We start from the raw sequence: 140947 nt of genomic DNA on the forward strand, positions 1-140947 counted from the left end.
GTAATCACATACTGAATTTGACCATTAAGATGTCAGATATATTCATGTAAATTCTGGATTAGCTAAACCAAATGGTATTATGATATGTGACCTTTTAAAAGAAGCATTAAACTAATGTCACAAATATTACATAAATACAAAGAAAGTGAAGCATTTTACATAATAAAGCTATGACATGTTCAACATGTAGATCAATGTCTTCCACCTGTTAAACCCCTGTTAATACATCTATTAGAAGGGGAGTATTTTAAGAGACTGGGGCTGCAATTTTCACCATCACTGGCACAGATAAATACACACACACACACACACACACACACACACACACACACACACACACACACACACACACACACACACACACACACACACACACACACACACACACACACACACACACACACACACACACAACTTCCTGCCGTCACATACAAAGACAGCAGACAGCAGCATTCTCTCTAACTCTCATCTCTCTTCCTGCGTGTTGCTTTATGAAGTCCTGTCTGTGTAACTCAGCATATGGTAAATTGAAAGCATTAAGACATGTATTCCCAATTGACATGAGATAAATAAAAGGAATTGGGTAAAAATCAGATTTGTCACACTGCATTTGTATCACTGTGAAAGCTGCTCTGCATAGTTTTGAATCTTAGGTTTTAGCTGCCTTGAGACCCTTACACCTTGCACGACCAGCAGCATCCCCAGCACGTGTGGGAAGCTTGGGTTTGCATCCTAATGAGGGGTAGGGGCGCTGAATGGAAATCACGACAGAGTGACGTGGAGGAGGAGAGAGAGGAGGTGGGTGAAAATAGAATGGAAGGGGAAGCATCTGCTACCTGCTTCATTTCCAGTCCAGCCTCTGCTTCTCGCTCACCATACACATAAACACATACACACACACACACACGCGCGCGCGCACACACACACACACACACACACACACACACACACACACACACACACACACACACACACACACACACACACACACACACTCACTCACTCACTCACTCACTCACTCACTCACTCACTCACTCACTCACACACACACACACACACACACACACACACACTGGTGTTTGGTGGTGGGGCACGTCAACCGGACAACAAAGGGACTCTCAGGGGAGCTCACTGCAGCCAGGATAGGATCACAATTATCACCATCCAGTGTCAGCGACCAGCTCACTCAAACTCTTTTTTTTTCATCTCCACTGGGAAATAAAGCATCAGTCACACTGGAGGTGACCGTCACAGAAGCGTTAATTGCTCACGTAGGTAAGCCTGTCAATGCGCTCATTACAGATTATGTAAAAGTGATTGATAAAGGCTATTTAATACCATAACACGTCTTACACGGTACAAGAGTCACGCCTCTTGATCTACAGTATGGACTAGAAAGTAAATATAGGCTATATAAATTCATATTTTAATCATTGTTTAAGTGATAATTTTTGGCGTCGCAGTTTTATGTTGGACAGCTCCCTTTATACTGTTGGTCCGGCTGAGCGTGGGGGTTCTGAATATTTATGAAATAATAAGGCTATTATTGATTCGTGACTGCCGCTCTCTCTCCATCTATCTGCGCCTCAGAGCAACTCAGGCGCACTCTGACAGACAGCGTGGTTCGTCATGAGGCAGGCTGTCCACTGCTCGGCTTAAGAGCACTTAATCTGTCATTAGGGAGTTATTTTCAGACAGAGCACCAGCGACGGACACCGGCTGGCTACTTTGCCAAACCTCGATCTCCTCGGCTGGTTTCTTCCTTCTCGGCACCGCTTGTTTTTGTTTACTTATTCTATTGAGAAAACTTTTCACCGCAGCCTGATCCTCCTCCTTATTTGTCCTCTCAGACAGTACGGCCGTACTTGTGAGCCTCGGCATAGAGATGGAGATGGAGCATTTCGACGAGCGGGACAAAAGTCAGAGACACAGCCGGTCCAGTGCGAAGATGAACGGGGTGGCGAGTCCTACACACAGCGCCTACTGCAGCCTGTACCGGACCAGGACCCTGAAGACTCTGACCACGGAGAAGAGAGCCAAGAAGGTCCGCTTCTACCGCAATGGAGACCGGTACTTCAACGGGATAGTATACGCCATCTCCACAGACAGGTTCCGGACCTTTGACGCGCTGCTGGCGGACCTGACCCGCTCCCTGTCCGACAATGTCAACCTGCCGCAGGGCGTCCGGACCATCTACACCCTGGATGGCTGCAAGAAGATCACAAGTATTGAGCAGCTGGTAGAAGGTGGGTAGCCTACATTACAGCACACCCGGGGGACTCATGGCCTGATCAGCATCTCTAATGTTAGGCGATCTAAAATCTAGTGGGACACGTCTGTCTGTAGGCCTACCTCTCTTAAAGAACAAACACTGCCTGATCTGTCAGCTGCCATGTTATGTGATCTTCCCTTGTTAACCTCCCTGTTGAATAGAGTAAAGTAACAAACCTGAGAATATGGAAAATGTGAAGTTAGCAGTAATTTGCAGGTTTAAAATCAGACTCAACAAGATTTTTTTTTTATAGGCACTGCTCTATAAAACTGGCTAAGCACATTGTAGATTATTATTATGAAGATTATATCACTCATTTAATGACCATATGGTGATACAGACATGTTTCGGCTCAGATTAGCTCTATTTTCTTTTATCTGTTTTACTCTCTAAGAAGTGACATGGGAAGAGCTACAAGTTGTTCATCATCAGACATCATCTTTGGTTGACATCTGATATATAAATATATAGACCCTATATAGGCCTATAGCCTATAAGAAGTATGAAGGAAAGCACGCTGCACAATATTCCATATCAGTATACTACATTTGAATCTACTTATTAATGCATTATGCTGCCTGCTGCTAGAATATCAGTGCTGTTGCTTGGTTAAGAGATGCTGCACAGAGATTCTCATCTATTTTGTTATTTCTGAAGCTCATCTCATTTCCTCCAGTGTTTCTGTAAGTAATCTCTAATTGCTTTCTCCTCCTCATCCCTAACCCCAACAGGTGACAGCTATGTGTGCAGCTCCATCGAAGCTTACAAAAAGTTGGATTACACGAAAAACGTGAACCCCAACTGGTCGGTGAATGTCAAGGCCTCGGCTGCATCCTCCCGCGGGCCCCCCTCCCTGGGCAGCGCCAATGCCGGGGCCCCCGAGAGCCGCGAAATCAAGGACTTCATACGTCCAAAGCTTGTGACAGTGGTGCGGAGCGGAGTGAAGCCCCGCAAAGCTGTGAGGATCCTCCTGAACAAGAAAACAGCCCATTCCTATGAACAAGTCCTGACTGACATCACTGATGCCATCAAGCTTGACTCCGGAGTGGTGAAGAAGATCTTCACACTGGAGGGCAAACTGGTGAGAAATCTTTTGTAAAAAAAAATCATCATCATTGCAATGAGTGAACTGAATGTGTCAGACAGAAAAAGCACAAAATTGAATGTTTTTTATGGTTGTAGAAGATAGGCAGTGTTGCTAGTGTTGTGGTGGGCAACTCTACGCCTTTTAGTGGTATTAGAGGAAATCAGGCATATCTTTGGCTAGGTAGCCAAGGTATTAATGTTTCTAAATTATTCTAAAGCTTCCTGTCAGAATGCTGTCTCATGTGATCCAGTGGGAGCTGATGTTTTGTTGCAAATGTCACATGACGAGTGGTTCCATTTAGAGAAATAGACCAGACAGACACTGAGATAAGAGAGCATTCATGTATTGCTGTTTTGGATGTTGTTTTATGTGCAATAGAGAGACTCAAAATCAAAGTGACTTACAGCCATCCTTCTTTCATAAAAGTGGCGGTTTTGCATTGGTGTTGCTTGATGAGGGGAAATAAAGATCAACAGGCTGATAAGGAGGATCACAATGGCTAAATATTTTATGACGACACTCTAATTTTTCTTTCATGAACTTTCTATGATGAAGAACATTTGTGTCCCCGTTCACAGCCAGAGCTGTGATGAGAAAGAGTGACACAGAGACCAAAAGGGGTTGAGAGAAGGTAAAGATGAAAGAAATCTATGAATGGAGTCTGGGATCTCACCCACGCTGCAGCGATGTACGCCAGGGAATTGCCTCCGAACACAGAGATAAATCAGAGTCCCAGCCCCCTTCATAGTCCACCCACCTTTTCAGCTTCCTCTCTCAACTGTGGAGTGAGACGCTATAAAAAGAACATGCTTCAGAACAGTACCGTACACGCACGTACGTATGCATAGACCCATGCACGTATTCTCTACTACAGCACTAAAATGAATGTGGAAATGGCACTGAACTTGGCCTGTGCTGCAGTTTAATGAGGTCAGAAACACTTTCTCTGCGCTGGCACATGATCCATGTTTGTGAGGGGAAGGCACAGAGAGAAAGACAGCGTCTCTGCCAGCATGTCAGGGTTTCAGGTTATATTTGTGACATGTTTTAGCTCTCTCATCTCTTCCTGTTTGCCTTCATTTCACCTCTCCATCTTTCATGCCATCCTCCATCATCATTGTTTCTGTCTGTCTGTCTGCTCCACTCTCTCTGCCTCTCTCTAGGTCATGTTGTAGCTCCAAGTTATTTAATGTAGCACAACACAAAACCACTTTCCTCCTGGCAGCAGCATCAGAACAACACCATTATTTTGAAACAGATTGTCTTTGATGTCGAGGGCGTCCTGCCATTTTGTGTCGCACAGTGGTAATCATCTCCTAAATGGCCAATTTGTGACTCATCTTCATGAATATGGTCTTTGCCCTCTGGGCTTTCCATTCTTAATTGCCATTTTAGTACTCTGTGTTAACATTTATCCCACTTCTAAACATTTATCTTCATGTGTTGGCACTGGCAACTTGTCCTGTCTCTTTAGCCATGCAGTCTATTTAATGATCCACTGTTAACCCAATAGGATGTCATTCCAGATTTCCTGACCTGACCTGCTGTTAGATTCCAGCACCAGCCAATAAAATCCCAGGATCAGGTTTTCCTTGAGAAATCTCCTGTTGGGGATTAAACTCACGCTTTTGCACAATGCCTGCTTACTCTGTGGTCGCCATTGGTTATGATTATCTTGGAGATTACACAATGCATGCTGCTCTCACCCAGTTCAACCCTCTGCTATTGAAAGTAAGACTATTATGGAAATGCTATTTTTAGACAAGGTATTGATTGGGCCTGTAGGCATGGTAACATGCTCACTGCCAAATGCGTTGGGCTGGGCTGAGTGCAGAACCAACTCTCATTTTTGTGTGTACTGTATGCGTGTGGGTTAATGCGTGTGGGAGAGTTTGCAATTATGTTATTAAAATAACTGAAAAGTGGAGAATGAGGGACTCTGATAAAAGATGGAAATTAATTATGAAGAAACAGATTTGAAAGTAGTTAGTAGACCTGAGGAAATCCTGGACAAGAGCTGGACAGCCTCCTGTTTCTGAATAGGATAAATGTCTCAGAAAACACTAGATAAGCTTGTAGCAAATTTAAACCCCCTATACAATGTGGTTAATCCATGTTAATTTGAGCATTACAGGGAGAGAGAGAGAGAGAGAGAGAGAGAGAGAGAGAGAGAGAGAGAAAAAGAGAATCATGTTTATAACAAAAAATAAACCTCAATTCCACCTCAATTACATAAACTATGTATGTACTATGTCTAGATATACATCTGAATGAAGAAAATCGTAACAATACTATATGTACGAGTGAAGGCAAGAGGGATGTGATGACTAGTGAACAAATGGCATGTTCATGACACTTTTATGTCATTAACATATATATTATATATATATATATATATATATATATATATATATATACATACAATATAAAATATTGAAAGTCAGTAGTGCGCTAAAGGTAATTACCTGATGCCTGTGCACCGGGATAAGGTTACTTTAAGGGTTAAGTAGAGTATGTGTGTGACTGCGTGTGCACAGGTGCATTCATGTGTGTGTATGTGTTTTTTGTGTGTGAGCTGCTGCTGTCACCTGAGCTGTGTCAGTCAATGAGCCTACGGCAGAAGTAGGTTTCTGGGCCTGACTCTCCAGTTATGTTGCGTCCCAGCAGAGCCACAGAGCCTAGAGAGAGAGAGAGAGCATCTGAGCACCGGAGCTCAGGCTCCTTGCCTTCATTAACCCCTGTAATGAGGCCAGAGACAGTGGGCCAGGATGGTAATGTACATCCCCAAAGCCCTATTCTTCTTCTCTAACTCTTTGTCTCCAATCATTCTCATGAATTGCAGCAGCCTGCCATACATGGATTCTTTTTATGTACTTTTAATTTATTTCATTCTTTTTTCAAACTTTTTTTTTATTTTTTATTTTTTTTATCTGCAGCTAAACTGTACTGAGATGAATAATGGATTATGTTTTTGGAATTTGAAGTTGGGCTAAGGAATTTAGACTCCAAGTCTTATCAAGTATTCAATGCCACCTTTTGACACATGATGTAGGCCAGTGTATACGCCTGCATGTTTGCTATAAAAGAGGTTTTAATGTTTGTTATCACTGTTACTGCATTTCCTATTTTGCAGTATTCTGGAAGAACTGATAATGATAATGAGATGGAGATAGAGAAGAGACAACATATGACAGGCTGTGAACAAGTCTCTGTTATACGTGCCATATATTCTGCCTGCTTTGTCCACTGGGACCTTCCTCTACTGTGATCATTTTGGATATCGTGTTTCTGTCTGTAATACGAGCAACTGAGTGAAAAAGAATATATCAAGTTCCACCACCACTGCTATATTGATTCTGCCCCTGTCTCAGGTCTCACTGTATCTGATAGGTGATATTTTTAGCTCTGTGGCCTCTCTTTTGGGTTACTACAACCTCATATTTCCTGGCAAGCACTTCACATTGGCCAACTTCTATGATGATTTTAACCAGTTGCTTAAGAACTGCCTGACCAGCTGTGATGTCATAAAGTAGCATGGTGTGATGGTGTAGCTTGATTGGTCTGATCAAGAAGATAGACGACCCATAAGTGGCTTAGAACACGGACATGGCTGGTCTATTATTATATGTAAGCTCTGTTTACACACACATGGACACAGACACGCACACATACAGACAGACACTATGTCGGACCCCAGCTGCCAGCTTTGAGCCTTGCAAGGCTCACGCACACTTAGGCACGGATAGTGACACACACTCTTTTTAATGGACTCATGTAGATTTCTGCTCATGCATCACTAGCCATTAACTGTAGGCGATTATCAACCAGTGCATGAAGGGATGCCACTTAGTCATCTCTAAGGTTGGTTGCATTCTGTTTTTGAGTATCTCATTAATGAGTTCCTTTAGTGTATCTTAGTGGGTTTAGCATGGGCAAGAGGTACCATTCCCACACTGAGGGCTTACACAAAACACTTATAATTAATCCGAATGTCAAACATTGTATCCCCCTTTTTCTATAGTGGTATATATGCACATAGTTTTGTTTTTATTTGCCCAGTTTTTGTTTAGAAATCCCATTTAAAGGGCTACTCCAGCTATTTAGTAGTGCACTTCAATAAAGTTAGGGGACTGAAGAGTCAAGCAGGAGACCTTTTATGTCCCTAGTATGGTTCCAAGCTCTAAACACTCTGGATCTTACAATTTCCATAAAGCAAATCAATAGACTGGCCAATCATCAGGAACAATCATCAGGGTTATCTTATCAAACATTGTGAGCAGTTGTCATTGGAACTGTGTCTGGAACAATCCACAGTTTATCCAGAGTTCCCAGGACTTTGTTTTTGGTGAGAGACATTGCTGTTTTTGTAATTTGGGTGAACCCTTAACTTTAAAGTAACTAAATCACTATTGCAACCAATGCTACAAAGGTGGGACAGATATTGTGAGATACTGTATGAATCATATCCTGCTGTGACTGCTGTTCTAGCTTTTAGCCATGCTAGCACTTAGGTCCAGACTAAAATATCTCAAAAGCTTTAATAGATTAGCATGAGATTCTGCACAGACATTCATAATCCCCAGAGGATGAAGCCTTTTGTGACTTTTGTGATCATCTGACTTTTCCTCTAGTGCCACAGCACACTAACTTCTTTGGCTTTTATTGAATGGACTTTATTTTCTTTGGTTTATGACCAAAATCCCATCAGGAATTGCTAATTAGCAAATGCATGCATCCTTACAAAGTAAACTAAGATGTTGAACATAATACCTTCTTAACATCAGCATGTGAGCATTTACATTGTTAGCATGCTGATGCTATCATTTTGCTCTAAGGCTTAAGTACAGCCTCACAGAGTAGCTAGTGTAGCTGAAGGCATGCATTCCTTTATTTTGTGCATATTGTCTGTGTATTAAGTATTCTCGACATCAAATAATTTACCTTTTTTCCAGACTGATGCACCTGACAATTGTGGAGTTGAATTGACCTTGTTAGAGCTGCTTGTTGTCATGCACCGAAGTCCTTACTACCACTGCATATGATGTTACTTGCCATTCAACTTGCTATGATCAGTCCTTGTAGCAACATTCTTAATTGTAAACAAGATACTTTAGACTTTATGTCCTTTTCTGTCAAGCATTATTTTTTGTTCACCCCATATTAGACACCCATGTTACATGTTTTCAAACTACTTAAATAGCACATGTTGTATAGTGTTTATATGTGGGAGGAGAGTGTGGAGGAACCACTTGTTCACTATCTGCAGTGCAGCTCTCACGTCTGAAACCGCATTGCTGGCCTGTTCTTCTCGTTGGCAAGGCTGAAGAGCTTTTAATATCCTTTTATCTTCTGTTTTCTCTACAGCCTCCTTCTTCTCTCTGTCTCCCATTTCATTTTCTCTCCACCCTAAACTGTTTCTGCTACTCTCTCCATCTGCATCATTATTTCTCCTCTTATGTAATGTTTTTTTTTTTTTCCTATCAACAAATTTGCTCTCCTCACGTCCATCAGCCTTCACACTTCCTTTGATCTTCTTTGTCTCACCTTCCTTTACTTTTGGTCGGTCTGTCTCTTGCTGTCAACATGCCGTTGTTACTACAGCTATTTAGTCCTCATTTAATTAGCACACTCGGCATGCACCCCCAAATCCTAGAGCTGCAACATATGGCATCGCCCTCTCTCCTCCCCTCTCCCTCTCTCTGTCTTTGTGTCCTCCACCACACTATCCCATCTTCATTTTTCATCTCCTTTTCATTTTCTCAGTTTGTCTCTTACTTTTTCCTAGTTGTGTTCCCTCCCTGTCTCCTTTGTCCTCATTGGCCTGTATCCAGCTCTGCAGGGACTGTAGAAAGGGGGCTCTGGCAACATCACTGAAAAACACTGCGTATTATGAAGTGCAGTGATTATGTTCAGCTCATATACAAATCATTCAGCTGTTTTTTAATGTTTATTTGATTTATTGTGATGATGATGTCACTTTTTGTTCTGCAGAGGAGGATTGTGGGAAGCAAAGTCCATCTGCTCCTGCTGATCTGCTGAGTCACAGCTGGGAGTGGGGGAGGAGTGTATGAGTGTGTGTCATGCACCTAATATACAGTGTATATGCCATACAGTGTATTTGCAGTAAATTACATTGATAATGTTTGTAGAGCATTTCAGCAGAAATACTTAAACTGCTGTTTTTGTCTGTAAACCGGTTATTTAGGGAGTGTTGTTTCAGATTGTTTTTCTTTCTGTCTGTCTCTTTTTCATTGAGTCAATTAGCTTGTGTGTCTCTGTTTATCAGCAGAGAGTGACTGTGGCAGATTGGAGGGCTGTCTGTAGTCAGAGGACCTGCTGCCAAATTAGGATCGATGGCAGATGTTTCCAGCACTGGCAGACTGTTGAGAACCGAGTCACACAACTTCATCACACACACACACACACACACACACACACACACACACACACACACACACACACACACACACACACACACACACACACACACACACACACACACACACACACACACACACACACACACAGTCTGAATCATGCACTTCCTGACTCACTCAGTCTCTAATCTCTCTCAGCCAAATCTACATTTGAAATATTGTGTCCCAGATTCATGCTTTTAGTTGCTTAAAGAGCAGGACCAACATATCTCAACTGTCAGAGGTAACTAAACTAAGAAACCAAATCACTCACTCACTCACTCACTCACTCACTCACTCACTCACTCACTCACTCACTCACTCACTCACTCACTCACTCACTCACTCATATTATGTATGTCTTCTTCTGTAAATAATCACTCTTGTAACCTGTGTACTTACACATTCAGCTCCTTAATTCAGCACACTTATAATATATTTGTATGCTCTCTCACACACACACACACACACAGACACACACAGACACACACACACACACACACACACACACACACACACACACACACAGTCTGAATCATGCACTTCCTGACTCACTCAGTCTCTAATCTCTCTCGGCAAATCTACATTTGAAATATTGTGTCCCAGATTCATGCTTTTAGTTGCTTAAAGAGCAGGACCAACATATCTCAACTGTCAGAGGTAACTAAACTAAGAAACCAAATCACTCACTCCACTCACTCACTCACTCACTCACTCACTCACTCCCTCACTCACTCACTCACTCACTCACTCACTCACTCACTCACTCACTCACTCATATTATGTATGTCTTCTTCTGTAAATAATCACTCTTGTAACCTGTGTACTTACACATTCAGCTCCTTAATTCAGCACACTTATAATATATTTGTATGCTCTCTCACACACACACACACACACACACACACACAGACACACACACACACACACACACACACACACACACACACACACACACACACACACACACACACACACACACACACACACACACACACACACACACACACACACACACATCAATAACGTGGGAGATGAAAGTAAGCAATGAAGGAATGAGGTTAGAAGAGAGAGAGAGAGAGAGAGAGAGAGAGAGAGAGAGAGAGAGAGAGAGATGGATAAAAGCAAGACAGCATGAAGACAAGAGAGATGGGGTAAAGCTGAAGAGACCCTAAAAAACTGGAACACTGGAAAGAAAAGGCTTGGACGAGGGAAGTTGAGGCTGGTGCTATGTTGTGCCTGATATATGTCCTTCTGGGAACAGCGCTGCATAATTCATTATTACTTGTTTTTTATTAGTTTCATGATTGGCTCCCTTTAGACACATGAAGGACAGGAAAATGCACACATCAACACAGATACAGCTCCAAAAGAAAGTTTGCACTCCCCCTGTGGAGAGCAGAAGCTGTTACATAAGTTGTTATGCAACAGAGTAGCCAGTCTGCTGTGCTGGTTTTAGGCAAACGCAGTAACACCAGCGCCAGCTCAGCCCCGCTGCACAGCTAATTGGCCTCATGTCATTGCTGCCCTCTTTTCCTCTATTTGTGTTTCTTCCTGACTTTCCTCATTTCCCGACCCTTCCTGTCGTTCCCTATCCCCTGTCAGTCGTCTCTACGCAGCATGCTGATAGAGGCAGCACGAGGTTATGCGGTTTGTGAATTCTCCCTCAGGGGTGCAGATGGTTTTATCCTTCCCTCATGCCTCTTTCAGATCGATTTCTGTCTACCTTTCCTATTGTCAGTTGGTGTGACTCTTTGTCTGCCTGTGTCTGTGTGTCTGCCTTCTGGTCTGAGAGGTGATTATTTAAATTCCCCTAGAGAGTAAGAAAATGCATTTTAGCAGTTTCATTTTGAGAGTGAGAACGAGAATCTTTCTGCAGATATTTGAAAATGCTATATATTCCTGACAATGACAAAGGATTTGTTTGTGCTAACCCTATATAACCTCCAATGTCAGCATATTTTAAGTGCTGTAACTGGAGTCAGATTGGTCTATAGGCTCTATGGATGTTAGTCAGTGTATTCGTCAAAAATGGGCATGTGCCATTCATTTACTTAAGTAATCATCACAATAACACATACAGTGAACATACAGTATTTTAATGACTAGTAAATATAGATATATTGACCTGTTTTAAAGCAGTCGATCACTGCTAATTTCAATAAGATTACTGTCATTTAAAGACAGAGAAGAAAAGGTTTTGCCACAATATAAAATACTCTGTTCTTCGCAAATTAATGTTAAATCCATTTAGTTATATTGATTATGCTCGCACCCCTAGGCTACATACTGCCCGCAATTCTGAAACACTGATGATGTCTGTCGCAGCCCCAACACGCTGCTGTGTAAATATTAAAGCTTTGTCATTCCTTTGCACCTTTTTAGTCCTTCACCTCAAAGGCTCTGCATACTTGCAACAAATGATTTGCCCTTTCTGTTTCTGTCTCCCTTTATCTTGTATTAATATACCCATCTGTTACTCTGTGAGTCTTTGAGTATCCATCTGTCTGTCTCTTCGGTCTCTCTGTGGTTAGAGTTTCAGAGCAGCACAACGTGCCCTGCCGGCCAGCTGCAGTTGATTCAGCACCACGGACAGCTCCACTCAGCTTATCTCCCCTGGCAGAGTGCAGCGACAGCTCGTCCCTCCAAAATGTGGTCTTTCTGTGGACAGGATAATGTTGACCTTACCATGTCCTCTGTGTAACCACTGTGAGTCTATTGTGGCGCAGGAGATTAGTGGTTGAGTCTTCAGTCTCTTTTTCTCTTTTTTTTTTTTTTTTCTTCTTCTGGCTCTGCAGTCATCTGTTTGTTTTAGTCTCAGAGAGATACCTCTGTTTCTTATTAGAGAAAGACCAAGCTCACACACACACACACACACACACACACACACACACACACACACACACACACACACACACACACACACACACACACACACACACACACACACACACACACACACACACTTTTTCTTACAATTCAATTAAATCACCACTTTTCCTTTCACCTCTTTTTCACTGTATTGTGAACGGGGTTGCAATTAATGATATTTTTCATTAACGATACATATTTTTGTATTTTTAATTGATTAGTCTATAAAATGTCAGAAAATGTTGAAAAATGTCTATCACAAATTCCCAGTTCCAGTGTCTTCACTTGTCTTGTTTTGTCCAACTAACAGTCCAAACCCAAAGATACTTAATCGAACACAGAGAAAAGCACCAAATCTAAGAACATTTGAGAAACTGAAAAGATTCTGAAAATTGTTGCCGATTAATTTTCTTTTCAACTAATTGATTAATTGTTTCGGCACTAACTTTCTTTTGTTTATTTTCTTAAGGTACACATGTACCTTCTCCCAGTGGCTGTCAGAAACTCCAACTAAAAAGCGAGGAGCTCACAAGCCCTCAAGTAGACCTGAAATCTGACAGGGAGACAGAAATAGCCGATCTACATGAGCAGAGTGATCAGCGTTATCACTGATCATTTGTTCACAGCAGCTGATTCACAGGAGCTGCTGACAAGAACCAGGCGGACTGTTTGAACACAAAATCTAAGATTCTGCACCACTGGGGTGCTCAGAAGGGAGTGCAGGTGTGTATGTAGCTCTATAGTCATTTGTGCATGTCCTTACAAAATATCAGATAAGATTGTGTATGGACATATGGCCTTGTTTGTGTGTTGTCATAGTGAGTTGAGATCAAGTTCACCATACAGTATATCTATTTTATTTAACTGTTACAGCTGTTGGTCTCCTTCCACATATTACCCCCACCCACACCTAAAACTGCACCGCAGCTCCACAGTCATCCCTCATGACATACACCAAACAAAGAGCCGCTCAGATTGACAGATATAGACTAAAGATATTACTCTGCAGAGACCCAGATTTAAAATGCTTTAATTGGTCTGCTGCTGTGGTTGGCTTACTCTAATAAAACCACATGTGGTTTTAAGTTCCTGTGTGATTCACATGTTGATACTTGATCTGTTATGTTGTGTATGGAGCAGAAGTTATCTCTTTATCATTACTTATCTCTATATATCTCTATATCCTTCTCATTCTGTTTGATCCTCTACTTAAAATCCAGGTGGTAAATGTGTCTCTACACCATTATGACTTGTCTATCACCATGCATTTCTGCTGGGACTGCAATTGAGTATTTGTTGTGTTGCCTGTTACAGTAATCTCTCCACACCATGTAGTTATTAAACAGTGCCACCATGTGGCGGCAGTGATTGTCTGCCTCAGTTTGAGATCCACCTTTGCACTAATGATGTGCAAAGAATATGACTGGCAGTTTCATATCTGCTCTAAACCAGTTGGTTTCTTAAATGTGGTTTGTATTTAATCTCAAAGAAACATAGAAAGATAAGATGAACAAACAAGGGAAAGAGAGAAACAGACACTCTAGTAGGTGTTTGGTGATTGTACACTAGGTGGCGTAGTGAGAACATAAATGGTTTACTCAGAAATATTCATAGTGAACAATCATTCGTTGTATAAGACATTTTCAGGAGCAGATGATGGCCACATCTATAGGTCAGACCTCTTTGTTGATTAAGTAATATCTTTTTGTACTAGCCTCTCTGTTATTCTTGTTTTATTGTAACTAGATAAATATATAACAAATGTCCTTTTGCCCTTTGTTATGGACAGCAACATGATAGATAGTCAGTCATGGTGGCAGTGGAGAGTAATGGAAGAGGATTGTTTGTCAGGCATGTGAGATGTGACACACAATCCGTAAACCTGTGAAACCTCTGCCTTGCTCCTGCAGTCTTGAGTCTGTTTTGCTCTAATAATGCTTGAATAAATCGATTATAGATCCTTTTTAATGCAGGGAAGTGCCTTGATCCATTTCGTCCACCCAGTATTAGAGCCATTTTCATACTTTAATAAAGATGTATGACAGAGGTGAGACTGGGTTATGAACTTGCCAATTTCCACACTCCTCTGCTCTTTTCTCATCAAGTCCCTCTTTTACTCTGTTTGTTTCTTCCTGTTCTTGTTTTAGCAGCGGTGGATGTTGTGTAACTGCGCTGGTTCTCTGTGAGAACGCAGCACCAGAGACATCAAAGCGGCTTGTTTTGTCATTGGGCTCAGAGAAGGGCTCAGAGCAGCAGTCAGGAATAGATCTCTTCCTCGGTTGCTCGTTTCCTCTGTCTGTTTGTTTCCTCTCTAACTCAGGGGATTTGGCTAGTGGTTTCATCTTTGACTGTTTGTGTTTTATTTCTTTTTTCATCTTTTTTCACCTTTACCAGTTCCCTCTCCTCTTCATCATTCACTGGTCTGCATTTAAGGAGAGCTATTCTTCTTCTTCTTTGTCTCAATATCATGTTTTTTAAACAGTAGACATTGCACAAGTATTTTAATATTAACCAGGCCTTGTGCCACTTGTATGTGGATTTGTGTGAATGACACAGTTCTGTAGAGTATCGTGCCCATAGTAGATAAAATATGAATGATAGAGCTCTCTATCGCAGTGTGCACATCGCGCAGTCAGTGGCACACACCAGCCATGCACTAATGCCTAGAGGGCATTATCACTATGGCAACCATACTTTTTCACACCCCTCTCAGTATACAGTATGTGTGTTTCTCCATATTAGTTTACAGCTTAAAGGTGCCCTTGAAGGCTGCCCTACATGAAGACTGTCCATATTTCCCCACACTTTCCTCTTTCTGTCCATCTCTTTGATAACATTCTGCATGTGTTCTTTCCTCCCTGTTTACCCAACATTGGTAGTGCTACAGTTTCTATCTCGGGATGAGCAGCTTCAAAGGGCCTCATTCCCGCAACCTCCTCTTGGTTTCTGTTGCTTGGTTGACTTCAGTAGCAGCAGTCAGACATGTTTGAAACACATGTTCTGTGTAAGAGCTTAAGTGAAAATGCCCTGTGCTCAGTGGACACAGCAGATACTATGCAACAGCAAGCAATATAACATTTATATAACGATGAAAATAATGTGAACTTGCAGTAAAAAAAACAAAAACCCAGCACTATTAGAGGTAGAAGCGTCCAAGGCTGTCCATCAGCGCTGACACACTGGAGAAATGTTAACAGCACCAGCATCTTTATCACAGTTAGCTTGTTAGGAAGTGGAGCCGCTCGCCCCTGAAATAATCACCAACACACTGTCAGGGGATATCAGGGAACAAAGCAATATGCACTCTGTTATGAAACTGGAATAATATCCCTTACACACACACACACACACACACACACACACACACACACACACACACACACACACACACACAAAATAAATAAGTACACGTATGTGCCTGTGCAGGAACGTGTTTAATGTGATGTGCGGATGAATGTGCAGATGTTACAGGTCTCATTGAGAACCCGTAAGTAGATAAGAATGCCTGTAAAACAGGAGAAAATATCAGACAGAAGACGAGTACTTGCGTTCAATGCAGCTTCACTCAGCAGAATCCTTTACTTGCTAATATGCAAAAATATCTCTTTTTGTTTCTCTTTCGCTTTTATACATTTAACATCAACACAAAATCCAAAACAAACCTAAATAACTTAGCTTTCAAATGAAACACAGATTACATTTACAATTTCAATATGTCCTACTATATTTATCCTCATTCAGTCCTATAACTGAGCTAGCATTTCAGTTGGTTAATAACCACTTAAAATAAAGTACCATTCAATAAACTTATTAAACCTCACCTCTTAAAATGTAAAATAAAGAAAACACACATTGTACATTGCCACTAACAGCTGTCAGTACTGTACAATTGCTTGAGCTGAAGACTGGTAAAGTTTTAGCTTGTCAAAAATATACAGACAAAAACAACATATTAATTGTGCTATATCATCACAAATATGCATTTAAAACCAACCTAAAATGCGCTGGAGCCAAAAACTAAGAAATATTTAAATCTTACTTCACTATTTTTATCTCAACGGAAAGTTCACTGCGGGCGCCATCTTGAGATAACCACGACAACAAGGACAACAATACTTTTTCTCTACTTGTACACAAACCATATAAATGTACTATCTTCCCTCCACCAAACCGAGTTAACATTACAAATATAACTGCTTAAGTTAAGCTGTACTAACTATACAAGTTTTAAAGCTTCACAAACCTGTAAAACAGGAACAAATACCAGACAGGAGACGAGTGCTTGCATTCAATGCAGCTTCGCTCAGCACCGAGAGTCCGCTCACAAAGAGTGTCCGTGAGAGCGAAGCACAGCGCCACACTGCCCCCTGCTGGCAGCACCGTAATGCTGTATTATGAAGAGCCTTGTACTCTTACTAGAAATAAATGATTAACCCAGTGGCGTAACGAGCCAACACCGGGCCCTTACGCAGGATTATCAAGGCGGGCCCCCCTACTACAGCACGTGATGACGCAATGTCAACAAGTAGGCTACCATGAATAGGGCAGGATAGGATCATAGAGACACAGCATATAAGAGATGAGATGACTGACAAAATCAGGAGTAGCCTACGTGTACCACAACAAAAAAAACGCTGGTGACGGCGCACCATAACACATTGTTACTCACTGCTATGACTACACACACATAGGCCTAGGTCTAAATACATAAAAGATGCTCACTTGCATTATAGCGTCATTTTCCAGGCTTTCCTCTGTGCAAAGTTGTCGATTAAATCCTTAAGATCCAGATGGCGCGCACGGGCATTCTCAATTGACAGTATGGCAAGTCCAGAGAGACGACTCTGTCCCATTGAGCTCCATAGAGAGTGTTCTGACTAGCAGCATCTCTCTGTGGCACGAGAGCACAAACACCTAATGCCTACCATAAACTAAAAGACTTTAAACAGACTTTGAAAATACTAAAATCTGACACCATCTCACATCTAAAGACAACCATCTAACATTTAACGTTAAAGAATGTCACACATTGCAAGACTACAACTAGATTTGTTCTGAAAAAATGTAACCTAGCTAGCTAGCTACGGCTAGCATTAGCTGGTAACTTAAGGGAATGTTTGCAGATCTTTACTTTTGTTTCTTTTATTTCTGTTCTGCCGTATATGCAAATGAATGGCGGCGGAACTCGGAGGTCCTCGTTTATCCGCCAGTAACACTCCTGTTGGATGACACTCTTCAGAAGGGATGAAAATTGGCACCTCTCCCTCTTTAGCACTTAGCTTAGCGTGGCGCCATAGCAATTGTAAACCACACGGGGGTTGCTTCCTGTTTGGAGCTGGAGGGAGTGCACCCATTGGTTGTTGACAATGTGAAAGGGCCTGGTCGCGAGTAATGAAAATGTGATAGGGGGCCCCGGCTGTCAATCAATATCTTCCAGTCATGCGGCCCGTAAGCAACCGCGTACCCTGCTTACCGATACTTACGCCTGTGGATTAACCATTATGGCTCTTATCAAACGTTTTTCTCTCATATAAATAATATCCCACAATAAAACACAATTACATCAAATGTGACCATACATTTTGTGTGCATCACACAGACACGCACACATACATACAGCGAGCCTTGATTTGAAAAGTTAAATGAAAATGATCCATACTCCACAGAGATAATACTAGTTTTTTGTCTCCCCAATAGCCCATTTGGAGTCTGTGGGGGGTAAAGCAGGATGACTCCCATCTACACATACACCCACACACAGAATGGCCTCTTCTTTGTTTATTAGGTATTTCGTTGATAATGTTAGATTATCTGTGACTTTCTTTTGGGCTGTTGATCTGTGGCTAATAGGAATCTAAATGGATTCCAGGATGTTAATTGCCATGAAAATGCAATAAAGGTAGCTTTGTGTTTATGCGTTAACTCCAGGCAGTGCTAGACATGCAGGCAGCCTAAATTGTAATAGCTCTTAATAGGTTTTTGGTGTGAGATTTGTCATAGTGGATAAATAAACTATTGTCTTCCCATAAATCCCTATCTGACTGTACACAAAATATAATTTGGAATATTGATAGCTTGGGATTGCAATGTGATGGTTGCCTGTGGGGTGTAATTAAAGTTGTTTGAGTAAATCATGCAGAGTTTAGATCAGATATGGAATAAGCTGTTGACTAAATCAAATAGAAAACAATGAAGAGCCGCGTGTTTCTTGGCCTATTTGTCATAACAAACACCCTATTGCTGAGATGTCTTTGTGTAGAGTAAGGGTGAGTTTAGAGATTAAAAAGCCGAATAACAGCTGTCTTGTGTGGACAGAATCAACATGTTTAAAGATTACATTGAAGATTTATGAAGAATGTGTTAGACAAAATGATTAAAATCCTGCTTGCCAACTATTTTACCAAAAACCCTTTCTTATTAATGATCCTGTTCCTGTTGTGTTGCATTTAGTGACCCAATGTTTTTAAATCTATGCCTGTCAGCGTGTCACTGTAGGTTTGGCATTAGCTTCACAGTATAGAGTCTGTCAAAGAATGACAGTGACTCACTAAGATGGCGTTTTTTTTCCTGAGTCAGATATAGACTCCCTCTCTGTCATACCACTTTTTCATCTCTCTCTGTAGCTCATAAACACTCTCCCTCTTAGGTTCCTCTCTCTGTTTCCATTCGCTCATTACCATTCATAAGATGCTCAGGGAACAGACCCCCCACTTGCTTGCTCTGGACGTCCGGTGCACGTGCTGCAGAACATCAACAAATTTGTGAGTCAGCAAGGTCTCATTATAGTCGCTGATAGACTGATTAACTGCAGAAACAATACTGTGCTGAAGCTCAGGGACATGTGAGGCATGCGCATAGATATTCACAGTCACCAATGAGCATGCAAACAAAACAATCATGCACAAACAGACTCCCCTGGTGTTCAGTGCATGTGCCTTTTCACGTTGGCACAGGGAGGGAAAGCATGATTGTGTCTTCTTCAGTATGCAGTGTATATGTGTGCACGGTATCAGCCTAGAATTAAGGAAGATAGACATTTGACTAAAGACTTTTATAAATTTATAGACCAGCTGGTAAAATTCTGTTTCCCTCAAAAAATAGTTGAGGTGCCTTTGAACAAGGCATTCAGCTCCTAACAGTAAAAAGAGCGTGAGAGTGACAAAGAGTAAGTGTGCTCAACTTCGATAATAAAGGACGTGGGAAAATAATAATTGAACTCATCTGCCTGTTTTGTCTACAGGTGTCGTGTCTGCAAGACTTCTTTGGTGATGAGGACGTTTTTGTTGCGTGTGGACCGGAAAAGTTCCGCTACCAAGATGACCTGATGTTGGACGAGAGTGGTGAGGGGACTCGTAGGTCCTCCATTTCCATGCTGATATTTCACATTTGACTGTTCAGTGTGCCCCTCTTATGTTCTCCCTCTCCTTCCTGTATCTCCGATACCTATTAATTTGGCCGAGATATGCTAACGTTCGTGTTTTGTGGCTAGCTACGAAAATTAGTTTGCTTGTAAATTGCGAATGGTGTAACGTAGCAAAATTCTTTTGATAACTTTAGGTCAGGTCCATATGGAGATGCTAACTGCCAAGTTTCGTACCAATATCTTGCACGGCCTAGGACGAGTTCGAAATGTTGGTTTTGCGCATTGCGCGATATTGTGAAAACACTTCTTAGCGCAGATGGGCGAGGCCTATGTCATCAGACTCAGATGGATTCAAGGAACACGTGGATATAACGGTTTCTAAGCTGCGATGTAGACTGTGGGAGTTATAGGCAAAAACACGTTTTATGTCATTATAGCGCCACCTAGTGGTGCATGTATGTAATTTTTGGTAGGTAAGGTCCATGACCCATTGTCCATCTACGCTGTAAATTTTAAGTTGCTCACATTAGTGTAAGTGGTGAATCCAAACCTGGGTCCCATAGGCCACGCCCACTTTGACGAATCAGTACCCCACTGTAGGCGTGGCCTCAGGAGTGGGCCGAGATGGTACACTCAAAATTTCGTAAAAATCGGATGAGCCGTTGGTCTGGAGAGGCTACGTACCAAGTTTCATGCAGATCGGTCGCACGGTCTAGGAGGAGTACGAGAAAGCAGGTTTACGATAAATCGCACGCAATTTTCACGCATTAAAGTCTACGCGGAAATGGCCGTGGCCTATATCACGTGATTCAGCTGGATATGGTTTTTGAATGTCGGGTGTACGGTGTGGGAGTTATAAGGCCAAACGCGTTTTTTCTACTATAGTGACACTTAGTGGTGTAAGTGGCTGAATTTTTTTGTCCGAGGTCCCTGCAGGGATCTGGACCAGTCCTGAAAACGGCACCCCCCCACCATATACGGTTTAGGCTGTAGCATCTGTTTTATCGGCGGAAAAATAATAATAAGAAACCTTAGAAAAGCAATAGGGTTCCACAGCCCTGCTGTGCGAACGGCGTAGCTTCGCTACCGCCGATTCTTCCAGCCTCTTGGACCCCTAACTAAGAACTGAAGTGAACAATACAATACACATTGGTATATTCATTCCCCGTTTATATATGCATTGTATTATATATAACTATGTTATAATTAAATGAAAAACATTTCAACATGACATAGAAAAGTCAACAATTCACTTGTTAAAGACAAAAAGCTAAATATTTGTCATTTTGAAATATGTTTTTCATGAATTATAATACAGTAGATGAAATAAAATGGAAACACGTTTGACAATGTGCATTGTTTTTCACTTTATTTCTTTGTTTGATTTGTTTTTAATTAAGGCATTTTAAATCTTCCATACTCTTTAGGTTGACTCCTCCTTTTTCCGTCTCTCTCTGTTTTTGTCCCCCATTTGTGTCTTTTCAGTTGCATGGTACTCCTTGTCTTCCCTGTATAAGACACATCTCCCTGGTTCAGGTGGCAGAGGTCTGTGTAGGCTGTCCAGTTTATTACGCTCCGTTGACTCCTCCTCTCCTCTCTTATCCTGTGCTGCACTTAAGCCATTGTCTAACCTCATTGTTCCTCGTCTCTGCCTGTCTACCCACCGAGGTCTACTGAGGATATGTTTTGTCCTCACTTCACCCATCTGTGTTTCACTGTCTGCCATTTAGTGCTCATCTGTATTCTCACCCTCTCATCTCTCGTCTCCTACATGAATAAGTGTGCACTGGCTTTTGTTCAAAGGTTTATTCAATTCATTTGTTTCCCCTGTATCCCTTCATCCGTTAAATAATATCCATCCCACCTGGGTCGCCAACCTCCATCTCCTTCCCCCTTTTGTTTCTTTTTTTTCTCCCTCTCTTTCCCAATACTGTTCTTTCATTTGAAATATATAATGGATAGCTGTTTCCATTACTTTCTTTTTGGTGACCTTGTTCTCTTGTGAAATTCCACAAAACAACCTCCTACATGCAACAGGGCATTTACAGACCTGCATTTTGATTAGTTACTGATGATGGTCGTAGGTTTGTCGTAGTAACCAGCTATAGACAAGAAGTGAAACACCTCTTATTGTCTGCAAGTTAAGCTCAAATTTCCCTTTCCCTGTCTGTGTAGCCTCGGTGGTCGTGTGAACACGAAAAACCAAAACAGTGCAGCAAGCATGTCCACTGTTTTCCACTACTTTGGAGTATATTAAGGCTATTTTCTTGATGCATTTAAAGTCTTTAAAGTCTGCCTTTCATTGCAGAATACATCATAGGCACTTGGGATTGGGACAATCCCTCCTCCGAATGTGGCTGAGAAATAAGGCATTCTTTTTTTAATTCAGAGGAGACAACCGGTTTATCTTTTATAGCCCTCAATTTCCCATAATCCATTGTAATCCATTGCATGCAAAATATCTGCATTTATATATCCACATTTGGCTTTAGGTTACGAATTTCACGAATTTCACATTTCTAAAACCGTATACAATGTATTTATAAAATAGGCTAAATGCTATTGTTCACAAATTTAGGCCACGATCATCGTATTAAAAAATAAATAAGTCAGCTATGCCTAGCCTTCACATATATCTTTCTTATCTTTTATAAAGAATAACTCTTTTTGGTTTTGTTATATTGAGGACATACTTTCATCACTTTCTTAAATTCTCTGGAAGCTTACCTTAACCTCAACCATAACCTCTAAATTCCTCAACCTTAACCATTACCTTTACCAAATGCTAAGTCTTCATTTTTAACCCTAAGGTAAATGCTCGTTGTGGGGATTCGTCCCAACATTAGCAGTAATACAAACACAAACATACTAAAAACAATGTCTCTGTCTCAGATGACAGAGAGCAATTCAGTGCAGGAGGCACGAGGAAGAAATAGCCAGACGGGAAAGCAGAGTGACAAACGTGACAGAGAGACAGTCAGAGTCAGCGCTGCAGACAACTTCGCCTCCTCCCAGCATCACTATAATTATCGCCTCTGCCTCAGCTCTGGCACACTGTCATCATGTTAACACTCTGCATTGTACGTTAATCACTGGGCCACAATGACTGCCATGCAAGCAAATAATAAAACCCCACACACACACACACACACACACACACACACACACACACACACACACACACACACACACACACACACACACACACACACACACACACACACACACACACACACACAGTATGTATAATTTCCACTCTAAAGTGGTAATGAGCTATGTATAATGGGGCTGGGTTAATGAACAGGAGGGGAGCAAAGTTTTGGGGATAAAGGAGGCAGGGAGGGTGTGTGAGTATCATCGCATGGCTCATTTATCAGGATGTGTGTGTCTGTAAACTATCAGACCTCCGTGAGTCAAAGCTGTCACTCCTGAAACACCACAATAATTGCGTTTGGAACGCAAGTCCTGTAAAGGTCAGAACTCATTTTTGCAGGGGACCTGGAGGTAAAACCAATTACAGCTATGTTGATACGTTAGTGGTTTGGTGTTTCCTTCCATGACTAAAGGTCAAAATCAATCAAAATATTAAAACGATAGTTGGTTAGAAATCCATAAAATTAGAATGTTCAGTCAAACAGAAGTGAGATGTGTTTCAGATGTTATTGTGTGTGTGTGTGTGTGTGTGTGTGTGTGTGTGTATGTGTGTGTGTCATGTCACAGTGACACACTTAATATTCACTCCCTCAGTGCATCATCTTGTGTGTGCCAACAGCAGGAGTACAGCAGTTTTCTCTTCCTTCACTTTTAGCAGTTCAGTTGCTACCTTGTTTTGATTTATAACACTATAGGCCCTGGATTTGTAGACCTTTCTAAAATGTATAGGTTTTGGAGACTATTTGGATGAATAAATAAATGTGAAAGAATTTGAGGTTCCCAAATTGTTTCTGTCTTCTCTTCGTGCTTGCAGAGTGTCGTATGATGAAGGCTGTGAACTATGGGAAGGTGTCTGGCTCTCTGAGCCGAGGCTCCCCCAGGACTGTCATCCAATCACAATACAGCAAGTCCCCTGCATCTGGTAAGTTTATTTCTTCTTCTTGTCTCCCCCTTCTCTCAAGGAACCCATTTGTTAATGGAATTTGGCACGGTGTCATTGTCCATTAAGTATCCTAGCTTCTGCGTGTTTGTGCATGAGGAGTGTGTGCAGTGTCTCAGACCTGATGGACACAGCTGGGAGTTGTTTGTATCCTAATACTTCCTCATGTGATTGCTTAGTATTTTCTAGCTCATTACTAATCAGCGTTGCAGAAAATGAAAACAGTATGAGTAAACACTGCAATGATATCAGAGCTCTGCTGAGTGTCGGGCTGTGTTTACTGTGTGGTGTGTGTGTGTGTGTGTGTGTGTGTGTGTGTGCGCGCGCATGTGTGACCTGTGTCTCGTTGCATGCAGAATATGATTTCAAATGAGAATAATTTCACAAGGGAGTGGAGAAAAAGGCAGATAGGGATGAGAGAGGTAAAAAAGAAGGGGAGTGAAAATGAGAAGGAAAGAAGAGGGAAGGGGGTTGGTGACTCAATCCTGCAGCTCCCCACAAGATGTTCTTCACCTGACATACTAATGAAAAGCTTGCACTGCTACCTGCTGCATTGTTTGTACCTGGTAATGATGTTTTTCAGAATGTTTCAGTAAAAAGTAAAAACACTCCTTTTGATGCAACAGCAAAGCACAAAAATGGGCTCAAATAAAATAGAGCATTAATTCTATGCAGCTTTCATGAATGCACAAGTGTGTGTGTGTGTTTGTGTGTGTGTGTGTTTGCGCGTGTGTGTGTGTGTGTGTGTGTTTGTGTGCGTGTGCGCGCGCGCGTGTGTGTGTGTGTGGCAGACATTCAGTCTGGCTCAAAGCTGTGAGCGCTTGGTGATTTTCCTGATTGCACAGCTTGAGCTTTGGATGTGTGTAAAAAAGCCTAGTTATGCACAGCACACTTGACTTTTCATTTTTACTGGTATTATTTTGGGATTTGATTACACATAGACCATTTGGGTTAGGGATGATTCAATGGGTGATGCAACATACAGAAACTCCCTAAGAGGAAGTTGTTTCACCTGCTGTTGAAGCACAGGAGCATGCACAGACACACGCGTGCAGCATTCCAGAATGAAAAACCACCAGCAGTTCATATGTTTTGTGTCCCAGGAAAAGGTGAGGCAGAGTAAAATGGCTAGGGGGTGAGAAACAGCTGGGGTAAACAGAGAAAGTTCTGGATGCTGATGGCTTGAAAACTTTTGGTAAAAAGGTTATGAGAGTGAGTCATATGCTATCTGATCTCGTTGGCTGAAGCAAGTCTGGAATGAAAGTGTATATGTGTGTGAGAGAGAGAGAGAGAGAGAGAGAGAGAGAGACACAGAGAGACAGACAGAGAGACAGAGAGAACAAGACACTAAGACAGAGGAGGGAAAAAAAACTGACTCGTCTTGGTTGCCATGGAAACATAGCACAGTAGGAGCATATAGCTACAGACACAATAGTCTGTGACAGCCATATATGGCAGTGACTTCCTGTGAAATGGCCTGCAGTGGAGAATGGAGCTGACTGACGCTCGTTCCTCGCTGGATCCCTGAGACAGACCGTCCCGACATTTTCACTTCTGAGAAATGTTCCCCTTCTGGCGCTGCTTCCGCCACTTAACACCATCAGATGTTCCCAGATTGCTGTTGACTGTTGTGTACCACACTGTATTTATCCACGAAAACATCCTCACTTTTGGTACATAAAGAGGTCAGAGTGAAGCGAGATGGAAATGGCAAATATTTGATTGATCTGCTGTTTGAAGCCTGACTGTTAACAGTCAATATTAATTACTTAGTTGTTTTTTCGCTTTAAAAACACACCATGCCCGCTTCCCTTGAGGACAATTTGTCCTAGAATTATGCTCAACAGCAGCTGATACTGTGTGCTGTACCACATAGCTTATAGAGGTGCCCATTCTGTTATTCCATGTGTTCACAAGAAGGCCTCACTGGAGTCCAGCACTGAAAAGATAGAAATCTCAGACGAGTGTGATATGGGAAAGAACCAACACAATTCTTATTACAGATGAGCCTATTAATTAACTAAATGCATTATAATAATGAATGGCCGCCATCTAGTGTAGGTAATACACTGACCATGGATAAGTAAGCCTACCTTATCCAACCACACTATCCCTTAATGTTGTCTTATGCACCTTAAAGCACACTAACAACATGTTAATCATTTGTAGACCAGAAAGATATTAACCTTAATTGATGGCACTCCAGCCAAAACAGAGCAGTGTGGTTTGTTAAGTCACTGTGTTCATTGTATTAAATATAATAATATAGGGTTTTTAGCCCATTAACTCTGCAGACTAATGCATTTAGATAAAAGATGATTAAGTATTCAAAATTTTATCACTGCATCCGTCAGTTATTTGATTGCAGCTACACTCAAAACCTCTTTATCTGAGATCTTGGCAATGAAATTCAAAGTATAGACGCAGACTAAAAAAGCTCTGCCTATTTATTGATATTTAGAAACCAGCGCTTGTAGGATTTATTCACAGAGCACAATAAACAACACCATTCATTTTAAACCTTGCTGCAGGTCTGCAGGTATTTGAAAAAAGCAGCCTTGAAGTGCCATATTCATTTTCCATTCAGCCAACACAGGCATTAAAAATATTCTTTATTACATCTAAAAAATCTGGACTGAAGGCGCCGCACAGAGAAGATGTGAAGCGTGAAGCATTTTGTCTGAGATAGTGAAAGAGAGAGAGACGGAGAGAGTGAGAGAGCATGTAACACAGCACATGTGCTGCCAAACACCACCTGTTGTCCTTATGCATGTCTCGCTGCTCCTCATTGTGTGTGTTTGAAGCTTCGACCTCAACACCAGTGAGGAGAAGTGTGTGTGAGGGACGGACAGACTGGTGTGACTAACAAAGAGACAGTTGTTTTGTAACATTGGACATTGACACTGACATTGATGCATCTACACTAAATTTTTTCAAAAGTGATATGAAATTTGGCTTGTATTTAACGCAAAATCCAAAACAAGATTTACTATGCGTATGTAACGTTTCAAAAAATATTTAAATTGTTGAAATATTAAACCTAAAAATCCAGAAAAAAAGCTTTATCACTAAAGGTTCTTTTTTTTTTAATGAAACTAAGCAATCACAGTCATTTCACATGTTTAATGTGTGAGTACCTCGGCCCATTTATTGCATCACGGTGACAAATGTGTAACAAAACATCAGTGTAAAACATTACATATGCTTCCAAAATTGAGAGGAAAAGATGTAAAATAAAGGAAAATGTTTCTACTGCAAATTATGGATACAACTCAAAAACTGTCAGATGATGAAATGAAAAAGGACTGAAACGTTTGCTTTGTTAGACTAGACATACACTACTACTCTCTCTAGTCTGTTTCAAGAACACAAGCCTTCTGAGAAATATGCTGAATCAATTTAGAAATGCAGTAATAAAACAAAAATATCAGGCTGCTTCCCAGCACAGGCACAATGGAACTCTCCTTCCTTGTTGTTATTGAAAAACATCCAGACTTATGTGATATTCAATAACACATTATTGTTATTAAAAAACATCCACACTTATGTGTTATTGGTATGTTTGGTAGGTGAATCGTACTGTAGGCCTAATGTAGTCGATGAATCATAGGTCTTTATCTAATGATGCACGCAGTAATCAATTCTGCTATAAATGATGAGCATGAGTTAGTGAAAACGTGACACTAAAATGCATCATACATTAATGAATTTAAATCTTGAAATAAAATATAAGACCTTACACGCTTAACTCACATTAAAACTTAGAAGACTTTGAAGAATCTGTGCTGGATCCTTAATGTGGATAATAATATCCAAATTACCTTTATAAAATATATCTTAAGATACAGATTAGATCTTGACTTTTTTTGACCGACCGTTGATTACGACGCTATTAAATACAACATCAGTCACCTTTCAATTTCTTTCAGGTATCCACACTCATATTGTTGAGGGTCTGGTGTGGCATTATGTTCTCTCTGGTTTGTGTGTCTGTGTGGGCAGGTTGCTGCTTGTCAGCCTGACATTGTCATCACCGAGCTTCATTCTGTGATGATCTCACAACCCCAGCTGAGTGCCTATGTAGACACAGACCGAAAATAATGTGAGAAAACAATTTGCACTCGTACATACTTTCTCTCCCTGTATCGCCATCTGTCTCCCTGCTCTCCTCTGACGCCTCATGTCAGCTAAAATTAACAGGGAGGTGCAGATGGTGTCAGCAAGCATCACTTCAGGGTCTCACCTTTCTCTTTCTCTCACGAGCAACTTCGTATGACGGGAGAGACTTTATGGTGAAGTGTGCGGGGTGGCCGACCCCACACAATCGCATAATGTCTACAGCCTTCATGAAGGGTATAAGTTTACTTTCTGAAAACAGATAAGCACAGGGACCGTAACAAATAACAGATTAAAACAAATAACAGGCAGCAAGAAAAACATATTAGCAGCAGGATAATGACATGCATCCAGGCAGCTTTGTTTCTATGAAACATTGTTAAAAAATCCACTCTTTCAATCATGATAAATCTGTGATGTTTGAGTTTTACCTATCTAGAAGCAATTTTCCCAAACATGTGTCATGTGGCATACTTCAGCTAAATTCATGTATTTCATGTGTTGAATTTCCCAGAATACCTTTGGACAGCCCTTATAGACCCATCACAAACTCCATATGTTACCATATGTTTATATTAAGAACCATATTGGTTTGTCATTATACATGCTCCATCTTTACTATACAGTAAGTGTATAAAAAAGTGTGATGATGTTGCATGTGATACAGGGCACATATAATAAGCAATGTACAGGGGAGAGCATGATTAAGACTAATTAATCCATTAGGGCTATTATGTGTTAAGATGGAGAAGAAAACAACAAACAGCACACTTCTTTTGCATAAAAATATACCAGTAGCCTAATTTTATTTTATTTTATTTTTTAATCTATTTTTCTTTTTATATTTCGTATATTCATCCACACTGCCTGTCTTTTTGCTTCCGTCAACTTTTCTCATCAGCCTTCACAAATTAGCTTTGTAGTGCAATCCTGAGTGATACTGTCGTTAAATTCTAGCTTTACAGAGTTTTATGAGCGTGTATTTCATGATTCATATCACAATATGTAGCCTATGTATGATACAGCACATTGCACAGGGCCAACACATGGGGTCCTTTTCCATATTCATTGCTAGCACAGCTTCCTTGTGAAGTTTTGTGCAGCCATTTAAAACAGCAGGTGGGAAAGAAGCCAAAACACACCATCTTTTGTTGCTGCATTGTATTCTGGTTAAATTAGTATCTTTTTCCTCACCGGATCTCTCCATGTGTGTTGACTGTTAATGCAAGAAGAATATAGAAAGAAAGCATTACATTGGGGATCTGACCACCAACCCTACTATTAAAGGGCTGACTGGCTCTACTGCTGTACAGCTGCTTCAAACTCTTGGTGATTCTCTTCTAAAACATTACGTTTCTGATTATCTTTCTGCATTCAACCGTCAAGCTATACCTATATGCGAATACCTCAACACGACTTTCCATCATTTATCTTGGCCAGATAACTGCAGGAATAAGAAAAACCCTAAAATGCAGAGCATGCAGCCTCTATAGCTGTTGCTTTGGGTGAAAATATTCAGTTTAAAAATAGCAGCATTTGTTTCTTGAGGATGTTTGGACAACGAACAATAGAGCCTTCAAAGTCCATGTAGGACAGGCTGCCTCCCCCTGACCATCCCAGTCTCCTTAAACAACTCTCTCTACTGTATATTCTCTCTGTCTGGATTAATTCTCTCAGTTTATCTCCCAGTTCAAAAGCTCAATGCAATTCTCTAAATCTAATTATCTAATGGAAGGAAAAATCCAAAAATATCCAAATCATAGATGTATTTTTTTGCTTCTACCCTCTCTCTCTCTCTCTTGCTCTCTCTCTCAATTTAAGTCAATTTTCTAATGAAAGGGGCTTTATTGACATGCAAGTTTCAATAACAATGTTGCCAAAACATCAAAATACAATTTGTCCAAATATTCGGACAGTACACAATAAACATCTCTCTTTCTCTCTCTCTTTTTTTTTTTTTTTTTTTTTTTTTTTTTTTTTTTTCTCTCTCTCTCTCTCTCTCTCTCTCTCTCCCCCCGGTGCGCGTCAGAGTTTGCGCAAGCAGCCTCGCCTCCCTGTGTAGTACAGCTCTGCTCCGTCTCTTCCATTCACCGCAGTTTACTATCACACGGGGCGCGTGCAGTGCTCTTCTTCTTTTTCTCTTTAGCCCGCGTTGGATTATCACTGTGTTTTTCCATCATGCTGGAAGTGGAAGGTAGGGACCTAAAACGCCATATTTTATCGGCTTAATTACGTAAACGGCGTTTGTAATTGTCTCCCGACAGTGTAAACTTTGTGTTCCGTTTGCGCCTAGATACATAAGCGGGTTGTCTTTTCCACGGATGCGACTTTGAAAACCTTTGATTTTGTAGCATGACGTTAATGAGCGATGTCTTTAAATGTTAACGCTTACCGTTGTGTAACCGGAAGGAGTGTCTCTCCGTGTGCGTAACGCTGATGCTGAATTTCATCAATGAAAATGTGCAAGAATTGCTTGAACAATTAGCAGTGTCTTTATTTTATTTTTCATGGCCCCGTTTAGAAAAAAGGAATAGGCTACTAATGCAGTGGAAGTCGGTGCTATATGAGTCTACCGTGGGCTGTATCTCCTTTGTCTTGAATCATTCTGAAAGTTCTTTGATCTCGGCAGGGGAATAAACATTATACAGTGATTGGTCCACTTTGCTCCCACAGGTTTCACTTTTCTGCTGCTTCAAAAACGGTGCTCTCTTAAAATGTTATTAGGTGATGAAACATTGTTTACATGTAGCAGTACTTACCCTAAATGCTCGAAATGGCAGTAATTGATGAAATTATTATTGAAAATGTAAAAATAAGTATGAATCAGTTTTTTTGGTTTTTGTCAAGTCGATCTTTTATATTTACATTTTTTCTCTTGATACTATGGAGGAGTTGCATTATTGGCCATATTTCAGTACAATATACTTTAAATACCTTTCACCACCCTACAAGGCACATCATTTATTTAACCAGCTGAAGTTCAATCATAAAGACCATCAAAGCTGATTTTCACCAGGAGCTTCTAGCCCCCCAAATGACATATACCTCCTCAAGGAATAAGCAATTGTTTCTGTTACCAATTATGCATTCTCTAATTACTGCAGATTCATGTTGGACAACCTTGAGTTGACTTGAGGTGAAGCAGTGTCTTGTTGCCAAGAGACAATAACCTAAGACAATAACAGGCTCATGTTTTGTGTGCAGGTTAATGGTGCCGTTAGGCTTTTTTTTTTTTTTTTTTATCTGGCTTTTGCTTGACCAAACAGGATTCGGGCTCAGCGTTGATTAATCAAGTGTTCTTGTTTAATGTGGTGGTGCCGTTGGGTGTTTTGTGCTGTGCTGCAGCTGGAAAAGTAGACCGAGCCGAGGTCACAGGTGCATAGAGAATCTGGTTGAAAATGAGGACAGCCTGGTGTTGTGTGTTGACTTCCAGCCATGCACTTGAAGCCTGGAACATGCTGTAATTATTCCGTGCCTGTATATTTAAAGGTTTAGGTTTGACTGGCTTGTTTCAGGCAAATTTTGAGCCACAGATTTGATTTTGGCGGAAGTAAAAAACAACAAAAATAGCAGTGTGGACTTCAGTGCTCTTTTCCTTTCTCTCTTACTCCCCCTCTTGCTCTTCTCCTCCTCCTCCTCCTCCTCCTCCACCTCATTCATGTGAATGGAGAGATGCTGATGGCGGAAGTGTGGGCTGCTGCTAGACACAAAAAAAAAAAACTGTTCTAAAAAACACATGTTCACATTTAAAGGATCATCTAGATTTCAATATTTCTCACCCATCTCATGCACCCTGCTCCATTTTCTCTCTCGTTTTCTCCCTCCAGTGAACGGGACGCCGGCCAGTCAGCTGTCCACTCCCCAGGGGAAAAAAACCCCCCCCCCCCCCCCCCCCCCCCCCCCCCCCCCCCCCCCCCCCAAAAAAAAAAAAAAAAAAAAAACCCAAAAAAACACACACACACACACAAAAACACACAAAAAAACACACACACACAACCCTTTTTTCCCCCCCCCCCCCCCCCCCCCCCCCCCACCCCCCCCCCCCCCCCCCCCCCCCCCCCCCCCCCCCCCCCACAAAAAACACACACACACACACACACACACACACACACACACACACACACACACACACACACACAAACAGTCACCCATAACATTTAGTGACACAAAAGTTTATAACACATCTATCCTCTATGTTCTCAGGAAAAGGACAAATCTGTGACTGAGCATAGGCCGACTACTTCTTAGAATCACTAGAAATACGAAGAAACCACAACATCCCAACATCTTTAGTGTCTCAGAAGGGGTGGGTCAATGACCTTTGACATCGTGCAGTGCTGCTCTGGGATTCCAAGAATGGCAGGCTCATGTTAGGATCCTCTAATGTTACAGCTCTTATCTAGTGTTAATACATTTTCAAGGGAAATTCCTCATTTTACTCTGATTTTCTGTCACATTCCCACACAAAGGTCTTTGTTTGTTCCTTGAACTCTATTTGCCTTTGGTAGCTCAACAATGAATGATGCTATCACTGACTTTTAGATATATGCCAGTCAGTAATTTGTGCAGTATTTGATCTAAAAATGAGACTGATGGTTGGCTTTGTGAGCTCCAATCTTCATGTCTGTTTGCAATTCTTGGAAAAATTAGATTGCATCCTCTCTTAGCCACCAAGCAGTAAAAACAAGAAGACCCAATCAGTACCGACTGCTGATCTAGGATTACTTTTTTTATCAAATCATGTCATTTCGTACATGTCCTTTTGTGAAAATAATTTAGAAACACATTTTATATTAGAAATCAGATTATTTCAGTCATCTTTTTATCATGTATTCTGTCATTGACCTGGGTTTAAAAAATCCCTGTTAAAATCAAATCATAATGTATTTTTGTGTGCATAATCTGTAGCTAACAGATCTGAGATGCAAACACACTATGTATGTACACTGTAAAGCTGGTAGTCACTGAAGAGAAAATACTATTGTGCAGATAGGGAGCATGCAACTCAAATGGAAAAACCTTGACTTCCACATTAGAGGGTTGTTGTGTGTTTGTGTGTGAGCATGTGTTCAAGATCAAAGTATTGGTTAATCCAGTCCTTGATAGTGACGATGGTGAGCATTAATATCAGCCTGAAATCCTAATCAGGCTCTATTTTCTTGCAGCGACTCTTTAATTTGCAGAAACTCTAAGCCTGCTGCTGATTTAGTATCTTCTCCATTTTAAACAAATACTCGCACACTCGTTTCACCTTACCACAGCAGTATATGTGAACCTGTCATGTATTCATGTGGGCTTCTGCCTGCACATGTCTTGTGTGACTAAGCAAATCATACTAAGCATGTGTGTTTCAGGGGTGTAGCTATGATTTATTTTGCAACTATTGAGCTATTTATTGGTGCTTTTTTAGGGAAGAAAAGGCAAAAATGGTGTTGGAGTCAATACGTTTTAATAGGACACAGACTATTGAGTGGTTTGTGAATAATTTCTGTACACAAATGAGTGTGTATGAGCTAAACTCAGCATAGCATAAATAATTCATCTGTTGGGCTCGGTAGCTTCAGTCTCGTGCTACATCCGATGTGCCAGGAAGAATTAATGGATGGTGGAGAGTCTGGCCCTTCGGCTTCTGAATCCATCAGTGATGAGGTTATATTGATGGGATATTAAGGGCAGCCAGGGTCAGATCAGGAACAAATCAGATTTGGGATGAGAACAGAACAAGGTGCACTGGAACTTCCACAGTCATCTGTAAAATGAAAGCGGGTCACCAGAGATTTCAGTGTTCAAAGGGAAAGAGGTCGACAAGTACACACATTTATAAACTCTCTTTCTTTCTGTCTACTTGTCTCTGAATGGATACATTCAGGGCAGTTAATACAGACAATTACAGTGCCCAGTTTCTGCTGCTCTGTTCTTTCCTACTGGATAATTTCCACAGTTTCAGAGAGAGATGCGGAAAGTCGGGGTTAGAGAGGTGAAGGAGGGCTAACCAGACGTAATGAGAAAAGGGAAAAAAATGTATTGTCCCCTTCCTCTCCACATTCAACCACACTACCTGTCTTTTGCTTCGGTCTCATCAGCTTTCTCAAATTAGCTTCGTAGTGCAATCCTGACCTCAGTGATACTGTTGTTAAATTCTAGCTTTACAGAGTTTCATGAGCGTGTATTTTTCAACAAGAGATTATTTGGGTCTTTGTACTCGCTGACACTCTGTACTAAGCCTGCAATGGCTTGGCTGGAAAGAAGGGAGGATGCCTCATAGCCCATTATCTCTTCTCTTCACTCTTCACACACTTCAGCTATATGATGGTGTAATTCTCTCCTCCACTTACTTTTTCTATCTGCCCTGTTTGCAATTCTCCCTCTATCCCTTCCCTTCCTGACAGTTTCTAATTTCTCTTTTACTCCACATCTCATCCATTCTCATCCCCCCCCCCCATAACTTCACAGGGAGAAATTATATTCCATCATTTCCCTTGTAGATTAATTCTTAGCTTCTTTGAGAAGTAGGCGCCAAGTTTCTGACACTATATTTGGACATTTCCTTTCCCTTTGGCAAGCACCTAACTTTCTCACCCGTTAAACTTAAAGGTCCCATGGCATGAAAATTTCATTTTATGAGGTTTTTTAACATTACTATGCGTTCCCCCAGCCTGCCTATGGTCCCCCAGTGGCTAGAAATGACGATAGGTGTAAACCGAGCCCTGGGTATCCTGCTCTGCCTTTGAGAAAATGAAAGCTCAGATGGGCCGTTCTGGAATCTTGCTTGTTATGAGGTAATAACAAGCAAGGTTACCTCCCCTTTCTCTGCTTTGCCCGCCCAGAGAATTTGGCCAACCCATGAGAGAGAGACATCATGGCTTTCAAATGAGCAAAGTGGCAGTTGGTCAAGGCCACACCCCCACCCTCCACCTTGCCCCTCCCTCTCTCCTCTTCAATAGCTACAGACACAGAAATGGCACATCCTAAGGAAAGCTCATTGTGGGACTGGCTCTAGTGGCTGGAATTCTGCACCAAGGCTGAATTTCGGGAAAGAGACTTCAGATACAGTATTAGGGGACCACTAAGGTCTATAGAAAAGCATCCAAAGAGCACCATGTCATGGGACCTTTAAAACGCATAACTCAATCTAACGAAACCAGGACTCCGAAATAACCCTTTTCTTTCAAATGAAACCTGAATTTTAACATCTGTTTTCTTAAAAGAACATCTGGGGCTAAAAATGACTGAAATATTTTTTAAATGTCAGCCTACAAAGCATTGAAAGCTAAATCCATCTTCTTAGCAGCCACAGAGCCTCAGTGACCTACTACGAGTAAAGCATTTAAATAGTTCACCTCGCTGGACCCTGCATTTAAACACTAAGAGGCACTTTGCTGCCTGATGTAGGTTGCTCGCATAGCTCAGACCATCCTAACCTATTTCCCTGAGCAGAATACACAGCCATAGCATTGCACTGTGGCTTTTCCCTTTCACACATACATAGCTGCAAGCACTCAGACGGGCACACAACTTCATGGCAATTGCACACAGAATCACTTATACGTTCATGTATGCTTCAGAAAACACTTTTATACATGAAATCCCCATTTGTGCACAGTCAGTAGACATCAGCTCGATGCACACTTGCACATGTTATGTGTTTTATGCATTTAGTGCATGCTAGTATGACCCGTTTTAATGAATTAGCAACAGAATCATGAAAGACTGGTCTACATTCATGAGGCCATCCATCCCCCTCTTCTCCTTTTCTTCTTGGAGTCCTTTTCGGATCGCTTGCCTCACTAAGAGCACACTAGCTTTCCATATTCATATTGCTTTAGCATTTTATATTATACCTACAGACACACGGATCCACGTAGAAACACACCCTGGATTTCATTTTCTGTCTATAACCGCTCTAAAGCACGTACAGATGAATCGAATGAGCTGGGGAGGTGCCAACTCTTCTGTCTGTTTCCTTCATTAGATTTGAAGAAAAAAAAACAGACGGGGAATTAAATCGTAAAAAAAACAATACGCAGAGAGTAGTGACCAACACATTAAAGGAAAGACAAATGGAAGGTCTGTGATGCCAATACAACAGCTGTGATTCAGTCAGGTAGCTGTTTGTGGGAGCGTATGAGAGAAAGAAAGTGCTAATTCTCAACCGTAGTATGTCACCTACATCCTCCTCTCACCACTGAGTCATTCACGTCCGTAATCCATTGAATTGCATGCTCCATCTCACATTACCGTCCATAATTTGTTTTGGGTGATTCATAATTAAAGTGTGTGTGTGTGTGTCTGTGTGTGTGTGTGTGTGTGTGTGTGTGTGAAAGAGGGAGCAAACTGAAAGTGTGTATTATGAAGGTTAATTCTTCTCATCTCATCCATTAGAGTGTGTTGCTACTAAAGATTGTATTTGGATGTATTATATTTCTTATGTCATGTTGTGTTGATGTGTGAATAGATGGTTTGTCCAATTTTTGTTTCTGTATCTGCCAAAAAGACTGGCTGCAGCACATGAGGAAACTGTGGAAGATTTAGCAATTGCGGCTTAAATTAAACATTGTTTCTTGAACATTTTATTCCTTCAAATTGTTCACAAATTATTCAAATCTGGCTCATATTTACATATCTTTAGTCGGTAACATGACATTTTGCACTGCCATTTACATACATCTAAGATATGTAAATATAAAAATTGTGTGCTCTATCACATGCAAATTATATTTGATAACCTGGCCATATTGTAATTTTTGTCATGCAAGGCCGCCAGATCTTCTTGGCTCATTTGTTTCTATTTGTATTTTCTTTGCTTAATGTATTAATTTCCATTTGTTGATGTCATCATTAAATCCATTGTCATTTCATTTTTCATTTTGTGTTTTTCTTATGTTCCTCATAACTGTTGATTAACAGAACATCATCACATACAAAAAACAGAGATCATTTCCAGCAGATGGATGATGATCGGTTCTCCTTTGTTAAACTTATGTCTGTACTCGGCCGAGCACAGAAGAGATTACAACACAAACTCAGTCCCAGAGGTGCGTTCATCTGTCCTGTCCCACTGCTTCGGTTCTGGGTGTTTTTTGTTTTTTTTCACTGGCTTAGGCAACCCAAGTCTCCCACTATTCAATTTTCCCTGAAGCATTTAATCATGTTCCTGTGATTTCCCAGGATTGCGGTGCATAAGGATCGTGATTAGAACATTTCCCTGTGTCCAACTGGAAGTGCAGAAAGTCAGAATCCCTAAAGACTGTTGATCTCTTCAGATGACAGTCAAATAGATTATGTTTCCTGTCTGTCTAGACACCAAAATGAGAGCCAAGAAATATTATCTCCTGTACCTTGTGTCTTTATGAGAGACAGAGTGGGAACTTGGGACAAAACAAAGTACCATGTTTCTATCAAATCTTATTAGATATTATTCTACCAATAAATCCTGCTTCTGCTGTATATTGCCTGACAGTGAAAGTAACAATACATGCTGCTGGAGAGGAGGTTTGGCTCTCTCAGCCTGAGGGCTGGAGAGAAAGACTGCTTTCGGATGTGTGTCGTAATCGGATACAAATGGGGTCATTGGGGACAAGGCTAGCATTACTCTTAAGTTGGTTTTGTAAATGTTTGGTGCATTTTTAATGCTGAATTCTTGACAGACTGCCTTTTCATACTTCTGCTTCTACTTGTCAGCATCTCAGACAATACTCCACGTTTAAGGTCAATCATGGAAATCCTGTTTACTTCACATTTATGCGCTGATCAGTATTCAGTCGCTGAGTGTTGCCCCTGCCAATTTGAAGAGCAGTGGCTCCAGCCATGATGTAAAAGGTTTGTCAGTGTTTTTAGTTTTTTTTTTCTGTGGTGTGAGTCATAGCCAGAGCAAAAGTGTAGAGATGTAGAGCTAAGAATAGTGTATGTTGTGTTGTGCAACATGGAGAAAGCTGGATGGTCTAACAATAACATGGCAGTTCCTGCCAAATGTAATGATCAATATCAACCAGACCAGACTCCATACATCTTTCTTACCATCTCTTTGTTTCATTTTCTCCATCTATCGCTGCTTCTCAGTCTCTTTCTCACTCTGTCTTTTATGTCATCTGTCTCCATAGTTTTTCAACACAGGAAAGAGAGACACAATGTTCATAGAAGGTTAAACCTACCTCCCAGCATGCAGAGAGGAAATGGCCATATATAGGCTTCTGTCTCCACACTGGAAGTCTCATAAGCTGCCTCTCCTCTCTGTGAGCAATTTCCATAGCAACAGTATTTTGTTTCCCTCGGTGACAGGAAGAGAGAGATAGGAGTTCAAAATGAGAAACCGAGTAAGGACCGGGCTGGATGTGCGATAAGGGCACAAGAGAGGTAAATATAAGAGATGGCATGAGAGAATAAAAGAGCACAAGAAGGATGTTTTGGATAAAGCACATGAGGGTCATCGGCTTTATGGGTATTAAGTGGGTTTTCTTGTTCTGGGATGAGTGCCCAGCAAAAATAACATTACATAAACCAAATCCAGCCTGACTCACAGCTACATCACCTGGGCGGCTTTCAGGTCACAGCAGTAGAGATGAGTAAACGAGCTGACAGTTACTTGAGCGGAGATACAGGGCAGCTCCGCTTTGTAAATAGTTTTCAGATCTAAGTCATTATGATGGGTGGCCTTTTCCTCTTTTTGCCATGACAGCAAACTCTAAGAGACTCTAATAAGAGGTTATTATTTCTAGTTCCCAGCAAGTATTTTTACGTAATTTAAATGTTGATCTGCACTGTTGTTAAAAGTCCACTTTGTAAAATCTGAAGTATTATATAAGATGTCATTTGACACAGTTTCAAAAGTTTGAAAACATTTTGTTTCGTGAATCATTTGTTGATACCAAATTTGGCCTCCTTGTTACAAATGCTTGCTTGGTTATTACCATAACAACAGGCAGCATCCATTAATTCAGCAAAACTTTTTAGGATCTCATCTTTTCTAAGGAGTCAGGACTGATTGATGTGTGAATTATACTATGTGGTGTGAATTCACCACGAGAGAGCATGAAAAATACTACACCTGCACTAAAATGAGAGATGACAGAAAAATGTATCATCAGCGAGACATTAGTCACCAACAAACTGCTGATGCACTGCTCACAGTTGCACATGTAGATTGGCTCATACATCACACACACACAGTGCAGACCATTTATAGTGCAAACGGCACTTGTTAATAATTCACTTTGGCCAGCTTATATTTTAGAGGAATTATGATGGCGTCCACTTCCATCACTGGGCAGGCTGCATGTGCCAGCTGCACCTGCAGGATTTATTCAAGCACTGGAAACCTCCCAAACTACAAAGATTTTTCTCTTACGTAATCAAATTATCAAAATGTAGTAAAATAATTTGAAGCCAACAGCAGGTTTTGGAGAAGAGGACAAAAAGATGAAAAGGAGTGGAGGAAAGACAGAAATAGGAGAGATAGAGGGGAAGATTCTCATTTACAGTACCGGCTAGTTCCTCGCTCCCCGCCCTTGTTGCTTCCATGACAACCAGACAGAAGGTTATGAGGTGGAAGGCGTAATGAGTTTTTGTCTTTAGACAGATGCCGACGCTGCATCGCTTTTTCCCGTTAATGACCTCCTACTCACCAACCACATGAAAGACGGTATTCATCCGCATTTATCAGTGTCACCAAAACCTGCAGGTGGTATTAAAGCTAGTAGTGATGAGTAAAAGGAAGGTAAAATAAGATAGGAATGACTTAGGAACTAATTGGGATGCAGTCGTCTGTCCAACGTAGCCACACACAGGTGGTTTACTGCCGAATAAGTAACCAGTTTATATTCAGCTCAGTAGCTTAAGTAAATCTGTTCTGTTTTTTTGTGTGAGCACAGTGTACACACCGCACAGGGCAGCACAATAAAACAGACAGACATGCAAACAAAATGACAGACTTAAGGATGTTCTGAGGATGAGATGAGTCGCAAAATGTCCTTCTGCATATTTTTGGACATACATATTTGGTTTGGCTGGGATTGTAGCAGAAGGGGACTGCTTCGTGGCGTTTTGTTGCGTGTGGACTGGATTACAAACTATTTTGGTGATTGTACAGATTTAAAAATAATAATTACCATCCTGCACTCTGTCTCCCCCTCTCCCTCTCTGCAGGGGTCCCAGGGTTCTTCCACCTCTCTGTCTTCCACTAAAGTTTCTAGCTCAGTGGAAGACGGGGATGGACCTGTCACTGAAGGTGAGGAAAATTATCATTACAAGAATGTCCCATCTGTCCATCAGTGGGCAAAGGCGGTGTACTTGCAAATACCATGCATGTCTGAATCATATTCATGACCTTTGATGAGTCTCTCTCCCTCTCTCTCTCCCATCTCTGTGTTGTACATCCTGTTCTTATCACCTCCTTTTCTCACACTTTTCCCCCTCCTCTGGTGTTTTTCACCATCTTTCTAACTCCAAAAAACTCTGTGACACTACAAACGATGTGCTGGTAAATTATGTGAAGGTTATACCAAGAATCGTAGCTCTTTTATTTTAAGTCACAGATCTTTGGCAATTTCATTCTGACATCTTCATCTTTAATTTAATTTACCTTTAGAAGACCCAGAGAACCTTCTCAAATGTTTCGATTAATTAATTCATATTTCACTGAACATTAATTGCATACATTTGCAATTTAATCTACCAGTTAGTTCTGTCAGATGTAACTAGAGCCCTCATTGATTTGAAACTCAATTTGAAAAAAAAATACATCTCCATGTTCATTCATGTCCTTTTCAATATCAATGTTATTAGATGTAAATGATTTAGCTTTAAACAAAGCTCTTTAGGTCCTCTGTACAATGAATCCTCAGCCACTCTAAACCTCGTTCTTCCTCCCTGTAGCTGATGTTCTAGTCAATGAGGTTCCAGCAGTGCCGTCCTACATATCGGACCGATACAAGGTGGGACGCATGTTAGGCGATGGAAACTTTGCAGTTGTCCGGGAATGTGTGGAGCACTCCACAGGACGGGAGTATGCTCTGAAGATCATCAACAAGGGCAAATGCAGAGGCAAGGTAAACTATGATTCCAAAGGCAAAAGAGTACTGTGCAAGGCTACCCCACTCAAGTAGGAATAACGTTGCTTGGCTTAAATGTTACTAGAAAAAAAAAAAAGATAACTTGCGTTGAATACTGCTCAAATATTGAGTCATTTTAAAAATAGCTACTTTTGTACTCACAAAAAAGTGAAATTTTTCAATGTCAATAAAACTAAGGAACAGCGAAAAAGAACTAAAACAGTTTGGAATTCATCAGTTTACACACTTTCTATGCAGGATTAGTGTAACCGGAGTCCCTTCACCAACATTTTTAGGCTAATTAATCTAAATCTGTGTCAGTTAAAGAGCAAGTGAACACCATCTGAAAATCATGTTTTCGCTGACCTCCAGTGGTTTAAATTCTCACCTTGCTGCAGCGATGTAGAAGTGTACTTCAGTGTGTGTCAGTACACCGTGACATCATTGTTAAGGTGCACCAGAGCACACGTCTTACCACACCCATCACACCTGGTGTTAAGTTACTCTTTATTCCTTTTAATACATGTGTTTCACTTGGCTATACAATCAATTTCAACTCTTATTTCTAGGAGCACATGATCCAGAACGAGGTGGCCATCCTCCGCAGGGTTAAACATCCAAATATTGTCCTGCTCATAGAGGAGATGGACACTTACAGCGAACTCTATCTGGTCATGGAGCTGGTCAAGGTGTGTAGCCATGTTTGTATACTATAATTACAAGTTTTTTTTGTATGTGTTTGTGGGTCATTCTCCCCTGGTTATGGACAGGCTGGGATATTTGGCCTGACTAAGATAATGGATAGATGTATTCTCTATATATGTCGATGATCATTATCTCCAGCTTGAGCGCGACAGAGAGGAGCACGGAGGCAGAAACGGCAACAGAGACTGAGCTGCAACATTCAACTAGTGAAGCAAATGATAAATTGATAACCAGTCACACACTGTGGGATCCAGAGAATTGGTCTGTGGCCCGAAGCGCTCGTGTGTTCACATTCTTTATTCTCTCTTGCTCTCTGAGTCAAGAAATGTTTGTGCATAATTCAGAAGCCAGGAATGTGATCCATCTGTTCATGTTGTGGTGTAGAGTACTACAGAATATAGATGAGAGGCGATCTGTTGAAGAAGTGTGTGTACGTGTGAGTGCGTCCAAAGTAGGAGGATCGAGAGGAGGCTGTGAATGAATGAGGTGCAGAGAGTCTCTGCGATGGTGGCAGGGACTGAGAGAGGGAAAGAGTCAGATGGATACATTGAGAGGGGAGGCGAAGGGTAAGAGCAGCGAGAGAGGGAAACAGATCATACAAAATACAGCCAAAAGTATGGCATACATTTTTGTTTTTTGGTGCTGTTTTGGGCTGGGTCCTTTAGTTTCAATAAAGGGAAAACTTGATATTTCAGACATGCTTCATCACCCAACGCCTGTGGCCGACTTCACTAACTCACTAAACTCTCTGCAGCTAGATTCCAAAATCTTGTGGAAATCTTGTGCATCCCAAGAAGAATGGAGGATGTTATAGCAGCATATTAATGTCTATGCTTTTGGAAATGATAAGTTCACCAAACACATATAAGTGTAATGTCTGTGTGTCCACATACTTTTGACCACACAGTGGGGGTAGAGAAGTGCAAATGCACTGGTTAGAGACTGACAGTGCTCATGTTTAAATAACTGTTGCTGTGCAGGCCGGACGCTGACAGTGTGTCTGAGTCTGTGCTGGGAGAAAGAGTTAGAGAGATCCAGCCCTATTTTAAGCCTCTGTTCCATTTAGTCCACTCAGGGAGAGAGAGGATGAGAGAGACATAGAGAGAGAGAGAGAGAGAGAGAGAGAGAGATAAGAGGAGGGGTTTTCATACAGAATAATATGAGAACTGAAAAAAAAGCCTGCAAGAAAAGGTGAAATTACAGGATACATTTAAATGAAAGGGAAATATTAAAGACTGGTAGGAGGAGATGTTTCAACCTAGGGGAGGAATGAGGACACAGTTTACCCCTCCAGCTGCTGAGCAAACGAAATTCCTCAAATCCACTTTTTAGTTAACTCTTCTCAGCAGAAAAGATGAGATACTTTGAAAACTTGGAAGTGAAAATGTCAGGTTCTGTATGTGAAAATGCCAAACAAACCCCTGTGACATTGTTCCTAATATTGACATCCCGTCTGCCCGTCATGATTTTTCTGCAGGGGGGAGATCTGTTTGATGCCATCACCTCCGCCAACAGGTACACAGAGAGAGATGCTAGTGGCATGCTCTACAATCTGGCCAACGCCATCAAATACCTCCACAGCTTGAACATTGTGCACAGAGACATCAAACCAGAAAACCTGTTGGTGAGTTTACACAGAGTGGGTCTTCATGTGTCTTTACTGTGTGTACATGGTCATATAACTCACTGCAGCATTAGCCTCCCTCCTTTCTGAATGAACAGTGAAGTAATATCACTCACTCTGGACTCTCACAGAGACAAGAGATGAGTCATCCTTGCTGCCCTCACACCTCCCGCACACTCCTTCTCCAGCCTGCCTTGTATGTGTCTTCCCTCCCTCCTTCTCCCTTATGTTGACCTCCTCGTTGTCTTCTCATCCTCTTCCCTCAACCGCTGTTCTTAATTCCCTCCTTTGCCCCATCCACCACCCAGAGTCACTCCTTACATGTGATGGTCGGGCCTGACTTGTGGAAAAAGATGTGGGCCATACACCCTAAACAATGAGTTGAAAGATGCTGAAATGTCTGAATATTAAAATGTGTTGTATATGTTTCACAGCAGCTTTAAGGTCATAGATTGTTTGCAATTATACTATTTTATAAGGCCACCCCTCCCTTACATACACAAATGTGTACAGTACGAGCGTTAATTGCAAGTCACTGGAAGTGTGTACTTGTTTAAAGCCCTATGTGTAGGATTTGAAAATGTCGGACCTTGGTGCCCCCCAGTGGTGCTATCAAAAAGAACACTGTAGAAGACATCAATGCACACCGCTAACCGCCAATCCCCCCCACGGATTTGACGCGGGACAGGATAGTAACATTTTTGTACAAACAAAAACTATAAACTTAAAACTATGTGCCTAGGTGTATGAGCATGCAGACGGCAGCAAAAGCCTGAAACTGGGAGACTTTGGTTTGGCGACTGTGGTGGACGGACCTCTCTACACTGTCTGCGGGACCCCGACATATGTAGCACCTGAAATCATCGCAGAAACAGGGTAAGAGCATCAGTAGCAGAGTTGAGGTTTCAAGGACAAATCAGAGGAACGACACACAGGCCACACTCAATGTGTGATGAGTCATGTCTTAATGCAGTTAGGCGGCAGGTTACAGATATATTAGAAAATATATAAATACATTTTGTCTTAAAAAGACAAATGCTGCGCTGCATGTTCCCTTGTTTTTCTTTATCTTTGCCTTGAAGTCATTATATATCTTTGTCTTTGTGCAGGTATGGCCTTAAGGTGGACATCTGGGCAGCTGGAGTCATCACCTACATCCTGCTTTGTGGTTTCCCACCCTTTAGAGGGTAAGAACACTTGTAATGCTTTAAAAGTCACTCTCAAAATAATATCACACACGGAGTTGTGGATGAGTTCCCTGAATGGCATCTTTACCGCTGTGAACAATGTTAATCAGAGCAAAATTCTATTGTTTGCAGGAGCAGTGACGATCAGGAAGTGCTTTTTGATCAGATACTAATGGGACAGCTAGAATTTCCTCTACCATACTGGGACAACGTGTCAGAGACTGCCAAGGTGAATATCTATGTTAGTAAGACCGATCGGTTTGCCTGTGTTGTGAACAAATCCCCACGTTGGAGGAAATTGACTTGACTCACCAATGTTTGTTTGCTGCTTAAGGAACTGATTCGATCCATGCTGGAAGTGGAAGTGGATCAGAGATACACTGCCCTCCAGGTGCTAGAACACCCTTGGGTCACTGTAAGTACAGAGTTAAGTGAGCTCACAGATCTTGAGAATCACATCTATTGAGTCGCTATATTTTCACATAAGCGCTGAATTTTCTTCGTCTCCTCTCCCCTTTGCTCGACACAGGATGAGGGTCTATGTGAGAATGATCATCAGTTGTCAGTAGCAGGGAAGATAAAGAAGCACTTCAACACCAGTCCGAAGGTCAATGACACCACTGCAGGAGTGTCAGTCATTTCTGTAAGTCACCACCACAAACACGACCACACATAATTGGATTGTAATGTTCATATAAAGTTGTAGTTGAAGTGGTTTATACGGAGGTCTACAATTTTCTGCGAATTTCTTTCAAGCTGAATTGTTCTGCCTCATAAAACAGACACTGCTTTCTGAGTGAAGTTTGTTCTGTTTTTTAAGTGAGCTGATGTTTAGATTAATTGTGCTGGTTTCTTTTTATATTCAGTTGGACGACAGTTTTTCTATGCAGAGATCTGGGTCGTTGGATTTCTACCAGCACCCGGCCATGTACTGGATAAGGTACGCCAGGTTTCCATAGAGACACAACCAGCAAGAAATCAAAACAAAGCAAAATAGTGTCTCTGAAATTGCTGCCTCCCTCCTCCCTGCGTGCAGCCCTGCTGACTGGCTGCTGTTGTGCTTCTTTGACAATGTCGTTCCTCCTCTGTGGTCTTCTTGCCTTTCATCTCTCACACATATTTCATGCAGCACATGCATCCTTGTCATCTGTCTTTTGCCAAAGCCTTGTCCTCTATGTTATGTACTAATACCTGAGCTTGCTATTCAGCTCCCATTGCCGAATTCCTGTTGTGTGATTTTATCCACCATTGATTCATGGAGGACCAAGAAGTTCATGGTTATAAAGGTTTACAGTTATAATTTGACTAGTTGATATGTACAGAAATGTGGACACTGACAAGAGGAATTAATAACAGACTTTGATGGATGAATTCACAACAAAACAACAATGACAACAATTTAGTGTATTAATCCAGCTGCAAACGTTGATTAATAATAATTTAAGAACTGTGATGTTGCATCAAAATCTTTCATTTAGGTATTCATTGACAGTTTAATTTAGGTATAGTTCATAGATCCGTTTATAAATTTATAATTTAATCCCTCTTCTGACTGTCCAATAAATATCAATTAATAACTTAATGCACCTGTGCAAGGCTCTCCTGGTCCTCCATACTGGATTACTGGCTACTGAATCCCTGCATCAGAGGATCTAATCTAATCTATTCTCCTGTTCCATCCTCATTCAGGCCACCCCTCTTGATAAGGAGGGGCAGGTTCTCAGACGAGGACGCCACCCGAATGTGAAGCCACTGCCTTTGCAGATGATGCTGACAATGAGTAACGACATCAACAACGAAAACACTATGGGCGGAGCCTCCCAGTTGCCTCCCTGGCCTGCCCATGGCCCCTCCCTCTCTGACCCCTGACACTTGCTCTGACCCTTCCCCGAACCCCAGCCTCCCATCTGACTCTGATGACATCTCCATCAGCTCAGCCAGATACGTCCACTCCCCCAACTCGCCTTTCTAGAGAAGAGGCGGAATGGAGGAGGAAGAAGTGAGTGGGGAAAATCCTCATCCAGCTCCTCCCTCTATATGGAGGAGGAGGAGGAAGAGGAGACGTCAGCTTCCCCACAGTCTTCTATCTAAGGCTGGGAGTGAACCGGGGAAAACTGTGGAGGATAAAAAAAAGTGAAATCAGAGATAACTTTTAGCTCCCCTGAATCCATCTTTCCAAACCTGGAGGAGAGATAGATCAAAGGGTGGATAGATGAAAAGAGGGTAGAGAGGTTGGGAGAAAGACTATAGAGGCAACAAGACACAAAGAACACGAGGGAAAAGGCGGAATGGGGCGAAATACTTTTTATTTATTTATTTTTAACGTTCTCTCATCTGAGCACATGTTGCCAAGCTTAAGGAGCGAGAAAGGGCGACAGTATTGTTTACCCTTCAGTGATGATCCAGGCTCAACATGGAAACTTCCTTATGGTGGAGCAGCTCTACAAGGCAATATGAGAATATGGACCAATGTTCATGTTTTATTGAACCTTATTTAATCATTCCTTATTCACTGCATTTTTTAATATGTGTTTCCCTTTCTCATAAAGGATATGTTTTTGTTGATTTGTCCTAAGAGCTTGGTGTAAAGAAAATAATTAAAAAGTGTGTAGAAGTAGAGCTCAGAAATGTTAGGCTACTGGAGACTAATTTGGGAAGATCAGAGCTACAGTGTGTAGAGAAAGGAGTTTTTCTTACAAATGTGTTAAATACAGTGTTCATAGGAAGATAAATCATCAAAGACAGCACTTGTGCTAAAGTATAATTCTGTGCTCCACACAGTATTGGCGTTGCCTTCCTGTAATGTTGGATTGCAGTTTACATTTTACACAGACTGCTATTAAGACAACAATGGTGCATTTGATCCCTGCTTGTAATTTTGTCAACTGCTTCGTTCATGACATATTGATACACAAAATTCAGCAGCATTCAGGTGCTTGTGTAGCAAACTCAACATTTTTTCCTCAAAGCGCACATTTTCACAATCATTCTGAATTGATATCATATTAATTTTGATATTTTGTGAAGCCTTGTTTACATTTTCCCCAACACTGAAGGCTTATTTCATCCACATATCCCAGCAGTAAAGAAAGGTATAATTGTTGCAGCCTAGGTGTACCAGTTGTATGGGTTTGGAGATATGTTTTAGGTTGTAAATGTATACAATTAACCGTTTATGAGGTCTGCCTATTTGCACAAAGTAGTGCAGTCTAGGTGCAGTCAAGAAAGACAGTATGGATGTCGGAGAACCAGCAGCACTCTTGGAAAGCAGAACAGTTTAAAGGAGAGAAGAGGATATATTTTAGCTCTGTACAACCTCATTCATGGCTTCATTTATTCAGATGAAAGCATGCCAGACATACAGTAGCCTATTCTTATAAAAACAAAACAGTTTGTGATGAAGTATTGTTTATATGTTATGTAAATAACATAATTTCATTTATTTTGATAGTTCACAATACAGTATATTTCTTTACTAGTAGCTAAGTCTTTGGAAACTGTAAAAAAAAAAACAACCTGTCATACATGTGTATCAGTCAGTCAGCAAAGAAAAAAAATAACCTAGAGGAGATCATCAGGTTGAAATGAAACAATACAGAGAAGTTGAAAAAAAACAAAAAAACATTTCGACCTGACGTTGTACTGCCTGGATAGATATACACAGGCAAATAGAAGAAGGAGATACCTACATCTTTGCTTCTTGTTAGACACTGGGAATGATGTCACTTCCTTTGCAAAAGCCACCGGCAAGGGATTTCCAGTAACTGATGTGAGATAGCTGAGAGGAGTCCTTGCAATTGTCACATTTGTCTGTCATTTTCTGTATTTATTCTCATCATCACACAGTTATGTGCTGCCATATTGACCAGATCAGTATGAATTTGTTGTGCTGTTGAAATCCACTCTCTCCAGCACAAGAGCACATGTGGTTTACCAAAGTGCTCTCACTGCTGCTCCACAGTATTACAATATGTTGCAATACCAATACCTGTACCTCTGTTAAACAATTGTCTATCAATAATAAAAGTAATAATGAAAAAATTGTTTCAAAAACAAATCATCTGTGTTGTTTGAAAGCTTTAATATGTTTAGTTGGTGTAATTTAAAAACAACAACTTTAAAACAGACATGCAATTCCTGTGGCAATGGATCACCAAGGATCATACAGACATCATGCATAAAGATTTATTTAATTGTAAATTTGTCCTGTCAGATATGATAGAGGGAACTTTCTCAGACCTATATAATAAAATTTTTGTTTTGCTTCTCCACGATTGCATAAAAAAACTTTTATTAGCAATACAGACTTCATATACAACAGTTAAAAGCGGGACAGGTAACATTTGAGAAATCGCAGGTGGCATTAAAAACAGATAAACATCATAACCATAGAAAATGTTTTGTCCCCCAGTCCTATAGTCCCTTTCAGATTAAACCTTGCGAGTTGAATGTGCTTCATGGTTTTCTGCCTGTTACAGAGCAGATACTGGCTCTCGCACAGCTGCCTCTGTGTTTTTCCTATGATCTTGTCAGGCATATTCCCAGACCTTGACACTTTATTTCTATTCTTATCTGCAGAACACTATTATTAACAGTGGAGACATTGCAGGTCTGAGCACTTTCTGTGAAACTTTTGTAACTGTAAAGTATCTCTGCCTCCAAAAAAGGTGACCACCTTTCTAAACTTTCAGCTAGTTTAGTTTGTCATACAAAAATCTAAATAACATGCCATAAAAAAACACAATTTTACAATATTTCATTGTATAGTACTTCATAAAGTCATAAAAAGCCATAGTATAGTATGTCGTAAAAAAAAGTCATAGTATATGGTATGTTGTAAAAAACGTGATTAAAAAAGTCATAGTATAATATGTTTATAACAATCATCAAGAAGTCAAAGTATAGTGTGTTGAAAAAATTCATACAAAGTCATAGTATAGTATGTCGTAAAAAAAAGTTATAGTATAGTATGTCAAAGAAAGTCACGAAAAGTCATAGGATAGTATGTATACAAGGAAAACAAAAGCCTGGTGGCTCGGTGGTAGCGTTATTACCTCATATGCGTAAGGATGGCAGATCAAGCCAAGGCTCTTCCTGGGAAATTAATTTTTTTTTAAAGTCATAGTATAGTATGTTGAAAAAGTAAAAAAAAAAAAAGTCATAGTATGGTATATAAAAGAAAAAGTCATAAAAAGTCATGTATGTCGAGAAAAAAGTCATAGTATGGTATGTCAAAAAAAATTTAGAATATACTACCGGTATGTAAAAAAATAGTCATAGTATAGTATTTCGCAAAAAAGTCATAGCATAGTATGTCATAAAAAAGTCATAAACTCCTCCCGTGAAGTTTCTTTAAAAAAAGTAATTGTATAGTATGTCAAAAAAACGTATAAAAAGCAATAGTATAGTGTGTCGAAAAAAACCTAAAAAGTAATAGTATTGTATTTCGAAAAAAAAGTCACAGCATAGTAAATCAAAAAAAGTAATTAAAAGTCATAATATAGTATGTCGAAAACAAGTCATAGTATAGTATGTCGTATAAAAAAGTCATAGTATAGTATATAAAAAAAGTAATAAAAAGCCATAGTATAGTATATAGTATAAACTCCTCCTGTGAAATTTCTTTATTTTTTAAATCAGACATAGTATGTCGAAAAAACATATGAAAAGCCATAGTATAGTAGAGAGAAGGAGTCTTTCCGGGATATGTTATCCCAGAGGACTCCGGAGGCAGTTGCAGGGTACCGAAGGGCCCGAAGGGCTGCAGCCTCTGCCGTGAAAGAGGCAAAGCAGCGGGTGTGGGAGAAGTTTGGAGAAGACATGGAGAAGGACTTTCGGTCGGCACCAAAGTGCTTCTGGAAAACTGTTCGCCACCTCAGGAGGGGGAAGCGGGGAACCATCCAAGCTGTGTACAGTAAGGATGGGACACTGTTGACCTCAACTGAGGAGGTAATAGGGCGGTGGAAGGAGCATTTTGAGGAACTCCTGAATCCGATTATACGCCCTCTATGTTAGAGGCAGAGCTGGAGGATGCGGGGGATTGGCGTCGATTTCCGGGGGGGAGTCACTGATGTAGTCAAACAACTCCACAGTGGCAAAGCCCCGGGGATTGATGAGATCCGTCCAGAAATGCTCAAGGCTCTGGGTGTGGAGGGGCTGTCCTGGTTGACACGTCTCTTCAACATTGCGTGGAAGTCTGGAACAGTGCCAAAGGAGTGGCAGACTGGGGTGGTGGTTCCCCTTTTAAAAAGGGGGACCGAGAGGGTGTGTGCCAATTACAGGGGTATCACACTTCTCAGCCTCCCTGGTAAAGTCTACTCCAAGGTGCTGGAAAGGAGGGTTCGGCGGCGATAGTCGAACCTCAGGTTGAGGAGGAACAATAGCGGATTCCGTCCTGGTCGTGGAACAACGGACCAGCTCTTCACTCGCAAGGATCCTGGAGGGGGCCTGGGAGTATGCCCAACCCGTCTACATGTGTTTTGTGGATTTGGAGAAGGGTATGACCGGGTCCCCCGGGAGATACTGTGGGAGGTGCTGCGGGAGTATGGGGTGAGGGGTCTCTACTCAGGGCCATCCAATCTCTGTACGACCAAAGTGAGAGCTGTGCCGGGTTCTCTGCAGTAAGTCGGACTCGTTTCAGGTGAGGGTTGGCCTCTCCGCCAGGCGGCTGCTGCTTTCGTCACCAATCCTGTTTGTAATATTTATGGACAGGATATCGAGGCGTAGTCGGGGTGGGGAGGGGTTGCAGTTGGTTGGGCTGGGGATCTCATCGCTGCTTTTGCAGATGATGTGGTCCTGATAGCATCATCGCCTGCGACCTTCAGCACTCACTGGATCGGTTCGCGGCGAGTGTAAAGCGGTTGGGATGAGGATCAGCACCTCTAAATCGGAGGCGCCATGGTTCTCAGCAGGAAACCGAATGCCTTCTCCAGGTAGGGAATGAGTCCTTCTTACCCCAAGTGAAGGAGTTCAAGTACCTTGGGGTTTTGTTCGCGCAAAGTGAGGGGACAATGGAGCGGGAGATTGGTCGGATAATCGGCGGCGGGTGCGGTATTACATTCCATCTATCGCACCGTTGTGACGAAAAAGAAGCTGAGCCAGAAGGCAAAGCTCTCGATCTACCGGTCAGTTTTCGTTCCTACCCTCACCTATGGTCATGAAGGCTGGGTCATGACCCGAAGAACGAATCCAGGGTGCAAGCGGCCGAAATGGGTTTCCTCAGGAGGGTGGCTGGCGTCTCCCTTAGAGATAGGGTGAGAAGCTCAGTCCTCCGTGAGGAGCTCGAGAGGACCGCTGCTCCTTGGCGTCGAAAGGAGCCAGTTGAGGTGGTTCGGGCATCTGGTGAGGATGCCCCTGGCGCTTTCCCTAGGGAGGTGTTCCAGGCACGTCCAGCTGGGAGGAGGCCTCGGGGAAGACCCAGGACTAGGTGGAGGGATTATATCTCCAACCTGGCCTGGGAACGCCTCGGGATCCCCCAGTCGGAGCTGGTTAATGTTGCTCGGGAAAGGGAAGTTTGGGGTCCCCTGCTGGAGCTGCTCCCCCCGCGACCCGACACCGGATAAGCGGACGAAGATGGATGGATGGATAGTATAGTATGTCGAAAAAACCCATGAAAAGTCATAATATTGTATGTCGAAAAAAAGTCACAAATAGTAAATCGAAAAAAGTAGTATTCAAGGTCAAGGTCAAGGTAACTTTATTATCCCCAAGGGGCAATTATTTGTACAGCCAGCAGACATACATGGAGACAAGACAAACAACAATACAGCGAAACATAAAATACCCACAATATCTAAACCACAATAGTAAAATAAAAATTACATTTAAAACAATTCTGGCAAATTGTTTAAAATGGAAATAGAAGTAAAAAATAGTCAAAAAAGGCATAGTATAATATATTTTAATAAAAGTCATAGTATAGTATGTCAAAAAAAGTCCTATAAAGTCATAGTATAATATGTCGAAAAAATTCATAAAAAGTCATAGTATAGTTTGTTGAAAAAAAAGTCACAGTATAGTATGTTGAAAAAAGTAATAAAAAGTAATAGCATAGTAATTCGTAAAAAAAAGTCATAGTATGGTAAGTCGAAAAAAGTCGTTGGTCGATGGTGGCTCAGAGGTAGAGTTATTACGTCATATACAGAAGGACGCCTCTTCCTGTGAAGTTAATTTTCAAAAAAGTCATAGTATAGTATGTCGAAAAAGTAAAAAAAAAGGCATAGTATAGTATGTCGAAAAAAAGTCATAGTAGGGCATGTCGAAAAAGTCATAAAAAGTTATAGTATAGTATGTGGGAAAAAAGTCAAGGTATAGTATGTCGAAAAAAGTCATGAAAAGTCATAGCATAGTATGTCGTAAAAAAAGTCATAGCATAGTATGTTGAAAAAAGTCATATAAAGTCATAGAATAGTATGTCGAAAAAAGTCATAAAAAGTCATAGTATAGTATGTTGAAAAAAGTAATGAAAAGTCATAGCATAGCATGTTATAAAAAAGTCATAAACTCCTCCCGTGAAGTTTCTTTAAAAAAAGAGGATAGTATGTCTAAAAAAGTCATAAAAAGCCATAGTATAGTATGTCGAAAAAAACCATGAAACGCCTCTGTATTGTATGTCGAAAAAAAGTCACAGTATAGTAAATCCAAAAAAGTCATAGCATAATATTTCGTAAAAAGAGTCATATTAGTATGTTGAAAAAAAAGTCATAGTATAGTATGTCGAAAAAAGTCGTAAAAAGTCAAAGTATTGTATGTCGAAAAAAATCATAAAAAGTGATAGTATAGTATGTCGAAAAAAGTCATGAAAAGTCATAGTATAGTTTGTCGAAAACAAAGTTATAGTATAGTATGTCAAAAAAAGTCAAAGCATAGCATTTTGTAAAAAGAGCCATAGTATAGTATGTCAAAAAAGTCATATAAAGTCATAGTATAGTATATCGAAAAAATCATAAAAAGTCATAGCATAGTATGTCATAAAAAAGTCATGAACTCCTTCCGTGAAGTTTCTTTAAAAAAAGAGGATAGTATGTCTAAAAAACATTTTAAAAAGTCATAAAATGTCATAGTATAGTATGTCGAAAAAAGTCATAAAAAGTCATAGCATAGTACGTCGAAAAAAAATCATAATATAGTAAGAAAAAAAAAAAAAAAGGCTGGCTTGGAGTTAAAGTTATTATGTCATATACATAAGGTTGGCAGATCAATCCCAGGCTCTTCCCGTGAAGTTTAATTTTCAAAAAAGTCATGGTATAGTATGTCGAAAAAATTTAAAAAAAGGCATGGTATGTATTTAAAAAATATCAAACAACCAAAGGCTGGTGCCTCAGAGGTAGATCAATTCCAGGATCCTCTTCAGAGCTTCCTTTTAAAAAAAAGTCATAGTATATTATGTCGAAAAAAATCATAAAACTTCATAGTATACTATGTCGTAAAAAAGTCATAGTATAGTATGTTGAAAAATATCATAAAAGGTCAAAGTATTGTATGTCAAAAATAGTCCAAAAAAGGCATAGTATAATATATCTTAATAAAAGTCATAGTATAGTATGTTGAAAAAAGTTGTAAAAAGTCATGGCATACTCTGTTGAAAAAAGTCATAAACAGTCATATTATAATATGTCGAAAAAAGATATAAGACCAAATGCTGGTGGCTCACACGTATAAAGCAAGGTTGGGTGATCAATCCCAGGGTCCTCTTGCAAAGGTTCTTTTTCAAAAAAGTCATAGTATAGTATGTCAAAAAAAGTCATAAACACTCACAGTAGTTAGTCGAAAAAAGTCAAAGAAAAGGTCATAAACAGTCATAGTATAATATGTCGAAAAAAGACTTAAGACAAAAGGCTGGTGGCTCAGAGGTAGAGTTGTTACGTCATGAATGTAAGTTTGGGAGATCAAACGCCTCCTGTGAAGTTTTTTTTAAGTCATAGTATAGTATGTTGATTAAAACTCATGAAAAGTTGTAGTATAGTATGTCCAAAAAAAGTAATAAAAAGTCGTAGTATAGTATGTGGAAAAAAGTAATAAAAAGTAGAAGTTAGTATGTCGTAAAAAAAAAGTCATAGTATAGTAAGTCAAAAAAATTCATTAAAAGTCATAGTATAGTATGTCGAAAAAAGTCATTAAACATCATAGTATAGTATGTCAAGAAAATTCATAAAAAGTCATAGCATAGTATGTTGTAAAAAAGTCATAGTTAGTATGTCAAAAAAAGTCATAGTATAGTATGTTGAAAATAGTCATAAAAAGTCATGGCATAGTATGTCATAAAAAATGTCATGGTTATAGTATGTCATAAAAAAAGTCATAGTATAGTAAGTCAAAAAAGTAATTAAAAGTCATAGTGTAGTATGTCGAAAAAATTCATAAAAAGTCATATTATAGTATGTCGAAAAAAAGTTTTAAAAAGTCATAGTATAGCATGTCGAAAATAGTCGTCTAAAGTCATAGTATAGTATGTCGTAAAAAGTCATAAAAAGTCATAATATAGTATGTCAACAAAGTCGTAAAAAGTCATAGTATAGCATGTCGAAAAAAATCATATAAAGTCATTATATAGTATGTCGAAAAAAAGTCATGAAAATTCATAGGATAGTATGTCTATAACAATAATAAAAGGCTGGTGGCTCGGAGGTAGAGTTATTACCTCAAATACTTAAGGATGGCAGATGAAGTCTTATTTTCAAAAAAGTCATAGTATAGTATGTCGAAAAAATACTTAAAAAGTCATATTATAGTATGTCTATGAAGTTAAGTAAAAGATTAGTGGCTCGGAGGTAGAGTTGTTGCCTCATGAATGCCAGATTTGCAGATCAATCTCAGGATCCTCTTGTGACATTTCCTTTAAAATAACTCATAGTATAGTTATTGAAAAAAAGTCATAAAAAGTCATATATAGTTTGTCGAAAAAAGTCATAGTATCGTAAGTCGAAAAAGTCTTAAAAAGTCATAGCATAGTATTTCGTAAAAAGAGCCATAGTATATTATGTCAAAAAAAGTCATAAAAAGTCATAGTATAGTATGTCGAAAAAAGACAAAGTCATAGTGTAGCATGTTGTAAAAAAACTCACAGTATAGTCCGTCGAAAAAAGTCAAGGAAAAGTTCATAAACAGTCAAAGTATAATATGGCGGAAAAAGATTTTCAACAAAAGTCTGGTAGAGTTGTTCCCTTGCCAATGCAAGGTTGTGTGATCAATTCCAGGCTTTTCCTGTAAATTTCCTTTTTCAAAAAAAGCCATGAATTTTCATAGTATAGTATGTCGAAAAAGTCATTGTATAGTAAGTCGAAAAAAGTCATGGCATAGTTTGCCAAAATACATTCTATAGTATGTTGTAAAAAATGTCACAAAAAGTTATTAAAAAGTCATAGTATATATAGTATGTCATCAAAATGTAATTAATAAAAAAGCCATTGCATAGTATATCATCAAAATGTCACAAGAAAGTTTATTAAAAAAGACAGTATAGTTTGTCATAAAATGTTTTGATATAGCGTGCCATACAACATCTAATAATTTAACATGCTAATTCATAGTATAGCATGCCATACAAAATGTCCAAACAAATGTTATAATATAGTATGCCATAAACATTTAATACTGTACCACATCACAAAAAATGTCATTGCACAGTATGTCACAAAACATGTTATATTATAGTATGCCAAAAAAAGTAAAAAAAAATAAATGTTATAATATAGTATGTCATAACAGTGTCATACAATAGTATAAATAACATTCAGGTAAGATCTCTGAAGGTTATTTCACGTTTTTGTGAGGTTCTTTGCCACCAGGGAATCCTCATTTTCTTATAGTGCTATGTTATATTCATATTTACCCTATCTTACATCTTATTGTCATTTTATATTTTATATGACTAGTGCTCTTATTACAAGGACTAGTGCTTCTTTTTTCCATTATTTAATCAACAAAAGTTCATACACAAAGGTACACACAGATACATAGAATAGACATTACAAAACAGGAAAAAAAAAGACATTACATTACATTTCATAATGGCAGAGCATGTGTTAAACTTCAAGGTCTTGATGGCTTTTTTGTTTTAAATCGTTTTTAATATTAAATAAAAGGTTGCTACATTGCTGAAATTCATTAATAAAGAGCAGGAAAGTTGGCTTGGTTCCTGACCATTTTTTCTTATTGATAAGGAAATAATAAATAGTTGTATAATAATAATAATAATAATAATAATACGTTTCAATCTTATCTAGACAAAAACATAGCATCACATCAAACATTATTTATCTCAACATTTATCTTAAGTTTCTTTTTTTAAATGTGTCTACCTAAATCCAGAAGGTTCTTGTCTATAAACAGTGAAAAAAATAGATGGGACATACTCTCTTCTTCTAGTCCACAACAATCACACATATAGTCGAACGGACTAGCTAGTGCTTTTAATTGCTGAGCTGACCCGTTCTCTTGTCAAATACATTTCGTTGTAACGGTGTTATAGACATCCCATGGTGTTAACCTATTATGACGAATAAAAAAAGGATTACTTTGAAACTTGTTATGTTGACCACATAGACATAATATAGAGACCACTAGGGGTCACTCTAACACATGGCACCATTGCAGCGAAGAAGAAAATCCTTGTTATCGAAATGCATAATTGACAGTAAACCTATGGAGGTATCATGGTAGGCGGCTAGAAGTCATACAATTTATTTTTCAAATCATGGTATATTTACGACATACCGCCTCAAAGCAGATGGACGCCCAATAATATATGAAAGTGGCTGGGCAGCTGTGTTAGCTAACTAAACTAGCTAACGTGAGCTGACTCCAAAGGGATGGTAGTTAGCTAGCTGCTGCTAACGTTATAGCTACTGTATTTGTAACGTTACACCGCAATCATGAATGAAGATGACAATTTAGCATCAGCAAACAAAGACAAAGACTCGACTCTCCTGCTCACTAAAGACGGACAAAGGTACTACGTGAGTAAAAGCGGAGTAGTTGACAGCAGAAATGTTATAACGCCGCACGAATCGGAGAACAACGTCTCCTACGAGATGGATGATCAGGACGAGGAGAGCGACGTTCTGGACACTTCGGATCCCAGAGACAGCGCCGCGAGCCCGGAGGAACTCAACGACGAGGAGACCTCGGAGGGCGACAACGCTCCCAAACAGTGCACCTATGACGGATGCACGGAGACCACAACGCAGGTGGCCAAGCAGAGGAAACCGTGGATGTGCAAAAAACACCGCAACAAGATGTACAAAGACAAGTACAAGAAGAAGAAGAGTGATCAGGCCATGTCCAGTGGGAAACTTGATGTAAGATTAAGCTTAGCTTAATTGATTCTTTTGTACCTAGATGCATTCATTTGATACCATGATGTGGTGGTGGAAACTGCCCATACAAAGTACACTTGTATTACAACTAATATCTACATGTAGATGACTGAAGAAGAAAGGAATTTGAGAGGTGTAAACTCAGCTTACAATGCAGTTTACATTACCAGGGCTGAACTCACTGGCACATGTGGTTTCCTGGCCCTGTTCTTCAGACTTTACTGAACCACAATACAAATAAAACACTCATAGTTAATAGCTTGTTTTTGTCTTTTTTGTGTGTTAACCAGGAAAACTCAGAGGAGCGGCCTGTGTCTGTAAACAAACAGCGTCTTGGTGCCATGGGGGACCGGCCAGCCAGACCCTCCCTGATAGAGCAGGTCCTCAACCAGAAAAGACTGGTAAGTCATAGGTGGTCAGATTGACTGATTGGGCAGACAAATTGAAAGAAAAAACAACAACATGAAGCTACTTTGAAAGAGACAACACAAGCCTCCAGAACAGTTTGTGTTGATGGGCATATGCTTTGCATCATGTTCATACTCAAACTATTAAGTGACCCCTGATGTTGCCATGCTTAGCAGCAAGGCTAAGTTGTAGAGCATGGCTGAACACTTGGTCCAAATTACTTGCACGCATCTGCTAAGTTTCTAAGTGAGCAGGTTTGACATTGGGTTTCTTGTGTTCTTCCACCCAGACTGGAAGACATTCGTTTTCAATGTATTGAGAAATTTTAGCACAAGGTGTTGTGGCTGTTGTATTTTGCTCTGAAATTTGAATGTGTGTCCTTCAGTCATTGCTCAGAAGTCCAGAGGTGATCAGCTTCTTGCAGCAGCAGCAGCAACTCCTGGCCACACAGAGCCGCAGCCAATCACAGCAGCAGTTCCAGGGCTGTTGACGCCAGCCTGTCAGTGTTTTACCTTGGTATTTGTGATGTCTAGAGAGCACTGAAGAAACACTGGCACGTCATGCGTAAATGGATAGTAACCGTATACTGTAAACATGAATTTCCCCAGCCAGACAGCCATGCCGAAGAAAAAATAACTAAACAATAAAGTAATCAAGGGGCGTTTTAAAGGCGTGTTGAGACTGGTGGACTGATCTAAATCCCTCAAAAGGCGTGAATTTCTGACAATGTTTGGTGCTATTTCTTTTTATATTTACTTATTGTGAATCTGCCTTTTAGTTTCCATTCTTTCTGTTAGTTATCTTTCTTCATGTGGCAATAATAATGAAGGTATTGTAATTGTCTAGTAAAAATGAATTAATGTTGAAGCCTCAGTTCATCAACAAAATAGTACTGTGAGCTCAATTTGATCGTCTTTCTTTTTCATTGATAAAAAAAACATTTGTTTTTTGTGTGCTTGAGTGTTGCCTGTAATACTTTTCAGTTTTCTCTTAATGAATTATTGATCTTCACTTTGTTTTTAAATATTTTCTCTTGAACATGAAGTGTTGTTACATGTGACAATCAATTGGGTAATGCATGTCTGAAGCCTCTTCAGTCAAGTGGGGCTTTCAGGACTTGTTTATACCACAAGATTTTATATCCCTGTTTATCTGTAGCTGCTGCACGGACAGTACATTCTAACTGTATACAAAAAAAGAACACAAAATAAGTTTGGTGAGATAAATATTGGTCATGCTAGCTCTGTTGTACGGTACTCTACTGTATGCTATTGTAAGTGTATATCCTGCTGTGAGTATGAGAGTAAAATTATGATGCTAATATTGAGACTGTGTGCTTGTATTGCAATGTGATGCTTTGTTCTTTAACATGGGAAAACATGCTGTATACATTTGAATCTTGTAAAAATGTGGATTCTTTAAGAAAAAACAACTTTAATGGAACAAGTAATAAGCAAATAATACATAAAGTCAAACATTCATCACATGGAAATACAGTACATACAACTAATAACATTTACAACATGTAAAAGTCTTTCAGTACCTACAGATACATAAATCCCATTTTTCTTATTTTGGAGTGCAGTTAATGTCCCAAACAACAGAGAGAGAGAGAGAGAGAGAGAGAGAGAGAGAGGATAAATGCTGTATCACAGTCTTACTGAAATAAATGCACTTGATTTGAACATTTGATTATTTAACTATGTACATGAACAAAATGAAATTCAGTCACTCATATGTTTCAGTTATGCGGCATGATGTTACAAAAGCTGTGAGTAACATATTTTTGTAATTTTGCTTGAGATGGGACCATAGGACATAAAACCTGGTCATAGCAAAATGTACAGAATCTACGACTACCTGTGTGAAGGACCAACTGCACACACATGTATGTCCATGTTATGACACTGAAGAAATCGGGTTGTGAGGGGAGCCCATCTGTGTGAGGACCTTGTCCAGCCACTGCAGGGGCCCATGCAGATGTACTTCGATCCAGCAGGGGGTGCTGGTGACATCCTGACGGTGGTATTCAGCACCCCAGCCCTGAGGAGAGGAAACAACCATAAATCTTAGCTGTGCATGTTGACAGTTCAATTAACTATCAAAACAACAGCACATCAAGTCCAAAATAATAGCATATTAAGATATCCAACCCTATATTAAGCCTTTTAGGTATCAAGCTGAATTGTGGGCAAAAGGATGTTCACCATCTGCATTTCTGTGCCTATTCCCAATTTCTTAATTTGACAAGAAAGCTCAGTACCTTAACAAAGCTCATGCGGATGGTGCACATCTTAGTGAGCTCATAGACGACCTCAAAGCCATGGTTAACAGATTGGGCGAGGAGCTGGGCAAACAGCTGGTTGTTGAAGATCTTCAGGCTGCAGCCGCTGGGGATCTTACACACAGTGGTGGCGTGGAAGCCATGCTGGAAGTTGCAGTTGCGGCTCTGGACGAAGATACTGCTGTCGCTCAGACACTCTGCGTACACCTCGCCGCCCACATAGTACAGGTGTAAACCTGAGAGAAATGGAGGAGGAAATTAAATAGTCTTAAAGTGATAGTCCGGATCTTTTGAAGTGGCGTTGTATGAGGTACTTATCCATAGTCAGTGTATTACCTACAGTAGATGGTGGTCAGCACGCCCCCAGTTTGAAGAAGCAGGCACTCCAGGCACTGACACGGAAGCTTAAAGCAGACAGCCCTTTCTGATGGGGAACTGAAGCTGTTGTATGCTCTCTTCAAAGTCTCTTCGACAAAAACAATGATTTTACTTTACATAACACAGGAGTTGCTGGTCTACCACTGACTTGATCAGTTAGTTTGACGTTTTAAAAGGGTTAGGAACTAACTAACTAACTAACCAATCGAGGCAGCGGTAGTCCAGCAACTCCCATGTTCTTTGTTAAAGGAGTCTTTGAAGAGAGCATAGACGGCTTTAGTTCCCGTTGGAGGCAAGGTAAAGCGGTGAAAATATTCTAAATATAGTGAACACTTAAACTGATATAGATTTTTTAGGTTGGCATTTTTTAAGTTGGTTAAAATAGGTTTGCTGTCTCACATTGCTTAGCTACCATATCGGTACTCCTGTCTGCTTCTCTCTGGGGGCATCCGGACCACCATATACTGTAGGTAATACTGACTATTAATAAGTACCTCAAAAGACTTGAATTATCCATTTAGATTAAAAAGTGAAGAAAAAACAGTAATTTTACTGTGGTGCAAACACTTAAAATGTCACAGCATGTGAAAAGAGCAAAAAACAGCTTGTATCCAAGAAAACATGTAATTAAAGATATACATATTCAATCACTTAATTGTATACAAACTGAAAAGAAAATGTGGTGTTTTTCTCATATCCTGCCGGAGGGAACCCACAAGGACATCTTTGCTTTAAATGAGAAATGTCTGAGTAGTGTCAGTTGCGTCTGTGAGTTGGGGACCAAATTCCCTCAACCCTTTGACTCACCCCTATCCTTCAAAACCACAGAGTGCACAGTTTACTGTGACCCAGAGAGGCTTGATGTGTGTCAAACAAAGGCAGGCTTTCTAAACTCTTTTATCATGAGAAAAAACTGTTTGGCATGAAGGATTCAGCACAAGGAGACAAGCTGAAGTGAAGTGATTGCTTACAAAGACACACCCACATGCACTCAATGGGCAGCTATAAAAAACAACAACTTTGTGTGTAGATACATTTTTGCAAAAAACCTTCCGCTCAGTTCTTGCTATGGCTCATACCATATAAAGTCCATTAAGGTTGCGCTCCGATTTGAATTTCCTGCATGAGTCATCCAGCCTACCTTTGCCTATGTGCCTGCGTGTGTGTTCAATGGTGGAGTTGCGGTTGACATTGGATAGCAGGCCGAGGCAGAAGCGGTTCTTGTTGTTGGATGGATCTGTAAAGCCGTCTACCAAGACACTGCGGGACGATGCGTGGAAAGTCTCCCCGACCCGGTTGTTAAGCTCATAATAAGCTACTGAACACCAGTACTCTGGTTCCTCATAACATACGGGCCGTAAATCTAAACAGGAACACAAGGAAGGTTTTACTTAGAGGTGGGTATTAAAGGTAAAATATCCTATGGTATATTTCATTTTAGATACATTATCACATTGATGTAAACATTGGCGACATTACTTGCAGTGGTAAAAATACAACTAGAGATGTTATTGCCTCATTATAAACAGTATAACAACATCTTTATCCATAGACTGATTGCATTATGTCATTGTATATATTGCTTGTTACAGAATATGCATCAAAACTACTTATATTGTATGCATTTCTATTTTCTGCACGTCTCCTCTTGTATGAACTGAAGTTACCTCTGTGCGGAGCAGAAAATGTGAGTTTGAGGGTTTCTGTGGAGCTGTTGGGCTTTACATCGTCTTGAGGGCTCGTCTCCATCATGCTATACGGAGGAGGGGGAGTCTCAGCTGGAAAAGCATGTCACAAATCATAAGAAGAGGATAAGTGGGAAAGCTAATTGATGTGCACTCATCAGAGAGGTCATGAAAAAAGTCAGAAACATGCTGGCGTGACAGGTATTTCGCTGCAATTTCATATAGACACAACACTTAAAGTATCAGCTTGCTTGTTTTGATTCCTACCTGTGATGTGATAAGGACTGCCAGGCTCTCCAGAGCTGTTGGGGGAGTTGGGGAAACTCTGTGAGGTGGGAGACTGGATGAGGGAGGAAGAAGGGGAGGAAGAGAAGGAGGAGCAGGGCAGCGCAGGGAAGGAGTCTGGGTAGGTGGCATTCTGGGGCATCAGAGGCTCGTTGTGCAGGGAGGCGTTTCTGAACTTCGCCAGTAAACTGTGTTGAGGGTTAAACTCACTGTGGCGTGGCACCAGAACTGGTGGCAGCACTGAGAGGAGACGAGAAAAAAGAAAGAAAAAGGTAGACCGGGAGCAAATGGAGACAAAGAGAGACCCAGAGCATGAGCAAGATGCTGTTATAAAAGATCATGTTACTGCAAATCCTTTTGGCTTGGGAACACTGTATTAGATCAAATGTCCTGTCTCTGTTTGGGAATCCAAAAATAAAATGTACTGTTCTGATATTAAAATGAAACAAAGACCTTATTTTGTTTACAGCAAATTTGCAAGATGTTCTCTGATAATGCGTGTACCTGGAGTCTCCACGCGCCTGTAGTGGTAAGGGTTAACACAGATATCCTTCTGCTTGGAGCCAAAAGCGAACTCACAGCACTCCAGGGCTTTGAGCTCATGGTGGGACTGCAGGTCAGGCCAGCGCCACACCCTGCAGTAGATAACATGGGGCAGTCCCTTTCTGTGGGACACCTGCAACCTCCCGTCCAGCGACCGAGGAATCGTCACACACTTGCCTGAAGGATTCAAATTAAACAGCACAGACTTTATTACAGCTTGAAGAAATTAGTAGGTTGTGTTGTGTGTTTACATTTCCGTTGTTGTTAGTTGTGAGTCCAAAAAGGGATTTTTTTCTATCTCAAACTGTTTCATTTGAATATTGTTTAGAGGCCCAGCAAGGTAGAAGTAAAAAGCATAAACAAGCAAAGCCTTTAGGCATTAAAGACATACGTAAGAAACATTAAACTATTTTGTATGGCAGGAGCACGTTTTGTCCTCTTTCCTATCCTGTAAATCCTCTTAAGGCCCCGCATGTTTATCTTGTGACCCTTTCGATGGGGGACTTCCAGATTGGGAACCACTAAACTAGACTACTACTGTTTAAAACTGTGATACTCACTGGGTTGCCCAGGGCAGCTGAGGGCTCTCTCCAGCTCCTCCATTGCCCCTTTCTTCTTCTTTAGTTTCTTCACTAGAGAATCCACAGCCTTTTCCGCCCACTTCTCCTCCTCATCCCCTTGTTTCCAGCCCAGCAGGCGCTTTACCGCTGGGCTGGTGAAGGAGAATAGGGATGTAATGGAGGCAGAGGAGTTCATTATAAGATGGATAAATGATTGGCGAGGGGAGGTGATGGATGCTGTTAAAAGGATAAACGTTCCCCAGAGGACAGGAATAAGGAGGCTAATAATGAGAAGCCGGGACAGACGTAAGGATAAAAGAGGTAGCGGGTTGAGTCTGTGTAAACAGAGGCTGCTTTTTGTATTCCGCTGTTACTTCCGAGCAACGCTGGTGGAGTTGAACTCCCCCCAATGCAGCGCAAACTCTAAATCCTCTCCTGTGTTGGCACAGAAGGGATCCGGCAGCTATGGATTTGAAGCCTCCTGCAGGGAAGGTTATTCCTCACACAGCCAGAAATCCAGGTCAAGTTTCAATCATCTGGCAAGAGAAGAGAGAGATAGTATTAATGTCTAATTTAGCTGAAACAGATGCATGGCTGGACAAAGAGTTCAGTGGTTAGGTAAAAAAAGAGAACTTTGGATTTAATTGTAAAGGGAATTTAGCCAAAGTCACTAAGGTGATAAGCTGGTCTGGAGTGATGGCAACAGCCAGAATGAAACCAAAGACTGAACACCACATGAGCAAATTCTACTCATATTTAGCTATCTTGGCTTTAGAGGTAGATTTCCATGATAAGGAGGCTGTATCAGCTGGACACTTATACAGAGACTATGCCTGCATCTGCAACAAGGTTAGTATTATTTATGGAGAAAATGAAACACAAACCAAAACTGTTTCAGAAAGAGCAGGGCAAGATGGCCAAGCTCATTTCTAGATTCACCAACAATGAGGAATGTCCTTTCTGGCCTCTGTTTCTATGATCATGCCACTGACGCCCAGGAGCCATACTGTCTGGCCAGAACACATCACAGGACAGGAGGGGGAGAGGGAGAGAGAAAGAGAGAGAGAGAGAGAGAGGGAGGGAGGGAGGCAGGCAGACAGACAGACAGACAGACAGACAGACAGACAGACAGACAGAGAGCTGTGTTTGTGTTTATTTCTTCTATAGGCTACCACCTAGTTTTTAGATGAACAGAAAGAGAAAAAATATTAAGTATTTAGTCTATTCCAGTATATTTAGATAACCTACTTATATTTAATCCCAATCAAAATCATGGAACCCTTTGTGACACATCACTACAGCAGAAACCAAACGTTTCCCAAATATTTATGTATGTCTGAGACTCAATAGTAGCCTAAGTTTATTATAGTGATCTACTTGTTGTATCTCCTGTGGCAGAACACCTATCATGTTTGACCCAAAGTTTTTGCAATAATGTTGTAGACTAAATCATTTTTCATGTCAGATTATAACCACCCATACAGGCGAATCATTTATAAAAGGTGAAGCCCTGTTAACCACAACTACATGGCTTGGACACCCTATTATTCTAAAATACACAACAGAACCACAACGGAATTTCCACTTAAATCCAAGACTTTGTGGCTCTTCAATAAGATGGATCTCAAAATACACACAGGTAAGAAGTAGTGTGAATCAGCATACCAATTATGTCCTAAGTTTATGTGACCAACACCGGTTTCCCGCAGACAAACAAGACAGCTGGGGTTTACAGCAAAAGCGCACGAGCTCAATGCGGCATCAGTCTGCCGCTGCTGCTTTATGGAGCTTGGCGTCACTCAGTCTGCAGGCTCAGATAGGCTAATTACCTACTGCTTTATCACCAGGACACCCCTTCCCAAAAAAAGTAAACACGCCAGTCTCCTTTTACTACGACTACAACGAGTCATTTTACCGCTACAGAATCCGGTATCTGCCCTAACCTCTAAAAGCACACCTTGACGGTAGACAGAAGCTTGGCACCCAAAAGCATCCTAGTTTGACAACATGTCACTATACTGTAAACTTAAGTTCAATCAGTAATTCAAGTAGCCTACATGTTTCAAAGAGAACCGTAATAACTAATTGAATATTCTTCAATTTGTGCTCAAAATAGTACCTAAATAGAACTAATAGCCATAGTCTATCTATTGATTATCTATTCTCAGCTATAACATTATATTTGTCTAAACCCAGTCATGTCAATATATGAAAATAATACTAGAATATTTAATCCACAAAAAGTTGCCTGGCAGTAGGAGTGAGCACATTATTTAATAGTATTTAACAAGAACCATCTTAAATATTCAACTTGGCAACACATCCACAACAACATAGGACATGAAAAAGGAAATAGTAAATTTCTGGACATTTTTATTCACTCACCTCTGTTGTGATAACAAGTGCACCGCAGACAGCCTTGTGCGTGTGGAGGCTTCCCTGTCTGTAGTAGGTCGAGCAGCACAGTGGAACAGCGAAGGCGTGTGTCTGTTTGTGTGCGAGTGTGTGTTTTTGTGTGTGTGTGTGTGTGTGTGTGTGTGTGTGTGTGTGTGTGTGTGTGTGTGTGTGTGTGTGTGTGTGTTTTGACGTTAAAGTGTCAAGTCAGCCTCAATAAAGACTGCATCCAGATGCACGTTTCAAAATAAAAGCGTCGTTGACTATGCAGTTGCAAGGTGTCAGCCGAAAACAAAAACAAGTTTTACACGGCCGATTAGATCTACATGCAAATATAATCAATACATTATATATATAGCAATTAATGAAAATATAACTCACCACTCCCATTTTTTTCTCACAGTGGCAGCACCTCAGTCCGGCAACGGTCGTGTGGGCCATCTCTCATTGTTCAGCTACAAACATTTATTGTGAAGGTACAGTCACACTATCTTCCGGTATTGTCCTGGCAGTCTGCGGCCGTATTGACGCAGGTTTGAAGAGCTCCTCCAGCAGCCCCAGCCGAGCGCCACACAGCCTCGGCGGCGTCAGCCTGGCTGGAACCGCAGCGCCTGCATGTAAGATCCCTCCGCCTTCCCCCTCCTGTCTTTCCCAGGATTTTAGATTCAGGGACCGGCAGCTGGATGCATGTGCGCGCGTGCATGTGTGTTTGTTTGCGTCCCACCTGAGCCATATGCCTCCCAGTCATCGGCATAGTTGGCTCTAACTAACGGAGGCCAGGATGATCACACCTGTTTCCCCTTCCCAGACAGACTGCAGTAGTCTTATACTGTTCTTAGTGTTTTACAGTGTGTTATACCTGTATTATCCTCAAGTTGTGGTAAATTCTTTTACACATGTTTGGTTATTTGTTTGCTCATGTATAGGCCTATTTTAATAGGGATTAAGGTGGTAGATCTCACTGCAATGACGCTGGAAGTAAGCATTCATTTAATTAGTTATTTTTTGCCTTTACCGCAGGCCACAACTGTTTGCCAATGGTGTGTACCCTAGATTCTAGGTGCTGGGAGTAATGTTTAAATTGGTATGAAGTCAACACTTGTTTAACTTTTATATTAGTGTAAGAAGTTATGTAGGCTATAGCAATTTCAAATGGGACTTAATAGCCTAAAATGTATCATTAAATAACAATTTCTGCTATTATTAGGCCTGCTTTCCTACAGACACACGCGCACAGACAGAGACACACGCACGCACACGCGCACACACGCGCGCACACACACACACACACACACACACACACACACACACACACACACACACACACACACACACACACACACACACACACACACACACACGCCACCTGCAGCCTAAAAAATTTAAAAAGAAAGCGACAATCTCCCGTCCTCCAGCGCGAATTCAATCGTGTTGTGAAATCAAGCTTAAAGTTTTTTTCTCCTCTTCTACAATCGAAATTGTTTCATATCTGTGGTTAGGAGCCATACAGAGGTCTGTCTCATTGCGGATGGATACTATCCTTTATTGGGAGTGCCATGACTAGTCCAGTTAATGACGCAAGCCGGGCTGGCGACAGTGAGTCTACAAGTTTGACATTTTCAGTTTACAGCAACTGCTGCGGAACGTAACAATACTCCCAACACGAAGTGAAAGCACTCTGGGGATCCTGTCAAAAACCTTATGATCCCCCCCCCCCCCAACCACCACCAGGTGGATCATCAAAATGCACCACCAGGATAAGTGTGCCACAAATAGGTGGTGGTCTATTTGTTCAAGCTTTAGAAATGAGCACAACAAGAAAAAAGCAATTTTATTCATGCGGCTTTTTGTGTTGTCGCCCACCCCACCTGCAGAAAACATGTCGGGAGTCATATCTAGCAACATGTGCTCTCAGAGTGTTTCTTTTGGTTTCAAGTCTTACAACTAACGGTTCTATTTTGACATTACAGTGAGTCGGTAGGACTCAGAGGTCAATGAAATCAATAATCAATACCCTCCTCATGAAAATCTCGTCACCTTTTTACTGAAGAGCTCAATCCTGAGGCAGGAAACTAGAAAAGAGCAGCCAGGTTATGATTAATTGGCTCTCCGCTTCTTGTCTGGTCGCAGAAGGCAGACAGACAGGCAGGCAGCGCACAAACAGGATGCGCTCCCCGGGGCTCCGAGAGGCCCCAGAGACATCCGCATCAGCGCGAAGCCTAGACCTCAGGCTTGCTTAAGAAATCAGCACTATGAACAACTTCATTTACTCAGACTGCAAAAACGCTTGCTGAACGCTGTCCAAGAAGATGTCCACGAGGTTTAAGAGACAGACAAAGGGACTTCAGTGAAATAATGTAATCCAGGGGTTCCCACTCTTTCATGTCAAGAAAAGGCCAAACTCATGATAATGCAGCCCACTCCTCCATAATATTCAATATTCTAACTCCATCGGAGGATTTTAGCTGTCAAATCTAATTTTATACCAAATGAAATAAACTGAGTGGAGTCAGATCCTGTAGAGTTCTTGTAATTATATTAAACAGATATGCTCCTGAGCCCAGTTCCCTCTGAAGGATGACTGACTGAGACTGAGACTGAAAGCATAGTCACATTGTGCACCCTGTGTGTTACGATTTGTTAATAAATTCTGCAGTAAGATATCAAGCACTTCAAGAAAGATTACATTAGCAGGGTGATGCTTTGTGTGTGACGGACAAAGCTGACTGATAAAAGATCAGAATACAACCAAGGCAAGTTTAAAATGTTATCCAAATGTTAGACACATGTATAAACTCTTGGAGTTAGACTTGATCCGGATGCAATTTTTGAGCCCCATGACAAATCACTGGTTCAGTCATGCTTTTTATGTTTACACTACGTACAACACTGCAAGTAACTCCTTTAGCTTTACGATTTGGAAAAAGTTAACAAATACAAAATGTAGATCACAAAGTACACCAGGTTAAGCTGGTCTCTACTGGCTTCCTGTCCTATTTTGATTGATTCTCAGTTCTATAGTACAGGGATTTCTGGCTGTTCTCTGATAAAAAGGTGGAACACTAGGTAATTGTGCTTTTGCCGTTACTGCACCTTGACTATCAAAGAGCCTCAGAGAATGAGTGTCAGAGAAGCCAAATTAGTATAAATTAATTAAAAATAAAAAACATTTGTTTTCCTTGGCTTCTTCTTGATTTTATTAGTTTATATTCTGTGGTTTGTTAAGCACTTTGTAACTTTTGTTTTGAAAAGGGCTATGTAAACTTTGCTGTTGTTTTTTTTACTGTTAGTAGTGTGGGCTGCAACGGTTATGAATTATGGTGACAACATTAAATGTCTTGAATTGTCCAATCAACAGTCCAAAACACCAAAATATTAATTTTACAGCAACGTAAGACCAGAAAAACAACTAACATTTGAGAACCTGTAATCAACAAATTTTTGGCATTTTTGCAAAAAAATAATACAATTATCAAAATAGTTTCAGATTAAATTTCTGTTGACCAACTAATCGATTAATTAACTGATGGTTGTAGCTGTAGTTAGTAGGTTAATAATGATTATCATAAATCATTGACATTTTGTTTTATTTTGGTTCAAGTCATCCAGCCCATCAACCCACAGCCATGTTTCCTCAAAAATACAATCCCTCCCTTTTGAAAATCTCATATAGTAACATTTATTCTACCCGTCAGAATCATGACACAGATTATCAGATCCTTCACATTTCACCACAAGTCTCTCTCACTTACAGCTGATTGGCCACAAAATAAACATTAGGTAACTTAGTACACGGATCAAGATCAGTCATACAGACATTCTGTAAGCCGTGGAAACAGAAATGTGCGTGTAACGGCGGCCATCACAAGCCAAAATCCAAATAATAAAAAAAAAAGGCAGGACCATGAAGAACTCACAACTGTGTCATTACTTCACATCCAATGACATCTGGAGAGGAAGAGGTTGTGATATACTGTACTTTGTTCATTGTTGTTGTTTACAGTGAAAGATGGACACAGTTGTCAATCCCTCCTCATCCAAAGGTTTGATGGCCCTATCCATTGGCTGTCTCCGAAACTCCAGGGCTTGACTGATTGGCTAGTCAGTCTTATGTGGTGACTGCAGCTTCCAGGCTCTGGTGAAGTAGCGCAGGCGAATGAAAATCAGGTCTCGTCCCATCTGCAACCAGCTCCAAAACGGGACCAGCTTGGACCCTGGCAGGCAGAGTGAACACACAGGCACTTCATTCTCAAGTGAGACTTTGATAGGAAATATGCCAGTCTGCCGGTAGGCCAATCAATAACTCCATCACAATATACTTTATCACAGCAGAACTAAGCAGGCTTTGGTAAGTAGTTAAAAATAAGGAATAACTGGAAGATATATAAAATCAGTCAATCAGAGACTTACAAAAGCATCCAACAGAGATATTTATAGAACAACAATATATAGCACAGTGGGAGGACACATGTCCACATATTCCATGAAAATCTTACCTTCTATTTCAGTCCAGTTGACCGCCACTTCTGCAATGGGGATTTTAAAACACTGGGCAATATACAGGAGCTCCACATCAAAAGCCCTGTGAGAAGAAAGATTAAAGTGTTCAACAAATGTTCAAAAGTCACATTAATATTCATCTTCCCAACAACCTTAATCAGACAATATTATAAACACTAGAGGCATGTTATTTATTTAACATAATTCTTGCTTGAGGTATTGCAAAATAAGTGACAGATTACTGGGATTAAGCCCCACTGTTTCTAAAGATCCAGTACAAACAGCTCAACAGGTTTACTCTTTTAACACAAAGGCAGATGACAGCCATTGTCGCATTACTAAACTAATAAGTCATTGGTAATAAAGTGTGCATGGTGCAGTGCGAGTCCTAACCATCGCTCTACGTGGAGAGAAGAGAAGGTCTTGAGCGCAGCCTCGCGTGTGAAAAGCTTGAAGCCGCACTGTGTGTCCTTGATCCCTCTCACGCACAAGAACCACACCAGGAAGTGAAATCCATACATAAGGAATGTACGAAACATGGATCGCTGTGGCAGAGACACAACAGTGGTTATTTATTGGATGGATACAAACTACAATACTACAAAAAAAGTTAGACAATTACCTGAGCTACTGAGTCTTGCTCTAGGTGAGCCCTGGAACCGCAGGAAATTGCCATGTTCTCCTAAATGTACAGACAGGCATTTTTAGGATTCCACTTTCTCTTTATACATGCATGTGAGACACAACAACAAAAAATGAACCCAACACACCGGTTTAGGGTTGAGGTTGTTAAGTCCAGCCTCCACTTTCTCAACGTCACAAAACTTTGTGGCTCCGTCAGCATCCGCCATCAGAATGACTTTCCCTCTGGAGCTCAGAGTACCCTTTAAGAGAAACAACATTACACAGTAAAATAAATCATCAAAAAGTCCAATCCATACTGTTGCTTTTGTGCTGCAGACGTACTGTAGTTTAATATCTACAGTCTCACCATCCGCACAGCTCCTCCTTTCCCCCTGTTCTTCACCAGCGTCAGGACCCGCACTTTATCAGCACCATACTTCCTACTGTACCGCAAAGCAACCTAGCAGGACATCACAACAGAAAGAAACTAATCTCTATTGGTATCACTTTGAAATGTTTGGCTAAACAAAAGTGAGCTGAGTAAAAATAGAACTCTTGGTACATATAATCACCTCTGTGGTTTTGTCTTTGCTGCCATCGTCGACCACAATGATCTCATAGGTAAAAGAAGGATGCTGTTTCTGCAGTAAGGAAATAATGTGAGGGATTTATTTCACAGAAAGGCACTTTTTAAGTTTAATGATGCCACCTACTGGCCACTTTGAGAATAACAGATTCAGCCATAAGAGCTTTCTTTCAGGGGATGATAAAACTGCTTCTCATTCTCATTTAATCATTGATTAAATAATCGTCAGACTCTTTTAATTGTGTCCCTTTTTTTATCAAACTACAATGAGGTTATGATAAAGATTTAGTTTAACACTGCCCACATGAGACTGAGCACTTACCTGTCTGCTTTCCAAGTACTCTGTAGCTTCATCCAACATCACAGGCACTGTAATGACACACATGTACATGCATATTTGACATGAAGCCCGAGAAAACAGGATTATGGGACTTAAACTGCAAATATGTGAATGGTAACTGAATGCTTTACTAGTCAACTGCTTTACTTGGTGCACAATTCATCATTCAACACTGAATCAACTGTGCATTGTTATAATTTATAAGAGGGATTTTGAAGCAGCAAATAAATATAAGGACCTTAAAACACAGACTTGTAATGTGCCCTATACTATATATGTTGTCAATGTGCAGTGTATTGCATAGCCATTTCCCAACTAGGTTAACATTACTTTTTACAGTCTGCTGTGTCTGTATTTAAGCAAAGGTGAACAGTGATGGGACATCAACAGGTGAAGTGTCCCTCACTGCACAAGTTACTGTGCAAAAGTTCCTGACAGAAACCTGGGTGTAACCCACTATCACTCACTCCGGAGTTCCTCGTTGTAGGCCGGGATCACCACAGAGAGCTCCCTGGAATGGGGATCATGCAGGCTGGGGAAAAGCTCCTTCTCTCCTGTCGCAGTGAGGAAGTATTTCTCCTTCGTGCATCTTTTTTACATCCCCGCGGGGGGGGTTCAAAAGTATTGTTTTTCTTGTTGCCGTGTTTAATCCTATGCCATACTTCCATTGTATGCCCTTCACCTTCTTTTTGTTACATGCTATTTACAGTTTGTTTTACTTCATTTCATTTTTAATTGTTGTCTTTGCATGTCATATGTGGGATTAAAACTGTGTTTTTGAATTTTGGTTCTCTTTTCTTTTTTGGACATGTGTGTTATAGGCTACATGTTGTTGTAGTAGCGAGTTTGTCTTTTTTCCCCATTATGTTATTTATGCTGGGTTTTACCACGTCAGATACTTTCGTTTTCCACATTTAAGTAGACTAACGTTACTCTTGCTGCTGCTTTGGAGCATTCAAGTCATACTCAGACTCTTAGGATTGACAACTTCTTTTTAGTGTTTATAATCAAACGTAAAAAGAAAATGAAGTATCATAAAATAAGGGTAAGGTGCAGGATGAATATATTGCTCAAGGACTTCTTACATGGAAAATCCACACTGTCACTGATACGGTCTATCAGTGGGTGCAACAGCTTTTGGTTCACATAGAACAAGCTACATCAGATCTCTACCAACGCAATATTAATTCTATAATATAACTACTTACCACGATAAAACCTAGAGCTGCCAATGCGACCAAGGCTTGAACGACTTCACAGAGGAAATCCATTTTCAATAAGTTAGCCTGCAGCCACTTCCAGACCACCAGTCAAAGTGGCTAGCTAAAAAGCTAGCTTGCTCTCTCCTTGCTTTGCTTCGTGTCTTGTAACCGGTAACGTTACTCTGGCCTCCCAGGATACACAAGCAAATACAAGCTTGTGAGATTGTTTTAAAGGTGGAAGCACTAAATAAGAGCCATTATACTTCCATTACTCTGTGGGCAGTTCAGTGAACTCCACTTCCAATCACAACTTAACACAGCAGCGACGCGGAAGCAGCGCAGAAGTGACAGCGTTGGTTTTCTCCATGGTTTTCTCGACACATCATCAATTTGAGAATCAGCGCTGTGACACACACACACTGACACCTAGTGGACAGGAGTGGGAACGACTGCAAGAACTCAGCCTCTGATCAGTTGATAAAAAATAACAAGAGGGGTTTTAAATTAATAGTTTTGAGTCTACTTTAGTCTACGCAGGTGTAAGTAGGCTATACACAGTGTATAGGGTAAAAAATAATAATTAAGGCATTACAGATGTTTCCCTTAGTCATATGTTCATCGATCAGATCACTGCCATACACGCTGCTTTATCCAAATTATTTTGGAATACTTCCATTACTCTGTGGGCAGTTCAGTGAACTCCACTTCCAATCACAACTTAACACAGCAGCGACGCGGAAGCAGCGCAGAAGTGACAGCGTTGGTTTTCTCCATGGTTTTCTCGACACATCATCAATTTGAGAATCAGCGCTGTGACACACACACACTGACACCTAGTGGACAGGAGTGGGAACGACTGCAAGAACTCAGCCTCTGATCAGTTGATAAAAAATAACAAGAGGGGTTTTAAATTAATAGTTTTGAGTCTACTTTAGTCTACGCAGGTGTAAGTAGGCTATACACAGGTGTATTAAAAAAAATAATAATTAAGGCATTACAGATGTTTCCCTTAGTCATATGTTCATCGATCAGATCACTGCCATACACGCTGCTTTATCCAAATTATTTTGGAATACTTCCATTACTCTGTGGGCAGTTCAGTGAACTCCACTTCCAATCACAACTTAACACAGCAGCGACGCGGAAGCAGCGCAGAAGTGACAGCGTTGGTTTTCTCCATGGTTTTCTCGACACATCATCAATTTGAGAATCAGCGCTGTGACACACACACACTGACACCTAGTGGACAGGAGTGGGAACGACTGCAAGAACTCAGCCTCTGATCAGTTGATAAAAAATAACAAGAGGGGTTTTAAATTAATAGTTTTGAGTCTACTTTAGTCTACGCAGGTGTAAGTAGGCTATACACAGGTGTATTAAAAAAAATAATAATTAAGGCATTACAGATGTTTCCCTTAGTCATATGTTCATCGATCAGATCACTGCCATACACGCTGCTTTATCCAAATTATTTTGGAATACCTGAGATAATATGCAGTTTTACTGGCACTTATATTAATGATAAAAATATATAATACAAGCAGATATTTTGACATTGTTGTGCTTATAGAAAATCCATCATTCAGTGAGTTATGAAGAAACAAAAAACACAACATTTTAACATGATAAAGCTTGTAAACATCTTTGGAAATAATAAAAAAAAACGGGTGCTTGTAAATAACTAAGAAACCAACATAAAAGAGCCGACCTGTCTGTTGAAATTGGACAAATTATTCAATAAATAAACTTTATTGAAGAATGTGGATATACAGTAGGAAGGAACATCTGTAGCCTACATCTTAACAGTCTATGTTCTAAACGAGCCAGGGGGTTACTAAAGGAAAACAAAGCAAAAAAATTCATACAAATATTTTGTAAAGCTTACAAAGGTCATGTGATCTAACAGCTTTTTTTTGTTTGTACAGGTAGAAATGGAAACAAAAATATCGTTTAATTTTGGGAGCCAGCTCCAAAAAGCTTGGCTTCTTTTTCAAAAACTTTGACTTATGTAAATACAATTTTGTTAAAATAATTATCACATTTATCACATAATACTCAGAATAAAGCTTTCTATCATATTGAATGAATCCAAACAATATTTTCTCAAAGTAATGTGAATAGGGTAAATGTGAACAGCTATGAAATGTGATAATCTGCTCCAAAGTGCCTTGGTATAAAGGCAAGACCAAAATAAATTTACCAGTGTTTCATTTAGTTCTCCACAAAAAGTACAGCTGATATCAATGTCCTTTCATTTTCTACAGATAATGGTTAGTTGGGTAAAATCTGTGGAGCATTTTGAAAGCGATCTCTTTAACTTTGTTAAGAAGAACTTGTGTGGCAATAGCCAAACCTTTTCCCAACAAATCTCCTCAACATATGAAGACCAATACGATAAAGCAGCAGGGGTACTCTTAATGTCTTGTTGAAAGAGTTGACGAGTCGCCTTATTCTTACTTTTAGCTTCTAGTGAAAAACAGATATTCCCAACAGTTGTTTCTTTCAAATTTAACAGTATAGGGTCATCACCAACTCAATTAAAACCTTTAAAGAGTGCAACGACAGCTGAAGGTATTGCATCAAAAACAATAGAGAACTCCTTCGGAGAGACAGGGATGCCGTAGTGATGAATAAACTCAACATAGTTATAAAGCTGACCACGCTGCTTGAGTAATTATGGCTTAGAAGCAATATGTTGTTGTCAACCCACTGTTGAAAGAAAATGGATTTGTTTTTATACAAAATATATCTGTTGTTTCAAATATAAAACCTATGAGGAGAGAAATTATGCTTGTAAATCAAAGACCAAGCCAGCAGCATGTTTATGAAATGAAGAACGTTTAAGAGGAATTTTGTCAATATTATAGGTACATACCAATAAAAACTGGAGTCCACCAACTGAGGAAAAGACATAATGGGAAATAAAATTCCACAAGGAAGTTGGACAATTTAAGTAACGTTTAATCCAATTCATTTTGAAAGTGTTATTTAAGGTATTAAAGTCCAGAAACTGGACTATATATGAACTTTGTCTATAGTTTTACACATTTGTTGACCTACATATAAAGACAGTGCAGCGTATGTTAATCTTGATATTCCTTCAGCCTTCGAGAGTAGAATCCTGCCTTTTAATGATAAGTCACATAAAAGCCAAAGGTAGAATTTCTTTCTTGTTTTTTCAACAATGGGAGTGAAATTATTCTTGCATCTTTGGAGTTCATTTTTATCAATAACAAGCCCTAAATAATTAATACTAGTTTTCACAGGAATATTAGAGATCACATCAACATCACAATCCTTAAGTGCTAGTAATTCACATTTTTTAAGATTTAAACAGAGACCAGAAGCTTTACTGAAAACTTCTACTATAGAAATTGCTAGAGGAACCTGGGAGCTGTCTTTTAAAAACAGTGTTTTGTCATCTACCAGTTGACTTAAAATAATTGTCTTATCAGCGATGGAAATACCCTGCAATTGACTACATTTAATGTGTTCTTAGTGGGAGGTTATTTACATTACAACATCCATCCATGACGTCATCGCATTTGATCAACGGCGTGCTTCGTCCTACCGGCTACCGTAGTACGTACACCGAACCCACGTGGGTAATCAAAACATCATGGCGGCTGGTTTCAAGTAAGCTCGATAAAACTGTAACTGTTACACCGAAAGTAACACATTGTATTTATTTTATTCTCAGCTATGATTAAATTATCAGTAGCGCCAGATCAGATCTGATCATTCATTGACGGCTTTTAGGCGAATTTCATTCAGACCAGAGTTGTGTCTTGTTCTGCTGATTAGTGCGGCAGTTAATATATAAACAGTGTACTTATAAGTCTGACTGCTAAATAGTTAGCTAATACAAGACAGAAGCAGTAACTAACCAATTTAATGAGGCATTTCTCACTGCCCTGTTATTGATCTGATCACAAGAGTGTATCCGTCATAACCGAATTCTGATTAACACGCGAATAAGCGTATTTGTCACTATGGATAAATGTAGGGTTTCTGTCTGTAAGTCAATATCTTCTTACCTTTTCTTCCCTTCCTTATACACTTCAGGGTTGCTGAGCCTCTGGAGTACCACAGGAGCTTTCTGGTCAGTGATGAAAACACAAAACAATTGAGCCCATAATTGACACAAGCGTGTTGTGCTGAGTGAATGTTTATGATTTCCTATTTAATATTAATATCACGGTCAGCAGTCCTATAACATTCAAATGTTCCCTTTTCAGAAAGAAAACTGTCGACCTGATGGACGGGAGCTGTCAGAATTCAGAACCACAACACTAAACATAGGTAAGACACAGCGTTGATTCTTATCTACAGTATAAATTATGTATTTGTGTTTTTTTTTTTTGTCTACATGGAAGCTTTTCCTCTGTCTGACTGCTCTGTTCAGGGTCCATAACCACAGCCGATGGCTCAGCCCTGGTGAAGGTTGGAAACACCACAGTCATCTGTGGGATCAAAGCGGTAAATGATCATGAACACAGCAGTTAAAAAACGTTTATTTCAATTAATCTGGACCAGGTGACTCAAATGTTCACTGATTTCCGGTGCTACTTCATCTGCAGGAGCTGACAAACCCTATAGTGGAGGCACCTGGTAAAGGTTACATCGGTAAGTACAGTACAAAGGTGTCAAGTATTGAACTAGTGAAACAGTTCAATTCCCCCAACTTGCACATTAAGTTTATCTATATCTATTGAAACAGTTGTACATTTTATTTCCAAATTGTATATATTTTAAACATTGCTTGTGTAGGATTCAATTATTATTTCATGTATATTCTTTCCTATTATTTAATGTATACTCTGTATGTGTGCTGTGTGTCTGATATTTTGCTGCTGCAACACCGTTATTTCCCATTTTTTGGGATCAATAAAAATCTATCTATCTATTAATTCAAGGCAAGGTACAGTAAAGGTGATCCAAATAAAAAGACAAACACACACTGACTGCAGTGCTCTTTCCATCCTTAGTGCCCAACGTGGACCTGCCGCCGCTGTGTTCCTCTCGGTTTCGGCCGGGTCCACCGGCAGAGCAGGCACAGGCTGCCAGCCAGTTCATCGCTGATGTAATCGAAAGGTGCGACATACTTTAACACACTTTAGCTTTCATTTCACAGGACCATTAGGTGTCTGCTCACTATTTTATCAATGCCTGCTGCTGCTTTTACTAACCTATGTTTTTTTATGTGGGTGTTGCAGCTCTGAGGTGATACAAACGGAGGACTTGTGCATTGAAAGAGGAAAGGTAAATCCATATACATACACTGCTGCTGTTAGATGTTTGGTCATTGGTCCTGATTCTGCTGATTCTGGTTGTAGCTCTGCTGGGTGCTCTACTGTGACATGATGTGTCTCGACTACGATGGGAACGTGTTGGATGCTTGTATCATTGCCCTGCTAGCTGCCCTGAAGAACAGTATGTGCCGTAAACAAAATTGGATGGTTTTGTAAGATGCTTTTTATTAGTATAGTAACTGTTTCCCTGCTCCCCACAGCACAGCTCCCAGAGGTCACTATCAGCACAGAGACTAGTAAACCAGAAGTGAATTTAGAAAAGAGACATGGGCTGCATATTCACAAACATCCAGTCGGTGCCTCTTTTTGTGTCTTCGATGAGTAAGTGAATGACTTTAAGTTTGTTTAGCTAGGATACAAACTGTATTATGTGTTCATAGGTGTAATGTACATCTTTTGTAATCCTGGCCTGCTCTCTGTGCAGCTCCATACTGATTGTAGACCCCACCGCTGAGGAGGAGAGTCTGTCGACCGCTCACCTCACTGTAGTGACAGATGATGAAGATCGACTCTGCGTTGTACACAAACCAGGTCAGAAACAGTAAATGATTCCCCTCTCCCTATGCAGATTATACTCTGTGTGAATCCAATTTCTTATTGACTACACAAAGGGAAAAACTCCCCATTGTTAACAAAACATGCAGGGTTTAAGAAGCTGATCTGCCCTACAATTTTGTTTTGTTTAAGAATACGAATGTTAGATTTCAGTTTCTACAATGAGTCCAGTTCATCTTGGGATTCATTATGCACTTTAGTAGTATTTATTTTTAGAGTCAGAAAATGTGGAATGAAAAGGCTAAATAGCAGACAATACAGGATAAGATGATGAAGTAAAGCTGCTATTTTATTTATTCTCCACTTAAAATAATCAGAACAAATGTAAAAGTACTAAATGTATTGAAAACTTTTAAAGACTAGATTTTAACTACTGCCTCTTTCTGTTGCTGGTTATTGCCATTTCTGTAGAGATTAATGTGAAGCAAATGGCACATACAAATCTCATGCTAAAGATTCAGTGTCAAGCATCTTATATTTTTTTCACTTGCACCTAAAAGTGACATTTGTAATCAAATAAAGGTTGGAGGTTTTTAAGCCGTTTTTTCGTTTGAGTGGAATAGAACTGACATTTTACCTCAGCCCAAAGTTTAGAATCAGTGTTGACATGGTAAATTTAGCTTGTTTGATTGTTAGTTGATGAAGAGTGAGACAAAGTCTACCTGTACTGCTCCAATGTTAAATTCTCTCACAAGAATGAGGACTGCATTCCAGTTAGAAATGTAGAACTGACAAACAGTGCATGTATGGAGCTCCTGCAGTATGTGGTCATCAAAACTAAATTATATAAATTGTACTGTGAGGTTAAATGACAAAAACAAACACTGCTGCTAATAATCTTTCCCTCTGGCTCAGGTGGGACGTCACTGTCGGGAGAAAAGCTGCAGGAGTGTATCAGCAGAGCAACAGCGCGACAGAGAGAAATCCAGAAACTAATTGACAAAGTCATACACAGTGTGAAGACAGCACAATAAAGAGCCTCAGACAACGCTTTTTTATCTAAAAGCTGTATTTTCCACTGTCAATATATATTCATTTTTTTTATAACAATAAAACTGCTGACAAAGACTGTTTAAAAAAATTATTTGTCAGTGTCCGGAAATGTCTCTCTCTCACACATACACACATACACACACACACACGCGCACACACGCAGTTGATGTCTCGTAAGAATACGCTCATGGCTCCTTGACTAATTAAAAGGAAATGCCTTTTCAAAATGTGCTGTACAAAAGCAGGTACACTGTCTTGCATGTTCATCTTGAGTCCTCGGTTGAGCCCTGTGCCTGGATGGCTAACAGAAGAAAGACTTCCAACAGACTGAGAGGTAGAGAGCTGCCCCCAGGCACTACTCCAAGATCAGATTTGCATTTTCACATGTAATGGTTATATGGAGGATTTGGTGTCAATAAGCTCACTGGGATCCGTGCTTAAAGGGCAGTTTCTACCGGGGTCAACCAAGCAGAGGCATGAGGATCAGGCAGGCTCATGAGGGATCCTCTGAGAATGTGCATTCATAATCCTTTCAGTCCCAGGGCCCCCATAGAGAAAAGTCTTCCTGAAGAGGCGATGTGTTATTTTGAAAGCCTGCCACCTACGAGAACCATCTTATTCTGTTTCATCTCAAAAAATATCACTAAGGTTCTTTAAGTGTAGGGCTCCCTGTTCTAAAAAAAAAAAAACCATCCTCCATGGCAGACACAGTTTTGGTTCTCCAAAACCTCTGACAACCATTACATACAAATTTGTCAGCTAGAAAAAGACACAAAGGACGAAAAAAGTCATTTTTTTGTCTGCAGTCTCCACAGTGAGGCAGACAAAGAGCACAGTATGGATCATTCATGTCCTCGTGTAGCTGGGGGAAGTTTTTTTTTTTTAAGTGTGATTTTAGTCTGTCATGACTTAGGGAGGGGCTGTGGCGTGCTCCTCTTCCTCTTACTTCTTGGTTGGCTGGCGGTATGTTGCCGTTGTGCTCCCCCCTGAGGAGCTGCTGCTCCCATAGCCATTTGCTGCTGCTGCTGCATTTGGTGCTGCAAGAATTGCAACTGTACCAGTGCAGAAGAAAGATGAAAAACAAACAAAAAAACAGAAGATTTCAGTATGTTACTACAAGCAACATAATGCATGTTTCCATCAGTGGATCTAAGGTATGTGTAAGCATGGTTAAAAAACATTCACTGGCACCAGTGTTGAGCATACTCCCTCAAATTATATCTAAGATTACCATCAGATGATTTGTGTCAGATAATATCTATAAGTGGCATGGGTTAGTGAAGCTGAACTGAAGCCTGGTTCGACATACAAGAGGAGTGTGCGGAGAAACACAGAAGAGTGGTTAATGGGTTGCAGAGGGGAGGGAGAAGAAGGAAGAGATACAGATTTGAGACAAGTTGGGGTGTGTTGGGGAGTGAGGCAAGATACAGTCAAGCAGCACCAGTGGCGTTCTGGAGACACAAATTATTGCCTGTGGTCTTGGCAAAAACAGACATGCAGCTTAGCAACTGTGCTTTCTGCTCTGAGTAAGTCAGCAACTTCAACTGGGCAAAAAATAATAATCTTTAAACATCTTACGATTCATGCTTACAGCGTAACAGTTTATCATCTCTAATCTGTCATGATGCAGCCAGCAACATTTCAACAGTGTACACCCAGTGACAAGATTTCAGATCCTTTCGCTAAATGCTTTGTAAGAACATGCCTCCCAGTTCGACACGCTGTTAGTTGCTGCCATTGGAAGTGCCCCAAGCACTGGTGTGTGGATTGCTGGTACTGAGCCTGCGTGATCTTCGTCAAACAACATAATAACCAAACATACAACACAAGATGGAAAGAATGGTGTGGATCTACAACAGAGAAATCTTGATGAGATTCAGACCTGGGTTAATTCGGTTTCACCTACAACTTCTCATTAGAGGTAACAAAAAAAAAAACATCAGTATATATTCTCAGTTATTGTTTAATATTTTCTTTTTTTCACTGTATATAAATAGAAAAGTTAAGAAAAGAGTAAATATTAAGACTACATAAAATATGTTTACGCCCGTCTTACATGGTTGGTTATACCATACAAACCATGTTTTCAAATGTTCAATGTAGCAATTCATAAATGTGGGCATAAAAATTTTTAATTTTATTCTGTGTGTTTCTTATTAGCGTCACAATCACTGAATGATGTGTTTTGATTTGTCAGCGTGTGCGTTTAATTTATTTTTTAAATCAGTTAAAATTTTACCCAGGTCTGATGAAAATAAACTTGTGTAATGAAGGTTAAGAAATTCTTGTCTTTTTAGACTTTAATGCAGAGCAAAGTGAATTGGCCAAATTCCCTGAGAGTTTACAGTATAGCACAACATATACCTGCTTGCTTCATAAAGGCATGCAGAGTTGGCTGATGGATCTAGTGTCAGTGTTCTTACAAACATGTATATGTGTATATAGATGTTAAAGTTGCTGTATTACTTGGATCTGTGGCTGGTGCTGCTGCTGAAGCCTTGGAGAAGGCAGTGGGGGCCCAGACCCGTCCAGCCCACAGCCCAACTGGGACAGCACTAAGGGTGGAGGAGGGAGAGAGGGAACCCCAGAGGGAAGGATATGGTGGCAAGAGGGAGAGAAGCAGAAGAAGGAATGGAGTAAAGTTTGAAGAGAGAAAATGCACATACAGACAAAAGGGGGACAAGTTTGAGGGAGAGTAGGATGTTTCGCGGTTTCAGTGATGCATCACCACACACAAGGAAAGGGATACAATTAAAGAAAGAGTAAACAAAAAGAGGTAACATTGCAAAGAGGCCAACAGCACAGGCACATTACCGTGTGCATGGGCATTTTAAAGTGGATTATGGGCAAATAGCGTGAATGGGGTGAGCCGGAAAAGGTGTGAGTGAGCAGGAAAAGTTGAGAAGGAGAACAGGAGGACAGTGCAGGAGGGAAAGAAATAAGGGTGGGGGCAAAAAAACAACAGAGGAAAGAAAAAAAAAAAAAGAGAATGTAGCAGAGAAGAAGGGGAAATTGAGTCTCTCCTGTCAGTTGTTACATGCTCCACTGAGAGGAACAATGGCTAACTTCAGTAAAATGATCATGTTTAGTTACAGACTATGAGTCCTAATGTACAGTAATTACATCAATTAATACATTAGTACTAGTCAGTGGCATGGTGTCTATTTGTTTTTAAACAGGTTAATGGACTGAACAAAGATAAATGTTTTAGATGAATTAGTGTATTTGTGTGTCTGTGTGTATGTGGGTCATACCTGCTCCTTGTGGAGACATGAAGCCTCCGACTCCCAGGTTGATGACCGCTGTTTGCTGGTTTCCTAAACTTTGTTCTGACCCCTGGTCACCCTGCAAAAACAGTCAAAGGTAACACAGGACAGTTACTGTAGGTCATCTCACACAATTTCAACCCACACCTGTTCACTGCCATTACAAAAGGACTACAAAGACTTTAGAGTAATATGTACAGTGCCTCACCACATTATTTAACACTTGCATTAAACTGTATTTTTATAGCACTTCTCAAAAGAAAGTTACGCAATCTACAAAAAAAAGCAAACTTAAGGCACTTGTGCAAGTTATAAAATGATCTAATTTAAAGGAAGTTCTAAAAATGTTATGATAAAAAGCTTTAAAATATAACTTCCACATTGCTTTTGCTCCTATATCAGGGTTTTCTTTGCTATTATACAGCTTAGGCACACTCCTAAGCATTTTTGTAATGCAAGTAAGAAAAAGTAGAAGACAAATAACACCATCAAATCTAAGTTTTAAAAGATGATACTGATTTTGTTAGTTGTCATGAGGGCCCACATCTACCAGTTATTATGTGATTATGAGGTGTTTTGGCAGTGGTTACAGCTTCTTCTACAGCATTTTCTTGAATATATCAGTACCACCTCGGCACTGCTGGATTCTGGGCTTTTCTCCCATTATTCCTTTGAGATTTGTTCAAACTTGCTCTTGTACAACAGAGAGTGTCTCGACAGCTGTCATGAGGTCATTCCACAGAATTTCCACTGTGACTAAAGTCCGGGCATGGCTGGGTCATCCAAGCAACTTCAAATTCTTGTTCCTAAGTCATATTTGTCAATACACTTTGGTCGTTTTCCTGTTGGACCATACATCACTGCTCCATCGATTTATTAGGAGTAGCATCCTTTAGGACTTTTGGCCACACCAGCTTTGTGAAGTCTCTAACGACTGTTGACTGACTTTGGTTCAGTGGTCCTTGGCTCATTTATCACCTCCCTAATCAAGTTAGGTTGCTCAGTTTTGTTGACAAACAGGTAAACAGAGTCTTGGTAGTTACATATTTTTTGATTTATCTGTGAAATCAATTGTTGTGCTTTTGCAAACTCCTAACACTCTCTGGACACTTCATAGCTAAGTTTCTATTTTGACCTGCTATCGTGTTGTACCCGGTTTAGATGTGTGCAAAAATGGACACTTTAAATCTTTCTAACATAAACTATATTAAACTCAAATGTATCAATACCAGATTTAACACAATTTGCAATTAATATGGTTCTTTTGATTGTGTGTGTGTGTGTGTGTGTGTGTGTGTGTGTGTATATATGTGTGTGTGTGTGTGTGTGTGTGTCTGGGAAGATTTTGTGATGCATGCACATATAACTGTGTGTCTCACCGTCTCCCCCTGCTGTTGAGGGCTGGAGGTGGCTGACTGACTCTGCTGTGGGGAGAACTGAGACAGCTGCTGCTGCTGCAGAGAGTTAAAGATGAGAGGACCAGTGGGGATCTGGAGATGTATAACACATATACAAACACACACAACAAAACAAAAAGTGGGGAAGTAACAGACAGGGATATGAGGATGAAGAAATGGTTGGAGATGAGAGAGGAGAGGTAGAGGGAAAGGAATGATGCACATATAAGCAAAAAATGGACAAGAGCAGAAGGGAAACGGGAGAATTAACAAAGCATTCCAACAACACAGGGTAACTAGAACAATACCACTATCAGAATATTAGAACCAGAACAACTTGATGAAGGGAATTCACTACATGGCACACACACAGCTCATCACTATACCAGGTATGGTAACAGTGGTGCAGGATCAGGACAGTTGCTATATCAAACAAACACCCATTGCTGCTAACAGTGTTACAGACACTGTTACAGAGTCATACCTGCAGTAGGTTCAGTGGTCTCAACCCAGCACTGCTGTTCAGGCCAAAATGACTCCCTGGAAAACAAATCAGAGTTACAGTCACCAGACAAAGACAGGCACATTTTCGTACTTTATCAACATATCTCTGTACTTTTTCATTAGACCCACTGGGCTTCTTTTACTGGATTTGAACACACACGTTTTTCGTTGCAAACTTCCTGTGTTTCCATTTACTATGATATGATTTTTTCCACCCAGCTTTTTTCTCTTTATATAATAGAATCTTTTGCAAAATGCTTCCTTAGAGAAGTAGTGCTGGGTCCGAAAAGTTTTCTACTGAGGTCCTGTAGAGCTTTCTGCTACATTGTTATACAGAGCTTAAAGAAAGAAAGTATGAAGCCAGTTGTTTGATTACCGGTGCAGCCAATGTATGTTCAACCCTTTCAAAATGTCCTTAGCAATATACTAAATCCTTTATTCTTGGTTAGTTGCGAATATGCTGATTGTACTGTAGGATCCTGTTTAGTAAAATGTTACCCCCTCTAAAGTGAGATCGTGGTCAGCATCCCAGGAGCTGGAATTTACTATTATGCTCAAGGACAGGTCAGTTGGTTGGATGCAAAATAACATGGGGAGTTCCTTTGGAGGGTAGTCGTCACCCTGCTACCCTGTAACATGTTTGTTTGGTCATATGGAGACTAACTGCTTATTAACGATTATATTTATACTTAAGGAGACATGGCATTGAAATCTCACCAGTCTGTGCTGCAGACTGCATGGTGGGCATCAGCCCTCCAGATGGCAGGATTCCACTCAGGTTAAGACCTGGACCCAGCATGGGGTTCGAGCCACTCATCAAGGTCTGAGGACTGCTACAAAAACAGTACAGGATCGTCATTAAAAGTCACAGTGTTTAGCAACAGAGATGCATCAGAGACTATTTAATTTCTTACCAGACAGAGCTGACCACGTTGATGAAATTGAGCCCTGCAGGGTTGGCCATAACCTGTGTCGAGGTGGTTCCCGTGGTGATGGATGTACCCATGGTAGGCAGGGGAATGGTCATGACGGGCAGCGGCTGGCTTAGAGCCAGCTGCTGCTGGGCAAAGGGGGTGAGGAGGGCTGGCTGCGACTGGCTTTGAACCATGGCAGGGTCTGAAAGGGTAGGGGTCACCGAGAGAGGAGCAGAGAGGGAGTCGGTGGGGTGCGGGGTCGAGCACGGCGTGTTGGTGGGTGTAGGGGTGGATGGCTTGGGGGTTCCCGATCCTAAAAGGGGAGAAAGAGGGTCAAAACAGACTAAAACAATTAAGAAGACAGAGAGGTGTTCTTTTCAGCAGGTGACCTATGACGTTTTGTAAGGAAGAGCGTAACATGGCAAAATTAAACACTAATTCAATTTAGTGCTTGATTAAATGATACATTTTTTTGCAAATTTACAACAATGGCTACATGGCTAAATGATAACTAATCTTCCTGGGTAACAGCTGAAGAGTTAAATTTAAATCATGAGGCTCTTTCATGTCAAATCTTCACCTCTTTTTCTGTCCATTTGCCTAACAGCTACTTTTAATCAGAATACATAATACTATAGTGTTGCAATATTTTGTGTGCTTGTCACGTGTCGGATGGGTCTCTGTTTTTTTTAATTACTTTTCTCATGCTCTTCTATATATTCTTAATACCTAGAACCTTGTTATGTTCATTTTTCGTGATTTTTCATCATACAAATTCCAGATCTGGAAAACTTGAGAGGCTTTAGAAAAGCTGATGTAAGACATTCCAGTATAACTCATTCACACAACTGTGACTGATGAAAGCAAGAAGCCCAACAATTAGTCAGACTGGGCTGTACTCACTCTGTGTGGAGCCCATCGGGGAGAGGGAGGCAGGTGACAGCAGGCCCACCTGGCTCAGCTCCACGGAGTGCTTCCTGTTCTGAGACTGGCTTTTGGCTGGAGGGGGCGTAGGACACTTGAGTAGACCACTGGTGGTTTGTGAACTATATGGATTACCTGATGGAAAAAGAGGAGTCGAGATATTTACTGACCCATTTTCATAATCACAAACGGAGTATGGAATAGATCTGGATCCATCCTGGTTAGGAGGCAAAGATACAACAATATATTAGGGCTGGGCGATATGGAGAAAATCAGATATCACAATATTCTTGACCAAATACCTTGAAATCGATATTGTGGCAATATTCTAGGGTTGACAACTGGTGCGTTAACAAATTATCTTCACACTTCACATTTTAGATAAATAATCATCAGTAGGCCTAATGTGGACATAATGTCTAAGTGGGTAAAGGCAAATAATAGAACAGTTACAACAGTCATCATCAACATCACTTTACTGTAATGCAGCCTTTAAAACCAGTAAAAGACAACATTTATGTCATATCACGATATTACGATATCCAAAATTTAAGACGTTATCTAGTCTCATATCATGATATCGATATAATACTGATATATTGCCCAGCCCTACAATATATACGATTTGCGCTTGGGTTTGAACCCTTACCTTTACCAGGGGTGTCACCGGGTTATTCCTTCCCCTCTAACACCTGACCTCAGTTTCACCCAGCAGTCTTATTGCTAACCATGTAAGGAAAAATCCACCACTGACACTTCTGTGCTGTTAGAGTTAATCAATCTTTGATATGTGATGCAGTCCAGCAGTTAATTCTTTTGTTGCCATTTATGGTTTGGTTGAAACCTTTTTCCACCAACCTGTCTTGTCTACTTTGGTTTGACATTTTCTACAATTTCCAGTATTCCCTTCAGCTTACCCCACGAGAAAGGGTGTACATTTGGTTCTTTCAATTTTTAAATATATGCTGGGGTGAAACGAGTACACAGATAGCAACGGTGGGGTGGGGGAGATTTTTACACAAATGTGGCTATTTTCCCCTTTTTCTTTCTTTCTGTATCTGTTTTCTACACCTAAGGCCACTACATGTTTGTATCTTTGTCAGAAATAGCAGATGTACCTGAGGAGCTGCTGCCTGATCCTGAAAGCAGTTTGATGGGAGGGGGTCGGTGCTTCACCCCTTTTCCCAAAACAGACGTCTGGACCAGTGGGGAAACACCATCACCCTGTAGATGACATAACCAGTTTGTTAGCCACAGTAACACAAACGTTTCTCACCAATGCTGATTGCAAATCACAACAGCGCAGTCAATCCTTAAATCACAGTGTTCTTTGGACTCAATAGTTATTTTTACTCAAATCAAATGAAAATGTAATAGTTGTTTCTTCATATATTAGATAAGGCCAGATGAAGCCTCTGTGTTAGCTGAATCAGTTGAGGTGTCAATTCCTTTCAAACTTTTCAAAAGGAAGACTAAATTCCACAAACCTGGAGCAACCTCAAACCTTTTCTACATCCAATCAAGGCAGTATTTACCTCATCTTTGCTGGGGGAGGGAGGCCCCTGTCCCACGATGCCTGAGTTATGGGACATCTTGACTTGACACTTCACATCTTTCTCATACACCCCTTTGTACTGATTAAGAAACCTATAAAACAGACATAACACAAAATGCATACCATGATCTCCAACAGTACATCACTAAAAAACTGTGTACAGGACAGGATCAGCTTCTCAACAAAAGCAAACATGGTGACTCACCGGTCTGCATCTATCTTGGAGCCTATGAGGAAGCTGTGAGTGAGACAAAAGAGAAAATAAACTGTGAATTCAAAGTGGCATTTCAAATTCAGTCATGTTTACCTAGTTTACAGACTGTCCTTACGTGGGATGTATGAGCTTTAGGTCTGTGCTGTCCTCCTCTGCTTTTGGTTCTTTAGCACAATAGATCTTCCCATACACCAGCGGGTCTCCCATCGACTGGAAGATAGACACCTTGGTCCTCTGGGATTGGCCCCCAACCTCACACTCAAACGTGTAGTCATCTACAACTTCCTGTGTAAAGAAAGTGGACCCAGACAACTAAATGAAAGACTTGTTGACTTGAGTTTCCATGAATATTAAAAAGCAGAGGAGGGAGAGAAAAGAGAAGCAGGATAAGTTGTAACCACACAGAGAAAGATGAACTATGTTTTAATGTTTAGTCACAAACATTACTGTTCATTTTAGCAACTGGCCTTGCATTGTGACCTTGCACCACCTGTTTGAGAGCGTAGCACCCAAAACATGTTACCCTTCATCTCACTAACTTACATAAGGGATGAAGTATGTTAGAAATATGTGAAAAAGATCCAGCACAATTTAGGCACGGAAATAATGTCCCTGACAATGTATATTTGCGGTCTAGTATGTCCCCCCCCCCCCATTTTTTTATGGTTCATCAAAAAGTAATCTGTTTATGGTTGTTCACCCATTTAGGAGCTATATTTTCTGAGTTCACAATTTCCTCATTGTTTACACTAAACAAAAGCCTTTTTGAGTACAAAAAAAGAGTGAGAGGCTGTGTGGTAATTTAGCACAATGCAAGGGGGGGGGGGGGCACTTTCTCCCTATAAAGCATAATACAATTACACAAAGTTACTCCCAGCTTATTACTAACAGCAAACAGCCAGCATTAATCTGTACGCTTAGTGAGTGTTAATGCTGCGGTCACACTTACCTCAGCAGGCCAGATCACAGTATTGGGCTGAGAGTCCTCCAACTGCAGAGATTTCTCAACCACAGCGTACTTTTCCACCTAGAGCAACACACCAACAAATCCATCTGGTTTGTTATGCGCTACATTATAAATGCCAGACTATGAGTTGAGTGGGCTTTGAGTGGTGTTGGCTCAAGTGTGTAAGTGACAGTGTTATAGAGGATTATTGAGCTACTTACATCAATTTCCTTCGGTACAGTTAGTTGGCAGTTGCTCTGCTTCCACATGTCAACACACTGCAAGTGATGACAGCCGAGAAGCCAGTAGAGAAAAACAAAACGAGGTATGAGCAAAAACAACCGAGAAAGCACTATGACAGCATGCACTGACCTATGATTAAGAAGGTTAACAGATTTTCTCAATAGTAGTAAACAATAAACAGAAAAGGGGCAGAACTGAAAGAAAAGCTTGTTTTCAGCCATTATATTAGTGACTTAGATCAAATTAAAATATGTTTTAACATGGCTGAAAACAACCGTGGGAAGCAAATGAAGTTTAATTTCAATGTGATAGACAACTTCATCTTGCATATACACGGTGTATACATGCTTGTCAAATCGTGGGCATGTTGACTACTTACGTTTCCAATCTTTGAGATCTTCAGGTCTATGACAGGAGCAGGTTTCCTCTCCTTCCTCCTCTGCAGGTAGTCGTAGAGTCGTAGCTGTGGCGGTATGGGCAGATGGGAAAGCTCCTGCTGCCTGTTCAGTGCTGCTCGAGAATGCCTCTTGAAACACCTACAACGCAAACACAGAAGAAGTGCGTGTCTTAAAATGATCAGGGCTTTTGTTTCATTTGCTGACTTTATTTTTCACAATCACAGAGCTTTTATTTTCATGTCGTCCATTTAAAAAAGAAAAAAACATTCTTCAATGAGCATTTTCTTTCCTGGTGTGACTGAATTTTAATTGAGCTGGCTCGAGCCCTGGATAGTGTGTGAATGTATTCAGTACCGTTTTATGGAGCGTGTGTTCATTTTCTGTTTGTTGTAGAGCAGGCGGTTGGCTGTGCAGGTGACAGAAATGGAGGGGTCCAGGCACAGAGGTTCAGCTGTGGCCAAAATCAACTGACTCTCCAGCTGTAATTTGTCATCCTAAAGCACAGAAAAACAGCAATTACAGAAAACACCTGTGCAATGTGCTGATGCTTAAATGACTCACAGAATCACAAGGGAGGATAGCCAGGCCTACTATTATGGTCAAGTACACTTTTATTAGCTAAGGCAAAGGGCAAATCAAGACAGTGAGGTGTCAGATGAGGCAGGATTTATTATTTTGTTTCACATTGAGATAGTAAACATGACACTTTACCTGTGTCCACTTGTGGTGGTCACTGGTCATGGCATGGACATCACAGATCAGAGTCTGCAGGGCAAAATGACAAATATAAACAACTCAGGTTTTCTATGTTAAAAGTTAATAATAAGTTATTACTTTTCTATTCTATTGGCTTACCTGCATGGTTGGCCGTAGCAGGATGTGTCTGCTCTGATAGGTGGGCATCTTGGTATTACCAGACTGCCTATAGTCTCTCACCTCTACTATTACACAGCCACAGTGGAAGATGTTCACCTGAGACAGTCAAATTGCACATGGCAGATGTCAACCAACAGATGACCAAAATTACTTAGAAAGAAGCAATAAAAAGCTATTCTTACATATAAAGAATAGATCTGGTCTCTTTAGACGTTTAAGGCATAAATATAACACAACTCCTTTGAGTATGTTTCACAGTATCTGCATTACTGCAACCTCATTTTGAAATCAGTTTAAACTTAAAACTACTGTTGATACTGTGGAAAAAATTTCAAAATCTACAGAACGATTTATGCACATGCATATGTATTTTTATATACATTTATATTTGTATACGTATACACATACACACCTGTGATTTCTCCAACAGATCCACCAGAATAGGAGGCAACTCCTCTGCATCTAGGTACTCCAAGAGTTCTCCCTCTTCATATGGCAGCCGGATGGTTTCAGAATCTAGAAAGCAACACAAACATGAATGTTACAGATGAGACGATTGTGGTGCACAGATAAAAAAAAAAACTTGATGGACTTAGATATTTGCTTAATTGTCTTGTCTTACCAGATCCATTTTTGCCCCTGAGCATTAAAGAATAGCCTTCATTCCCAGGGTACAAGTTGACCACCAGACATGATACGGACTCCTGAGACACCAGCTTCTCCAGTAGATTCACATTTCTCCTCAAATTCTTCAGAAAGACAAAAAAACACACATAAAAGACAAATCCTCCATAGTAGCAACAAAAATCTCACACGGTTAAAACCATGCCAAATCTATGTGATAAAAAAATGATGTTATCATTGCTTTCCACCCACATTAACCTTGAGTTGAAGCTGTTAAGTAATGGTTTCTTATGCTTTTCTGAAAGAAAACGCAATAAACAAGGACTGCCATAGTTTGTTTTATAAAACTAAATATGTGACATGTATTTGCTATCGCACAAATACATTGGCCTAGTTTGATATTTTGTAGTAAGTTATTAAATAGCAGAACTGATTATTTATAAGACTTTAGTAGATTTGGACGTAATTTTCTTACAGTATTTACAATTTATGAAAATCTGTTTGGGCAATGTCTAGATCGATTGAACACCAATTTTACCAATCAATCTGTTAATAAAAGATAATAACCTAGTCACAACTGAGAATCGAGTTGCATAATACACACCTTTAAATCTGGCTCTTTCTCACATTCCTCTATGTACAGCTCATAGAGCTTCTGATACAAACTCTTCCTCCCGCCGGATGAAATTCTTCTTTTGGCTGGTCGTTGTCGAGCACTTTCAACAATGTACTGAATAACAGATAATACACTGCATCAATGAATGATGTTGCCTGACTAACATGGACAGTGGCATAGTGCATGTAATGGGTGCACAAACAACACACAAGAATGAAAACGTTTTTGTTTTTTACCTCAGCTCGATCCAATGCATATTCCAAAACTTGTTGCTTTGGGAAATAAGAGTTGAATGAAACAGATCAGTCACAATAGAAACTCCCAAAGTGGTAGAGAATAGAAAAAGCTGTGCAAGTCCTAGTGAAGGTTTTTGGTTGGATCAGGGTTAGATGCATCTAGTATAAAACATCACTGTGGATGTCCACTGAATATATAGAGACAAATGGAAAAGATGAAACTCACCATTGTGGTCCACCGCCAGCTGCAAGGCGAGTGACGGTAGACGATGCTGTCCTTTCTGCCCCACACTGTCACCTTCCCAAAGTGACCATTCACACCCTGCACAGCAACACAGAAGACGTATTGCACACAGCACGACAAAACAAGCGCAGATAATATATACATTAACAAAGATACACTGATTCTGGCTGGCAGGTTGATAGGACAGTACCGGTGCCAAATAGGCTGGCTGGTAACGTAACAGTTCCTCAATCAGATGCCACAGTCAAACAGCTAAGAACACTTGACGAGCGAAACTGTTTCATCTTAGTTGATTCATCCTTTGCGTATACTTTAAATGGTCCAGCAAAGTAAATATATGCAAAATATGTCTCAGAGTCGATAAAACGGGGTAGCTCGGGTTAGTGAACTATATTAACTGTGAGCCAAGTCAAGAGAGTGGCTGAATAGCAACAAGCTCGTTGATGCCTGACCGTTGAGGCTAACATAGCTAACGTAAGCATGCTAACCCGTTCCTAGTGGGCAAGCTGTAAGTTACTAGCTACGCTAATGATGTTGCGTCGCCTGAGACACAAACAGATAAAGCGAGGTAAATCTAACCGAAAAGGATGGACTTACCACCTAGATTGCATAGCGGTCGAATGTAGCTCCGATGCAGGAAAACGAAATGAAATTGAAATATCAGTGTCTTCATTGAAAAAAAGTCGGAGCAGCAGCCATTTTCTTCCAGTGTGACAACAACAGCTAAACTTCCGGTTTGGGCAGCGGTGGGCGGGGCCACAGTAAGTGTCTACTTTACCCCATTGACATATGCTTTACCCACTGATTCTTGATATCTGATACATGGAGACTATGCAAGCCGTTAACATACATGTAATCGAACCACACTCCCTTGTTTTATTATTTTAGATATCCATAATAGCATTTCTCCTAGTCAAAATTATATATACACTATGATAAAGATATCCACAATAACATTCTAGAAATAAATTTTTCAAGATATCTACAACTTTGATTAGGGTACTAAGGGGTGGCTGTGGCTGAGTGGTAGAGAGGTTGCCTGCCAATTTGAAGGTTGGTGGTTCGATCCCTGGCCCTGCAGTTCCATGCCGAAGTGTCCTTGGGCAAGACACTGAACCCCGATGCTGCGCCATCGGAGTGTAAATGTGTGTGAGTGTTTATCTGATGAGCAGGTGGCACCTTGTACGGCAGAATCTGTGTGAATGGTTCCTGTACTATGTTAAAGCGCTCTCAGTAGTCGTTAAGACTAGAAAAGCGCTATATATAAACAGTCCATTTACTAGCCTACTCAAAACTAAATCCTTAAAAAGTAGGCTATAAGTGGCCGTTTTAACATTTAACAGCTAATCTGGATATTTATTGCAGATATCCGTAGGCTAATTCAATTATTTCTAGTCAAAAAGAACATTTCAGACATTACTTTCTATAGGAATGTGAAATGTTCATTGTCTAATATGTAAAATTGTCTAATCACGCAATACACATGATTACCCACCTATTTGAATGTCTAGGCTCTATTTATAATGTTGGCTAATGCATGTGTTACAACCACATCTGCTCTGTGCATTCAACACTGCGTGAACATCAGAGCTTTAATCAATATTGTGAAGCAAGGAGCTTGCAGTGGTCTTCCATTAGACATGTGGATGTGGCAAGAGGGGATTGTATAATACCTTTGAGGAGGAGACCTGCCTTCGGACAGTCACCTTTTTCAGTGTGAGCAGCTCATATATGCACTCTGCCACATCGCAAACTGTGACACATATTGATCATTTAAAATGATCGATATGGTCAATATTATTGCCTGGCTATCAGAATATAAATAATGATAAATGTACAAATAATTAAAAGCCAATTGGACTGCTGACCCTGAATGAAAGTTACCAAGTCAGCAGTATGGACATTATAAAAGAACAAGTAACTGAGGAGGGAGGAGTGATAGCTATTATGTTACTTTTGTTTAGTAGGTATAGAATAGTTTTGTTATTCAAAAGGTGGTCAATGTGTCCATTTGAGTTTGTTGCATAAGGTCAAAAGCAAATTATTCTTTGTACATTTTGGATGTTAAGTTTTGGCACATTTGAAAGAAGATGAAAACAATCCATTAAAACTAGTCATAACATCAGCCCAAAGCATATGCAATACATACATATTGGTAGGTTGAAATCCCATAACTGTACAGTAGGGGGAAGAGCAGGATAGCAGATTCATTAGGCTGAATGCCACACTGAAGTAGTAAAACAAGCACCAACATAAAGGACAACTGGAGATTTGTAAGAATTTCAAATTTCCACTTGCAAATATAGAAGTGAGAATAATTTGTGCCTGTATTGTTTTTTGAGTATATATCATCTAAATGAAATAAACATTTTCTTTTTTTCTCCCATAAAGGCATACATACAATATCCAGAGAGCAGTGAATAAGTCTGGCTTACAGGTTTAAATGACATAAAAGTCAAAATGCACTGTTGAGCACGTTTCCAATGAGTACAGTTCACTTTAAACACTGTAGAATTTTAGCTTAGACTACTGTAAGTGCTCTGACTTTCCATTGTATCTATCCTGATACATGAAACATAAAGATCACATTATGCTAGACAGAAATGTAATAAAATGCTATTTAAGCATGTGGATTTCGGTTTCACAGTTAAGTTACATACATATATTGTAACCTATATTCATTTTTGGCATCAGTGAGCAGGTTTGGCATCAGTGAGCAGTTTGCAGTTTAGGTTTTGGCATCAGTGAGCAGTTTGCATCTTAGGTTCTCTTTTGTTGCTGTCTGTTTTGAAAAGTGTTATTTCAAAATCAACATCTCAATAGTTCCTTTATGAGGGCAGAAAGGTTCTGGGTGGGGCTCAGTTAGGACCAGTCCTCACCTGCTGCACACACACATAGCTGAAAGAGCCACACACATGACAGGGCTTGCTTGGGGTCGGTCACATTTCAAAATGTGAGCTTGTAAGAGCTTTTCTTCTGAACAGGATTTCATGTGGTCACAGTTGGTTGGAATCCACATATTGCAAACGCTGCCAGAGAGTCGTTTCTAATGTATTCATTCAAATAAAATGGTTCAGATTATCTTAATATTGCAAGTTTCTTCGTTGACCCAAATCCCTAAAATTGCTTTTTTAAGTGACTAATTGGCCAGAAATGAGTAATGACTGGTTTCCATCCCGGACAGTACCAATAAAGCCATATATAAAATATCCAGAGAGCAGTGAATAAGTGTCACGGAATGAGCAGGAGTCAGACTGAGTGGTAAGTGAAACGTAACTTTATTCACAAAATCCAACTGGAGGAATGGTGAGCTGGTCCAAAACAAACAGAACTTAGCTGGGGTAGTCAGAGTCTCAATGCGGCAGAAGACGGCAGGAGGATGATAGCAGGCAGGATATTCAGTTAGGCGATGTGTAAGTAGCAGGAGAGTCTATGTGTCTTGTAACGACGAGACCAGACAAAGAGTGATTGAGCATGTGCCGAATATAAATCTAGTGGACTAATTAGGTGCAGGTGGCGAACTGATGAAATGGACTAATGAGGTGCACGTGTGAGTAATCAGTACTGAGGAGATAGTGAACGAATGGGAGGAGTGAGTGAAGGGGAATGTGAACGAGTGGGAGGAGTGAGTGCTGGTGACGGTGGGACCCTGACAATAAGTCTGGTTTACAGGTTTAAATGACATAAAAGTCAAAATGCACTGTTCAGCACGTTTCCAATGAGTGTCACTTAAACACATTTATTGTTCACTTTAAACACTGTAGAATTTTAGCTTAGACTGTAAGTGCTCTGACTTCCCATTGTACCTATTCTGAGGCATGAAACATAAAGATCACATTATGCCAGATTGTCATTTCTAATGTATTCATTAAAATAAAATGGTTCAGATTATCTTAATATTGCAAGTTTCTTCATTGACCCAAATCCCTAAACTTGCTTTATTAAGTGACTAATTGACCAGAAATGAGCAATGACTGGTTTCCATCCCGGACAGTACCAAAGGCCCAGGCTGTGGTGTTGAACTGACATACATCCTCACAATAATTCATTCTGTATGCCCTCACCAGTGAAGACTGTGCTCGGTTGGAACTTGGAATGAATATAACAAATATAATTATGAACAGCTGGAGAGTTGGACATTGTATTGAATAAAACAGTAATGGAGTATATGTATATAATAAAGTATATGTGAGAATAAAGTGCTTGGCAGTGCTCCTGATAAACAATGTCCTCCGTACTGGATTTTAACCATGTGATAGTCGTTTACCTTTTTAGTTTGTACAATAAGCTGAGTTAAATAAATCTGTCTGCAGGCACGATTATTATGAAGGCAGTATTACAAGTAAGGTAGAGTCCATTTTGATAATGATGATGACAATGAGGCTTATGACTCAAGGCGCTCTGTGAAACTCTATCCTCTGTGGAGGGAAATGTTTGGCAGGCCGTCAGATGTACATCATCTTTGGCAGCTGTGGGAGATAGAGCGGGCAGTCTATGACAAGGTTGGTGGTTCGTTCCTTAGCTTTACTTGTCAGTGTCCTTGGGCAAGACACTGAACCCCGATGGTCAGACCAGCACCTTGCATGGTAGCTTGCTGCCATCTGCGCGTGTGTGAATGGGTGGCTTTGGATAAAAGCACTATATAAATACAGCCATTTATATCTTTTCTCTTTTGATTTTATAGAATGTCATTCCTTAACCACATTTAACATTCTCATCATCACAAAGAAAAATGATTCTATTTACGACTACACTTGAAAAGGCCTAGGGGAAAACCGATGGTCTTGAATTAACATACTGATGAACTCATCAATATATAAACAAATGCTGCCCTCAGAACGGGACAATGTCTGGAAACTTTATTCATACCGGTGCTGCTGTCGTGACAAATTAAAAATGACAGTTTAATAGTTACGAACCCTTAACCTTATTCCTGCATTGCAGCCATGTGGAAAAAGATACAGGATTTTAGGATTTTAAGTAAGCTTTTCTCCAAATTAGGAGCTGCAATCAGTTATTCAACTCATCCAAGGTACACTCAGGCAAGGTAGAGGTGGCAAGTGGCCAGTGCCGATGACTTACCATCTGAGACATCTCTGTAAACAGCATTTTGATTGCAATGTAAATGGCTCTTGGTTTTCATAAGTGCATCCAGAGTTGAGACGTGAGAAGTGGATTTGTCTATTTTAGTTTGTATGGGCATGTGTAGATAGAGAGTACAATAAGTGTGCGCAGGGTTTATTCAAGTAGGTTTTCAGTGTTTTTTTTTTAATGACGTTTGTTATCTTGCTTTCATTTACTTTGACTCTCCTCTTCATCTACATTTGTATATGTGATAAAAAATTATAAATCTATTATTCCAATACCTACTCTCACTATTTATCCCTTCAAATGTTGCGCCTACAGTCATTTTACTGGACTGGCAACTGGAGAGGTTGAGAGGTGGTCCTCCATACTTCTGTACCTTCCAATATTTGCTTCTGATGAGTCATAACACCTGTGAATAAAATCTGTTTAAAGGAAAACTAAAACTAAATTGTTTATAATATCACAGATTAGTAGTGAGAAGCAAACATGCAGGGAAAAAAGGAATCAGCTGACTTTCCAAATTCCTGACATGTGGCAGGCTTTTTAGCCTAAGCTGTTGGAGGCTTTCAAATCCAAAAAGTGTTGAGGCGCGATATATCACTCACCATAAAAAAGCAATTCACAATAAGAGCCATCTTCTTCTGTGTGTGAGGACAGAGGAACTTTATCCAAAAATCTAATTTTGCTGTGCCATGAGCTCTGGTCACGTTTTTTCTCACACACACAATAATATAAATATATATAAATAAGTATTCAAACACATGGCGGTGTTCTAACCTTCCTGTTGTGCGAATTATCAAATCAACAAGTTAAAATTGAGCTGTAAGTAGGCAGCTCCTCTCCCTTCATCTGAAAATGAGCCCACTGGAAGTCGGTAAACCTCCAGAGAGAACTTGCCACAAAGACATTTTCAGGAAATGACCAGATACATTTTCCTTCCACTCTCATTACTGCTTCTAACACAGAACTGAGGCGATAATTAGCTTTGTCAGGACATGCGATCTACAAACGAAGTCCAAATCAGTTTTAACTGACAACATGCAAGCACAGGCAAGAGCAACAGGTCTCTATCTTTCGCTGTAACTGCATGACTCACTCTTTCTCTCTTTTTTAAGCAGCATACAAAAACTCAAAAGGACAAAAAGGGCAGACAACACACACACACACACACACACACACACACACACACACACACACACACACACACACACACACACACACACACACACACACACACACACACACACACACACACACACACTGTGGAGAAAGGGTAGATGACATACTGTAAATTAGAGATTAGAATGTGCTGTTGGATCATGTAATATAGTAATATAGCAGGGTATGTGCTTGTGTGTCTGTGTGGCACAAATGAGCTTGCGTGTACAATGGCAGAAACAAACTCTTCAGACAACATTCACACCCAATTGGCAGAATCTTACTTTAAATATATTGCACCTACATCTACTATTACTTTCCTCCACTCTTCAGTCTCTCCTTCACGCCTCTCCCACCATGATTGATTTGAGACCTGGAAACAGTGGGAGAGAAGACTCCTTCTCAGTCTGTTTTTTCTTTCAAGTGAAGAGATGAGGACTGCAGACCTAGACCTCGGCAAAGTAAAGAGATTTCATGGTTTATTCATGTCCAAAACTTTAAAAAAGCAGATTTTTAGATAAATAATTCTCTGGAGGACGTCACATTTAAAAGTATATAGTGCAAAAGTACAGGTACTAAACATTTACGAGGTGTTACACCGTGCTACTGAAAAAATAAATAAATTGCTTTTTCACTTATTATAACTAAATATATTTATATATATAAGAATACTATATATATATATATATATATATATTTACTATATATATATATATATTTATATATATATATATATATATATATATATATATATATATATATATATATATATATATATATATATATATATATATAATAGCTAGTTTAGATACAGTTTGTGCATTAAAATCATGTAAACAAAAGACTTTATACCTTATAAACACATGAACATGAGCATATAAACCAAAAGAGCAACCTTAAAGTGTCCTCACAAAATGAGTTATTTAATATTGAGTACAATTTATTTTGTAGTGTGGACTAGAATTGGTTTATTGTTTCCATCCCTAAAAGTGATAAAATCTTCAGTTTGTATTCCCATCTCACTTTTCATAATCCCATCTCTACTTTTCCGTTTCATGAAACCACTATTCGCTAGTTTATAGGGAGGGTACAGTTGTTGTCCTGTCGGGATTAAAGCTGCATATCTAGACTCTGCACACTATAAGCTTGTGATTTAGCTATTGTTCCAAAAAATTAGCTACTCTGTTGTGTTGTATAGGATTACAGTGCTGAAGAAAAATCTCATGATTTCACATGAGGAGAGGAGCAAAAAGACCCACAGAGTTGGTCTGTAGCTGCAGCGAGACAAATGGCTTTCTCTTTATGTATCTGGTTGAAACACAGACTATATCTTCTATTTGTGGTTAGACAAACATTATACTGTGTGAGTCACTTCTAATATGTTTTAAAGTGTATTCAAGCAGAGCTGTTACGACTCAGAGAAAGTAGTGTGTTGATAAGTTATAATGATGTACAATAAGGTGAAACAGATGTGAAAAAATAATAGGTTTTCTAAAGAATTGACTTCAATTACGTAACTGATCTTTAAAGGCCTCTGTTCCTGTGACATTCTCTAAACGCGGACAGAAATGAATTCTGTTTTTCTTCAGCAGCAGCAGTCTTAATTTCTGTGAGGTCTAAACTGACCTCATCTATCACAAACAGGAGGCAGTGCTGAGAGTGAGAGAGAAAGACATAAGGTCAGAGAGAAAATTATTCAGGTAATTTGCTCAAATTCAGTCTCACATTTCCCCGAAAGCTCACAAGAATTCCCAAATTCTCGGTATTACATTTGATCGGGGTAAAATCAGGATACTTGGATGAGGAACCATGTCACAGTCAGGTTTTAATCCCTCTGAGATCACAGCTGGATCTGTCTTGTGACCTATATGTACTCAATCTTCCATGTTTTTACAATCAAAATCAGTAATGACACAAAGTTTATGTTAAGTATAGCACCAAAATGAACAACAAGTCCTCCAACCAATATGACCACATAGGTCATTTGTTCCTACCCTCTAAAATGATCCACAGGAGCGTTTCCTAAATTAGCGCCCCATTGGATTTTGTTGTAGCATTTATGCTGTATTCTCAGATTTTAGCAATTATACTTTAGTTAGTACGTTATCAGAACCGATGGACAATGGCCAAAACTACAAACGTAAGACCCTAGTTATCCTTTAACAAAGTTAAGTTGGTGATGTGTGTGTTTTTATTAGTGAGGCTTTGAGTCCAGTTCTGGTGCTGGAGGACAATGATAGAGCCACATGCTTCCCCTCTGAATTTTTGGGTATGATAAGATGAACCATGTGAAGTTCACTGAGCATCACTTAAGGAAACTTGAATTTAAGACTTGAAGCTCTGGCTGCCGCCGCTATGTACTTGTAATAGCTTGGTAGCAGGCTGTGTGTCTACATTTCAATAATGTTAACTTTTGTGACTCTTTGGCACTCACTGTGGTTAAGGGCAGCTTCACATAGTCCAGGGGTTTCTTTGCCAAAACATGGCGATTCAATCTCAGAGAAGCAGCACAAGAGCTGCTGAGTGAGTGAGAGCAAACGTCAATGTTGGACATTATCCCGAAACAGCAGGAGGGACCAAGGGACATATGGGGAAGGGGATGGGTGGAAAACAGAGTGAGCAATGGATAGTGCTGTCCAAACCAACAAACACTGTTCATTTTCAGTGAGTTAGCATTTGGTGGTTATTAGTCTTGGATGTAGTTCCCCTGTGGAGCCATAACAGTCTTGATTGATTCATTGTGTAATGAGGTCTTCACTGGCTGAAGGAGCAGGCTTTTGTTTCTCCTTGTTTATTTCACTTTCTGTTTTGTTTTTTGCAATCAAAAGAAATACACAATAGTCTAACTGCTTATCATCCTAATGGTTTTAAAGAAATAAATATATACAAATAAGTATTCAAACACATGGCGGTGTTCTAACCTTCCTGTTGTGCGAATTATCAAATCAACAAGTTAAAATTGAGCTGTAAGTAGGCAGCTCCTCTCCCTTCATCTGAAAATGAGCCCACTGGAAGTCGGTAAACCTCCAGAGAGAACTGGCCACAAAGACATTTTCAGGAAATGACCAGATACATTTTCCTTCCACTCTCATTACTGCTTCTAACACAGAACTGAGGCGATAATTAGCTCTGTCAGGACATGCTATCTACATTTTACAACCGAAGTCCAAATCAGTTTTAACTGACAACATGCAAGCACAGGCAAGAGCAACAGGTCTCTATCTTTCGCTGTAACTGCATGACTCACTCTTTCTCTCCTTTTTAAGCAGCATACAAAAACTCAAAAGGACAAAAAGGGCAGACAACACACACACACACACACACACACACACACACATGCACGCGTGCACACACTCACATGCACACACAACACACACACACACACACACACACACACACACACACACACACACACACACACACACACACACACACACACACACACACACACAGCTCCTGTTTTTTCTCTCAGATAAGCAGCTGGATGGGTGTTTTGGTTGGCACAGGGATTAACTGGCCTCTAACCTCGCCAGCAACCCAGCCTCCCACTGGAAACCCACCACTGAGCTAAGGTTTACATGCCAGCCATGGCACACATTCACACACAAACATGAAAGCCAATATAGACGTAATGTAAGCCAATGATTATAAAAAAGACGGATGGGGAGACATGGACATGACTGACATGTTACTGACCACTTTGGCCGCTGACATATTTGACAAAGTCACACACAAAACTACAGACTGCATATATAGGAAATAGTCAGCTAGAATTGAAGCTGGTGATAGCAGCAGCACAGATAGTGGAGAATAAACTATCTTCGGCATGTTTCTTTTTTAGCTAGCTAAGACGATATTCAATGACATTGAAATACATGTCCTGACAAAAGGGGAGATGAGCACTTGCAAAGTTGCTGCACTGCAGAAAAAGACATGATTATACCTCTTATATGACTGATGCACTTATATATGTTTTTAGTTTTTTTTACTAAGACATGGTCACGTACAAAGTCTTCAAAAACAAGAAAGCAAGAGTCTGAGGAAGAGAGAAAAAAGAAGCATTAAAGGGCCACTCAACTCCATTCCAGTGTTGTATAAAGTACTAGAAAGCAATACTTGAGTAAAAGTACAAGTATCGTACTAGAAAAAGACTTAGGTAGAAGTGAAAGTTACCTTTTAGAATATTACTTAAGTAAAAGTCTTAAAGTATCTGATATATACTGTACTTAAGTATCAAAAGTAATTTTCTGATATTTAATGTACTTAAAGTATTTTTTTTTTTTAAAGCAAGCGGTTAGAACTTTTATTGTGGCTTTCTTATAGTAAAGCATAAAGCATATTCAGGGTTCCCATATCTTCTTAATCTCACTCATCAAATCAAAATCACATTTTTTCTAGGACTTTTCAGGCACAATTATCTTAAGTTCAAAGAACAAACAGCATATTTTTAGAGCTGACATCAATGTACAGAAACATTTCTTGCAACACGGGTGTATGACGTTATCTTCACCACTACCCTGTTCACCGAGTTCACCACTATCGTCGGGGTAACATAAAACAAAATCCCCACTGGCCCCTGGGGCCAGTAGATCAGAGTTTTGCTGGCCCCTTCTACATTTTTACTGGCCCTGAAAGAAATATCATAGGTGTGATTGGAAAAGGACAAAAAAGAAGGAAAATATACGCCGCACCAATGCTTTAGAAAATGGTTCTAACCCAGCTAGCCACTGCCACTGGATGTTGTGCCATTAACAGCAAAGCTAGACCAGGGGTCATCAACTACATTTTTCCAAGGGCCAGAATTTTTTTAAGCAGGCACTCCAGGGGCCGGGCTTTCAAATAAAGAAAATAAAATTATACCTAATACGCATCATCTTGTTTGATATTTTCACTTTCTTACTAAATTAATGCTATATTTTTTACATTAGTAAGCAAACCCCTAAAAACATGGAAATGCATAATGATAACTAGATAGGCTACTTAACTAGAAAATGATCTCAGATTAGTCCTGTATGCCTAATTTGAAATAAGACAATGTTGTTGCTAAATAATATGTCAAGAATGAAGAACGCGTCATTCACGTGCATATTAAGTAGCCACATGTATTTGTTTTGGTCTTAAAATACATCCTTTACCGCTCCAGCGGAGAGGATGGCTCGTTTAGACAGCAGCTACGTTTACAAGAGTTTGTCCAAAGTTCAAGATTGGTTGCAAATTAAGACAAACAGTTAGACTACAAACTGACATCTTTCATTTTAGCTCGTTTGTAAAGTCGCTATTTGCAGAGTAGAGCTGTGTTTGCACAATGCGGTGGACGAGAGTGGACAGCGCAGACTGAATATTGGTTTCTACGTGTTTCTGCCTGTAGAACAGGTACGTGGGTTATTGATAAGTATTGACTCTTTAATCATGGAGGTTTTATTGTAGGCTACCTACTTACAGTAACGAGTGTAGCGTTAGTTCATCTGCGCCATCGGCGGTAAATAATCCTCGGTAACGTTTCCAGTCAGTACGTGTGCTGCGCGAAGTAATTAACGCACACAGTAGTGACTGTGGCTGCAACCAGCCTGACATACGTTTTTACTGGCCCTGGGCCATCGGGCCATTGCTTATGTCGAGCCTAGTCGTCTACGATAACGGGAGGTCCTCCAGTAGGTGCTCATGCTTCCATGGCGGTTTCAGTTGTGCGTCCTCCTCCTCCTTTAGCAACAAACAAGCGCTGAAATAGAGCGCGCGGAGCGTGCGTAATGCAATCTAGGAACAGTGATTCGCCAAACCTCCCTTATTGCAGTCGCACACATTTCTTCTAATTTTTTTTTCTAGTAACGAGTAACGAAGATGCTTAGTGGAAATATAACGGAGTAAAAGTATACATTTTATCTAGGAAATGTAGTGAGTAAAAGTGAAAGTTGACATAAATTTAAATAGCGAAGTAATGTACAGATACGTGAAATTTCTACTTAAGTACAGTAACGAAGTATTTGTACTCCGTTACATTACAACACTGCTCCATTCATTACACTAGTGTAGCCTATGTGTAGCATGATAATCAGACTCAATTGTGATTTAGTTACTGCTTCACTATTACTGTACTTTTTGAATTAATAACAAAATCTGAAAACTATGATCCTTCCAATCATTACAAAGAGTATACACACATAAAGCAAAAACAGATGTGGACACAAACAGCAAGAGCTGCTTTCAAGTGTTGCTCCCTTCTTGTGACCATAACATTTTAAAGAAATGGAGCGCAAAGCTGACGTTTGCTTCTAATAACTTCCATTAACAGCAGCATCTTTATTTGCTTCAGTGTCATGGACACAAAAATAACACCACCAGTGAGAAATTAAGTAAATGGAAGTGGTGAGTCTGCAAGTGAAGACCAAAAACAATCGCTCATCATCACCTTTTTCATGAAGGGCTAAGGATATGTTTTCGATTTCCACAACCTCATTGTAATAACTGCCTCAATGGGAAAAACGAGTTAGCATCAGTCTAATGAGTCATTTACAATACATGCTGTGGAAGGCTGAGAGGGAATGAGGAGTGATAGAAGTCAAAGAGATCAGAGGAGACAAGTGGGGAATTCCTCTGGGTTTAACAAATGAATTAGTTTAGTTCAGTTCAGTTTATTAAATTCTTATTATCAGGTGTCAAGACCCAAAACCGACTTGGAGTGGATTACAGTATGAAGTAATGATACATCACACAACCAAAGACACAGCAGTGTGCTGAAACACCAAGCTGTAAGCCATGATAACATTCCCCTGTAATAAAGGTTTCCTGAAGTGATTTATGAAACCAATGACAATGACAAAGGAAGATGCTATAAAAGCTAGAAATACAAGTCTGGGCAAACTAGTTAGTCATTCACCTTAGGGGAGGAAAATCAATCTAGTAGTCTGTTCTGGCAACAGCAATATTTCAACCTTCAAATCCTATCATAGAAAAAAGTATTTGGAATGGGTCTTAAAGGTTTCAGGCATTGATAACTTGAATAATGATGAATTGCTGATGAACACGTGTGCAAGCCTTTGTCCTTCATCTGCGAATGCCAGACTTAGCAAGTTATCAGTGAGTCACTCTGAAGTGTGAGCTAACTCTTATTATAAAATGCTGTTCTGGATATGACTCAGGTGTGTTTATGTTTCCCTCAGGTTAATGTTTGGAAGAGTGGTACATCTCTTTGCATGCCACCTGCTCTAGCTGAGACTTTTATGTTGTTACATCTAATTTACGCTTGTATCTATTACTGTAAATGTTTATAAGGTGATGATTTTAATTAGAAATTTCACCATACTTGATTGTATTTCAATGTGGGCAAAACTTAGACACATTGATGCATCTACAGACATGAAGATGGGAGCAGAGCCATGTTGTGTTTGATCTGATAGTGTACATTTGTTTGAGCGTGAGTGTGTGTGTGTGTGTGTGTGTGTGTGTGTGTGAGAGAGAGAGAGAGAGAGAGAGAGAGAGAGAGAGAGAGAGACAGAGAGAGAGAGAACCTGGAATCATTTCAGACAGGAATGGCCTGATGGGACAACACAGCATGAGGTCTTGGCCAAGGGAAACAAACAGTGAGCCAGCAAGAACACATGTCCTGTATTTTTCAATGCAGTGACAAGTTTACTCCATTACCACTCTGCCCACTTTCCTACTACAATTGTCTGAGTGGATTAACTGGACATTTGGGGCACACGCTTGTAGAACAACTGCCTAGAATTAAACAAATGGAAAGTGCTGTCATTTAACCAAAATAGTAACGAGTGCAGGACTATTTGGCTCACAGAAGGTCTTGTAATAAGGTCCAGAAAACTTAGATAATCATTAGCACCTTAAAAGGTACAGGTTCAGAATGAAAGAAGTAAAAATATCCATTGATTATACAAAGTTAGTTAGCTGAACAGCAGCCTGGCAGACACTGCTGATCCCCATGCAGAACATGGGGCTTACATTTCTGCACAACTATATCATGGCACAAATTGCTAAATGGTGTTATTCTAAATGTTTTTCAGAATTCAATCCGTACTGGCAAAAATGTTGCGAGGTTGCCAAAACACATACAGACTAAATGGCTCCATAGAGTTAAAGCAACTGACATTGGTTGGGCCTACTGACTTCAGGCGTTTCTGAGACTTATTTTAGTTTATGTTTCAACATTTGGCAGGAATGAAATATTTAGATTCCTGTGATTTAGTTGCCTACAGGTTGAAAAGTTTATTGAAATGCCTGCTGAATTCCTAGCATATTAAGTTGCTTTAATTTTGACATAATTTCTGCTTCTGGATGGTTCAACGATGAACACTGTTTTTTAAGGAATCTAAAAACTTATTGTAGTTACATTTGCCAAAAAGTGATTCTTTCAACCTCAGGATTTTCAAATGTGCATGAACTTCTTTGTACCGCATTTTATATCGCTGACATGCCCTTCTTCATACCCCATCCTGAATGTGCCAGTTTCCATTGTTTGTATAAAAGAAGTTAACCCAGTCTCACAGTAAGTGACTCACTGTAACACAAACTTTTAATATCCTGTTTCAGCATGTTGAATAAACTGCAACTTACTTTATACCTTTGTCTCTGTCTTTCCTGCCCCACACAGTGTTGCATGGTGCAGGGAAATTATATTCTGCTTTGGTCAATGTGGTGACTGTGTAACATTAAATTCCTTTACTATTCACAGATATTCCAAATCCACACAAGGTGATCATAGAGTAAGAAGTGAAGATGAAGATGAAGACTTTCCTCAGCACTCTCCTCCTATAGCAGTGTCCTCACAGTGAAAACCACCAGCTGTTTGAATGTGTTGTTTTATTACGGTAAAATGCATTTTAAGTAAGTTTTTTGATCACAGCTGACAACTGTTTTCAGCAAAATAGCTATAAAAATCCTGCTGTACACTATCTGCTTAGCATTTGCAGCACACAGGCACAATTAGCAACTAGCTGGTGAACAGCTAGCAGGTAAAATATTTCATATATTTTAGAGCTAGAAGATAGCTAATATTAGACTTACATTCTTCAGGTTGCCACAAACACGACTCCATATTAATGCTATAGTTGCTCCGTAATTGCTACATGTGTAAGCAACTGTTTCCTAACCAGTTTGCCATATCAACTTACAGTAAAAAGTGTTAGTATGTCAATGTCGTGTTTACAACTTGTTTTTGCTGCCCCCAAGTGGCCAAGAAAAACCCCAAAACAGTTAGTAGATTTAAACCTCACCTTCTGTACAATAACAAAAGAACAACGGCTTAATTAGAAACATGTTAATAATATATGAAAAACTAAAACTATTAAAAAAACAAAAACGATTTTATTAAAACACAATTCCTACAAAAGGATGTGATCAAAAAGTAAATAAATAAAAAAATACGTCTATCATAAAACTTTCACTCGGGCAACACAGAGATAATGTCTGAGAAACACTGAGATCTAAGAAACTTCACAAATCATTAGTGCTTTTTTGGCTGAGTGTTCAATGTTGAAGGTTATATAAGAACTCTTGATAAAGCTGGTAGGGACTTCAATACCTGTCAAACATCCAGGCAGCTGGAGACTTTAGTGTTTCCTCCGTCTGTCTACCTCAGACATGATGTAGGTCAGATCTTGTTGTGAGACTGATCTACAGCTGCCTGCGGCTGCTGGAAGCCCGGCCTTTCCTCCCACCCAAACATGATAAATCCCTGTTCTGTGAAATCACTGTTTTGACCCTTCATAAAATTGTTGCTTTCATGTCTTGTCCAATAACACTGCTGACCTGCTGATTTACTGCTCTGTAATGGGGATCAGATTGAAAATGTAAAGGAGGTTAAGACAACATTGTATTGAAATACAGTCATGGTATTATACACATATATTTTTATGGTATCTAGTTACCAAATATGTGACATTTATGTAGAGGGAAAAGCAGGGCAAATGTTTTCGAGTCTGTAATTAGACTAAATTTTCTTTTTAAAATGAAGAGGAAACTCCTACATTTAATCATTATATATGCCTTGGCTTAGGATGTGTTATGTTAACACAAATACCCTTAATCAATGTGAGGAAAATCATATTATAAATGCTTTAAGAGGGTAAAAGCCAGCTGATCATGGAACCACACTGTCAAAATCAGACTGAGCCAAGTCTTACGTGACCATAAATCAATCATTTTGATATTATTATTATTTACGTTGTGCTGTGCTTATCCCTGCATGATGGCAATGTGGAAGCCAAATTGCCGGTGTGTTTTTAAATGTGTTTGGCATTAGTGTTGCTCTCTAACTCCTTTCATCACAATAATGAAAATTCCCTCAGAGAAAAGTGTTAAAATGATGGGATGACACTCATGCATGAATGCATCCCCATGGCCTGTCCACACATGCATGTTCAGTCGCGCTCACATGAAAGACACTGCCATTGATTCCACTGTATGGAATGAGTGTGCCGTTTTTGAAAATTTTGTGATTTTACTGGAGTAAACAATTAATTACATTTACTCACTTGTGGGAAAGAAACACAGAAGCTGGAGAATGGAAAGAGCTTTCATTGATATCTTCTAGATTAGGATTGAATTTCAAGGATAAATGAGCAGGTTATAGCTTACCCTTTGCCCCCAGTGGAACATGTAAGGGTTAGTAAGTAAGTAAGTTTGGTAAGGTAAGTTTGAATGAGCTCAAGCTGTTGCTCGTGTTTACATGCATTTGTTATTTGTTGCAATAAAGACAATGATGGCCTCAAAAGTGTCAACTCAGAAATTGTTCCTGCATACATTTCTATACAGAACTGCAATTCCAGTCCAATCATTGATCATTGTTGGAAAGTAACTAATATATTTACCAAGAATCTGTAAAGGTTTGATCCTGGCATCAGCATTGCGTAGGTTCCGTTTTACAAAACCATGTTTGACAGGGAAATGCTGCACATTTACTCTCCAGTCAAATTACAGAATAAGGGTTTCCATTCAAAACATACAGTAAGCTCACAAAAATAGGACAAAACAACAGTAACAGTAGTTCATTTAAGAATAAAGTCTCAATTAACAATATTGAGGTACAGTGGCGTAACGAGCCAACACCGGGCCCCTATGCAGGATTATCAAGGTGGGCCCCCACAGCACGTGATGATGGCGTAATGTCCACGAGTAGGCTACCATGAATAGGACAGGATAGGCTCATAGAGACACAGCATATAAGAGATGAGATGACTGACAAAATCAGGAGTAGCCTACAACAACAACAAAAAAACACTGGTGAATGCGCACCATAACACATGAAAAAACACACAAAGGCAGTCCTTCCAGGATTTCGCAGCCTTTTTTTGAGATTGTTGCGGCCCAAAATGCCTGATTTCACGGGAGCTTTTGTAAAAAATTGCAATAAAAGTTGCAATGTCTTTTGTATGTTTGTTGCAATGAAGTTGCAGAAGACAGTGAAAGTTGCAAAAAAAGTTGACATTTTTTTGTATAGTTCTTTAAAAATAGAAAGGAAACTTGTTTTGGGGAGAATAATAATTACTACTATTAATTAATTACTCTGGGCTGAGATTTCCCAGGAACCTTACCAGAAAGGCTCAGGATGCTGCAAATGTTGGTATAATATGAAAATGGCTGGTATATTTAAGACAAAAAATAATAATTCATTGAATTAATCAAATATGAACATATATGTCACTGTCAGTGGCTTGTTGATCTTTACATTGTTAGTTAATTTCCTATCCTGGCCACACACACACATTCATACGGTTTGATAAAGTACTTATTGGACTTTAACTTATCATTGCACTTACAACAACGAGCGTAGCTGTCCTCAATTTAGGTCATCGTGTCGTCTCATTTGCATTTTTTCCTGCATCCACCGTGTGTGATTGTGTGTGTGTGTGTGTGTGTGTGTGTGTGTGTGTGTGTGCGTGTGTGCGTCAGTCGCGGGGGAAATGGAGCAGCAGCCCCGCCCGCTGCAGAGAGCTGACAGTATTGAAACAGCAGCCGCTTCAGTGACTTTATAGTGAAAAAACGTTACAGCGTACATTGATGTTAAAATGTATACATGTTAGCAGGACGGTCTGAAATGTTTTGCACGGACTTTCGCTGTACGTTTTTACCCAACGAAATTAATTTGACCCGTTCTCACTCCCACTTGGTCAGTGGCTGCACCTGGGACTGCTGGGATTGTCGCGAGTAATGAAAATGCGAAGGGGGCCCCGGCTGTCAATCAATATCTTCTAGTGATACGGGCCCCTGATTGGTCCGGGCCCGTAAGCACCGCTTACCCTGATAGTTACGCGTCTGTTGAGGTATGTCAAGTTCACTTTAGCTGGTCTGTGAAACCTTGATGCACTCACAGAGCTACATTTTCCCAATAGCCTCTTCTTCTGAGATGTTGTCAATTAGTGTTTTTTTCATTTTTGCAAAAAGCAGAGATTCTGTCAATCTTGCTTAATTGCTGACGTAATAAAGGTCAATATCAAGAGATAAAGAGTGGAGACTTGGGATGCACAGAAGTTTTTCTTTCCTAATATTGATTCTGACAAAACTGTAGGTATCTGCCGATGGAGAGTACTGATCCGTGCTTTTCCAACTTTAAAATCAGTAAACTTCACTGACATTTGTTGGCGCGTGACGCGTGAGTGAATGTAATGGTGGAAACACTGAATTTTATAATGACTGCTCAATAAAGACAGAATAAAAGCAGTGAACATGTGAATAGACTGAGGCGATGTGAATGAGATGACAGAGAAATGACTTATGGTTCCCTCCCTTCTGTTTCATCTTAAAAAGCCTGTGAGTAATAGTATTAAGAGGAGGCAGCAGTAAGAGAATCTCAGTGGGCCTACTCTGTCCTGGCCTGGTTCTCAGGGGCTGACATGTTCATACTGCTCCATTTTATCGCATAACCTTGTACAGTGGGATGATAACAGTGATAAGTGCCAGAAAGTGAGTGGCAGCAGGGATGAAAAATCACAATTCACCTTGGAGGAACAAGAAAATAAACATCCAAAGCAGTTTCTAATTGAAATTGAAAAGCTGTATGCTTTGGTGCTGTTTGTTATATAAGCTTAATTTTGTGGTGCTCCACTTATGCCCCCAAAGGAGATATATGTCTTTTTTGGTTACTCCCTCCACAGACATCAGGGTCAGATACAGAACAGTGCTGGGAAGATCAACTTTCTTGTTTACGGATAGTTGGGCATTATGGAAGATTTCTGACACAATGAATAGTGGTTTTGCAAAACCACTTTGCTGGTCTGGATAAATGCTTGGTTGTAAAAAGTGGAATAGTGATGTCTTCTTGAGCTAAAGACAGCACTGACTGTTCTATTGAGAGCAAAAGTCACAGCTAAGATAGGAATTATTATTATGTGAACTCATAGAAATAAAATGTATTTTTATGTGTGAACCATAACAAAGTAATGATAATTTGGCAAGAAAATTATTGACTGGTGAATACAGTGATGTGTTTAATTTTCTGGTGTTGCAACTTCACAAAACTACAATGAGCTGAAGTCAGGGCTTTTCTGATCTCTATACTCAGCACTTCAACGTGCTTCTTCCCAGTTTGAAATTTAATTATTTCTCATCTGGTTTATGTTGGTTTACAGTTTGCCAAAAAAATTGGCACACTGCAAAGTGCTGTCAGTGAGATACACCATGTGGTGCTTGATATTGCTGCTGTGGATTGAAAAATGACTTATAAGGAGTTATGACGGGTTGATTACCATTCAAATAAGTAGATACAGCTTTGAGCACACGCATGCACACACACTACACACGCACACACTTGGTTGGGGTAAGTCCCTAGTGTCTCACTGATAGAGGATAATAACCCTGAGGATCCCCCACTGTCTTTCACTTCTTTCACTCTGTCATTTGAACTCAGTGACACTCTATTAGCATTCCAGCTTTTGCTCTCTCTTAGTTTTGCCAAACTTAAATCCTCTCAGGTTTGTGTTTGAGAGGGGGCTGGCTCAGACATGAATGTAACCTGCAGGCGTCTGTGTGCTTAGGTTTATGAAAGCAAGCCCTTTAAAGTCCCAATTGGTATAGCTCTAGTTGGCTGGTGGGAGGACTTTGCCACCATACCATAACACGTTTGTTTCATCACAAGTTTCATTAAAGCGATGGCATTTTGATTCAGAAAAGAAACATTTGTGGGCACAGAAGAAGGAAAAAAAACTCAAGTCCAAGCAATAAACAAAATAAATAATCAAGAAAGCGATAAAAGCAGTAAGCTGATCAATTAAGCAAAAACAAGAGTTTCTGTGTTGCGTGTGTGTTTGCGTGTGTGTCTCACATCTGTTTACTTTATGTGTGGTGCAACTCACTACATCAAACAGTGAAAACATGCTTTAGCAATGAGAAAGCTCTGTTTGCACAATAAATAAACCTTGAACCGCTCACATACACTTTACCTCTGGTGTCACATAACCTCACTAGCCAAAAATGTCATGACCGTGGCCTCATATCTGCAACAAAACACAGTGTGACATGGATGTATGATTTCTGGTATGTACATATTTGCTTGTAAAGCTCATAAATGGGGTGTCATTTTCAGTGTTTGGTTGTTCGGCACTGGTAGGATGTCAGAGCTCAAACAGGGATGATCTAACTTTGTATTGTACTGGTTAAAGGTCATTAGATGTTAACGAGGATGAATGTACTGAATGAACTGTGGTTTACCGATATGTCATTTGGAAATGGGACATCATGTTTCAACATGGATTAACAACAACCAAATAAAAGGGTCATTTCACTCAATTTACATCCAATGGTGTTTATCCATGCTCATAGTTTGAACAATTCAACAGCAAAGTTTCTTTCCACAAACAATGTCCTCGTTATTTTGGATAATCCCTAGACCTCTTTGTCGATAGTGGTAGAAAGTAGTTCCAATGAAAACTGTCTACTGCTAAGTGCTGACCAGTTTGCCCCAACCAAGAAATGTTTCATTGCTGTAAGCAAACAAAATTCCATTAACCTCTGCTGTATTGGTCGGCAGCAAAAATCTCATAACTTTAGCAGATAAACCAAAATAATCTTCATTGCTAGACATCGGCTGGGGTTAGTGAATACATATTGCATGCCTTTCTTTGTGATTATAGTGAGATGGCACTTTCAACCCTTTCGACGTCTGAGGGAATTTTTAGACATCTTCTTAAATTCTCCCTATAAGGGTATTTATATATAACCTGATCCCCATGTGTTTCATATCAAAATGTTCAGAACAAACTCTGTGTCGTTATGCCGAAAATTGTTCCAGAGCAATGTATAAAGAGATAATTTGGCCCTAAAGCAGAAATATTTCTCAAATCTCTTGTGAAAACATACGTACACTCAATAGTTTTGGTGCTTGAAATGAGTTTACAAAAGTTTGGGGTTCACAAAAGTAGTGTAATGTATGTATAAAATAGTAAATCAATGTCTAAAATGAAATTTTATAATATCGTTTTTTGAGTAGGATTATTTTCAAACATCGGTTGGATTCGCCGGTGCGTCTTTTGTCCTCAGGACGTTAATTGTAATTTATTACCCCCTACATGTTTGTAACAATGTTGTGTTTTTACTTAATCACCTAGAGTCTGTAAAGTTGTCATTTACAACTCATTTAAAAGTAATTTGTCAGTACCCTTAAATCAGAGCTGGTCTTTTAGTGCATAATATAGGGCTACCTCACTGAGATTTAGATGTTTACACTAAGAAACATTGCCTTTCACTAAATCACCTAAACTGTCTAAAGTTCAAGATGTGAATCATTTAAAAGTCGTTTGTCACTACCCCCCTTAGAAGTAAGTTTTACGTGGATATTCTTACCACCATAAGTGGGGTCAGCTTTGTATAACTATGCTTTTAAAGTGAATACTTAAATCAGTCAGGTAAGAATGCTGAAAATACAACATCAGACCTGGCCACATGCTTTGGTTGTTCTCCAGATGTAGACTTTTGGTTCCCTTTGCTTCATCATTCAGAATGAATGAGTAATGATGCTAAGCGGGCCCAGCAGTTGAAGTCTGGTCCAGGCCGGTCTGTTCTGGCCTTGTGAGCTGTGGCCCCCTTTCTTCACATTATCAATCACTAATGTATCCAATGGGAGTCAATCTTCGAATGAATAAGAGAAAAAGAAGGCAGTAAGCAATCGCCCAACAGATTCTCAAGAATAAAAGAAAAAACCCAGGAAAAAAAGTGTATTCTGGGATATAAGAAGGAATCTTAGGGTGTTTTTAAAATCAAATTTGATGCTTGGCTACTGCCAAAATTGAAACCACAAGTTTTGTGAAACGTGCTTTGCTTATTGTTAATTCATTTGGATGTTTGACCTTCTCTGTGCCGAGTTTGACACTAGAAGACTGGTTTTACTCATCTTCTGAAGAGGGAAATCTACTCCGTGCTCTTCTCAAATCTGAGTATAACATGTGCACGTACAAGCAGTATTTGTGAGAAAGAGTAGATGCAATTACAAGATTTTCTAATGAGGTATTCAAATTTGTGGGTAGGAAAATCACAACAGACACAAATTATTATCCCAAGCAGAGTATTTGTTAATCAGTATATGCCACAGTTGATCTGCTCAAATTACCAGTAGCACTATATGAATACAAATTGTTTTACATGCATCCACGACTCTATGTCAGAAGAAGAAAACAAGAACAGGGATTTAATTTGGTTAAATGCAGTACATGTAGCTACAATCCAGATGTTTAAATCCCTTTGTACTGCGGCCCCTGTCACTGCTCACTCTCGCTGTTGGCCTCCATCTTCTCTAAGAAACACAGACTCCTCAGTCGCTTCTTTGCACCTGCAGCTGCCGAGGAGGAATTAGCTGTTCATATATTTCCGCAACACCCCATTTCAAATCAAAGTAATTTTATGAAAATGCATAGTGCACAGCTTTTTTCTGCACATTAGATTTGATGCGCACTACAATTTAAGAAACTGTCCAGATATGTAACCACTGACATGAATTTATCCACTCAACCAGCTGAGACCAAAAAGTATGGTCCTTTTTGTTCTAAAGTGTGATGCATCTCCAATCAGAAGTGCTTTTGCTGCCTTAAATGAGTTAGTGTGGAGTTAGTGAAACGTTTTTTTCTTTTTTACATGTGTAATGTTTTGTAAATATTAGAGCAAATCTATACAGATGTTTTTTTAATGTGTACTCAGCTTTAGAAAAGGTTCACTACATTATGTTTCCATCTGGTTTTTACAGAATGTGGTTTGTCATGCTGGTAACTTGCTACATTGCACAAGACAGGATCCAGCACTGCCATTACTATAAATAAATAAAGCCTTTAGCCTGTCTGATGAAAGCTATGACTCAGCCTCAAACATTATGTTGTGTTTCCAATCTGTTAAGGAGACATCATCTCTTAATCTGTCTGTCAACGCAAACTCTACAACTACTTATTACATAACTCAACATACACAATTATCATTAACACTGCTTGTGTGTTAAATGAACTCAAGTATAATATGTTATGTTGTAATATGTTACATTCAAAGGTTTGATGATTAATGCCTTCAATTCTTCATGTAGTAACTGATAGGATGTCAACATGTGAGAAACAGTAAACTATAAATATTTTAGGCATACTATATTCATACGGAGGTAATTTTATCCAAGTCATATCACTTCCAAGTTTAGGCACAGTGATGTCTCTCTGTGGTTTACAGTCATTTTGGATATTGAGTGAATTGTACATATATAATCAGATTTTTTAAAACTTGTTAAGATGTGTGCACTCAACAAATTAATACCCAATGAGAGAATATTTTTTATCAATTGATCAATTAAAGCACACAATAAAAATAAAGTGTTTTGTCAATGTCTTGTGAAAACCATTTATTTACAAATAATCCAATAGGTTTTTAAATAGGTTTCTGTGAACGGGCAGCATTGAGCTAAAGCTCTGACTTCAACAGGAAGAGTCTAAGATTTATCAGCAAAAATCTGTGCATTAAAAAGCTGATTCAGAAGATCAACTGCAATTTTAAACATCATCATATCATTACACAAGCTGCACGTGGGATTTATCAGCCAGCTCTGACTAATAAAAAAAAAAAACATGTGTGACACAAGTTAGGCTACATTATTAATCAGAGGAGTAAGGTCAGTGAAAGAGCTTATGGATTGCATCAGGATCAGGGTTGAGTGTTGTAATGCAGATGAAGGGAATGAAACAGTTAAATGCACACTTTCCTGTCAGTAAAAAATCCTGAACAGTAGGAAAGTATGAAAGATTTGAAAAATAATAAAAACACAGTGGTCATCTGTTATGCGCTCGATGTCTGCAACAAGTGTTTTGATTCATGCTGCATCACATCTATCAATCCTCCACAGGAAAAATAAGCTTGTACATTCTGTCACTGCTTCTCTAAACACAGTCCTGGAAATATGAATGTGTCTGTCATAAGAGCAGAGGTAGGTTGTTTAGTGTATTGGCCAGTAGCCAGTTGGCACCTAATCAGAATTAGATTGTCAGTTACAAGATGCAGTGATGAAAATGGTGAAGATGGTGTGTTACAGTAAAGAGCCCTGACCAGCTTGTACATTATGCTGCTATATCCATAAGGTGAAGCCTGAGATAAAGGTGAAAACCTGTTTTTGGTATCATCACAGGTATGATGGTGCTGAGTGTGGGCGTAAGTGTAAGTTGATGCTGCTCTCCTGATTTTGCAAGAGTGCCATGTTTTAGATCCTCAGCGTGTGTCAGGCGTTTTAAACCAGCCCTTTGGAGACACCTAAAGAGCTGTTAATCAGTTGCTTTTATCACAACCCCAACACTGATCAGGGGGGATTATTGTGAGTTCCTTACCCTTAAATCATTCAACAAAACTGTCAAGTAGATGGGATGCTGGAAAAACTGAGAAAGAAGGTATGTCTCAAATGACAGAGCAAGTGGAGGGTTGTGCATTATCGTGTGCGTGCATCTGTTCAATGACATCACTGGCCATGCTTGTTCAAATGGAGTGTCGATGTCTGATTATTCTGTGTGCAGACAGAATAGTATTTCAGAAACAGCAGATCAGGGGGATTTCATGCATTTTTTAGTCTGTAGGCTGCTGATTCAGACTAACTGACCACATAAACCGACCTTGGTAATTTGATAGATGACTAGAAACCTCAATGAATTCTCGTACTAATAGAGGCCACTTTATTAGAACAATGGGTCAAACAGGAAGGAAAAGCCAGAGGTTAAGGCAGCCTTAGAGATACTGTCAGAGCTTTAAGAGAGATAATGTATGTGTGTGTGTGTGTGTATGTGTGTGTGTGTGTGTGTGTGTGTGTGTATGGAAATGTACACTTAAAGACTGATGTGTTTTAAGCAAAAGGAAATTTATTGACAACAAAAAGAGAATAGTGCTGCGAAATAGGAAAAACTCCCTTAGTAATGTTGATGCAAGTTGTTTCAAGTTGAGTAAGAGTACTTTAACTTACTGTGGATAAGATAAGGTGGCATTTCCTCTGTCTGCTCTCTGTCGAGGAAAAAGTACAACGTGTCAGCAGCACTCCCCCTGGAAACAGAGATTCAGTTCACTCCTTTGTCTGTAAGATTGAGTCTGTACTCTACATGCTTTACCTCAAATCTCACAATTATTGCATGTGATGCTCTTATATTACAGTGTGTACATGCATGTGTGTTTGAATGTGAATATGACAGAGAAATATGATTATTTCTATTAGTTGTGGGTCACTTATGTAAGAAGCTTTTTCTGTTTCCTGAACTGTGTGGTGGGCCTCTAAAAACACACAAAACAGAAATGAAAGCTGGCTGTATGAGACATAACATGGATTTCATTGACTATGATTAAATTGAAGTAGACATGATTTTGGAATGTACCTTTCTTTGCTTTTCCTTACTGACTTACAGCAAAATAATAGTCACACATTGGCCCATGTGTGGTTTAGGTAAACACTGGTATGAATGAATGCACCAGTGCTTACACACATAACACATAGAGTAAGGCAGGGAGGTGTGTAATACTTTTTTTTTTTTTTTTTACAAGCTTTTTAACTGTTATTTTACATTAAAAGAAATATCGTATCATAACAGGAACTCACAGTGGAACCAAAAATGAAGACCAGGCAGATTTCCCCTCGTAGATGACTGAATCCATTTGCTGTCTATTTGAGAGAGAGGCAGACCAGCATCAATGCCTTGACATTGCAAATTGTTTTTCCAAATTTGCCTTACAGTCCAGCAATTTCAAAGCAATTTTGTACAATCATGATGAACTTCCTTGACTTGTATTGCTGTTTCTAAAGCACAATCACTAGTGTGATAAGGTAGTGATAAGACCATAATAACACAAGAGCTGTAAATTATTTAGAAATAATGTAGACTCAAGGTTTGATATCATAGTTGTGTAAATACAGACTAACTGTACTATGGCCTATATATATATATATATATATATATATATATATATATAAACATTTAAAAGAAGAATAAAAACTGCACTGGCTTTCTGTAGTGTGGGAGGTTGTGTGGACTGTCTGGAAAATAATTTGAGAACAAATACATTGATATCCTTTTGCACATTCCATGTGACGTATTGGGTCTGTGGTTACAGGGGAGTTATAATACTCTCAGGAGGGAGTAGAGACTCCTTTTCAGTGGAAGACAGATATTTGGCTCTAGTTTTGGGCTGGAAAGTAAAAAGGCGTTGGACTGGTGTCCAGGCTATGATACTGTACGTACGACACTGGGGGTGGGAGGAACATGTCTGAGTCTGGGCCCTGGGGATGTAATTGCAGTTTAAAGTGATCCTGAGTGGGATTTGAAGGTGGGCGAGTACAGAGCATAGGTAATGTAATAAGTTATATGTTTCTCAGACTGGCTCTGTGTTAAACTAATCAGCAATTAATCTGTCTAGTATTTGGAGAGAGTCTTTGCTGGAACCGTATTACAGTAAAACTAAGAGTCTACAGCCATACTAGCAGCACTGTGAGGCTGTGCTTTGAGCTAAATGCTAACATGCCCACAATGGCAATGCTAAGAGGCTGGTATTATCAGTTTGCATTATAAGGTTTATACCATGTTATACGATGCTAACATTTGCTAATTAGCATTGAACACAAATAACAGCTGAGGCCAATGGGAATGTCATTAATTTTGTTAAATTGTTTTGTTTTCATAAACCAAAGTATTGGACAAATTTTAATTTTGATCAGAAGGTGGTGCTAGAAATTCAGGGGTCAAAGTCATTACATTTATCTCTCCAACTAATCCATATCAATTAGTCATTACATGAATTGAGACATTTGAATAAATCCTTTGTTTGTTTTACTTTTTAAAACACTACAATTAAAGATATGCTTTGCTGCTTAGTGTGGGGTAGTTGTGGCGGTTTTGGTGTGTGTGTGTGTGTGTGTGTGTGTGTGTGTGTGTGTGTGTGTGTGTGTGGTGGTGAGTACATTTTTTGACTGCTTACATCACACTGTAACCTTAACCTTTTTACTGTTTATGGATATTTACAAAAGACTATCCAGTGTCAACATTAAGCCATTAGAAGTTACGGAGATCTTTGAACTAGGTGTGACTGAACTGTCTTCTGCACAAGTACCCCTTTTTTCTCATACACAACATACATGATTTTTAGCCAGTTAATGTGTTGTCCAGATTCCCATCATGCAAAGTCGTATGGGGTGCCAGTTTTGTTTATTGGTTTGAGTCAGAAATGGTTGTTTATAATGCTGTAAATCTCTCTTTCTGTGTATGTTATATACAGTAAACAAAATACAATGAGTCTTTCTTCAGGCTGTAAGCCCAGGAAATGGATACAAGGTATCCCTATGGTAAGAGTGCATGCCCTCTCACATACTTTGGGTCGAACTCTGAACAGTACAAAGTCTGTTATGTCATAAGAAACCGAGAGAGTTTATGCAGCACATTACAGTTTTTTTTTTCGATTGCTAAACAACAGTGAGCACAACTTGAAGCCACATGTGCAATACTCTAACCACAGTCTGCATTACCAACAGTCACCTGAGTTAAACAGTTCACATCACCTGCAAAACTCATTCCAAGCAACACAACTCTTCGCACATGTCTCAAAACAGGCTCAGTGCAGCCAAACACTAAGAACAATCCTCACTGAGATAACACACAGTCACTCAGAACACACTGAGAGTAAAAACACTAGCATCAAACACCAATACAGAAATTACAAACTTTCTCATATTTACAGTTTGAACAATTGAAGTGACTTCACACTACTCAACAGTTTCTTTAAAGAAAAGATATAGATTTTATGTAATATACCAATTTTTACGTAAGGTAAACAAGAAGGAATAAAAATCAGCAGTTTGCTTCAGTATAGTATTTTGTCTCCAGCAGCAATTTATGGAATTACTGGAAAAAAAAACTAAAGGTACATAACAGTAACAAAGAATAGTATGACTAATCCTGCCTCTCTCCAGCATCATGCGCCAAGTTTTCTTCATCACATTGGATGTCTGCATCATCTCTAAATAAAAATTAATGTGGTGTTTCTATTGCTTTCACCTCCATTACTTTCTGAAAAACAGTAAGAACACAGTTTTACCATAGTAAAGATATAGTGTTTTTCACTTCTTTTTTTAAAGCTGTGTATATAATCTCAGACATCTTACCTGGACATATTGGTATCTTTGCTCTTTTACCTGTTTCTCTCAAACAGTACAGTGTATAATTGTTTCCTTCTTATTTGGTGTTTGTATACAAAAAAAGGCTTTCTGAGCTTTCTCTGTATAAATACCATATATGTTCACTAACTAGTCTAAAACAAGACACCTGCTTAGGCTTTCAGCTAAAATTGCAATCAGCAGTGTTTGATAGGCACCAGACTGAAATCTATTCTGTTTTGAATGTGTGTTTTGTCAGCAGTGTGTTAGCATTTTAACAAAGTGCTGTAAATCCACAGTGTTGTGCAGGTTGTGGTTAAAGTCGTGGGATAAGTGTGTAGAGTTTTGAAAACTGTGTTCAAGCAATGAAAAACGAACTAGAGTTTGGTCCACATGAACTGCTGCTGTGCAGACTGGAGTTTGCACATGTGACTCCAGTTGTGCCCACAGTCGTTTAGCAATCGAAAACAACTGTAAAAGCCCATGAATAGAATACTGGTATATTATGTAAGGACTTCACAAGGACCCTCAACCTCAAACAGTTGGAAAAAAAACTGCTGAATGCAAAGCAATCAGTACAGTAGGTGTAACAATCCACACAAGTTACTATTGTGTGCAAACGTTTGCAATGCATAATGCAAAGTTTATGGTTTGATCAGGTCTGACAGCTGGAAAGCTGCAGAGTTTTACATTTGGCCTTCAGTATTTTCTAAAAGGATACAGTTGATTTAAGCGTTTCAACTAAGTGGAATTTTACCAGTAAGAGAAAAAGTTATTCCCATGTGGAATGACGCAAAGCAGACATGCCCTTTCCCCTTCCTGTGTATGTTCTTTGTTAGCCAGCAAGTGTTGATCACAGAGGTCAATGTTGTCTGTGAAGATTATAGTACAAAAAACAACCTGCACAGATTACTTTTCTTTAAATGGGCTTGTGAGAGCTATCTGTCTGACCAACTTTCAAAGTTTTGTAACCTTACAATAAGCTTGTTGTTTTTATAAGTGAACGTTTGACTCCTACCACACCCAGACATTATTTTTTAGGTTTAAACACAAATCATTGTCTTGTAGCCTGCGGTAACTCATATATTCTCATATAGTCATTGTTGTTTAACACTTACTCAGAGCGAGATCAAGGACTTCTCAGTGAGAAACTAATGAACCTGCTAGGAGAACAACCAGCTTCTTAAGAAAAATAAAGAACCTGTCGGATTACAAGAATCAGATATCAGAAACAGGAATGCATTAGACATCACTAATCCATCATCCAAATCATCATTATGTGTGTGTGTATATGTGTGTAACATGCATGTGTGCATTCAGATGCCCTCTCCAGAGAGCTGTCAGTGCTACAGTGATGTTCTCCATGTCCCGACTGGAAGACAGATTGAGCATTATGGATGGAAAAATAATCACCGTGTTCACACGTGCGTGCGACTTGTGTGCACATGTGCAGGGGCCGGTAAAGGGGCCCCGTACTGAATCATGTCCAGTGATGAAGATGGCGAAATAGAATTAAATCATAAACCTTGAGGAGTTTTTGATCTCTCCCAGATGATTGAACTGACTCCACGGTGCAGAAAGTAAAGCACAGGTTAGCGTCGTTAAAAGCTGCTAAACTTTGGACCTTTGAGAATGGAGTGGATGTTATGTATTTGTACTGCTTGAACATTGAAGTTTTTTTTATGTGTGATATCTGCAACTAAAATATATGTTAGACTCATCAGTCAAATATGCTGTATGTCAATGAGCCAAAAGCAACACAGATATAGCTTTATATCAGTAACTTCCACATGTTATAGGCTGTTAATGATGCAACTGGCTCCATTACTGTGTGGGGGTCTTTATATAAACAGATCCAAAGGATCTGGCAAAAAATGGAAGAGGGGTTTTAAAAAACATCCCTGCTTGCTACTGCATAACCACTCAAAAATGTCTTTGTCTGACTAAAGTGTACGTATGTCTCTCTAGCCTTCAAGTCTTTTATTTTGCAATTATTCAGGTGTAAAATTAAACAAATGATCAATCAAAAAATGCAATCAGTGGTAGTCTCATAGTGAATATATTGCATATCACAAATATAGGTATGGTCATCTAATACAGACTACATTTATGAAAGCTATTTGACTTAAAATGACAAAAAAGTATTAAATCTTGGGGAGCAAATATTCAGTTTTTGCTGTGCAACTCATTGTACAACAAATTCATGACATTTTCTAAATTGTCTTTTTATGTACAGTGACAGTCATTAAATCCCTGTGGTGAGCCAGCATGATCCCATGTCGTTCCACAATTAAACAGTATCTTAAGTCCTATCTATGAAGTTAGCCTGCAAGGTGTAATTGAAATAAGCAATGAGAGGACAAATCATAGGCATTTGGGAAAGATGGAGCCTGTAATCAGCTTTATATTTTGTCTCTGGGGACTTATCTGTCCTTTAATTCCAGCAGTGTATAGGAAGCTAGAAAAATTAAAGGTCAGTTTGCTTGTGTGTTTGGCCGCATATGACTAACAAACTAAGTCCTCCTGTATGAGTAAGCAAACCAAGGGTAGCCTCTACTCATGAAGAGAGTTTTTGTTAACAAAGTACAAAGTATTAGACATTTTTTCCAGAGAAACTATCCATCACTAAAACAATAAGATTTCATGTGCAGTACATTTCTTCCTCGAGCAGGTTGGTACATGAGAGAGACACTTCATCAGGGTGAATCTTACAGATGTGTTTGTTTTTTAAGGTTTTCATCTGTCAGCTGCAGGATCCGCTATGACACACTGAGATCATCATCGTCTCCACCCCAAGGAAACTGGAACAGCTCTATTCCAAACGCATACACACACACACACACACACACACACACACACACACACACACACACACACACACACACAAACACACACACACACACACACACACACACACACACACACACACACACACACACACACCACACACACACACACACACACACACACACACACACACACACACACACCATAATGGGAGAGTCATTTGGCAAGTGTATACCTGCTCTCTCAATCTGAAAATGGAAAAAAGCAAACAGAGGAATGTGTGTTTGTTCAACAGAGGTGACATTGACCGAGGTTCCACTTATCTGACTAGATTGATGTATCCATTTTGGGCACTGTAAAGGGGCGCTACGTGCTTTTCCAATGGAGTTCCCCCAGAAATATTTCCATTTCTCATAAATAACAACTGACAACAGTCCACCCAGAAATAATTTATTCAATAAAACCTTTTTTCTTTGGTCTGTGATCTTTCCAAAAGATGAGGAATAATTTGGGTGTCAATCCAAACTGATATGAGAGTACATGCCTCAGATCAACTGAGTTCAGTTCTGAGACCTGCAACCTACATTCAACTGGCAGCTATATTTGTCACAAATTGTAGTAAACAAACCTCCATGTCAAAAACCTGCAGAAAATATCTGCATGACTAACTGCTTAAAACATGAAAGCTCCAACATTAATCCAGGTAACCCATTTGTATTTTCTCCAGGTATTTATTTGCACGTTTAACATGATATGCATGAAACTCATGTGGGTTAACATTACACAACCCACTCTAATACTCTTATGAAAGAGGTCACATGTTCTTCTGAGGCAAGCTGGTGTGAAAGAGAAAAACCCATTCGCAAAACTAGACTGTGCAGGACACTACCAGCACATTAACACTACTCAAAGAAGTAATGAAACTATGATGTCATGACAGAGAAGAAATAATCAGTTTGTTTGTAACCTGCACTGCATTCGCAGAGCCATACCTTCATGTGACACGTGGGGCAATAAGTAACACATTTTTATCAAAGGGGAACGACCATCTATGACACTGGAGTTTGAACTCAACTATATAAGGAATACTTCAGATGAACCATCGGTCTTCGGGCAAGTTGCCAGTCTTGGGCATGGGTAAGTGAATTTCAGAAAAAATATCAAGTTGTGCTTAGTATCACACTTTTTGTTCTAAAAGAAACAGAAACTTTATCTTTATGTCAGTAAAACTGATATAAAGATAAAGTTTCTATAATAATAATCCATGAACTTGTTCGTCTTTTCTCCTAGATGAAATGTTGAAACTGAAGAGATCTCTCATGTTGCTATCTATCTCTTACATTCCAGAAACCATGTCATTGCATCGTATGTGTGGAATATTTGTATTCCTCAGTGTATGTCTGATTTCCTTCACATCACCTTGTAATGGAGGAAAAATTCTGGTGTTCCCTGTGGACGGCAGCCACTGGATAAATATGAAGATCCTGCTGGAAGAACTTCATGCCAAGGGACACAGCATCACTTTGATAAGGTCCTCCTCCAGCTGGTACATCTCAGAAAAGTCTCCCCTCTACAAATCCATTAACATTGAAATGGATACAGGTTTCGAGAGCTTCTTTGAGGTGTACCTACAGGAGCATATGAGGGTATGTCATTATGGTTTATCTCTTGAACCCCACATGGCTCAATTTTAAAATTAAGATGATCACTTTTTAACTGTTTTTTATACTGTTTTTTCAGGCGCAGAGAGAGGGGGCTTCAGCACTTACTTTCTTCAAACTCACCAAGGATTTCATGTCTATGATTTCTCAGGCTCATTCATTGTGGGCTGATGCCCTCACTCGATTCTTTGATGATGAAAATTTGGTCAAAAGCTTAAAGGATTCCCAATTTGATCTTGTTCTCACTGACCCAGCTATAGCACCAGGGGTCGTAATAGCCAAGTATCTTAAACTGCCCATGGTACTTAATGTTCGCTGGATCACCAGCGGTGAAGGCCACTTTGCGATAGCCCCTTCACCAGTCTCTTATATCCCAGTGCCAGGATCGGGCTTAACGGACAAAATGAATTTCATCCAAAGGGTCAAGAACATTCTTTTCTACGGCATTGTAGTATTCCAGCAGGAATTCATGGTGGGGCCGAGCTATGATGCCATCTGTGATAAATACATCCAGGGTGGATGTGACATCATCTCGCTACTTCAGGAAGCAGATATTTGGCTGTTCCGGTCAGATTTTGTTTTTGAATTCCCTCGGCCCACAATGCCAAATGTTATCTACATAGGAGGGTTCCAGTGCAAACCAGCTCAACCTCTGCCAGCAGACCTGGAGGAGTTTGTTCAGAGTGCGGGGGAGCACGGAGTTATCATCATGACTCTGGGAACTTTGGTCAACGCTTTGCCCAAAGAGGTTGCAGATGAAATCGCCAGTGTCTTTGCCAAGATGCCTCACAAGGTAACACATGCTCAGTGATTTTGCAAAGACATGACATGTTAAAAAGACTGAAATGTGCAGTTCATTTCATTTCATTTTATTGTTTATCTCGAACAATCAACAATGTTGCAACAAAAAAAACAAAAATAAAAACCCCAAAATTCAACGCAAACAATCAGAATTTACTTATAAGTATAAGTTTGAGAAGGAGCAGGCAGAAGCAAATAGCTTATTAGGTTCTGCCCCTACTTCATAATATCATATTATTACAAAACTAATAGATATGCAAATACAGCATACAATCTTTCAGGTCTTACAGTAACTTACAACAGTACCTTTACAATTCCATTCCTATGTTTTGGTCTATTATTTTCTGTATTGGTCAAGTATTGATTTCTTTAATGTATTTTTTAACTTAATGCTATTATGGCTCTGTTTGATGTCATTGTTCAGTCCATTCCATAAGGTCACCCCACAAACTGAAACACACATGTTTTAACAGCAGTTTGCACAAGAGGTTGTTTGAACATACAATGTCCTCTTAGATGATATCCCCGTCTCTTTCATTAAACATACGCGCAATGTCTATGATTTCTCAGGCTCATTCATTGTGGGCTGATGCCCTCACTCGATCTTTCATTAAACATTGCGCGTATGTTACATGGTAAATTATTTTCTTTAACTTTAAACATAAATTGTGCCATTTTGAATGTAACAATGTCCATAAATTTCAGCACATGTGAATACAAAAACAGATGATTAGTGTGCTTATAGTACCCGGTGTGATTTATTATCATGATAGCTCTTTTTTGCAATGTGCAAATATTTTGTAAGTTGCTTTTTAGGTATTTCCCCAAATTTCTGAGCATTTTGGTTCAATATGTATCTAGTTTTACTCAATATACCAATACTCCTGGCCATCTTCATGCACAGATATTTAATGTGGGGCTTCTAGCACAGTTTGTGGTCAAGTACAACACCCAGAAACTTCTATGGACTCTTTCAATTATTTTATTATGAATTACTATTTTAACATCTGTATTTACAGTAAGATTTCCAAATATCATGAATTTAGTTTTGTTCAAGTAACGATAACTTATTTGAATCACACCAAAGTTTTAATTCATTCATTTCATTTGTGAGCATTTCCAGCATCTGCTGCAAGTCATCCTCGCAACAAAAAATAGTTGTGTCATCTGCAAAAACAGTAAATTTTAGTCATTTGATACTTTGCAAATGTCATTTGCGTAAAGCATAAACAGTTTTGGTCCTAAAACTGACCTCTGTGGAATGCCACAGGAAATACTAAGGCTTACTGACCGATGATTATCCATTTGAACAAACTGACTCCTGTTTTCAATATAGTTTTTTATCCAGTTATAGGCCACACCTCTGATACCATAACTTTCCATTTTTTTAACAGGATTTCGACAGTATCAAAAGATTTTTTTAGATCAATGAAAATCCCCCATAGTTTTTGTTTTCAATACAATTTGTTAATCTTTCTACTAACTCAATTAGTGCCATACACGTTGATCTACCGGATCCGAATCCATACTGACTGTCCATTAGTAAATGGAAATACAGAAATACTCCTGTTTTAAATAATAGATTATATATATATATATATATATATATATATATATATATATATATTGAAGTTTTCCGGATAATTCAATTTATTAAGTCCTTTTGTAATAATGGTGTTTATTGTATTCCATATTCCTTTCACATTCTATTTGTTATTCTCTAGTAATTTATTATAATCCTTCTTACATAACTTCATTATGTTAGATAATTTTTTTTGTATGTCTTATATTTTAACTCAGATTCTTTCGTTCTATATTTTTTTTAATTCCTATAAAGGGTATTTTTTACAGGCATTTTGAATTACTTTGGACATCCAGGGTTTTTCTGAATATTTTCTTTTATTGAAATATTGTTTTATCGGACAGTTTTTATTATATAGAGTTGTAAATATGTCTACAAATAGTTAATATGTAGTATTAAGGTCAGCTTCCTTGCTTACTTCCTTCCAATTATACTTTATTAACTAATTATATAGTTATAGTTATAGTTAGATATAGTTTCTTCGGTTCTTATTCTCCTGTATTTAATCTCATTGCACTCCCTTTTTCCACTATAATAATATAAACAATAATGAGTCACAAAGAAATTCAAAATGCTTAGTGTTTAACATAGGGAGTCTCACAGATACTTAGGAAGCAATTAATCCACTACATTAAGTCATACTAACACATTCATAACTGGTAGTGTATATATACAGTAAATTTACAATGATTTAATTTTCGGATCAGGTGATTTGGAGGCACAAGGGGGAGCGTCCCTCTACTTTGGGAAACAACACCATGATAGTGGACTGGATGCCACAGAAGGACCTCCTGGGCCACCCGCAGACCAAAGTCTTTGTAGCTCATGGAGGAACCAACGGAGTCCAGGAGGCCATTTACCACGGGGTCCCTGTGCTCGGTATACCCTTGTTCTTTGACCAGTATGACAACCTTTTACGTCTGCAGGAGAGAGGTGCCGGAAAGATCATTCAGCTAGCTGATGTTAACGGCCAAAGTTTTGAGCAAGGTATTCACGAAGTGCTCTATCACGACAGCTACAGACAGAACATGCAAAGACTCTCACGTTTGCACAGAGATCAGCCGATGACACCCATGGATCAGGCCATCTTCTGGGTGGAATATGTGATGCGCCATAAAGGGGCTCCTCATCTGCGTACAGAGGCCTATAAGATGCGTTGGTATGCATACTACTGTTTAGATGTACTGCTACTATTGCTGACTGCAGCAACTGTACTGTTTATTTCTACTTTGGCCATTTTCAGGTTTCTATGCTGCAGAGCTATAATAATGACCAAAACCAAACAACACTGATTAAGGTGAAATTGGTTCAGAAATATGCTACAATGAGTTCTCTAAAGCATTATATTTGGACAAAAACATACATCTTATGATATCTCTTTTGTATTGTTTTAGTATTTCTTAAGTAAAATTACTATTAATCTGTTGATTTAGCCATGTTAAACAATACAGTAGCTAAAGAAATGTCACCCCTTTATGTTTCTAAAATAATTGTCAAATGTATTTGGATAGATTAAGATTTATATTGCATAATACCCATGAATAATTTGTGATAGTCTGATCTTGGGAGAGTAATTTGGCAAGTGTATACATTCTCTCTCTCTCTATTTGTGTCTGTTTATCAGAGGTGACATTTACCGAGGTTGCACTTATCTGACTAGATTGATGTGTTCATATTCAGGCTGTTCTCATGAACCATTCATACATATAGCTATGAAAAGTAATGCACTGTAATTCATATGTATTTCACATATTATGCACCACATTGACTGCTGCTGTATAAGGCCGCGAAGATCCATCTATGGAGGAGGTTGAGGTGGAAGGGTGGGTCCTAAAACAAGGAGCTTTCAAGCAGGGGAGGGGAGTTTGTGTGCTGGAAAAAGTTAAGGGAAAAACACAAGACTTTTACCCAAGAAACGGGTGTTCATGTACCAGAAGTACTACTTAAGGGGGGCCAGTGTTTTAACTCAAAACAATCTTTTTTCTAATCCTAACTAGTTGTTTTGGTGCCTAAACTTAACTGTCGTCGCAGGACAGTCACCTCCTGTCACCTCCTGTCACCTCCTGTCACCTCCTGTCAACTGTAACTTCACGGTGCTCTATATCCGGCTCACAGGCCAGCAGTCGACGTAATTTCGTAGGATATCATACAGATTGTTATGCATAGGTTTTTGTACGATATCATACGAAACCCTTCATGAGAATAAGTTTCCATAAAGGGACACTATGTCATTTTCCAATGGACTTTCCCGCAAATGTATTTACTTTCACATAATGGACAACAGTCCACCAAGTCATGATTAATTTTTTTTGACATTTTTACTTTGGTCTGTGATCTTTCCAACAGATAATGAATAACTTGGGTGTACCTTTGTCCATCCTCAGAGCCTTCAAAAGGCAAAACCAATGTTCAACCTAATTTTCTTTTGCTGCTCTTCAACGGCTACCACGACACTCCATTATCCTTGACGTTTGACTATAGTAAGTAGCACTGCACCCAGAGTGGATTTTTTGCCTTCACCTGAGACTTAAGGGTAAAACAGAAGTAATGTGACATAGTCACACTGAAAAGTCAGTTGTAACAGAGGCAATAGTGAAACCAGCTATTACCCAATATTTGAGCTTTAATAGAGAAGGTTCTTAAAATTATTTTTTTTAACTTTATTTTTTTATTTTGTTATTTAAACTGCATTAGCCTAAACTATTTTTCACACAGGTCTTACAATATCAAATATATTTTCAAAGTTGGTCCAAGTAATAGTCAGTAGGTGATTTGCAAATATTCAACAGGGGGGATGTTCATCCACATGAATGACTCTTTTAGTTCTCCATCCATCCATCGTCCACTTCCTTTTCCCGAGCCACATTAACCAGCTCTGACTGGGGGATCCCAAGGTGTTCCCAGGCCAGGGTGGAGATATAGTCCCTCCACCTAGTCCTGTATCTTCCCCGAGGCCTTCTCCCAGCTGGATGTGCCTGGAACACCTCCCTAGGGAGGCACCCAGGGGGCATCCTTACCAGATGCCCGAACCACCCCAACCAACTCCTTTCGATGTTGATGCGCCAACAGTTTTGTTGTCACCATTACAATATTATAGTTTTTTTCAATTGCTTAAGCACAATTTTGAAAACAGGGACCGCCTTTTTCAAAACACTACACACAGTTAGCACAACCACACACCCAATTAGCAGAACACCTCAGACCCTTTGCAAAATGAAACACTCTTGCAAAAACTATACACTAATTTATAAAAAACATATTTTGTTACCATATGAAACACACGTTTCATTTGACTTAATTATGTTTGAACCAGATACACACTGCTGTTGCTAACCTAAAACACTTTTAGCAATTCTACTTCTCAGTGATTAGAGTACTGTAAATGAAGAACACAGAGAAAGTGCAAATTTACAATAAATTCACCAAACACTACACAAGACCAATGCTGCTATTTCTCTCCATATACCCAAATCAGTCAACATGGAGAATCCCAACAAAACATGTCCCAATTTTCATGCTACTACAGTAGTGTGCAAAACACTGTTAGCTCAGCAAACAACAGACAAACATGAAATGCAGTATCCAGTATAGGTTACAATCACAAAAAAACCCAACAACAAACCAAAAAATTATCTGAAATACATACTACAGAAAATACCAGACATTATCTCTTCGCCTAGCTGGATCTGGCCAGAGAATTTCATCAACATCACAGGCAATATCCTCATTGGCAAGACAATCTTCTTGAATGTCGAATCCAGACGCGTAACTATTGGTAAGCAGGGTAAGCGGTGCTTACGGGCCCGGACCAGTCAGGGGCCTGCATCACTGGAAGATATTGATTGACAGCCGGGCCCCCTATCACATTTTCATTACTCGCAACAATCCCAGCAGTCCCATGTGCAGCCACTGACCAAGGGGGAGTGATAACCATAGACAGTATATAATGGACCAACAGACCCCGTTGCTCTGGAAGGAGACCAGTGAAGGCTATTAGAAGCACTTTTCCGGTGATGGCCAGCTTTACTGCGCAGCCTCCAACTGAGAGAGACAGCGTAAATGTGACGTGAGCAACGTGTCTGAAAGTTGTAAGTCTTCTGGTAGCTGTGCCAAGATAAATCTCAATCATTCCCAATCTTACAGAGAAGGACAGTGTAGGTAAGGAGATAACATGGGCACAGGCTAATTATTGCTAACTAAAATGCTAGTTAACATTAGTAATTAATCCTAAACAGCTCATTTAAGTCGAAACTGCCTGCAAGCTTATCCTGTACTATAAGGTAATTCCTCTAGTATGTGACACAATCGTTAGCCTATTTTTATAAAAACGTCTGCTACGGAGCCATAACGTGAGGTACAAGGTAATGGAGCCTTTTATACATTGTCGTGTTTCTTTAGAACTAAACAATGGACAAATAGAGTCTTTAAACACTTTAGATGTAAAGTTATTCGCTTTCAAGTGGCGCCAAAATGAATGCTAGTCAGTGGAATGCTAACGGGAGGTGATGGCCAGGTAGCAACAAAATGGCGCCAGGAGGTTCGAGTTCTGAAGCGAAGCTTAGCCCCTTGGTGAGAACGGGTCAAATTCATTTCCTTGTTTCTGTTATGAAGAAGAGACGTGTGTGAGACTCGAACATCTCACATTTATCAACAAAACGTACAGCGAAAGACCGTGCAAAACATTTCAGATCGTCCTTCTAACCTGTATACATTTTAACATCAATGTACGCTGTAACGTTTTTTCACTATAAAGTCAGCGGCTGCTGTTTCAATACTGTCGGCTCTCTGCAGCGGGGCTGCTGCTCCATTTCCCCCGTGACTGACGCACGCACGCACACACACACAAATCCATCCTTGCACAGCTGCGGCGTCGACTCGGTCACAGGCGTCCTCCATGGCCTCAATGAGGGGTACCTGAGCCTATGGCCAGAAGTCGTAAACCCTTGCGTGAATATGGGCCCCCTTCCTCCTTGTCGTTCTCGACCCTCAATCCTCCAATGTCACAGGGAGGGGTATCAAAAGTGCAGATATGGTGCATACAATGAGCAGCTGATTACTGTAACTGTAGAAAGATTTTCTTTTACCTGTTTCCTTGTCGAAATGTCCTTATGACAGATGCCACTGTATATCTGCTAAGATTTGGCTGAACTCTTAGTCCAGCCTCCCTCAGCATCAATCTGTGGTTCACAACATGGTCCACTAGTGTTGAGCGACTTTCATTTGATAAATTTGGTCATCTTCTTCTTTGAGTATATTCTCCGGCTTCAGGTCTATCTCTCCCTCTCCCCCTTCCTCTACCTCCACCTCGGCCACTACCTCTGGCTGGGCCTCTTCCTCTACCTCCTTCTCCTCCTCTGTGGATTCCCCCTCTCACTCTCAGTCTTCTTCTTCTGACTCCTTCCATTTTGGCTGAAGGCAGGTGAACTTACCTGCTGCATTTTATATAGTGCTTAAACCTGATTGGCGTGTCTACAATTAAGCCATCATGTGTTTGCATACCTGGTGACTGTGTTTAACCAATTGATTCATGGGTGTGTTCATTTGAAAGCCTTTGCTTTGAAATTGCAAGGAAATGACATCATGATAAATTTCTGTGTCAAATGCATACAAGTGTGTTTAGTGTTTTGCAAATCACTGTGTGATGTTTTGCAAAAAGTGTGAAGCTGACAATGTGCTTACAGTTGTGCAAATCTAGGCCAGTGTTTTGCTCCTTGAGTGTAAGGTTTTACAAATTGTGGAAAAGTTTTAATGTTAGTGTGTAAGCAATTGTAAAAAAAACTGTAAAGAGAGCTTGTGACAAAATCTCTTAAATCCTTTGGAACCTTTAAACTGCGAGCAAAACCCAGTCACCCCGCCTCTATCTTGAATGAAGTGCTACACAGCAGAGGTCCCATCTTCCCCGTCTCCCAAGTAGCCACAAACAATTAAGTTGTTAGATCAACAAATGAATTTATTTTACAAAAAGAAATAATGTTTACACAAAATAGAAATATGATTAGACCTCAGGGTGAGCTACCAAAATAACAAACAAAACAATTCTAACTGGGAGATAGGGATGGCTGACGCGAAACTGACTTTCCGAAGCTTTGTTGAGGTCCCGAAGCGCAGATGTTTCGAAACACTGATCCGAAGCGCGATTCAAAACACCCATGTCATGTGACTACGGCTAAATGAAGCATCGGAGTGTTTCACAAGTGTTTCGACAGGTGGCATGGTCCGCCGAATCAGAGTTTGATTGACAGGGTCTGGAACAGACCACACAATCTCTTGGGTTTTTGTGAGAGGAGTTTGATTTTGAGATAGCGGATTTTTGGGGATATAGTGACATTTATAGTGCGATTTGTTTAGTTATATTTAGGCTTACATTTAAATTTACACATTGACTGATAGGCTAGAGACAGACAGCTATAGCCTACATACAGTGACACATTAATAGATAGATACATATATAGCTACATAGATAGATTAAGATAGATAGATAGATAAAAATGGAAGCTCCGTTTTCATTTTCATTCAGAGCCACAAATGTCAACACCATTTTTTAATGGCTCGTTGTCAAGGTTGTTTCAGATCAACACCTGCAAGTGACCACTAGGTGTCATCGCCAAGACGGGTGTCGGATTGTTTCGAAGCCTCGACACAATATGGCACATTTGCTTCAACTGTTTCATTGTTTCACGAAGCCTCGATCTGCCCACCACTACTGGGAGATAAGAAACTAACCTAACAAACAAAAGAGCAAAAACAAATGACAAAAGACTTACCTCCCTAACTAACCAAAAAAACAGGAGACAACGAAATTAACACGCTTGGGGCTCCACCCTTACCAAACAAACAATATCTAGTCTAAACCAAAGTTCAAAAAGTGTGGCCAGTTGGGAGATTAGGAGGATAAGGAATGCCTGCTGCCCAACAACAGCCGCCATCTTGGCTCCTTATAACTGGGTTGCTTCCCCAGCTGTAGCCAATCACAGGGTCGGGCCTGAACCTCTCCACCAATAACCTCCGAGCTATGGCACACCCCTATTTGCATACGAAATTGAACAAAAGAAAAAACACACAGGGCACACACAGCACACACACAGCAGACCATAAACACAAAATGACCACAGTCATAACAGTGTGTGTGGTGTCCTGTGATGCAGGTGGCAAAGTCATATTAGACTCAACAAGTCTGGATGTTTAGGTTGATGTGAGAAAGAGTGGTTTGTTTGGCTGAAATAGACACACCCTATATGTAACCGGCAGGTTAATTTGCCCCCTGTCACAAAATCAGTTCCCCCAGGATATAAATACTGGTAGCAAATATTTGCCTACCGCTCTACAGGGTCTTCTGGTTATTCGAGTGCCTTTGCTGTGTTTTGTTTTTGTGTTTTCTTTTTGTTTGCCATGTGTCTGAAGTTTTGGGCCACTTGTTTTTAGGTGCCCTTCCAGTTTGAGTGTGGCTGTAGGACACTTTTAGTATCTCCTCCGTTTTTATATTTTGCTTCTTTATTTTGTGGTTATTTTAAAACCCAGGCATCCAGTGTTTTACAACTTTTATTTTCCTTTTTATCTCGGTTGTTGTATACATTTTACTGATTGCTGTAATACAATATATTTATATTTTTGAATTTACGTCTCTGGGTTTTTTTTATTGTGGATTTGCAATTTGTGGGAACCCCTGGTTTAAAAACAATATTAAGTACTCTTTGGGTGACATTTTTACCTGTAGTACAATGTAACCGATACCCCCTCCAAGTGTCAGTGTCAGACTGTCACCATTGTCTTCACCTTAAATGTGCCATCTTTACCCATCCTCGAGAGCTTATAACAACAAAGTCATGTGACTGACCTTAGGAGGCTTGGCTTGTCACCTATAAGAGCATCTGTGAACATGCATCCTCTTTGCCTCACTCACCATCCAAGATTGTAAGTATCATAATCATGTTCAGGCTCCACTAGTCAGTCCGTCACTTCTGTGCTAGTATATATATATTTTTTTCTCTTTTTTTTTTTTTTTAAAGATTTTTTTTTCCCTTTATTACAAGTGACAGTGGATAGACATGAAAGGGGGATAGATAAGGGATGACACGCAGCAAAGGGCAGCAGGTCAGATTCAAACCCACCCCACATGGGGCGAACGATCTTACTGGGTGAGCTAGAGACTGCACCCTTTGCTAGTATATTTTAACGTTTTATTTCCAGGATTGTTCAGGTGACACAGGAAATTCTGCCGGATGTCCCTCATTTTGGCTGGATGTCCGTTACTTTCCACTTTCTTTGTGTTGGCATTTTAAACTCTGGTCAATTTATGAGAACTATGGTTAACTGCTCCTCAGATCTCTGCAGGGTAAATCTGGACAGCTAGCTAGACTATATGTCCAATCTGAGTTTTCTGTTGCACGACTAAAACAAACAAAACAACTTCCGGGATAAGCGCCACCCAAGACGATTGGGATTTGTTTAAAGAAATGCCATTAAACCAGAGCAGGTTTTTCTCCCATCCTGGATTGCTGTGTGGACTAGCCAGACCCTCCTCCGCAGCACTGTGGAGGAAGGTCTGGCAATGTGAGACCCGTGCTATATTGACTGAGAAGGCGAGTTCTTTTGCTCATTGAGCCATGGCAGCTGTCCCTACATCTACCAGGATGCATGGCGTGCGATCTACAAGTTTACTAAGCTCCCTTAGCTTTTTTAGTTAACAAAAGAAACTCACGAAATGTCAAGAAAGGAAATATTCTTACACCTAAACAAAAAAATACAACCATACACCTTCTGAATTCAAGTTTGTCCCTGTCACTGAATGAAGACTGGATTAATTACATGAAACACATATTCAAACAGGACTGAAACAATATAAATCTCACCAACTCTGTAGTCTTCCACTGTTCCAACAATCACCGACTCTGGTTTGGTTGAAATAAATCCTTAATTCACTGAGTAAGATGTGAAAGTATGCCAGATCCACATGCTGTATTTCCCCTGTGTTTCTCTCTGCAACGTTAAGCAGCTGCTCATTGGCCGCTCTCACTCATTTTTCAGAGAGAGACCATTAAATAAAAAAAATAAAAAAACATTACATTCTCTTGCTGATGGAAACGTAGCTAGTTTGCAATTCAAAAGAAGAGAACAAAGAAGTGTGTAAACAGCATTGCACCCCCAGCTACCAAAGCTGAAGAAGCTTGTAGTTCTTCCATGATGCCATGGGTGTAGAAGTAAAGCAGATTTTGCAGGTGCCTCGGGGTAAGCCCCAGGGACACAGAGAATATTGGAAAGAACTGAAGGCTTTTTTCACACCATATCCCAAACCCAAATAGATAGACATAAGGTTGAAAATCGTTGAATTGTCTCTTTAAAATATGTCATTTGTATCTTTATTATTTATAAAGTACTTTATCAGCTACATGTATCGTTAAAGGATGCCACAGGCAATCATTTTTATGGAAATCTTGGAGATAGATTATGTCCTAATTGTCCCAAAAATAAATCCTACAATTTCAGAAAAAACTGTAACTTCATTGTAACCAACATGAATTCAAACTGACCACAGCTGTATTCTCTGCCAAATTGAAATTAAAAAACTTTAAACAGCCACCTTCCGACCCTAAATAGGAATGAGTGTTTGATTCTGAAAGGAAATTTTGCATTGCATGTTGCTGTAATGGCAGATTTAAAGTGGCCATAGACTTAAAACAGTGCTTTGAAAAAAGGGGCAATGAACTTCAATTAAAACTGAATGGAGAAATAAAATGGAAGAATTTATGCAACTGTTTCTTGAGTGCAAATCACATTTTAATGACATGGTGAAACAAGCCAAACCAATAAATGTAAGTCAGTCTGTGTCTATCTAAACAAAACTAATTTGAATTGGTCCAACAATGTATTCAAGTAGACATAAACAGGCTTATTTCTGTGAAAATGCAATTGCTGTATGTCTTTAAAGTATTGTGGAAACTTTCCAGTGTTCTCTTTTCAAGTCAGATACACTTCCAAACTCACATAACTCCCTTGTATTGCAAACATGTGTAGAGATGAAATGCATTGACTGTCACAGGATAAATGTTAAGTCAACATTTTACAGCAACTCTACTTGTGTGTGTGAAAATCCACATCATTCTGTATTGCTACTTCCTGCACAACATGTAGTTCTCCACATTAATTTTGCCCCAAGGGATGCCTTGATTAGTGCAGACAAAAAGTCAAACGCCCTACCATCTGCTGTAGGAACAGCCTACATACAATCATAAAACAGGTGCTGTGCATGTCTCTGTCTTGTCACTGTTATCAGCAACTGTGAGAGAGAACATAGCCTTCCTCCTTTTGTGTCCTCATATCCCTCCCTCGGTCTGCTTCTTTCCCCATCCTTCTCCCTTTCTGAGTTTGCACCCGGTTTCTTAGTAAAATCCTTCCTGTGATCATGGCTGGCATCGGATGATGTCACTGTGCATGTTCTGTGTTAGAGACTAGTCAAGGCCGGGCTGTGAATACAGGGAAAGCAGATCCCTTCATATTGTTATATGCTACATTTTGAGTATGGGTGTAACATCACCAATGACTAGATTATATACAATAAAAGCAAACAAATGAATAAAATAAATATAGGAATGACAAATGTAAAGAATTGAGGAAAATGTCTGATTTTATGTCATTGTTTTGGAAAGGGCAAGCATCTCTACTGCACCTTTTGAAATGTACTGTGGCTGTGGTTGATATTCTGAAACATTTACAGCTAATATTTGACCTAGTTAAACCACCTTCATTTACTTCAGCCTAAAAACACACCCAAGCCTACAGACACATTTAGTTAAAAAAATGAAGGCACTCTTCTTGCAAAAAGCTAACACACCTTTATTTAGATGGCTATTTCATATTGAAATGGTAAGTACATTAAAAATACAGCTGAGTAACAACCCATGCGTAGCGGCACAAACAGCCTGGACATGTCTATATTTAATTTAATTTTTTTTTACTTTTCCCTTCCAAAAAGCACCTCCATGATTTTTTTTTAACTTTTGAGCACTCCAGACCTTTTTTCTTCTAAGGACACATTTATTTATGACCTGACAGTAATGACCTGTACTGAAAATCATTTGACTAGAGGCCTCATTATTTGACTTGGTAACCAGTGTATCGTTGCACTCTTAATACTCTGAAAGAAAAAAACTAAAATGTTCATGCGTAAATTAGCTGATGACACTTGGACGCTGGAATGTGACAAAATCAAGTGTATGTGAATGTCAATTGTACAAAGCCATATTGCTCGATGCCTCACACTCGCACACATGCACGCACGCACGCACGCACGCATGACGCGCGAACGCGCACGCACGCGCCACGCACGCACGCATACACACACATTCAGCCTCTGACCTTAGTGCAGTTCTTAACAGCTCACACAATGCAGGGTAATTTGCCTCAGAATAAAAAGTTTCAAAAGTCAGTATGAGACACTCACTCCTGCATGCAAACACATACAGCAGAAATCGAAAAATCTAAAACTTCGCACCCATGCCAAAATCCTAATGTGGTGAAACTAGAGCCTAGAGCTGCAATACATCCTCTGTTTTCGCCCATCTGCACACACACACACACACACACACACACACACAC

The 140947-nt window shown here is 39.8% G+C and overlaps 7 protein-coding genes across 10 annotated transcripts; 4 read left to right on the forward strand and 3 right to left on the reverse strand.

Moving 5' to 3' along the window:
* The first annotated feature begins 1146 nt into the window (after positions 1 to 1146).
* On the forward strand, positions 1147 to 48821 carry dclk1a (doublecortin-like kinase 1a). The gene is made up of 18 exons (XM_039776938.1): positions 1147 to 1275; positions 1851 to 2246; positions 3004 to 3353; positions 19887 to 19986; positions 23977 to 24084; positions 32046 to 32118; positions 37581 to 37602; positions 40360 to 40441; positions 41089 to 41261; positions 41834 to 41953; positions 43447 to 43593; positions 44336 to 44469; positions 44703 to 44780; positions 44913 to 45009; positions 45115 to 45195; positions 45310 to 45423; positions 45647 to 45720; positions 46470 to 48821. The coding sequence occupies exons 2-18, from the start codon at positions 1886 to 1888 to the stop codon at positions 46525 to 46527; spliced, it is 2172 nt and encodes a 723-aa protein (XP_039632872.1). The 5' UTR covers positions 1147 to 1275; positions 1851 to 1885; the 3' UTR covers positions 46528 to 48821.
* An 8540-nt stretch (positions 48822 to 57361) lies between these two features.
* LOC120543795 (regulatory factor X-associated protein) lies at positions 57362 to 59831 on the forward strand. The gene is made up of 3 exons (XM_039777035.1): positions 57362 to 58078; positions 58387 to 58497; positions 58890 to 59831. The coding sequence occupies exons 1-3, from the start codon at positions 57653 to 57655 to the stop codon at positions 58992 to 58994; spliced, it is 642 nt and encodes a 213-aa protein (XP_039632969.1). The 5' UTR covers positions 57362 to 57652; the 3' UTR covers positions 58995 to 59831.
* An 87-nt stretch (positions 59832 to 59918) lies between these two features.
* Positions 59919 to 66740, reverse strand: smad9 (SMAD family member 9). Of its 2 annotated transcripts, XM_039777034.1 has the most exons (9): positions 66625 to 66733; positions 65124 to 65249; positions 64240 to 64775; positions 63641 to 63856; positions 63119 to 63376; positions 62834 to 62944; positions 62308 to 62529; positions 60768 to 61024; positions 59919 to 60547 (listed from the first exon to the last, which is right to left on the reverse strand). In XM_039777034.1, the coding sequence occupies exons 3-9, from the start codon at positions 64433 to 64435 to the stop codon at positions 60404 to 60406; spliced, it is 1404 nt and encodes a 467-aa protein (XP_039632968.1). In that variant the 5' UTR covers positions 64436 to 64775; positions 65124 to 65249; positions 66625 to 66733; the 3' UTR covers positions 59919 to 60403. The 2 variants fall into 2 exon arrangements, with proteins under 2 accessions (XP_039632968.1, XP_039632967.1); XM_039777033.1 differs by lacking the exon at positions 65124 to 65249 and having other exon boundaries at positions 66625 to 66740.
* A 3461-nt stretch (positions 66741 to 70201) lies between these two features.
* Positions 70202 to 74265, reverse strand: alg5 (ALG5 dolichyl-phosphate beta-glucosyltransferase). The gene is given in 11 exon segments (XM_039777037.1): positions 70202 to 70847; positions 71130 to 71215; positions 71527 to 71678; positions 71756 to 71815; positions 71904 to 72017; positions 72125 to 72217; positions 72330 to 72398; positions 72666 to 72712; positions 73151 to 73291; positions 73435 to 73452; positions 73888 to 74265. Coding segments are annotated over 11 exon segments (963 nt in total). The 5' UTR covers positions 73955 to 74265; the 3' UTR covers positions 70202 to 70731.
* Positions 74266 to 77416: 3151 nt separating this feature from the next.
* exosc8 (exosome component 8) lies at positions 77417 to 80836 on the forward strand. The gene is made up of 11 exons (XM_039777040.1): positions 77417 to 77521; positions 77951 to 77987; positions 78124 to 78187; positions 78291 to 78364; positions 78466 to 78511; positions 78874 to 78979; positions 79102 to 79147; positions 79222 to 79318; positions 79398 to 79518; positions 79622 to 79728; positions 80608 to 80836. Exons 1-11 carry the CDS (start codon positions 77505 to 77507, stop codon positions 80724 to 80726), a joined length of 834 nt encoding a protein of 277 aa, XP_039632974.1. The 5' UTR covers positions 77417 to 77504; the 3' UTR covers positions 80727 to 80836.
* Positions 80837 to 81587: 751 nt separating this feature from the next.
* On the reverse strand, positions 81588 to 94437 carry supt20 (SPT20 homolog, SAGA complex component). 2 transcript variants are annotated; one of them, XM_039777038.1, is made up of 24 exons: positions 94300 to 94437; positions 93685 to 93780; positions 93459 to 93494; positions 93211 to 93336; positions 92605 to 92731; positions 92395 to 92498; positions 91962 to 92078; positions 91818 to 91871; positions 91461 to 91600; positions 91088 to 91244; positions 90687 to 90743; positions 90469 to 90546; positions 89635 to 89804; positions 89511 to 89543; positions 89286 to 89397; positions 88869 to 88974; positions 87730 to 87885; positions 86827 to 87139; positions 86630 to 86745; positions 85893 to 85948; positions 85391 to 85501; positions 84000 to 84090; positions 83212 to 83300; positions 81588 to 81797 (listed from the first exon to the last, which is right to left on the reverse strand). In XM_039777038.1, exons 2-24 carry the CDS (start codon positions 93685 to 93687, stop codon positions 81648 to 81650), a joined length of 2502 nt encoding a protein of 833 aa, XP_039632972.1. In that variant the 5' UTR covers positions 93688 to 93780; positions 94300 to 94437; the 3' UTR covers positions 81588 to 81647. The 2 variants fall into 2 exon arrangements, with proteins under 2 accessions (XP_039632972.1, XP_039632973.1); XM_039777039.1 differs by lacking the exon at positions 83212 to 83300.
* Positions 94438 to 126162: 31725 nt separating this feature from the next.
* ugt5d1 (UDP glucuronosyltransferase 5 family, polypeptide D1) lies at positions 126163 to 132264 on the forward strand. 2 transcript variants are annotated; one of them, XM_039778575.1, is made up of 4 exons: positions 126163 to 126448; positions 126602 to 126957; positions 127052 to 127765; positions 130063 to 132264. In XM_039778575.1, the coding sequence occupies exons 1-4, from the start codon at positions 126406 to 126408 to the stop codon at positions 130645 to 130647; spliced, it is 1698 nt and encodes a 565-aa protein (XP_039634509.1). In that variant the 5' UTR covers positions 126163 to 126405; the 3' UTR covers positions 130648 to 132264. The 2 variants fall into 2 exon arrangements, with proteins under 2 accessions (XP_039634509.1, XP_039634510.1); XM_039778576.1 differs by having other exon boundaries at positions 126659 to 126957.
* The last annotated feature ends 8683 nt before the right edge of the window (positions 132265 to 140947 follow it).

The sequence above is a fragment of the Perca fluviatilis genome, chromosome 16 (assembly GCF_010015445.1).
Source record: "Perca fluviatilis chromosome 16, GENO_Pfluv_1.0, whole genome shotgun sequence".
In the NCBI taxonomy this organism is placed as follows: domain Eukaryota; kingdom Metazoa; phylum Chordata; class Actinopteri; order Perciformes; family Percidae; genus Perca; species Perca fluviatilis.

Excerpts from the sequence above, each read along its gene's own strand:
- dclk1a (XM_039776938.1), top strand. The coding sequence starts at position 1,886 with ATGGAGATGGAGCATTTCGACGAGCGGGACAAAAGTCAGAGACACAGC. Across the intron at positions 2,247-3,003 it reads TATTGAGCAGCTGGTAGAAG|GTGACAGCTATGTGTGCAGC; the intron begins GTGGGTAGCCTA and ends TAACCCCAACAG. Across the intron at positions 43,594-44,335 it reads TCAAACCAGAAAACCTGTTG|GTGTATGAGCATGCAGACGG; the intron begins GTGAGTTTACAC and ends CTATGTGCCTAG.
- LOC120543795 (XM_039777035.1), top strand. The coding sequence starts at position 57,653 with ATGAATGAAGATGACAATTTAGCATCAGCAAACAAAGACAAAGACTCG. Across the intron at positions 58,079-58,386 it reads TGTCCAGTGGGAAACTTGAT|GAAAACTCAGAGGAGCGGCC; the intron begins GTAAGATTAAGC and ends TGTGTTAACCAG. Across the intron at positions 58,498-58,889 it reads TCCTCAACCAGAAAAGACTG|TCATTGCTCAGAAGTCCAGA; the intron begins GTAAGTCATAGG and ends TGTGTCCTTCAG.
- smad9 (XM_039777033.1), bottom strand. The coding sequence starts at position 64,435 with ATGAACTCCTCTGCCTCCATTACATCCCTATTCTCCTTCACCAGCCCA. Across the intron at positions 63,857-64,239 it reads CAGCTGCCCTGGGCAACCCA|GCAAGTGTGTGACGATTCCT; the intron begins GTGAGTATCACA and ends TGAATCCTTCAG. Across the intron at positions 61,025-62,307 it reads ACGCAGGCACATAGGCAAAG|GTTTACACCTGTACTATGTG; the intron begins GTAGGCTGGATG and ends CATTTCTCTCAG.
- exosc8 (XM_039777040.1), top strand. Across the intron at positions 79,148-79,221 it reads TGTGCATTGAAAGAGGAAAG|CTCTGCTGGGTGCTCTACTG; the intron begins GTAAATCCATAT and ends TTCTGGTTGTAG. Across the intron at positions 79,319-79,397 it reads GCTAGCTGCCCTGAAGAACA|CACAGCTCCCAGAGGTCACT; the intron begins GTATGTGCCGTA and ends TGCTCCCCACAG.
- supt20 (XM_039777038.1), bottom strand. Across the intron at positions 86,746-86,826 it reads AACGTGGTCAGCTCTGTCTG|CAGTCCTCAGACCTTGATGA; the intron begins GTAAGAAATTAA and ends CTGTTTTTGTAG. Across the intron at positions 84,091-85,390 it reads CTCAACAGCAGGGGGAGACG|GGTGACCAGGGGTCAGAACA; the intron begins GTGAGACACACA and ends CTGTTTTTGCAG.
- ugt5d1 (XM_039778575.1), top strand. The coding sequence starts at position 126,406 with ATGAACCATCGGTCTTCGGGCAAGTTGCCAGTCTTGGGCATGG. Across the intron at positions 126,449-126,601 it reads GTTGCCAGTCTTGGGCATGG|ATGAAATGTTGAAACTGAAG; the intron begins GTAAGTGAATTT and ends CTTTTCTCCTAG. Across the intron at positions 126,958-127,051 it reads ACCTACAGGAGCATATGAGG|GCGCAGAGAGAGGGGGCTTC; the intron begins GTATGTCATTAT and ends CTGTTTTTTCAG.